The sequence below is a fragment of the Gordionus sp. m RMFG-2023 genome, chromosome 2 (genome assembly GCF_954871325.1).
Source record: "Gordionus sp. m RMFG-2023 chromosome 2, tfGorSpeb1-WG-v2, whole genome shotgun sequence".
Taxonomy (NCBI): domain Eukaryota; kingdom Metazoa; phylum Nematomorpha; class Gordioida; order Chordodea; family Parachordodidae; genus Gordionus; species Gordionus sp. m RMFG-2023.
The window spans coordinates 50,481,100-50,602,812 of NC_088776.1; the positions used below are offsets into that span (position 1 = coordinate 50,481,100).

General features: G+C 27.3%; 6 protein-coding genes across 6 annotated transcripts; all 6 read left to right on the plus strand.

Moving 5' to 3' along the window:
* Positions 1-7,185: 7,185 nt before the first annotated feature.
* LOC135924420 (exosome complex component 10-like) lies at positions 7,186-22,537 on the plus strand. The gene is made up of 21 exons (XM_065459477.1): positions 7,186-7,296; positions 7,341-7,483; positions 7,526-7,640; positions 7,755-7,853; positions 7,905-8,137; positions 8,353-8,442; positions 8,540-8,624; positions 11,225-11,335; positions 11,546-11,689; positions 11,849-12,039; positions 12,300-12,489; positions 13,718-13,866; positions 15,974-16,024; positions 16,177-16,288; positions 18,988-19,093; positions 19,423-19,541; positions 19,846-19,935; positions 21,944-22,049; positions 22,133-22,194; positions 22,384-22,400; positions 22,477-22,537. Exons 1-21 carry the CDS (start codon positions 7,255-7,257, stop codon positions 22,535-22,537), a joined length of 2,316 nt encoding a protein of 771 aa, XP_065315549.1. The 5' UTR covers positions 7,186-7,254.
* A 164-nt stretch (positions 22,538-22,701) lies between these two features.
* Positions 22,702-24,526, plus strand: LOC135924735 (uncharacterized). The gene is made up of 3 exons (XM_065459841.1): positions 22,702-22,959; positions 23,784-23,888; positions 24,322-24,526. Exons 1-3 carry the CDS (start codon positions 22,719-22,721, stop codon positions 24,510-24,512), a joined length of 537 nt encoding a protein of 178 aa, XP_065315913.1. The 5' UTR covers positions 22,702-22,718; the 3' UTR covers positions 24,513-24,526.
* Positions 24,527-27,386: 2,860 nt separating this feature from the next.
* LOC135925010 (acidic mammalian chitinase-like) lies at positions 27,387-37,381 on the plus strand. Its single transcript, XM_065460141.1, has 7 exons — positions 27,387-27,541; positions 30,585-30,859; positions 31,751-31,875; positions 33,570-33,684; positions 34,307-34,483; positions 35,024-35,161; positions 37,212-37,381. The coding sequence occupies exons 1-7, from the start codon at positions 27,439-27,441 to the stop codon at positions 37,371-37,373; spliced, it is 1,095 nt and encodes a 364-aa protein (XP_065316213.1). The 5' UTR covers positions 27,387-27,438; the 3' UTR covers positions 37,374-37,381.
* A 2,609-nt stretch (positions 37,382-39,990) lies between these two features.
* On the plus strand, positions 39,991-40,714 carry LOC135924421 (TATA-binding protein-associated factor 2N-like). Its single transcript, XM_065459478.1, has 3 exons — positions 39,991-39,999; positions 40,042-40,132; positions 40,191-40,714. The coding sequence occupies exons 1-3, from the start codon at positions 39,991-39,993 to the stop codon at positions 40,712-40,714; spliced, it is 624 nt and encodes a 207-aa protein (XP_065315550.1).
* Positions 40,715-48,321: 7,607 nt separating this feature from the next.
* LOC135923680 (protein bicaudal D homolog 1-like) lies at positions 48,322-81,190 on the plus strand. Its single transcript, XM_065458566.1, has 12 exons — positions 48,322-48,578; positions 67,819-67,979; positions 68,330-68,510; positions 68,589-68,723; positions 72,378-72,522; positions 72,657-72,839; positions 73,359-73,540; positions 73,809-74,025; positions 74,465-74,699; positions 75,569-75,707; positions 76,844-77,138; positions 80,127-81,190. The coding sequence occupies exons 1-12, from the start codon at positions 48,375-48,377 to the stop codon at positions 80,555-80,557; spliced, it is 2,508 nt and encodes an 835-aa protein (XP_065314638.1). The 5' UTR covers positions 48,322-48,374; the 3' UTR covers positions 80,558-81,190.
* Positions 81,191-100,896: 19,706 nt separating this feature from the next.
* Positions 100,897-119,775, plus strand: LOC135925122 (26S proteasome non-ATPase regulatory subunit 2-like). The gene is made up of 20 exons (XM_065460310.1): positions 100,897-101,030; positions 101,073-101,129; positions 101,171-101,335; positions 101,377-101,501; positions 101,546-101,782; positions 101,823-101,981; positions 103,633-103,862; positions 104,252-104,416; positions 107,608-107,714; positions 108,851-108,978; positions 109,053-109,140; positions 109,335-109,503; positions 109,683-109,784; positions 111,571-111,641; positions 116,537-116,822; positions 117,585-117,838; positions 118,236-118,407; positions 118,565-118,792; positions 119,228-119,346; positions 119,431-119,775. Exons 1-20 carry the CDS (start codon positions 100,953-100,955, stop codon positions 119,611-119,613), a joined length of 3,123 nt encoding a protein of 1,040 aa, XP_065316382.1. The 5' UTR covers positions 100,897-100,952; the 3' UTR covers positions 119,614-119,775.
* Positions 119,776-121,713: the final 1,938 nt, after the last annotated feature.

Sequence of the window (121,713 nt, forward strand, 5' to 3'; positions counted from 1 at the left end):
TATTTTTTTAATTTTTACTACTTACTCTCATAGGTGCAGCACCTAGAGGCTATCGGTTATATATGGTAGACAGTGAGTAGGGGAGCAAAATCTTAGCATGCTGTCTCTATTTTTTCTTTTTTATAACTCTTAGGTATATTAATGTTTCCGTCTATAGTTTTTTTATCATAAATTTAACAATTTATATTAATTAATATATTAATGAAATTATTAATAAATAATTTAATATTATGTATCTTTAAACACTAGGCAATATGAATCTTAGATTTGGTTAAGGTCATTTTAACACCTCCTTTAAATTTTTTAGTTTATCCTTAATATAATATTTGTTATGTTTTATTAATTATTTCCAGCCAATCAACAGACATTTTGCTGTGACAACTCCAGTGTCAAACTTTTGCTATATGTTAGGCCTGGTTTAGTCTGCAGGAAGAAAAGTTTATAAATGTTATCTAAGTTTTAGATAGGGATTAAATTTAAAAAGATTAAAGTTTAGTTTATGTTAAAACCCCATTATTTAAAGTTTAAAAAGGTTCAGTTATTACTCTTTTTATACAGATTACCCATATCTAGTTTTACAAATAATTTTAATATTATTTTTGATATATATATATATATATGAATTAAATTCGATTTAATAGTTAACATAGATTTTTATTGAATTTCATTTTTATATAAAATCATGTACATAATTAAAAAATAATAGTATATATCTTGGTCCAACCATTTTCTCTGTGATATATTTCAATCATAATAATTTATTAGCCAAAACATTTGGGGATATGCACAATAGCTAATAATAGCTAATTCTGATCACTCTAATTCTCTTCTTGACCAATATGCCAGAATATCGATATTTTTATTAATCCATTATGATATATATTAATCGCTAGTTTAATATAGTGTGTCATATTTTGACTTTTGTCATTTTCTTTTATTCAAAATAAGGATATAAAATTGTCCTAACTCTTACTATCTTGATTAGAATGAAGGGAAGTGAATTACCTGATTATTTTATATCAGATAAAATAGTCCCATTAGAACAGTGGCGTCACTGAGGGGGGGAGGCGAAAGGGCTCGAGCCCCCTGAAGCAATTTTTTTTAAAATTGCTCCTTAATATCCCCTTGAACTAAAAATAAATTTTCTTAATTGCCCCCTGGACGATTTCTTTTATAATTCTATTGAGTAATATATAGATTCAATTTTATTATTTAAAAATTAATAAGACTGTCTAATTTTTAATGAATACTATTTTAATTATTAAATTAGATTAATACATAACTATATTTTCTATATGTCAGCTTGGAATCAAATTCTGTGTTAAAAAGATATCAATATCACTCACTAAATATTAATTCAGCACTAACCGTTGAAGCTATAACAATTAAATAAATATAATCTTTTATTAATTGAAAATTAACAAATTTAATATTGTAATTTGCCGAGTTCAAAATCGCTAATCAACTATATTATTGATTTTTAAATTTAATTATCATGTCTCCGAAAATTATTTTCAAAGTCAAAATCCAAATAAGTATAAGAGATTTATAAAAAGTAAGTAGACATAGTTTATAATCATCTATAATATATAATTATTTATAAAATATTAGGTAAAATGCCACTTTACAATACGTATTTGACAGCTATATAATATATTAAAGTTAATATTTTTAAAATTTTACTAATAAATGTTTTGATGATAAATACAAGTAACAATTGGCATTCAAATATTTAACGCCATCTATTTGTTTATAATATTATTAAAAATTTAACATCTTATTTTTTATCTAAGAATGGATGTAATAAATTAGATAACCTTTCTTCTCTTTTTACGTGTTTTTAGGAAAGCTATTTTTTTCTTATTTGAAAACAGTTTTGAGTTAAATTTTTAATACTAGTATATTTTTGATATTATTACAAACTACTAATATTTTAAGATATAATATACCAACTAGAGGTGGTGCGACAATAATATATAAAATCTTAATTAATTTCTTTTATCATATCATATCACTCTGGTTCTCATTTTTTAGTAACAAAATGTTTCATTTCTAATATAGCATCCCTGCCTTGTAAATAACTTAAGGCTTTAATACATTTGCATAATTTCTTCTAAAGATTTTTGTGTTTTTGTTTTATCAATTTATCTAGCATAATAAATTCTGATATGTGTTAATATAGTGAGTCTCATGGCTATGACTGCAAAGCATCTATTATTTGCGTGGCTATGTAATTTAATATTATTACTACAGCTGCAGAGAGCATATGATTGCATATTTTAGATAAGCAGTAATGATCAACTGTGTAGTCGTTTATTTTTCATAAAAAATAGAAGATAATCTTTTATAAATTTAATATCTCACAATAATTTTCTCGATTACTTATCTAGCTTCCATCATGTCATCTAAGAGGAAGCTCTAACCACCATATAGTTTTATGACTTGGATTAGTCGTCTATATTCTCTTCTTCAAGAATTGTTGATTTGGTTAGGCCTATAAATTTTTCCTTATTAGTACATTCTATAAAACATTGTCTAAAATGGTAATAGAGAGTTATATTAGTTTCATGACCTTTTGCCAATGTAAGTTGTTAGTTGAGCTCACTGAGATTGTGAAGACTAGCGACGCCTCTGCATTAGAATCATTGTTAAACTCAAATATGGAAACGTTGCATCATGAAAAAAATAGCTAAAGGATTAGTGTAGAAGTTAAAGAAACCCATAATTTTGAAAATATCCTTAAAATTATGTAGAAAAATATCATCATGCATTTAAAATAATGCCTGGGAGTATCAACGGCTTTGTGTGCTCATTCTTTACACTAAAGAGATATCTATCGAGCACTAGAGAGTAGAGAGTCAAAGAAATGTCAACGTAAGTAAAATTTACTATTGATGGCTTATGAAAAAAATAACACAAAATTTATTTATGTAAAAATTTTTAAATATCGTCGTATTATATTATAATATTATTTTTATTCATATAGTATTATTTTGTATTCATATTACATTAAAATATTTTTAATAAAAATAAATTTTTTTTATTAATGCTTATTATTTGTTTTATTTAAAAAATATTATCCCCCCCCCTCCCCAGGTAAATAACTGGCTCCTTAGCGGAAAATTTCTGCTACAGATCTGTAATACAAAATAAGTATGTATTTTCCATATTTTTTACGAAAAACTTCTTTTTTTTAAAAAAAACGCATTGTTATATTTTTGACATTACTTCATCTCTAGTAATAATTCATTCATTCATTCATTACCACGCCAGAAATTGCACGAAGTGCAATTTCATCACCCACCAGGAGTTGTAGCGTGCACCATGTATATTCACTAGTATATAGATCCTATACATGATGTATACCCGTTTTATTATAGTGGACGGTACCACTATGTAGTCAGCTAGCATAGTAAAGAAGAGAGGAGTAAGAAAGAGGGGATCTATTAGTTCCGTTACCGGCAAAATAGTGTTAAGAATTGTAGCTAATATTAATAATAATAATGTACCTGACACCTGGTTAGATTTAAGAGATGGGGAAAAAAAAATTTCTTAATGTTTGGTAAGTATATCCTTGGAAGATAACGCAATGTCTATAGAATCCATGTTATTCACTATTATCATTATTATATTGAGCCTGGAGATCGTTATCATTATCAATATTCACGGTTTTAAGATTATCATTGACTTCGTCAAAAATCATAATTCCTATTGCGCCAGAACATAAGTTGTCATTAGACTGGGGATAAGAGATTGGAAATAAGGCAGTGTGAGGAATAGTCTGATAAGTCCACGATTCCTGCTCTAGTTTAAACCATATTTAACCATGTATTGCAGATGTTCCTTTAAATGTTTCTTTTTTTTGCTGAGTGCAAGAAAATCTATAAACGTAAGATTGATCAAGTCTATGTCCTTCAGACATTTTGCCAGCCAATAGTATTTGGGGATTCTTCGCCTTCCATAATCCGGGGTCCACTCCATGGACGAAAATATCATATTATCTCGTGAATGTCTTAAGCAGTGGCCGAGTAATTCTAATCTCCTCAAGGGAATGAGTCTCTTGATAGGTAGGATGTCGCACCTGTTCCAGAGAGTTGTGTTTGGGGTGTTGTATGGATAGTAAGTTTTAGTGATTCTTCTTAAGCACTTGTTTATGAAGGTCTGGGATGTATTGATGTTGCTTTTAGTGTCCTGCCATGTTTCCAGCCCGTATGTTAAGATGGGTAGAATTAGGGATTTAAAGAGTCTTATTTTTAGGTTCGTAGATATCTGGTTGGACGACCATAGTTTAGTTAGCTGATGATATCGGGATCTGGCCTTGTTGGTCCTCGACTTAGTATCCAAAATGGTGGTGCCTAATGACATTATTCTGGTTCCTAGGTACTTAAAATCCGAGACCGTATCTACCACATTATCCTCAAAGTTAAAGGGGTCGCTGTTATATAGAGGGATATTGGATACAATTAACTTTGTCTTTGAGTAGTTGACTTTCAGTCCGTAACCAAAGCAATTTTTGACAAACAATGACAGCAAGTTTCTTAATTTGTACTCAGAGTTAGCTAATATGCATACATCATCGGCATAGCATAGAAAATTTAGAGAGTTGTGTATGTTATTATCATATTGTTGATTCAGATATCGAGGGTTAAGAGCATATTCTTGTTTAAAGGATTTATTCAGAATATCGTTCATTATTACATTAAATAGCATAGGTGATAAAATGCATCCTTGTTTCAGCCCTCTGTTGGCCTTAAATGGTTGTGATTTTAAGTTCAGATGTAGTGGTATCACGTTATGATTATCGTATATTATTTTTATAAGCGAAATCAGATGTTTATCTATTCCTATGTCCTCCAGTAAGGGCCAGATCTTATGCTGTATGATGGAGTCAAAGGCTTGACTTAGATCAATCATTAGGGCAAATATTGGGGACTTATGCATTCTAGCTTTCTCCAGAATAACCTTAAGCGCCATGGTTAGTTCCGTCGTGTTCCTGCCCTTCCTATATGATGTGATGGCGTTTGAGAGGTTTCCATCGATGATTGGTTTAATCCTGACGGCTATAATATACGTGAACATTTTTAGGGTAACTGGGATCAGTGCAATTCCTCTGTAGTCCTTCAGGCTAGTCGGGTTCTTATTTTTAGGGAAATTAAGTATTATCGATGTCATCCATTCCTCTGGGAAATTGCCAGTATTCCATATCTCATTAAAGAGGGGAAGCAGTAGACTAGCACTTAAATCAGCATCTATCTTCCAAAGTTCCGCAAAAATCCCATCGATTCCGGCTGCTTTATGGGTTTTTAGTCTTTTAATGGCATTGATTATATCTATTCTGTTCAGGTTCCGATTAGGTGGTTGGAAAGGATAGTCACATAATGGTTTAGGCCACCTTGTTCTGTAAAGGTTCATGTAATGGTCTGTCCATATCGCTAATTGTTCCCTGGGGTCCGTTATAATTTTATTATTTTCAATGTGTAATCTTGGTAGAGGATTGGATTTAAAGGTAGTGAGTAACTTAAGAGATTGGAAAGCCTTGTAAATATTATTGTTGTCAAAGCTATATTGTATGGATCTAGATAAGTTGGCAATAAAATATCTTTTATCTGTTCTTATGCAGTGAGTTATGTACCTTCTGTGGTGTTTAGTATATTGGTTATAGGAGATATTTGTTGTTAAGTTTTTAATTATCTGTATTGTTGAAGGGGATAGCCATTCTTTACGCTTAATTCGTGGTCTTAAGCATGAATTCATACAGCTTGATAAACTCAGTTTCATATCCTTCCAAGTTATATTAGGATTGATCATGCCATTTTGGGTGTTTCTCCATGTTGTTAGATTGGTGATGAACTCTTCCTTTATAACCGGATCATTCAGCTGTGCCAAGTCTTTCCTCATTATGAAGTGTGTAGAGTTAAGATGGCTATGTTGATTTCGGTTTGGAAAAATGGTATTTTTTATCCTTAGCTCGCATCCTAGTGGGTAATGGTCCGTAAATAAGGTGAAGTTCAGTTTGCTGATGACTTTGATGTCCTTCACCCACTTAAATATATTGTTGGAAATTACAAAGAAATCAATTTGTGAGGTAGTGCCAAAAGATGGGCTTTTGTAGGTCATGGTGTGATGGTTAGGATGATTGAAGAAGGTATTTCCTATTTTCAAATTGAAGTGTTCACAGATTTCTATTAGTTTTTTGCCATTAGTGTTCGTACTTTGTACTAGAGTGGCGTTCCCGAGGCAGGTAGAATTGTTAGGCTTCCCAACCGAGGCATTGAAATCGCCAGCTAATATGATACTATCTCGATGAGGTAGTTCTTTTAAGATATTTTCCAGCTCTATGTAAAAAACTTTATTATTATGTGGTGAATAAATATTGAAAAGGTGAATTTTCTTGTAACCAATATTTAAGGTAAGACAGCAAATGCGACTGGAAATTGGATTAAAGCTTACATATTTAATTAGTTTGTTATGGATTAAGATTGCTACACCTGCCCAAACATGTTCAGCATTCGAGCTGCAGTATAAGGTGTATTCTAAGAGATTTCTTACTTCCGTTTCTTTCAAGTGAGTTTCTTGTAGAAGGAGGATGTCGTATCGTTGATCGTTTATAGTTTGCCTAAGAATTGTGAGTTTGTCACTTAGCGATCTTATATTTAAGGAAATCATCCTAATACTATGGTCTTTCATTGTATATAAAAAAATATTTCTATGATTATCGTGCGATTCTATATCTTACAGAGAATCCGCCTTGTAAGAATAGCAATCACACACGATGATAAATAGAATATATATAAGAACTGTTTCAAAACTATTTCACAAAGATACAATTAATATATATATATAAATGGTATCTAAATTAAATGATTATAGTAATTATATGATTATAGTAAATGATAATAGATTAAATGAGTATTTGAGTAAGTTTCATATAGTAGTTTAGTATAGGATAAAAGGTTTTAGACAATTTGTCTTCTACATGAAACAATTTTGATATCATAAAATATTCTTATTTTGGCATCCCTAACCTTTACAATCGAACTCAAAAATTTTTTATTACTTAAAAATGACTTTTTGGGGCATAGAAAATTTATCAAAATTTACAGCGGGCTCTTTAAATTTTTAGTTGGCTCAAGCCCATGCCCTTCCCTCCCAAGCCGTTTACAACCTTTTTTCTGTTGATAATTTGAAAACTTATTATGCCAATTATAAATAAGACATGAATTTATGAGCATCATATACTTTAACTAGTCGGCTATGGAATCAAATTCTGAAAATATATCAAAAGATCTTATAAAAGTAAAGTTATAATAGATTGTATGTCCACATGATTCATTTTAAAGACAATTTTTGAAGGAACGATAAATGCTACAAAATTAACCCATGTTTTGAATAAAGCATTGAATGACGATAACTTTTTATGCTTGGATGATACAACAATCACTGAAAAAAGTATAAATGAACAAGCTAATAAAATATGGAGCCTGTAGTAAATAAGAATATTAGCCTTATATTTATATTATTATAGGTTACGTTCATCATTATCATTATACAATCCTGAAATGTTAATAAAGAAAAAAGGGCACCTGGAAGAGAGAATGAAATCATTGGTGGAAATCAATGACACTATATTAGAAAATATTGTATGTAGTTAAACCTAAATATATATATGTGTAGTATTTATTTACATATACATTTTAAGCAAGTAGTCAATATAATTACAAAATTAAATAAAGACTATTGTATGTATTATTTAGTATAAGGATTTGGATATTTCCAAAGGAATAGACATGAACCCTAAAATAGAAATTAAGCCCCAAACAATGGAATCATCCAAAAAAGTATTTTGGAATCAGGTATATTTAAATTGAATTTTTTTAAGAATTTTTTTAAATAATATTTTAAAGGTATACCAAAAAAATACTACCCCACAAACAACAATTGTATCAATGACTTTGCAAGATGAGAAAAACTTAAACACAAAAACCCCAACACATTTTAAAACATATTCATTAATGGCATCCTCTAATATCACTAGACCTCAACTCAAATACAATATAAAAGTAGATAATTCAAAAGAACCTTTTTTCCCATCTAAATTAGTTTTCAAAGCTCACTCACTCAAAACTACCATCATTGAGTAATATTATTATATATGAGTCCAATTTTTATATAAGATTTTGGTTATTTATAAAGTTTCTGTTTATATATTAAGAGCAAAAGCTAATATATATATAGCTATTATTGTGATATCTTTAATAATATTAAATCCATATTATGAATAATAATAATAATTATAATATTTATAATCATATTTAATTATGGTATCAATTTCAAAATGAATTATATATTAAGAAATCAAAATATGACCATGGAATCAATAGAAAATATTGTTGTGGATTCTGCCCAATTAAATGAACATTCAGAAACCAAAGATTTTAACAAGTAAATTATTAACATGGAAATACATAAATATAGCAGTTTTCAATAACAATTAGGTCACTTACACATGAATTTAACAATAATATAAAATATTTTATAGGATCCCACACGTTAATCCTTATTTTGAGGAACTGGAAAACTTGCAACCTATGCCTTTGTTGTTTAAAGAATCTATAGATCCTAAAGTATAATAATAAAAAAAATGATACATCAAAATATATTAAAAATAATAAATTAATTCCTAATTATAAAATTAATCAAAGCTATAATTTTTCAAAATTTTACTATTTATAGGTAGTCCAATGTAAAAAAACTTAAAAATTTTTAAAATAATAGTAAGATTAAATAATTGGAATAATAAGATGAAGGCCAACATTAATATATTATAAAATTTTTAATGTAAATGAGGGCTGCGCTACTCTACTTTTAACTCTTATGTAGAGCTCTCCATTGGATTTTTTAGGTCTTATTTGATCTGAGTCTAATCCAAACTCTTATTTTAGAAATAGGTATGAGTTTGATCCAATTGAGGAAAAAATAGAATTGGAGGCAGAAAAATTATAAGTGATAAAAAAAAATTAAAAAAATAGGTTATTTTCCTTGAAAATAAAATGCATAAGCACCGGGAAAACAAAATAATTAAAATCTTGCTGAGATCTAAATCCTGTGGTTAAGCTGTAATTTTTGCTGGACATCTCTGGCTTAGATTGTTTAGCGCACTAGTACATACTATATTAAAAAATAATTTTAATTGTTTATGAATTAATACATTGAAAGAGATAAATATAATATATCTTACAACCTAGCAGTGATAACTTCAGCTTAGCTTTTAAAATTTCAATCAAAAAAAAATAATAAACTTATACGATGAGTTTTGATTTATCCTAAAAAGTCGTTAAATTTAAAAGTTTATGTCACCAGTTAAAATAATTTGAATTGGTAATTAAAATTTTTGTGGAGTTTTATTGATATTTTTTTACAATATCCCTAAAACAAACACTTGCCTGGCAAAATCAAAAATCCACCCTGAGCCTAGTGTTAATTGGTTGGTTGTATAAAACCCAGACCTGGGGTTTGGGTCTAAAAATCGACTAAACCAGCTCTTAGGAAGAACCCCGAGTCCAGACCTAGATAAACGAATACTAAGAAAAAATAAATCTCATTTACTAATCTTAAATCTTATTATACATTCTATAAATTAAAACTTTGTTTATTATTCTACATTAATCTCATTTTCTAACCATTTGATTATTTTTTTAAATTGAAGTGTTTGATTGGAGTCAATTTGACCTAACCATTTTTTCTCTTCTAGACTATCTTAAAATTCACATATATATACCCTCTTCAAAACTTTTGTGGGATTTATAGGATATCTAAACTTTACAAAATTTCTTAGTTATAATATCGACAATAATCTCTTGAACACATTATTTTTTAAACTTTGCCATAATTATCCTCAACAATAAGCATGCGTTTTTTAATATTTTTGAAGTTGTTTTTATTTACTTATTTATATAGAAAATTAAAAAAAAAATTTTAAATTAATTTAACTTTCACTATAATTTTAAAATTTTAAAAATGAATTATTAAAAATAAAATTTCCGTTTTTTTTAATATTTTTGAAGTTAAGTTTAATAATTATTATTTTTCAGTGTTGTGATGATTTAATGAAATGTGTTGACGATTAAATTAAAAATAAAACCCATTCAGATAAAAATATTTTGTTCACAAAAATAATTAAAATAAATTAACTTTTAAAAACTTGGAAGAAAATGTTGAGAAAAAAAACATTATAATTTTTTAAAAAAATTTAACCGAAATTAAAATTTATAATAAGTATTTTTTAATTTTACGACAATTTAATTTTAAACTTCTTCAATTAAACATATTTTTAGTCGGCATAAAAATCGGCTAGACCAGGTTTATTTTCCCGGAAACTGTCACTTACTCTAGCTTTTCGGTGTTATTCTTAAAAAGATAGAGGCTCAACTTTGGAAGAAATTAATATAAATTAAAACGCTTTAATGTTAACGGATTTTCTTCGACAAGCGCCGAAGATTGAGCCGAGTTACCCAATTATAGCAATTACACAAACTATATAAAAAGTGTAAATTGAAGATTTTATATATTTTGATTTCAGAATAGGCAGAGACGCTTGTTTATAACCCCCCCCCCCCCCCACATAAATAAAAAAAAGTATTCTAAATATCTCATTCAAGAGCAATCTTGCCGAATTTAGGAACTAATATTATCAAATGTACTTGTCTAAGATACATTTCTAAAATTAATAAAAAATTCAATACGTGTTTAAAAAATAGCGATGAAATTAAACAAATCCTACCAGAAAGTACCTATCTAATTCTGAAAGGATGGTATAGTTGGAAATAATCGTTCGGATAATCAACATAATAACCTATTTTTTTGGTATTTTTAAGCCCTAGTCCCGTTTAAATTTTTTTTAACTCTTAACTGAGTTGCTTGCAGGACTTTACTATATCTAACCCCAGAAAATGCCATTGCATTTTTCTGTTTCTATACTTTTGATAAATAATTTTTATTTGAACTATTTGGAATAACTATTCACCTAAACTCTGAGTCTAAACCAGGGTCTGGACCTCGGGTCTGAACCACGGGTTTGTACCCCGGTTCTGTGCTCCGGACTGAGCACCAAATTGGGTCGTAAATTTTACGACCAAGCGAATAAGCAACCATACCCAAGCCTATTCATGTTTGAATTTAACAATTTATTATATTCTTTAAATACGATTTTTTAATAAAAATTTAGTTTCCAGAATCATTAACTGATGTTCCACTCATTTTCGTTTCATCCATTCAACAATTGGAAGATTTGATCCAAGATCTGGCCAAGGAAGAAATTATAGCCATAGATTTGGAAGTGCGATATTATTATTCATTGTTATTTATGATATTTTAATAATTTTGGGATTAAAATTAGTTTAATGTCTTATTTAGTCTTCTTGTTTTTTAGTGAAATTTACTCAACAGTATTTATCGGCTTGATTAATATGATGATTTGCACATCTCCAATACAATTTTATTTTTAATGTTCGTTTTTTAAATTTAAAAATAAAATAAATTATAAAAGCATCATTCCTACAGGAGTTATTTGGGATTAGTTTGCTTGATGCAAATATCCACCAGGAAAAAGGATTATTTGGTTGACACATTTACCCTGTGGAACGATATGAATAGGCTCATCAAAATATTCGCCAACCCCAACATATTGAAAGTATCTAATCCTTATTTTTAATTCTCGATTTTTATATTAATATAGAGTGCTGACAAAATAATTTGTGAACTATGTAATGTATACCCCCTTAAATGCTCTAGTATTTATATATATATAATATCCTAATAACTAGTTTTTTTCTTATTTTATTAAAAAAAGGTTTTCCACGGTGCCCACAAGGACATTGAGTGGTTGCAACGCGATTTTTCTCTTTACGTCGTCAATCTATTTGACACATTTTACGCTAGCGAGGCCTTAAAGTTGCCCATAAAATCGCTAGCCTATCTCTTGATGTTATATTGTGGCGTCCAGGCTAACAAAGAGTTTCAGCTTGCCGATTGGAGAATCAGGTTTATATAAAATTACTTCAAATGCTTTGAGGGTGAGGAATGCTGGTGAGGAATAATAGAACACATCGTTTAAATATGAGAAAGGAAAGCAAAAAATTTTGAATTTGATGAAAAAAAACGTTCTTGATTGTAGGATTACTCAAGTGGACACATCACATTAACGATATTGCCTTATAGCTAAATTCACTTTTAGGCCTTTACTTGTTACAAACCTTAAAGATAACATGTAAATATATTTTTATATTATAACCCTTTCTAAGACCATTGCCAGAAAATTTGATAAATTACGCTCGTTCTGACACGCATTACCTCATATACATTTACGAACGGATGAAAAACGATATTTTGGAAAGGGACCAACTATCGGGCCACAAATATTCTTCTGACGAAGCCTTGGAGCAAAGCTTAATTTATTACGTGTTTAACAAGAGTCGCAGACTATGCCAGAAGGTATCATTTTTTTTAGTTATCATCACTTTCTATAAACTTGTTTTCTAATCGCCTTCTTTAGATCATTTGGAAATCCGTAACTATCCCATTTTGGAAAGTTGAGCTTGAAGTCAAACACACATTTTGTTTAACCCTGCATTTACAGTTAGCGCAAATTCATGGTGAAGTATACATAAATACACGAAAATACAGCATATTTTGTATATTTTGCCGCGAATTCTGGCCAACTATGAATGCAGGATAACCACTCATTCACAGTTAGCACAAATTCGCGCAGAGAATACAAGAATATAGCATTTTTTATAATTCACCTTGAATTCGCGCTAACTATGAATTAGGGGTAATTCAGAGGCCTGCAGATTTCAAAATTTTAGACCCAGCTTGGATTTTTATTTTTGATCATTTTATGGTCTTGTCTAAGCCCGGAATTTTAAAATTTTATTATTTTGAATTATTTTGCAAATTTTTTCAAAGGGAAAAATTGAAGATATTGCAGTAAATGAATATTAAATACTTCATTACATGATTTTTTAACTGATTGATAGTTATTATTTTTAAAAGACATTTAAATCAGTCATGATCCAAATTTTTAAATTTTTTACGCTCCATCCAAATTTTTAAATAATCATAACATTTTTTGGCCCAGGAGATCTCTGATTTAAATATAGGATCTTTGAATAGTTACATTTAAAGGGGCTGGCAATGGGATGCCCCTAAGAATGTTATTAATTTTAAAATTCGCACAAATTGATGCTAAAAGGAAATAGCATTAAATAATTTTTTCTTATAAAACTTCTAAAATAATATTTAAATTAAAAGGTATTTGTAGTAAAATTTCAAGTTCACGCCTTAAAAAAATATATATAGAATAGTTTGGACGTAATAATGGCAATAAAATAAAAATTTCGAGACTTTCATTCATATGTAATATCCTGAGTTCTGGCATGACATTTTTTGGTTTTTTTAAAACACGATATTTTCTAAAATTTGGCCAAAAAGTTTAACTTTAGGTTTGTTAATTGACCGAATTAGAGCCTGGAAGAAATGGAGTATTAAATAAATTTTAAAGGTTAAACCACAATAAAAATTGGACAAAAAATAGACACTATATCTATTTATAATAAATAGATATATTTCTTTAAATTATAAAAATTTACATAAATATAAAATCTATAATATTTTGGTAAATCAATATAATTATAAAATACTGTGTATATTTATTACAAAGGTGTATTGCAAACCTTATTACAGTCAAGAATTTTTCGAACAGTTGCTGAAACGTCAAAACAAGCGTTTTAACGTCCGTCAAATGTTTGTCCTCAAGCAACTCAACGAATGGAGAGACGGGATAGCTAGGAAAGAAGACGAAAGTCCTTTGTAAAATATCACACATAAAATAAAAAAATATAATATTTTTTGCTTCACCACTGACTATTTGAATCATCGGCTTTCCAAGATGGCTTATTAATATCTAAATTATTTTAACCTGCATGCCTCCCCTCATTGCTTGTATAACTATAAATAACACTCAAAATTTTTTAAAGTGCTCAGCTTTTTCAGCGATCTGGTTGAAATGCGTTTAATTTATATTTTAAAATTTGGATAAAATTAAATTCGCCCAATGGGAAAACGATGAGCCTCGTTTCTTTAGCCCATTTTTTTACAGTATCTGGCATATCGGACGGATACCATCCAATATTGAGACTAATGGCAAAAAGGTGGTATTTTTACTTTAAAGAGAAATAGGTTGAGAATTGATGCTTTATTCATTGGATTCCTATTATAAGGACACCTTCATTTTTGTTTGATGATGGCGGTGATATCATATAAGAAACTAGTATTACACAAGTACTCCCATATTTTGCCATCCTCACCTTCATCTACCCTAACCTATTACCTTCCATCTATCTAAATTTAAAATTACAATACCACTTTTCGTTCTTGGGGCGATATTTTCAGATTTACACACTATATGGCGTAACAGCATCTGTTTAAATTGAAGGCTTAATATTTATTTTATACCATTTATAGTTTTAATATGGAGATAGAATCCAAAACATCCTTTTTCTCATATATTGACTACAAGGTTCTCTCTCCACTTTTTTATAATTCTTTTTCTTTCCCGTTAAAAAAGGATTTGTCATTGTTTATGATATCTAAAATTAAAAAAAAATATATAATTAAATTATAGTATTCGCCAGAGAGCATAGAAAAACTGATCTGAGTCTGAACAAATAGCAATAATAAGGCAGTAAATTATTAAAATATATTATGGCCCATAGTCACTGCATTTTCCATTTTAAAAGTTTAAGATGGCACACATTTGGGCTATTTCATGCTTAAAAAAGATAATATTGCTCAAATTAAAATAATTATTAATTGAACTTATTGTTAACCAAAATTTAAATTTCAAATGCACTTTAGTGCCAAACTTGTCTTAAAAATTTTATTGCATAAAAAAATATATAATTCATTTTTCATATTATTTTTTATAGTTAAAAGCTAAAAGATCATAGTTAAATTTATACAAATGGTTTTTAGATAAAAATGATATAAATTCCTATAAAATATTATTAAATCTTTCTAATTTTTTTAAAAAATAATAATTTAAGTATTAATTTTTTAAAAAAAATTTTCTATAAAGATACTTTTAAATTAAGCTCAATGTTGTATTTCTTAAATGCATGTTAATGTTAATATACTTAACTTATATTTGTTTTTTTAAAAGAAACAAATTAATTTTTATTCAATTTATATAAACAATTACTAATTTTTATATTATTTTTATTTTGAACTTATTTTGATTCATTGTTAAAATCAGAGAACTGCAGAGGTACCAACCCCGGAATGGTTTTTTTTTAAAAAAAATTCTGCCCTTCCCGGGTTGAATATTTTCAGGCCCTGCCGGGATTTTTTAAAAATATTATCTACATTTTTTTAATTTTTTCTATGGTTAATAATGGCTATTTAATTTTTTTAGGCCCAGCTCGAGTATATTTAAAAAAATTAAAATACGGCCTGACCCATGTACCCGCGTCGGACATAGAGCCGGGCCTGCAGGTCTCTGGTTAAAATTAAATTGTTATTTTTTTTGCAAATTAAAGAGGTAGGGAAATAAAGAATTTTAACAAAAAATTAAACAACTATCGAATTTCAAAAATAAGAATCAATTTTTTATTTACCTCTGTATTATATCGTTGATTGTTACTGGACATCAATGACATAGAATTTAGATTGCCTAGATTGATGATCATTCAAATGTATATCAGTTTCAATATAAATCAGCTACGCTATTTTGGTTTCACGTATAAATAATTTGTATTGCACTTATTTTATGAAAAAAAGCAACGTATACGCTCATGGTTAAATTTATTAAACCCACCAATTGCAAATCTATAATGAGACAATGAATATTATCTGTTGTTTCAATAATTGAATTAAAAAGTTTAATTAATTCATGTAATATTTTGTTGATATTTATTAGTTACGTCTTATCCAACAATACGATGCTTTACATTGCCGAAGTTTTACCCAAGTATGCACTATAAATACAAATTGACATATTTTTTTTAAAATGAGATAATAATTTTTAACTTTTAACCCATTGGTATATTGGGAGAGTGAAGAATTTATATTATATTAAAACCATTAATTCTATATCTATCTTCACTTCTTTTCATTATGTAGGAATTATATGAACCTCTTGGGGTGTTGTAACCCCGTACCACCTTTACTAAAACAGAATATTCACCAAGTTCAATCCATCGTGCAGAACGCCCTCAAGCAAGATCTTTTAGAAGTAATTTCCCCTTCCAATATATAAATTTTTTTCTCCCAAATTTTTTTAGAGTAACTCTTATATTAGAGATCTGAAAAAGTATTCGGGCCGGGCCTATTTTTTTTAGAAAAATCGGGTTCGAGATTTGCCGTGCCTAATATTTTTAAAAATTGGGCCAGGTTGGGTCAGGCCTTAGAAATTTTTTAAAATATATCTAAATTTATCAATTTTATGTTGAATTTTTTATGCAAAATAAAAAGATTTTATTTATAGAAACTAGATGCCATAAAACATATATCTTTTATTTTGGGTAATTATAAAAATTAATTTCTATATTTAAATAAATTCGGGCCAGCCGGCAAAACTTTTTTAAAAAATATATCGGGCCAGGGCCTAAAAAAATAGGCCCGATGCAGATCACTATCTTATATTGAATATGAAAAAAACGAAGGAAGTAGGGTTGCCAAATTTTCTGATTATTTTGATTTTAAATCGCGATTTAAATTAAATATTTCAATCAAAGAAGTGCAGATTTAGATAGAAAAATATCATACATCATAGAAATTTTTTAACTTAATTTAATATTATCTATAAAAAGTTAATGTGACAGGAGACCCAGTTAGGAAATTGTTGGAAAAATATATGTTGATAAGTTGTGAGCTAATTCTATATTTTGTAAAATAAAAAGTCGACTGTCAAATTCGATGATGTATACATTAGAGGTCTGCAATGCCAGGGCTGGGTAATGTCTGGTAAATTTTATTTGGGTCGAAAAAATTATTGGAGTGGATTATTTTTGAATTCTGATAATTCATAGAAGTGTAGTGTTTTAACCACTCCCCGATATTATAAATAGTTGTTTTTGATGTTTAACTACATATATTTCAGGTTAGCTCTTGTTAAAAAACCGGGTTGGGCTACCTAGTAAAAAATTTTGGAAAAGGTAGGACCAGTTACAAATTTAGCCGGGCCTGAAAACTTAGACATTTGCCTCTAATTTGCACTGTTTAAAAAAATCTAACTAGTCCATATCAGTGAATCGGTCGGAAGAAAATCATTCATTATTTTCTAAAACGAATAATATTATTATGAATGCTCTTAAATAAAAATATCAAACCAAATTTAGAATTTTATTTTTTTTGACTAATAAATAATATGGTGATCTTATTTTTTTTGATTTTAGCTGCTGTTATTTCCCATTTGAGTGTCCAGATGCATTATCCCAATTTAAATTGCTAAGGTAATATTCGTTCAGTCGTTAACACCATAGATTTAAAATAATCTTGATAATAGTTTAACTAGAATTGTTTGGTATGTCCCAGAAATCAAACATTTTTAGAAGTTTCCCTCTCCCATTTTTTTTATTAAAGGTTAGTTTTTAAATTATATTATGAGAAATATGTTTTAATTAACCTTTTTTTCTGAGGACAAATCAATTGATAATATATTAAACAAATCAAATAAGCAATCTATTTTAAAATGTTTGGTTATTTGATAATATTATAATTAGTTTAGTATTTAATTATAATCAACATTATAATTGTTCTAGATTTTTTTATAGATATTATTGATTATTATTAAAAATCGAAAATGAAAATGTTTAGTTTTTTTATGGGATTAAAATTGAAAAAGAAATATATATTATTAATTTTTGTTAATAAAGTGAAAATCGTGGAATTACTTTTTGAAATAATCATTTTTTTTGGAAATCATAAAAAGAAATTTCACTGACACATTTTATCCTATCTTCTAACTTCGAAATAAATTTAACAAACAATGAGACTGAATTGGCAATGGAACGTGGCTAATTTTATATTTTAACACTAATCTCCTATCTATCATTGTAAAATATCAAGCTATATCTGACCGTTTAAAATTTTCTTTTCAGGTGAAATGATAAAGTTTAAAAAATTGAATGTTGGTTAGCAGGACCATGAATTATAGTAAAGCTTTCATCATTTAGAATGTATTCCAAACTTAGGAATTATTTAGGAAAACTAGTTTCCTTTTAAACAATTAGATTCAAATACCAATGCCGAGGATATGAATAATGCTTGTGATTGTTAATCTAATTATTATAATGATTTTTTAAAATCTAACAAACTAATTATTATTATTTTTTTGTTAGAGAAAAATAGACAGCACTACATTAACAACATAATAAAAAAAATTTAAATGTTAAGATTAATATTAGGTTTTATGATTTCGAATATTAAATAATTTCTCATTATATTGAGATTAGAATTATATATTTAACAATTATTTTATACATTATGTATAAAATTGAAACAATGATAAATAAAATAAATCATGTAATTAATTTTTTTATCTAATAAATAATGATTACTATTCCGATTTAATATTTCTCATATGGGAATTTTTTTAATTCTGGAATTATATAAGTTTTTTTTCTTTCATTATATTAAGTATTTTGATAAAATTTAGAAAATAGAATTTTATTAAAAATATTTATATTAGTGATCAGCATCGGCCTATAAAATGTAATGATATCTTATTTAATAATTCAAGCCAGACCCAGTCCGGCTCGAATTTTTAAAAAAATATTAGGCCTGACCTAACCCGAAATTATGGCCCGGCCATGATTTACAGATCTCTAATTTTAAAAAAAGTCTATTATTTTTATTGGCCAATCCTAGAAGGAAGATATAATAATACCAAATCGATAGCATTTTATTTTAAAAAATATTTCCTTAAATTAGTTGCAACAAGGCCTAACCCTTATCTCCGAGGGACAAAATATATCTTCAAACGCTCAAACCACTCCATACCATCAATCACCATATCAACCTCATGATATAAGAACCAGTATACAGTTTAATTTTTTTAAGGATTTTATTTTATAAATTACTCTTTTTTTACCCGAAAATTTATTAGCTAAGGTTAGATTCTTTTAACGGTCACATAATTTCTAAATATTTTTAATTTTATTTTATTCTTGAAGATATTTAAAAAATAATTTGTAAATTATTCCTGGTTTGAAAAAAAATTAATGGAAGTGACAAAGGAATTATGAAACAAAGAAAATAAAGAATGAAGGAAATAAACAGAAAAGGGGATGAAAATAAGAACGAACGTAGGAATTTTTAAGAAAATATAATGTTAGGTAAATTAAAACCCTAAAAATTTTGTTAAAGATCTCAATGAACAATTTACTCAAGAAGCAAACTTATCTTCTCGCGATTCTACCAATTTCGAAATTTGTGGCGACAATAGTCAAAATTCTAAATTTTACGATGCTTTATCCAGTCCACAGGTTAGCCCTAATTGACTTTGGCCAACTCTTTCAAAATAACTATTTTTTTCGGGCTTAAAAAGAAATTTGTCGTTTTATTTGAAATTCGTAAAATATAATTGATATGTTTCAGTCTCATTTTTTATAAAACAGCCAAAAATGTATAACACGAACCGAGGGCCAACCATTTCTGCCATCTTTTGGCGAGATTTCAAGGTAAAATTCTACTTAATGTCCTGGTCTTACGCTGTTTAAAATTTTTTCGGTATACCATGAGATTTCTTCATTATTGAACCATTTTCTAAATAATTTTTATGATCTATAGGTGATGGACATGTGTGATTTATCGCTGAATCACAAACACAACGATTTGCACCTTAATATGGCATCCTATCTGAAGACCCCTTTCGAAATAGTGATAAATTTTTTTTACCATTGTATAAATTTAATTTTCCTTATTTTATACTAAGAAATGAGAATAATTTTTTAATAATGTAAATTAACCACCCTCTCGGTTCTTATTTTTCCCACACCAATTCCACATTTTTATGTTTATTTTTTTTTATAATACGACCCCGATATTAACCGAATTGGTCCTGGTCTCCAGTTCTCATCAATTTGATAATTTAAATAGTAAGGTAACGAAATCAATAATTTTTATATTTTGGAATTAAATTTTTCCAAATATTTTTGCCAGAGGCTTACAGAGTCCGTATTTTCGGTATCGCCACACTAGTTCATTTTTTTTTTATTTCTTTAAAATTTCTGTTTCCAAAAGTTATTTTAAAAATAAATATTTTTTTTAATAATAACATTATAGAGGATTGATTTAAAATTATTCTTTAGGCTAAGGCTCGAGATTTCGTTTATAGATGTTCAAATCTTTCTGCTTTATATGAGCAAAATTTATTAATTTTTATTTCAATATTTTTAATGGCTGTTATCTGTTATCCAATGGCAAAAGTCTTAAAATTCCTAATGGGCTAAATATTTCTGTTTTATTTATCACTTCTTTTATCTGAGAGTGAGCATTGTCTATCTCTTGAATAGTTGATTGGCCCTTCTCAAAGAACTTTTGAGTGATATAATTAATATTAGAATGTTACTTAAGAAAATTAAGTATGATAATGACGTAATGGAATTCCTGTTTTGTGGTATACAGGAATCTTACTATAGTGTGATTTGATTAAAATTGAAAAAGTGCTGAATAAAACAAAAATACTTAGCCCATTAGGAATATTAAGGCTTTTGCCAATGGTTAACAGATACAGCTATAATATTTTTGATATGAAAATTAATAATTTTCTTTTATTTTTAAAGGATTTCTATATATTACAATAAATTACCATATGGGTCAGTAAAACGCACTCTACAAAAGATATCGATATATAAAGTTATTTTACAAAAATCAACATAATATTGCTAATTATGAAACATACTTAATGGACAAAATATCAGGAACCCATATAAAAATTAGGGAATTTCCAATACAAGATATCTCTTCTCAAATAGTCCCATCATTAATCTATCTAAAACATCTATTAAGCACTGAGAAGGTCAGTAATTGAGGAAAATACTCAAATTTATGTCAGAAATGACAAAAAATATATTTTAATAATATTAGAAAAATAATATTTGGTACAATCATAATTACTTTCATATTTTAATTTGTAAAATAAAATCTTAGTCTTTTATCTTGTTTACATGAATTGGTAATTATACACATTCTTGAATTAAAAAAATAATTAAAATAATGAATTTTTAAAATTGTTCCCCTATAAAACTGGGAAAAGTGTAGATAGAATTATCTAATTCTCAGGCGTCATATCTCCTTAAATTAAAAAAAATGAAAGTTTTTTATCAGTTATTTTATCAAAAAAGTAATTTCAGAATTGACAGTATAAAATTTTATTTAATAATTATATTTAGCAATTAGTTGGTTACAAACAAAATAATTAGAATGAGATAATAATGATAAAATGTTTTTATTTTATTATTTTTTAAAATACTAATACTCATTTATAAAATAAAGAAAAACGAAAATAGGTTTAATTTGCGATTTTTATTCAAAAATTCATGATTTATTTATTATCGCGATTTAAATCAATTTTATTTAATCATGCCAACCCTATTTAACATTTTCCTATATACTCATTCCTTAATGGCTTAAATATCATTTCACGGGCGAAGTCTGCAGGCCTCTGATTTTTAACAACATAAGATTAAACGTTCCTTAAATACGTATTGTTTATTAACATTCATTTATTATTTATGAAATGGGAAAGAATAAAAAAAAGAAAAGTTTTTTTTTACTTCAAGATATAGAATTTATAATATAACTATAGAAGATTTGTTAATTTACTATATAATTATAGAGGCTTTATATATTTTATTTAGCGTTAACCTGATTTATCTTCTTTAAGTTTAGGGAAAGCGAAAATATGAAGAATAAATTAAAAGCTGAAAAATCAGGTGCTGGAGAGCAATCTAAAGAAGTTGATACCACTAATCGCGGAAATATAGGTAGAGGTTTGCCATTTTTTTAATTCCTTCAAATTTCTAAAATTAAATATAATTTTTACTAAAAATTTTTTATTTTTTCTCTCATATAGAAAATAATGATCCAACAGCGGGGGTGTTAAAAAAGGATATCATTCCAGTGAAAGCTAGTCAGGTATTATTTGATAAATTTATTATATTTTCTATTTTGAGGATTAATTATTGTAACAAGGACGGAGCGCTTTTTTAAAAATAGTAAAATTATTTGATTATTTTATCTGAAGTTTTAAATAATTGTCGGAGAGTTTATACATTACGAAGTAGATTTTAATTATAAAACTAAAACCTTGCCCCTCATTCATAGCACGAATTCGTGGCGAAGTATACAAAATATGCTGTATTTTTATGTATTTTTTTTTATATACTTCACACGAATTCGCTCTAACTGTGAATGCAGGGTTGCTAGAGGGTTCATAATTGAAATCGAATCCGTTCCTTCCAAGACGGGGCATTATTAAAAGAACTCATTAAGCCGTCAAAGACAATTTATTATAACTAACATCATACTTGAATTCCTCTAATTCACACAAAAATTACGAAAATATTAAAATAACATTTGTATTTTTGTTTATTTTACTCATTATCTTTACCCGTTTATTTTTTTAAAATCCCGAGAAGGACGCCGAAACATTGCGAGAAATGACGATGAAACGCTACAGGAAACTTCGCCCTTTCGACAAATTGGAACAGAATCGTCCTCCCGCCCAGTCATTAATCAAGAACAATGCTTGCATGCTGAATAAGCTTCCCTCTTTGGATACGGATATGAAAAAAATACCAACTAATAAGAAAAAGAAAAGTCAACATTGTTACAAAAGCGAGGATGGTGGAGAGGTTTCTACCAAGGTCTTAAGAAAAGAAAGTCACGATTATGTCAAAGGTAGATCAGAGTTGATGATTTAGCCCTATCATTGAGCATTATGTTAAGTACCAAGGGCCACTTTATCTACCAGTCATTGTGCAGAGTGAGATCAGCCCAGCCCAAACTGGCCTGTAAAGATTTTTGAATAGATTTTTTCTACCCGGCGCATTTTTTTAATGAAGGTAATAGAGGTATATCTTTATTATAAGTTTTTCTAACCAAGTCCGAAATAAATTTTGCTAAAGTTGTCCTGTCCCATGGTTTACCATTTGCTCAAAATTCAAAAATCTTAAAAGATCCTTGTTCTTTTGAAGATCAAAAAATGTGAAGATTTTTTTGTAAAAAATATTTTCAGCATCTTCAAAGAAGATTTTTCAGCAGAATAAAACATGTATTTTGTAAAATAATATTTGATTTTCCCTTTTTTTTCTAAAAGAATGAAAAAAAAATTCCCAAATGTTTTTTTTACGAAAAGATCTTGGATTTTTTGATCTTTAAAGATTTTTTGCTCGAAGATTTTTGTTAAACACTTTGCCCCCATTCCGACCTTAAATGTAACCTGTCTATTTGTAAGTTGAATAAAACATAAATTATTGAAGATTGTATGATAGAAGGGGATGGGGGTGGGGTTTGGATATATTTGACTGATAAATAGAATGTTAGATTTAGCGTTAGAAGAGATATGAATGATAAACCACAATTCTTTTTTTTTCAATAACGTTCGCTAGAGAAAAAAAATACTATGGTGAGGTAGAATTTATCAATTCATTAAAGTTTTTTACAATTATATTTAAAAATGAAATAATGATCGTTTCCATCTTCATCTTACTTATTTATTTTAGATGGCGATAAAAAAGACATCAAAAAAAATACTTCGTATACTCACATGTTTGACGAAATGAAATCTTATGATCATGACATCACCTACACACAAATCATGGAAGCGGGTTATTTTCATGCAATATATTGAAATTTTCAAAAATGTTATCATTAAATTGATCGTTACAAAATTGTCTGAAATTCATAAGGTGGTTACCATATGCTCCGACTTTGCGGGCGGCAGCTAGGCCCTTGCTCCCATCGAAATATTTTAGAATATAGATAATGATCCATTATAACGTTAAATTTTTTTGAAAAAATTTGCAGCCCCCCTTAGAGATCTTTATGGAATATAATTCTGGCAATATCTAGTCTTTAAAAAAATTATCGCCCTAAATGATTTTAACCAGTATACCCTACAACGATATGTATAAAGGTCATCTTTCGGTGTAACGCTTGTAGGAAACTTTTTTTTAATTGTGAGAATTGCCCTTTGCTTTTCATTCCATTAGGAGAGCAAAAAAAATATTAAATTACAAATAAACTACTCAATTTTTTAAGCCTCAAAAGAAAAGAAAAGTGTTCATATATCAAAATCAACACCACCGATTCTTTCTAACAACGAAGATGTCCTTACAAACCCAGAAAATTGTGCTTCATCGAAAACGAGCAAAAAATCAGCGAAAAAATTCAATAACATCAGCTTGAAACGGAACGCTAGGGTTAAAAGCATGACATTTACTTATAAATAAAAAAAAGAGAAAAACGCGTAAAAGTTATTTTTTAAGGAAACATGGAACGGAATACACGTTATATTATACATCTTTTTATACCCCACCCCACTTCTTATCTCATATGAAAATTTCCTCCTTATTTTATGGTTTTTTTGTGATTAAAAATTATAATGTTTTCTACACTTTTTTATTCGCACCACCCTTATACAAAAAAAATATATTTTTTGCAATAATGAAATTATACCATTTTCATTATTTTATAAATGTATATTTTTAAAATAGATTATACATCTTATCAATATTCAGATATAATTAATCATTTGATTTTTTTTAAAAAAATCAGAATTTATATAAAATGAAAGAAAAAAATATAGAGTTTTCTTTCTAATTCTATTTTTTTTTAAAATATATTTCCAATGTTTTTAATGCCAATCATTTTTTATATTTTTTTTTTCAATTTAAGCGATTAAGCGGTTTTATTTTATTATTCTCAATAAAATGCCGAATGATTTTCTTTAACTAAAATGTTGCCAGATTAGTAGAAAAAAATAGACTTAAATCGGGACGTTAAGCCACACTAGCCACTTACAAATTGATTTTCCTTGCGTAGCACAATTTGATTCACTTTCATCTTTATATTTATATCTTCTATAAGTTCGTCTATAATTTTTTGGAGTAATGATGTATGGTAATTTTAATAAAATTTGGTCAGTGTTTAGCAAATTACTATATGACGTCATAATCATTACCCTAAATAATTTTTAGATGAGTTTGGTTTTTATGTATTTTTTTGAGGTATTTTACTTTTGAATGCAAAGTTGATTAAGATGCAGATATTTTTAATAATTTATATCTACGGATACAAGATATTCTAGATTTGTATCATAGATACAAATACTCGAGACACTTCCCAACCATGATAGATATGGTGAATGTTTGGCAATTTATATATGTATTCAAATAGGTCTTGCCCTATTTCATCTAAGATAAGGCAATTTAATTAAAAAAATTTTAATTTGAAGGGAAATCACGAATTTGAATTGTTTCCAGGGAAAATAAAAATGTAGGTTAATAATTTAAAATTAATTATTTTTAAAAAGCGTTATGAATCAATTCAAACCGGCTCAAAAATATTTATAACAATTCGGTTCGCTCTTTTTATATATTATAACGGCTTCGTCGTTCGATTCGAAGCCCTGCTATAATATTAGATAAATAAATTGTAGGCTAAACTAATTTGTATAATTCCAATTTACTGATAATGGTATATTAAATATTTTCAAAAATTCCTTTAAAGTTTAGGAGGGAATTATCAGATGCAGTGTTGTTAAACGACTCTATTTTGCCAATTTTTAGCCAAAATATTATATAAGCCTCGAGATTTCGCAATATCTTTCTGGCATCTATGAGCAAAATTTCCAGGCTTACATAATGTTTATGGATAAAATTTTGGGTTAACCTTTTTTAAAAATTGATCCATTCAACAACACTAATCAGAGGAAAGACCCCCCCCCCCCAGATGATTAGATTATTTACGATAAAGTGGTTTTACTTATCCTGTAACCTGTAAAAAGGGCAAGCAAAGAAGGTATTATAAATTTATTAAAAAATTGACATAATAATAATTTACATTAAATTACAAAGTATGCAAAAAATTTTACATATTAAAAAAAATATATGATTAATATTATGTAATGGCCATAATATTTCATGAATTTTAATTTTAAAAAGAAGTTTAATAATGAAATAAATATCTTTTTAATATTTAAATTATATCGAAAAATTTTATCCATCCCCAATTATATGACATGGCCTGAAGAGGAATAATAACAATTGTACATTTTTTTAAAAAAAGGTGATAAAGTTTTTTTTTCATAAAATAAAAAGTGACAATATTTTTTTCCCATATTATATATAATATTGGTTTTCTTCGTATAATTTGAAGCCATCCTCTAATGATTTTTGCAATTTCTAGATGGTTATTACTTACATGTATTCAACTTGCCAATATTTTAAAATACTCAGGTAAAAATAAAATATTATATGTTAATGTTTCTTTTTCCTCATTTTTTTTTTAAAATTCAAGTTATAATTTATTAGATGTATTAAATTTAATTAATAATAAAAGGTCAATATATTTTTCGCATAATTTTTTTTATTTAAATCAAAATATATTCAATTTTAAAATTTACTCATAATAAATATAATTGATATAAAAAGGTGGGAGATTTTTACGCCATATTCATGTAAATATTTTATATTATGAGAATTTTTATTAAGATGAACAGTTTTATTAATAAAACTGAATAAATTCCATTCAACATCAACCACTGGAAATAAAATAAATTATTTAAAAAAATATAAAAATGATATTTTTTAAAATTTTATTTAATTTTTTGTATCCCGAAATTGCCTAAACTTATCTTGGGCATCGATACTCTTTTAACTAAGGGCTAATTTATTATAAATGCGTTTTTATTAACAATTTTTAAAAAAGCTGAAGATTTTTATATTAAATATTTGTCATAAAGCAAGATATACATTTTATTAAATTATCGCAGTGTAGAATCAGTTTAGATTTCGATAGCGTTAAATAAGCAACTCTTGAATGTAACGCGTTTATATATTCAGCATAAGAATGCAAAAAGATGTTATTCAACTAGGTTCTTCCGGAGATTCTCGAATTTCTTAGGGTGTTTTTTTTTAAAACTCAATATTCAAATATATTGATTTGCTCTTTATTATTTGGAGTATTATTGGGTACACTTTTTTTTTGTGTAATTCATTTATGATTTTGTTGTCTGTGGGGTATTATTCCAAAAAATTTATCCTTTTAACATAAAGGAAATTAATACTATATATTTTTTTTCCAATTTTAGATGAACGTATCGTAGCTTGTTACTACGCTTCTTGGGATCAATATAAGCCGAATGACCAGAAATTTATGCCCCAAGATATAGATCCTCATTTGTGTACACATATTATTTACGCGTTTGGCTCTATAACGTCTAATTTTGGCATCACTAGTCAGGAGTGGAACCATAAAGGTAGCCTAGAAATCTTGTAAACTAATATGTTTCCCTTTTCTTCTATTAATGATATATTGGACCACTGAATTATATCAGTGGCCCTTACACTTTCTGAGCGATGGTAGCAGAATGCCCCCTTTGAAAAGTACCCCCCCCTTCGAAAAAATGGTTAATTATTTTTTGACACCAATAAATTTCAAAAATAATTTTTATTGCATCGATTTTTAATATATAATATAAATAAAATGTAAAGAAATATATACTTTAAAAATATTATTTTTAAATTACTAATATAGATAAAAAGCGAAAAAATTTATAATTTCATCAATATCTAATTGTTTATATTAATTTTTTCCCATTGATAAAATGGTAATTATTGAGAAATGGATCTTTCATGATACTACGAAACCTTGTTTTAATTAATTTAATTTTACTCACGACCCTTTCGGCAGTACTTAATTAAATAAATTTACGATTATCAGAATCTGACAAATCTTTAGATTCTTTAACCTCTAGGTCACGAGTAATAATTACATCTTTATAAATATAAACTTCAACATTTCTTTAAAAATTTGACTTGAATTTAAATGGAAAATTCACAGATATCCTCGATATCATCTTTAACAATGGGGTTTTCCGTCATTTCCTTCTCTCCTACATAAAATCTTGTGCCTTTGAAAAAAACATTTAAAAATTCAGTGTTATTATCTATTAGATTAAAAAATAATTAAAGACAATAATTTAAATTATACTTCTCAAATTTATCAGGCAATATTTTGCCAATTGAATTTGATTTATTGCAAACCCTATATTTTTCGAAATGGTTTGCAATTTTGTGCAAGACAAACTTGTTATCAACAAAATTTTATCCAAAACACAAAGTGACAAAATAAAATTAAATTTTCTATTCTAAAGACTATAGCACTAGCCATAGTGGAAGTGGAAGGATCTTCAGAATCTCTTAAATTTGTTAAAGCTGCCCTCAAGGCATCATAAAGTAGAAAAAAATTTACAATAGCTTTATATGACGATAGTTTCTATAAATATAAAATAAACATTTTAAATTAAAACAAATAAGATAATATTACCGAGTGGTATCTTGATGCGTAGAAATCGTTGCGGTTTTGTCAATACATTACTCTGACATGCTTTGAGCCACTCAAATCTTTTAACGCCATTAAAATATATATAAATCATGTCTAATATTCCTAAAACATATCGAAGTTCTTCTATTGATTGACGTAATTGAACATTGATTAAATTTAATCGATGACAATAGCACCAAATAAAAGCTGCCTTTGGCGCCTCCGCTCTAATCAAAGCCTGCCATTGATTCTTCCACTCACGTTTAAGGTGCCATCATAGCTTTGCCCAATTAGAAATTCAAGGGGTAAATTCATGTAGCCAAGTTTGGATATTATATTCTTTTTAATATTGAGACCAGTTGTATTTCCCGTACAATATATGTCTATAAGTCTTTCAAAGGGCTTAGGCGTCTCACTATTTTCAACATATCTTGCTATCAAAGCTATTGCTTCTGATTTCGAAACATCATATGTGCCATCAACTATGATTGAAAAGCACCTGTTAAATTCAATCTTTGAATTTTTTTATAACCATATTTTTCATGGTTTCAATGTAAATATTTATGTTATTATATGATAATAGATTTGAAATTTATCATCTCTTATATTATGCGATGTGCAATTTTTAATTAATTAGTATTTTTTTAATATTTTTGGGCATATTTTGAAATTGGAAAAAATAATTTATGACAAGAAATCTCGGATGACAACCTAATTTACTAAACATCGACCCAATTTTCTTCAATACATATTAAATTAAATAATAAGTGGGGGGGGGGGGGGTCTTACTATACATTCATAAACCAGAAATCACTTGGTTATGAATGGATGTAATAAAACAATAAAAAAATTAAATTTTTTTTTAGAAGCAGTTGCTTCGGACACCCACCCCTCCCCGTTGTATAGGCCACTGAATTATAAGAGAGCTGAATCCAATTTATATTTCACAATTTTTCTAGTTTCATAACTAAATAAACATAATAAATTCACGAACTTATAATTATTCAAAAAAATTTAATTAATTTTCATGCCAATTTAGTTTAATTTTTTTTTTAAAAAACTTCCATTGACTCAAAAATGCTAACTTATTTGAAGGAAGTGAATGACCAAAAGAGAGAAATAATAAAAGATTGAAAAAAAGAAACACTTAATGACATGATTACTAACCAAGACCTGCGATTCATTTATTAAAATGAATAAACATTACATTGAAGTTCGCCTTTGGAAGAGGATGAAATGTGAAAGGCATTTCTGGTATTTGAACGAAACGACTTTCAATGGCGTCACCCAATGAAATAGAATGACTTCAAAGTATGTACACTTTAAATAAATAAATTTCAGCAGTCTAGATTAGTATTAATGTCATTGACCACTCCAGTGATTTTCCCAGGATAAAGACTCTACCACTTCAAAATTATCCGCCATGTCTATTATAAATAGCTCCCGGGGCATAGATTCTACAATTGGACACAAAAATCTCCTACACAAAAACTCTTCGAAATTAAGGGCAAAAAAGCCCTATAACAATTAATAAATATTAAATAAATTATTGATCCTATATATGGCTACCCTTTAACCTGACCTTAAACCCTAACTTCTTTCAAGAGGTCGATTTTTGAGTCCAAATCTGTAACTTTTGAGTTGAACTGTTCAAAAATGAATCGAAGTGAATCGAATAATTTACTATATTTATATCAATCAAATAAAGATAGTAAATTCTATTAAACGTATTAATACGGATATGGTAAATTATTCGATTTATTTTTAAAAAAAGCGAATACGAATAATTCATTATTCGCTAAAATATTTACTTTTTTTTTGTAATTTCAAAACTTATATTGGAATATTTATGTCCTTATTTTTCCAATTTTATGAAATTTGTCCGAAATAATTGTGTCCCTGGATTTTTGTAAGGGGTATCTTTGCCCAATTGCCGATATAAATAGTGTTATAAATGTTATTTTTTTTAAAACCAGTTTTATATACGGGCCTCGTTAATCTGAAGAAAATTAATCCCGATCTGAAAATATTATTATCCATCGGAGGATGGAGCTTCAATCAAACCTATTTTAGCAAATTGGCAGGCGCGAAAGCCAATAGCGGCATCAAAACAAAGTTCATCAAAGAGTTCTTGATTTACCTGCGAGAAAATGGACTCGATGGATTGACTATAGATTGGGAATTTCCTGGGATACCAACCAGGGGAGGGGACGCCTTTCACGACAAATACAATTTTGCGCAATTCGTGAAGGTTTTATATTGTGAAATTATTTATAAATTCGATTTCAACAAAATTTTAGAAAGAAAGGAAATAAATTTGCCTTATTGCTAATTGCACCTCCTATTTATATTTAATCAAGGTGCTGGACCATACAACACCGGTATGGGCTCAGAATAAGGGGCTCTCTAAGAGTCCAGGTTCAGAATTTTTTAAAAATAGAGTTCGTTCAGGTGGATCTAGACAGTCAGGCCAGAGTTGATCCAGATCCATATCCTGTATAAATAGAAAATAACATGGAATTATCCAAACTATCGATCTAATATAAGAATAACTATAATCATGTTAGGATACTTATCCTAATGCATTAGGAGTAAAAAACAAAAAAACAATTATGTTTGAACATAATCTACAATTTTTTTTTAATTCTGTTTTTGAAGACATCAATCTGGTTCAGGAGAAAATTTCGGATAGAGTTCATAAACCTAAATATTTTTGGGTCCAAGGTTATTACGGGTTAGCAAAAAAAAGAGTCTTGGATCAGGAAGTCAAGGTTCGGGTTCTGTCCAAATTCCTAAATCTAATTGTAAGATGAGGAAAGAGGGGGGGGGGTGGAGAAATTTGGAATTAATATTATTATCATAAAATAGTTTACAAATTTTATTATTAATGTCCCTCTACTCTCATCTCATTATGGATATGGATGCGTATTGTGAAATCTTATAGTGTCATAAAATATTATAATAAGTAACAGTGAGAAAGATTGTATTAGATATATCGGATAGGCTAATGTCGATCTTGTTATCGACAATGTCGGATCAAATTAGGTTTCAAAAAAGGTTATCGTTGCACATCCAAATTATTATCATATGATATATATTTTTTGATTTTTATCGTATCGATCATTTTGTTTTGAAAAAAAAGGAATTACGGGTTGCAAGTAAAGAGGAATCCATTTTGGAAAATAAGAGCAGACTTTTAATTACAATCACGGGCGCGGTAGCTAATCCTATGTTAAATGCGGGGTATGACGTGGAAAAACTTTCAAAGTTAACCAAACACATTTTTTTAAAAAAAATGATCATTTCAAAACAAAAAAACAAATTCATTAAATATTATTTGAGAAAAAAGAGATAATCAAGGCTAAATATTTATCTCAGTGACCTGCAGAGGTTCCATTTATGCAGCCGACCTAGATTTAAAAAAATGTTTTCGGTCCAGCCCGGGTTTTATATTTTTAGGCCCGACTCGGCCCAGATTTTTTAAAATATATTATACTTTTTCTGATTTTTATCGCTAATAATAGAGATTTTGTTTGGTCTAATATATGGTCTGTCCCGTGTATTTATTTTTTAAAAATTTTAGGCCCCGCCAGGGTATCTAAATTTTTTAGGCCTAACCCAGGTATATTTAAAAAAAATAAGATATGGCCTGTTTCGTGGACCCGGGCTTAAGGCCGGGCCTGGCTTGCAGGTCTCCGATTTATATAAAAAGAGGTCTTTTGCATCAAACCACTATAATTTGATATAATATGTATACAGAGCGATGATTCATTGTCCCCGGGTTACCAACGCATTTTGAATACAAGTCTTTATACCATTGAATTTTCTAAGTTTATGAGAGATAAAAGAAAAAAAAATAAAAGAAAGAACGAAGATTAAAAAAAGATTGGAAGAATTTATAATAAAATAAATGCGAAAATTTTACAGAAAGTGTTATATTAAACGATGTAAAATCTTAGATTGTTTCTATCTAATAAATTTTTTTTTAAAATAAATCATAATCAAAATAATAAAAAAGTATTTAGTGAATTAATTCCAAGACATATCAACATGAGTTTTAACCCGACCTCCTCAGATTTTTCTAAATATTTTACAAGATTTAGCACATATATATATTATAATTAAAAAAAAAATTTTTTGTCTCCAACTCCGATCATCGGCTGAGAGGCGGGCTTCTAACGGTCGAGGGCATTTTAGGCTTCCTTTAATTTTAGATATCTTTAATAAAATTGAGCTTGAAGCGATATTTAAATTTCTTTATATAGCCGGTAGACCTTTAAAAGTAATGTTAAGGTTAATCTGGTAACTGTTAAACTAACCGTTTTAAACACTTTCAAACCGGTTTACAATTTGTAATTATATATATATGTTTTAAACAAATTTTTTTTAAAAAATAGTATATATTTTTTTAGCCGTTTAAGCCAATTTTTAGCCAGATTACACCTTAATGTCAACGGATTTTCTCCTGTGGGCGCCTAAAGATTGAGCCAAATTTAGCCGACTATTACCCATTACCCAATTACCCAACTATTATTATTTATTTATTATTCATGTTTTATATAACAAAATAAAGAAATTCAATTTTATTTTCTTCTAATTTTTGTATATTTATTAGTTTAGTTTTTTTATTTTTAAAAAAAAATTTATGTTTTTATGATTCCGTTTTTAAAAATATTTTTTATCAGATTATTATGGGTCAATTAATAAAATATATTATGATTAATCTTTTTTTTTTAAAAAATTTCAAAATTTATATATAAAAAACTACAATGAATCCGAAATAACCTGTAAAAGTTTCGAAACCCGAAATGAACCGAAATAAATTTGTTTAAAAAAATAACCAAAATAAGCTAAAAACTGAGAACGGAACCGTCATACCTATCAGGGAGGAAAAAAATATGAAAATAATTGATATTAAAATATCCAAATTAGTATAATCTTTTATTATAAAATTAATAAAGATACTCGGATTACATTTTCTTACTGAGTTATAACTTTAACGGTTGCTGGGACGAAATGCGAGAAGTGGGTTACCTTAGTCCGATAAGGAAAAATTTCAATAACTATGGAAGCGTGGTACGTAATGAATTATTTAGCTACATATGTTTTATTTTCTTTAAAATTTTTAAAAGCCTGTTGTTGACAGGATATATTTAATTTTTTTGATTTATTAATAAAAAATTTTAAGATAAAATTGTTCATTAATTATAAGCTATATTTAAATTTATACCGAAATGTATTCACCATAGTTAAATATTAAAAAATCTAAGTTGATGTAGAATTTTTTTAATTTGATATATTTTTTTAAAAACGGTAAACTCAATATTTAATCCAGAAAAATATCTAAAGATTTTGTTCATAGAAGGCACAAAGGTCTATACATATATTAACGAAATTTAGAGGCTTAGGCAATCATTTTCTAAATAAAATATTGTGTTAACCGTTTTTAAAAATCGCCTCAAAACGAGGCCTTCAACATTTACTAGGTCTTAAATAACCATGTAATATAATTTTAAAATATGGTCCAATATACCCTGTTTGTTAGTATAATAATATTTCTATCTGGTTAACGAAAATGAGATTCGTATTCCGCCTTCAAAACAAATTAAAAATAATTACATAACCCCTATGATTAATTTTTATTAATGCAGGATAATGACAATATTTTTTGTATGATGATCTTATCTTATAATATAAGGGGTGGGCGATACAAGAATGGGAAAAACTGGGTGCCGAAAAGGAAAAACTAGTAATAGGGATTGCGGCTTACGGATACATTTATCGCCTCGAGTCTAGATGCGATAAAAATGTGTTCTTCTGTGGATCTGGGAGGAAATTCAGGGAATGCAAAGTTTCCGAACCCACATTTACTGAGGTGAACAACAAACGAAATCAAATAAGTAGTATTTTAATAGCCAATAATGTGTAATATAGAATAATATTATTGTTTAAATGTTTATGACTTCTTTAAAACAAGAGAGTATATACTTAAGCCCTACCAGAGCCCTACTTGTGAACAAACATCATTTTGGAACTAATGCGGTCGGAATTTGATTTTAAAATTTTAATTCAGATTGCTTCAGTCACGGACCTTGGCTGAATTTTAAATTATTTTAAATGTTTTTTTATAAATATATTCTTTTCAATAATAACACCAAAATCTTCTTTTCCTACATGGTTAATAATTTTTGCCGCCTAAACAGTCCAGTAAAATATTTTCAGATCTGATTTAATTGGAGTCCGTTAATTTTAAAATGGTTACTCGGATTTGGATTGGTCCAGCAACATTATTTTTTTTCTAGGATCTGGCATGACTCTAAAAAAAGAAGTCATATGTAGTGTTCTGATATATATATTATATGTTATAACCTATAATCCATTATTTTATTTTAATTTTATAATGTTCACATGCCAGTTATGTATCAATTTTGGTTCTAATTCCGAAAATTGGACCCATGGATATGATGATTATGCTGATGCACCTTTCTCTTATAATGATGCGAGTCCCCCTTTATGGGTAACTTACGAAAATGAGAAGAGCGTAGCGGCTAAAGTTAATTAAACCACACCCCTTTAATATTTTGTTTTTTTTACATTCTTAGATTTTATTATATATATGTATATCAGGCGCGTAAGCAGGAATTTGGTCTGGGGGGGGGGGGGATAATAAATTTTTTCAAGAAATATTATTGTTATTTAAAAATATCAAGCAAAAATTTATTAGGACTAATAACTATTTTTAATACACAATTTTAAATTATATGAATTATAATAAAATTATATATATAAACCGGCACATAAAAAACTATAAAATAAATGTGAATTTAAAAATATAAAGTGAATATAACCACCATATGAATCACTAAAATGACCCAAAATAGAAATTTTTGAATTTTTTGAGCCTTATATATATAGTATAAAAAATTGAAATGTTGGAAATACAAAAATTAATACACAAAAAGTTTCTTAGGAATAATTGTATTTTGTATTATATTTACAATGTAAAATCCAATCTTCGTTGGGATTGAGCTAATTTTTCAATTATCATCCTTGCTTGGCGTCAAATGCCTATAAATATTTAAAAGATCCAAACTATTCAATCCACTTTCAGAAGTTGTACTTCTTAGGTATGTTTTTCAGAGAACTGCAGGCCTGGTTTCCGGGCCGGACCGTATTTTAATTTTTGAAATATACCCGAGCTGGGCCCGAAATTCTTTTTTTAAAAAAAACACGAGGGCCCGGCTGTATATTTTACAACCAAATATTTGAAATTAACTATTAAAATCAAAAATAAATATAATTTATTTAAAAATATCCGGCCGGGCCTGAAAATTTTATTTTAAATAAAACCGGGCTAAGCCTGAAAATTTCATTTAAAAACAACCCGCGGGCCAAAAAAAATTTTAAAAAAAATCCAGGCCGTGCCTTGCAAATGGTACCTCTGCAGGGCTCTGTTATTCTTCTTAAAAAAGAGAATGTTATCTCATTAGTTTACTAATGGGAAGAGTGCTAATATATAATCATTTTAATACATTGGGAATATAATCTAAAATGTGTTTGAAATTATACAAAGCATCCATAGCATTTTTTGAGACTATATCTTAGTTAATCTTTTAAACATAGTTATTCAGCTAATAAGGCATCAAACAAATATTATTTTTTTTCTATCACCATCTGAAAAAGAATGGGAAGGCTTTTGTGGAAGTAATATCTGCAGATTGGTAAGTGCTGCATGATGAATTAAAAACTATTCATTTATTTGGATTATATTTTTATAATACTTTTCTACTGATCTTATACTAATGTTTTGACGATGAGCTTGCCTTGCTGCAAGTCAAGGGAGACAAATATTAAAAACGTATAGCTCTCCTTTTGACTCAACAATAAAATATAAAATATGAAATTCTTCATCAACATTAGCCCTAATTTCCTTGAGTTCTGATAAAATGCTCTCCGCTATTCTCATCTTCTTAATCAAGTCAGTCATGTTTTTGAAAAGTAATACTTAAAATAGTTGTATAATTAAATAATACATTCTAATGAGAAAAAAAAATTGAAATAAGTATTGAATCCAATAATTTTCTTGCTTCTGAATAAATATTTCTTTCAGGCCATTGTGATATTTCAGTAATAGCATTAATAATCGGCTCTTCCTCCATAAAAGCTGTTACTGTTTGATGGCGGAGACTCCATCTCGTTGGACAAGCTTGCACTTTCTTTCTCCCTGTTGGACAAGGAGTTTCAGAAAAATTATTATTTGACTAGAAATATGAAAATGGTAGATAAATATTACGCCACTAGAAATTTGGAAATAATAGGTAAATATAACGCCAATGAAAACGTGAAATCGAAATTAATTGATAAAATAACTTAATAGATGTGATAAATAAATGTTATATTTAATATGAGATAGGAATAAATATTAACAAATATAAATTAATATAAACATTAATATTTTTGAAAAATATATACGGCATCTGCATTTTTTGGCTTAGGGGGGATTTGTCTCCCTGCCCCCCCCCCGCTGCGTACGCGCCTGATGTGTGTATATATATAATATATATACAATTTCTAATTTAAAATAATTCAATTATTTTTAAAAGACGGAATATATATTACAAGAAGACTTGGCAGGAGCTTTTATTTGGCTCATGTCTGGAGATGACCCTACCGGGAAATATTGTCAGAAATTCTACCATCCACATGCAAATAAGAACAAGCCTTATCCATTAATTACCGTTTTAAAAAATGGTTTAAATAAATAGTTTAATGGGTCCGGTCGATCAATTTTAAAATTAAATATATTTTTTGTATATCGTGAAAAAATTGTTATTATGCATTATTCGCTATCTACTAATGAAAAATATATATATTATAGGGTTAAAAAAAGGGGCCGTTAAATATGTTTTAGCACAATAAATCAATAAACTCAATTCAATTTTTTTTTGATTAATTTTATTTTTATATTAATAAAAACGCGTATATATTTTTTTTTACCCATACGAAAAATTGTGTATTAGCTATGTAGGAGAATAAATTGAAATGAAAAAAAATATAAGAACTGTTAGCAAACAGTAAGAAACTTTAATAAGTTAGGGTTCGAAAGACCCTGTAACCTATAAATATAAAGTTGCTAAAAATAATAATCAACATATATATAAAAATATGAATAAATAAATTATAAAATAATAAGACTTGAAAATTTAAAATATAAGTAATAAATTTAACATAAATTATTTAAAAAAGTTAAAAATAAGAAAAATTAAAAAAAAATTCTTTTCAAAAAATTAAAAAGTGAATTATATCCACAAAATCTCAAATATATTTCTTTCCTTTAAAATCATTTTCGAAATATCCTCATTTACATAGTTTATATTATGAAATTAAGTAATATTGTAATAATTCTCCTAATTTGAATTAGACATTTTTGTCTTAAAATATTCATCTGAATATTACAACAAGCTACAGCGACTTCTCATCAATATATAATAATATTAGATAAAAGATTTCTCAATAATTATCTTTCAAACTCTTCTCTCCTAATTAACTTTTTAATTACTCTTAATTTTCTGAAAATGTGAAAATATCAACTTTATATATATATAGTCTGCCTTTTCCCCCGTCTTTAACTGGATGAGCATATGAGAGATATGCAAACCCCGGTACATTCGAAAGTCTAGTCTGCGGACCGGACCAGCCTGGAAAAGTTTAAAAAAATTAAAACGGGCCTTGAAATTCTTGCATAATTTTTTTTTGGGTCAGACAATTTATATATAAAATATCAGGCAGTGCGTTGCAAATCTCTGATTTTTCATTAAATTTTAATAGGCCAGCCTGGGAATTAAAATCTTGCTATATTTTTTTGAATTTCAGGCAAAGTATTTTATGGTTAATATTATTTAAAAATAAATTACAATATGCTTATTTTTTTTGTATTTTAAGAGCTGTGTAACTAAAATATTAATTATAGAATAACATAGAAATTCATAAAATAGACATAAAGGAGAAATAATAAAAGCCTTAATTACTATAGAGAAAAAATTAGATTATTAAAAATGAGAAAGCCGAAAAATTTGTACAAAATAATGAACGAGTCTTAATTTCCTTAATATAGCCTTACCCGTCTCCTATCTCCCATCCCTTCCTTTCCGATTACCTCCCCCCGATCTCTTCTCTTCCTTTACCTTCGCTTCCTGCCCATCCTATTCTTCCATTCCATCTTCTCTCCTTTCCTCCTTATAAGAAAAAAAATTACAGTATAAATAATGATCGAAATATGCAATTTTAAACAATTTTGCAGTTCTCCTAAGCAGATCATATATACGATATTCTAATCATATAAATACATTGGCATTCATAATCAATTGATATCACCGTTAAAAACAACATTAAAATGACACATACTAATTTTCTAAGGGATGATTTTGACTAAATCACACCAAAAAAATTTACAAAGCTCTTTAATGAATATATAACTTAGTTAAGGCCGTAAGTTAGGATTTATTTCCAATTTGAAAATGAAATTATAATTGTTAGAAAAAAATTATTTGGCCTATGAGATTCTATGGCTAAAGGTAAATTCATATAATTATGTTCTCTTTTTTATTTATTTAAATATTCATATTATTTTTTTTAAATATTTTCTCACTTCCCCTACCCATTATAAATTAAAAGGATTTATATATATATGCCGTAAGCTGTTTGTAAAGTAGTGGAAATACAAAAACTTGAGTTTTGCTTTGAGGGTGGTTTTACTAGTTTATGAAAAATTAGAAGACATAATAGAGCCATACAATAATTTTAATAAAAAGAAACCCTAAGTCTTATTTTTATTTAATCCTTATGCATTCTGGAGAGTTTCAGATTTTTTTTTAACTGAAATTTAAAATATATCTTTACTTTTTTTTCTCAAAATAAAATTTGAATCTGATAAAAATTTATTTGACAAATGGTAATTTTTTGCTAAAAATAATTTTTGAATTATTACGTGTTTAAAATTATTATAATAATATTATATTTGACCTAAAATATACCTTATTCGTATATATGGCATTCGATTTTTCGTAAAATTTTGAATTTTTAAAAATTCGGAACTGTTTTGAATGATATGTAAGTGTCATAAATGTTAAATTTAATATTTTTGATGAAATTTGTCATCTAAAAAAATAAGGTCAAACATGTATATAAAGTTGTAAATTATTTGCATAGGTGACTTTTAATTTTAATATAAAAGCAAAAACAAAATCTACTTCACCATCAATTTTTCAGTTTTCTTTAAAGTTTAGAAAAAAGATATAAGAATTTCATATAAAAAAGTGATATTTTAAAAATAGAAAAAAATTGGAAATAATTAATAATCCAAAAATATTTATTAAAACTACGATGTTTAAAGTAATAAAATGTATATTAAATTATAATGATTTTATTTAACAGGTCATATTCTTCTCCTTATTCGTGGTTGGATTGTATGGGGGTGCCATTAAGAAACTAAATAATGGAGCTGCTTACGATTCCAGTTCAGGGGGTAATGGCTATTATGTTGTTTTAATTCTCTCATTGATAATCAATTTTTTTTAATATAGATTCATCGTATGATTCTTACTCTTCGGTAGCGGGTGATTCTTACTCTTCTGATCCGTATTCAACATCCTACTCTTCGGCCGGTTCTAGTTCATACGGAGATAATATTCCCAACTCCTATGACGATTATTCCGGCAGAAAAAATTCTTATAGCAATTATTATGCCCCTGCTCCTTCTTACTCTAGAAGCTATGATAGTTATTCCAAGGGCTATGACAATGATTATCCTGACTCTTATAGTTCTAACTATGGAGGGGCGAGACCCAATTCTTATGGTCCTTCGTATGACTCTCCTTCATATGGTTCCTCCAGGAAATATAGCACTGACTCTTATGGGGGACAAGGATATAATCAAGGTGGATATGGGCAGAGTCGTTATGGGGGACAAGGATATAATGGATATGGGCAGAGTCGGGGACAGGGATATAATCGAGGTGGCTATGGACAATCTTATTCCTCTCCCATTTATGGTAGCAGGGGGTCTTACGCGAGATCGTATGATTCATACGGAAACAATGATTACTAATTTTAAAAATATTATTTGCTTGCTTTTTACATTTGATATTTTTAAATAAATGAATTAAATCTCCAGCCTTTATATGCATTATATTTGATTTCTGATAATGGAAATGCCAAACCTTTCGACCATTTATGACCATAGGCTTATTTAATATTTTTTGGCTAAAAATTCATTTAATTTTGCAACTTTTTTAATCTTAAAATTAATTATTGGCATGATCTAAAAAAAATTTCAGCCTCCCAGTTATTTTTACCCTTTGCCCCCTTCTAAAAATTTACCCTTTATCCATTTTTCAATTTTCTTTCTACCAAATTAAAAATATTTTAAGAAAAGAGAATCAAATTAGCAAAAAAAACATATCAAAACTACCCTCCCCCTCCCTCCCCTTCAATTGTATTCAAACAAAAATGGCTCACAATTAACAAAGTATAAAAATGTTTATCTGAATGATTTATAAAAGTATCTTAAATACATAAAGTAAAAATAAATGAAGAAAAATCAACATAGCAAATTTTTAAACTTAATTGGACTTGGTTTTAAAAGAGAAAGCTATAATGATTAACATTCAAAATTTTTAAAATAATATGAAGGGAAAATCGCAGAAAAAAAAAGATTTTATAATTCTTTTCATGTATCGGTATCGAGGCATTTGAGAAGTATCATTTAACTAAATCCCTACCCTCCTCAAATTTTAATGATGATCTTGCGTCATATCCCTTTTCCCTTGGAATAGTAGTGCCTATTTACGCCAGGGCTTGAAAAAAATTGTATTAAAAAGTTAATGATTTGGATAAAGTTTTTGGTGAAATATGTTAGGTAATGTTATATCGCCCAAGAGTTGGGCTACCACGAATATTTATATCTAAAATACAAGATACAAGATCTTTTTGTATCTTGTACTCAGTATCATTTTGACATTTTTAATAAGATACTAGTATCTGTATTCAAGATCCTTTATTCTGAAAAGAATCTTGTATCTTTTCATCTTCTTGACAACAGATTCTTTTTAATATTCATATTTAAAATTTTACATATCACAGTATATTGAATTTAAATTAAATATATAATATTAACTTTTCGTTTGTAAATTATATAACCTGAAGGATTGAATTCATGATATATATATACGTGATATTTTGTATTAAATATACTTTTACTTACTTTTATTTAATAAAACACTTCATTGGCGACGATATTTTTAGAGAAGATTTATTTGATTTATTAAATTTAAAGTAAAAGACTCAATGGAAGTAGCTCCTATTAAAGTTGAAGATTCAATGGAAGTAGTCCCTATTAAAGTTAAAGACTCAATGGAAGTAGTTCCTATTAAATTCCATATTCCAGAATTCGTCAAAGAAAAAGTAAATATTCAGGACTACTTATTTAACTTGGAGTTAATTTATAAAGTAAGAAATATTATAGATTTAAATACAAAAAAAGACCTGCTTTTAGCCTATATCGGAACAGACAATCTTATCAAAATTAAGAACTTTCACTTTCCAATAAATTTAGAGATGATAAATTATGATACTTTAATAAAAAGCTTAAATTTGGTGTTCAAGGATAGTTCGAGCATTTTCGTAAATAGGAAAAAAATTTTTACGCTAAAAAGATGCAATAAGACGATTATTGACTTTTCAATTAGGGTTAAAACTGTCTGTTCTCTTTGTAATTTTAAACCGCCTTTTGATGAACTTTTAAGAGATATATTTATCCTAGGAGTAGGCTTACCTGAGTTGGACAAAGAACTTCGGTCAAAGTATATCGAAGGCAATATTACTTTTGAAGAGACCGTGCGTTTAGCGATCGCGCTGTCTTATATGGAAAATGAAACCCAGACTTAAGTTAATAAAATAATTAAAAATAAGCTAACACAGGGTTCGAAAAATAATTATTTTAGAAATAATAATTATACTAACGTCAATAGATTCAATAATAATAAACACTTTAGTAACAATTATATTCCTAATAATAATTATAGACCTAGTATCAAACCTAACTCTATTCAAAAGAAAGTGATATGCTTTCGTTGCGGTAAGGCAAACCACATAGCGAAAGATTGTAGAACCCATGCCATACAAATGATTCTGCCACGGACACCTCGCCTGTCATTTTCAAATAAAGCAACCATCGATGCGAAGATAAATGGGTTGCAGCTAGCTATGGAGTTTGATACCGGCGCCGCGTGTAGTGTGATTGATGAGGTCACCTGGAATCGTATTGGCAGACCACAACTATCACCGGCTTATAAATTAGTGGGATATAATCATATCCAAATCGAAGTACTAGGTAAATGTACCGTAGAAGTCAAAGTAAAAAATATTTCGAAATTTTTACTTATTTGGGTAGTTAAAGGGGAGAATTCCCTTATTTTTGGGGTGCCTTTCATTAGAGAATTTGATATAAAACTACCGGAAGAAGTTCGTATTAATAAAATAAATATGAATATGAATATTCCCTCTTTAAATACGATTGTTTCAAAATTCCCTCAAGTTTTTAAAAAAAAATTAGGTGAAATCAAACTGCAAAAGGCAGTCATCCGAATAGAACTGAACACGTTACCGATTGCATTACCAGCAAGAAGAGTTCCTTTTCCGTTGCGTCGAACCATTGTAGCGGAGTTGGACAGATTTTTAGACGAAGGCGTTATCGATAAGGTGGGTCCAACAATAACTCCAATCACTTGGGCTATGCCAACGGTTAATATCTTAAAGAAATCCGATGCCGTACGGATATGCGGAGATTTTCGTTTAACAATCAACAAATATCTAGCGATCGATAACGATTTACTACCAACTTTCGTCGACCTAACAAATAAAATGGCGGGTGGTAAAATATTTTCAACAATAGATTTAAGAGATGCATTTTTACAATTCGGAGTTAGTCCAGAATGTAGGGACCTTTTAGTAATTTCGACACATGTCGGTTATTACCGATACCAAAGAATTCCATTTGGTTTGACTAGCGCTCCGATAATATTCCAACGCTTTATGAAAAACCTATTAAAGGGAATTCCTATGGTTAGTGTATTTTTAGACGACATAATTATTGCAGGTGAGAATAATTCCGATCATATAGTTAATTTGGAAGAAGTATTAAGAAGATTTGAGAAGGCTGGACTGACCACGACGACCGATAAAATTAAAATCGGAGAAAAGTCAGTCACTTATTTAGGTCATGTTATTGACAGTTTCGGAATTCACCCTACAGAAGATAAGATTAGCGCTATAAAAAATTTTAAAACACCTTCCAATGTTAAAGAACTACGTTCATTTCTTGGAATAGTGAATTATCATGAGGCATTTATTAAAAATTTGCATTCTATTTGTGCGCCTTTACACCGACTAACGAGTAAAAATGTTGGTTGGTTTTGGTCAGCTAAAGAAAATGAAATATTTACTAAAGTTAAAAATATATTGTCAAAAGAAGATACAATAATTCCTTATTCAGCCGATATCCCTGTCGTGATTTCTTGTGACGCTTCCGAAGATGGTCTAGGAGCTGTTATTGCACACCGATTTCTTACTGGCCAGGAGAAACCGATTGCTTACGCATCGAGGACACTTTCGGCGGCTGAAAAGAATTATGCCACAATTGTTCGGGAGGCTTCGGCGATCATGTTCGCTATCGAGAAGTTTCATCAATATATTTTTGGAAGACATTTTATCTTGGTTACTGATCATAAACCATTACAATATATTTTAGGTGATAAAAGAGATCTTAACAAAATAACAAATAACCGTTTAATACGGTGGGCGACGAAACTATTAAATTATGATTATGAGATAATATATAGACCAGGTAATCAAAATAAATGTGCCGATGCTCTGTCCCGTTTGGGGGTAGAGAAAGCAAAAACCAATGAAGTTACAAAAAAATTCGAAGAAGAAATCAGAGGATTAAAAATTAATTTAATAGAGGATTTATCTTTCACACGCAGTAAAGTCGTAAGTGAAACGAGCAATGATATAAACCAAAAAGAGATTATTAAATTAATAAAAAATCATTGGTATATTGATAATATAAATAATTATTCGGAGATTGTAAAAAAATATATTTCGATTAAAGATAATATTTCGTTCGAAGAATGATTATTATTTTATAATGATAGAATTATTATTCCAGATATTTTAAAAAAGGAGGTTTTATATGTGATTCATCGAGGACATCCTGGGATAGTGGGGATGAAATCATTGTGTAGATATTACGTGTTTTGGACAAATCTCGATACTGATGTTGAAGACTTTGTTAAATGTTGTAAGAGTTGTCAAGAAGGAAGGCCGGGAGCTAAAGAAGTGCCATTATACAATTGGAACATTCCTACCCGACCTTGGGAACGATTACACATTGATTTGACAGGCCCCGTATCTGGAAAATATTGGTTAATTTGCTTAGACGCTTTTACCAAATGGGTTGAAGTTGCAATTTTAACGCATATTAATTCGGCGAGTGTAATAAATAATCTGCGTAATTATTTCGCTAGATTTGGGTTACCTCGCTACATTGTCTCAGATAACGGTACTCAGTTTACTGGATCTGAATTCAAAACGTTTCTTTTTAAAAACAATATAAAACATTTTAGATCGGCCCCTTATAGCCCCAAATCGAATGGTTTGGCTGAACGATATATACGGACGATAAAGACGCGTTTCTATGCTGGAAGGAGATGTGGGACTCCGGACCAGTTAAATTTAGCAAATGTTTTAATTACTCACCGTAATACTCCCAATGCAACTACTGGTAAATCTCCTGCCGAGATGATGTTTGGAAGGTCGCTTAGGACGACATCAGATCAGTGAAAATTATCAACGAGAGAAAGGACGGAAAACGCTCTATGGAAACAAAAGTACTACAAAGATAGAAGTGTTGAACCTCGGGAGTTTGTAGAGCAGCAAAAAGTTTGGATAGCAAACGAAAGGACAGCAGGGTGGCATGAAGGAAAAGTGTTACAACGAAAAAGCGCAATATTGTACGATGTGGAATCAGAGGGGATCGTTAAAAACAAGCATGCAGATCAATTGAGGGATGCACATACACAAGAGAAGGAAATACCCGTTACGTTGACCGAAGAAGTGGAAAAGGCAGAACATGAGAATACAACTCTTGAAAAAAGAGTTTCGAAACCCCCATTACGTTATCACGATGAATTCAATTTATAGTGGGGAGAACTGTAATATAAATTGAATTTAAATTGAATATAATATTAACTTTTCGTTTGTAAATTATATAACCTGAAGGATTGAATTCATGATATATATATACGTGATATTTTGTATTAAATATACTTTTACTTACTTTTATTTAATAAAACACTTTAATATCCTGTTTTCACGGAAATCTTGTATTAACTTTCTTTTTTTTTTCCACCATATTTTAATTATATTGACAACCAAAATTAGCTAGAAAATTTCCAACTCATATTAAGATAGATATAGATAAAAAATAACAACACCAAAACGAAATAAGTAAAATGTAACTTGATAGAGTATCATTACCAATTTTATGTAATATATTTAATTTCTAGGATGATTAACATTCATGGTAGTGAAGAAGGTAGTGAAATATAAATTATTAAAATAAGTTCCCTTGAATCAAATCCCAATTTTAAAATTTTAGATGAAAATTTTTAAGAATAAAAGTTAAAAAAGATAATGTACAAGATAAATACCTGTATAAACAAAAGATGATAAAGGGTTCAACAAAAATTTTGTTAAACATATTAAAGTATATTATTTATATTTGAAAGGGACATAGGTTACTTAAAAATTCATGCTTACAATATTGTCTGTCTACCTTTATTAAAAGCTGCCCAAAATGGTATGAGCAAAATATTTTGAGGAAATATTTTTCTTATGATATGAATAGAATGTGGATTTATTGGCATTTAAGAACTTATAGATTGAGGATAATAAAAAAAATCCAAAATATATTAAAAGAAGCCTTAAATATAGTACCAGAGTATATAATTAAGCTCAAACTATAATACAAATAGATTCAACATCTAATAAGTAAATGATGATTATTTTTCTTTTGGTGAAACAAATGTTGCTGAGTTTAATAATACTAATAACATTGAACTAGAGGTTTTAAATTATATTAAAGAAAGTCGAAATACATAATAAATGCTTAAGTATTATCCTTCCATTAGGATAATGCTTTTAAAATATGATACTGCCAGCTCCAATTTAAAGGTTATTTTTTGTCACAGTGTTAAGTACGCCGAAACGGCAAAGGTCTAATGATAAATTATTTGAAAAATTTGATTATCTTATAAAATAATGAATCCATTTTAAATACTCTTTTGCAAATTAATATTTCAACTCCTATTAAAATATTAGTCTACCTTTCTTATCTATGCCAAGAATAATAATACTAATATTAAAATGCCTGATTATTATAATTAATTCATTATTAAATATTATATCTTGTATTAAAGATAATCTAATTTAGCAAAAGATACAAGTATCTTTTATTGTATCTTTTTGATATTTTGAAAAAGATAATATATGTATCTAAGATTGAATTTTTCAAAAAGAATCTGTATCTGCATCTAGATTCTTTTTCCTGAGGACCTGCTAAACTCTGATCGCCTTGAACAAAAAATATCTGATTTATTTATAGAATTGAGGATGTAATGTTATTCATGTCATTAGTAATCTTCCTTAATTTTTTTAAATTTTAGTATATAGGAATTTATATAACATTAAAAACCTTTTTTCTTTTTTCTTTTATCTTATCACTTTATTTCCATACTTTAAGATGTCATATTTAATTTTATTTAAAATGTTTATCAAATAGAATGATTTAAATATTTATTATTTTCCAAATATATTATAACATTATCAATAAATCTGAAAACTTATTAAAGTAAAAAAAAAGTATAAAAATTTATTGTTGAGTTGAGATCTTGAGTTCCTATCCTATATTGATTCATTTCATTTTACACACATCTAATTGAAGTACTTCATCAGCAATTTCTAGTAGGTGTTCCAGGTCAATTTAGCTTAGAGTAATGAAAACATATCATTTTTAAAAATTTTATATCATTGCTTGCTTATAGCATATAAGTGTTAATGATTTGGTTTAGATGAAAGTGAGCTCAATATAAATGGTTAGCTTCTCCGAATAAACACTTGCAGCATCTTTAGAAAATGCGAAACCAAAATAAGATATTTGGTAAAATTATAATTGATTACAGTGGATGATTTTTACATTATGTGCTAAGGTTAAGCCAGTGTTTAGTAAAGTAATATTAAATGCGTTTTTAGACTTAGTAATCGAAAAGTTCAAACGTCAATCCATATCAATTACAGCGTTTATGGGAGGCGACTTGTCATTTTTTCTAATGTAAAGGTTTTATTTAAAAAAAATGAATTCGACAATAATATTGTTTATTCGCAGATTTTTTCATGCACATTTTAAAATAGATGAGATGCTTTTATAGATTTAGAAAATTAAGGAAGGAATTTTATCAATTTAAAAGAAATGAAAGAATTTTTGTCTATATATTAATATAAATCACTGCCTACGCCACTGGATAAATTATATTTTTTTTAAAATCTTATATTTACATGACAGCTGTCAATGAGTAGATGCATAATTATTAATTCGATAAGAAATCTAAACATGATGAATGAATAGAGCTTAGATATTTTTTAAATTTATAATGGATGATAAAGGAGAATTAGAGTTATTAAGAAATGAAATAATACGATTAGAAAACGAGCTAGAAAAAACAAACCATCAAAACATTCAAGCCGCTGAATTGGGATTGTCTGTTTTAGAAGAAAAGGAGACAATTGAAAAGAAAAATAGAGAATATGAGGCCTTATATGAACAAAGTCAAAAAGAGTTATTACAAACGCAGGAAGTAATTAAATTATTTTATAACAAATTTATATGCATGTTGAGTTAATTTTTAAAATTTTATATGTTACTTAAATATATAAATTATGTATATGAATTTATTGTGATTCCATGTAAAGAAGAAAATAGTTGGGCTGGCATATAGGGTTCTAAGATTGAATTCATAAAATCTATATGATATAATATATTTAATTATAAACAATTAATTTTTTGTTTTCTTATCAATGTTGGAAACTACAATTAATATAAAATATTATTTCATCATTATATCCTGTTATTAAAAATCAAAAAAAATTCTTTAATTTATTATTTAAAATCATGTTAATATTGTTATTTTATTGGTAGCACTTATTGTTACAAATCTTTAATATAAGAAATATATCAATACCAAGATGTGGAAAATAGTTCCACTCAATACTTAACAAAATTTTAATGATTTGCAAATTTTCAAAACCAATAAGGAATATAAAGCTTTTTTTTAACAATTTCTTTTACTTTTAAAATTTTCTTGCAAACTTTATTATACCTTGTCCCAGGGATGCCAACCCTGCAAAATTTTTCTTGGGTTCAGTTCGGGTTCAGCTTAAGGTAAAATAAAAATAGGTGGTGGGTTTGGGTTTGGTTCAGGGAAATATTTTTGAACCTGGGTTTGGTTCTGGGTTCAGCTCGGGTTTAAGAATTTTTGAATTGATAAAAAAAATCTTTATTTAAAACATAATTCTAGACATAAATTTGCTATAAAAAATTAATTTTTTATTTTATTTATAGGCAAAATATAGTTAAAATACAAAGCATAGTCATGTATCAAATTCAAAAAATTTTATCTAGATGTATTTCTTCAAATTAACAATATCCAATACAATAATTTTTACTTTGACTTATTCACTTTCATTTTCCTCTAATTAATAATAATTGAGAATAAGTTAAAAATTAAAAATAAATGGTGTAATTGAATTTAATTGTTTAAAATTTATTAACACTCCAATAAGAATCTTTGGGAATAAATTAAAAAGTTGTAAAAATGGCATGAATAAATTAAGTTGTTTAAAATTTATTAACACTTCACTTAATTGGAAATTTGTAAATATTATAAAATCTCAATTAAATTACTAATATTTGTATTTACTCAAATATCTTAATATATGATTTTAAACAATACATTGAACCCGGGTTTAAATAAAATTCTTGGATTTTGTTAAAAAATTTTGAAAAATTTATAAACGGGGTTTAGGTTCGATTTGGGTTCAGATTTTTTCCCTAAAAACCCGGGGTTTCTTCTCCTGGTTTAGGTTCAGTTCAAATCCCTGCTTTGTCCTAGCTTGACTAAAGTTACAAATTTTAATTAACATAATCAAAGGTATATGCTCAAGATATCTTACAAAAATTGGTTCCCAATTTTGGTTAAATAAATATTAGAATTGTTATTTTGTTCAATTAAAATAATTTCCTTTCCTAGATGTGAAATTAATTTTTGAATGGCATCATTCTAAGAGATTGGGGTAGTGAATACCTCACATTGTGGTAATTTTTAAATGATCAATTATAAAATAAAAAATTTTGTTTTGATTAGTTCATATTATATTAATTATAAATAAATATAAAATTGATGGAAAATATAATATTTTTGCATATTTTTTCCAATAAAATTGTTCATAAGTATTGTTGGCGTCATTGGTATTTGCATTTCTGATTCATTTTACTGAGTATCAAACTTTCTAAATTCTATACTAAATTTATGTATCCTATAAATATAATATGTAAATATTGTATCATATATCCATATTTTATACATTATCTTAAATCTTCTATATTTTAACTTTAATATATGAAAACTATATTTAAAAATGATTCATTTTTTTAGTTTACAAAATACAATTTTTTGAACCAGGCCTTAGGTAACAATCGTTCTATAAAAAAGATTTCTGTATTTTCTCATGAATTTAATATTTTTTAAAAAGGAAAATATTATAAATTATATCAATTAATATAGTATTTTGTAGTAACATTTAAACTTTGTTGAGATTCAAACTTAATATATCATTTATGATTTCGTTTAAATATTTTTTTAAAAATGATTACAAAATTATCTTTAACTTCAGTGAACTATAAACTGGGTTTAATCCCTGAGTGAATTAAATACATTTCCCCCCTCTCCGAATTTGTGAAAATTTTTCGTTAACTATTTAAGCAAATAAAAATCTTTGTCTTTTTTTTACATAATAGCTAAAACATTTTTTTAAAAAAAGCAAAAAATGGATATAATAATCTTAATTATAAAATGATAAAAAATAATTTTAAAGTAATCTTAGCAGAATTAAAGACGAAATACACAAATTTTCAAAAAATAAAACCACTCGGAAATTCCTAGTTATAGGACTTGGACCAATAATTTTTTTCAAAAACCAAAATCGAGCCTCATCCAGCCCCCGTCATTCCTATCCTTTTTAGTGCCCTAGCTATTAAAAAAGACAAAGAGATTCGCCCATCGCGGTAGAGTCTTTTTTCCGAAAAGCAGTTTCTAAAATCATTGTTTCACGAATCAAGTAAGTGGGCAAAAAATTTTTAAGAATGGGCAGGCGGGCGGCTTAAAAAATTTTAACTATGGGTGGGCGGGTTAAGAAATTTAAATTAAACAATGGGCGGGCGGAAATTTAAAATCATTTAAGTAAATATTAATAAAAAATTGTTTTTATGAATTTTTTTGGATATTAGAAATTAAAATATCCTTTTTTGGTATCATAAAAACTTTTTTCTTAGAAAATAAACTTTTTTTTATATTTAAAACTACTTTGGTGGAAACGACAAGAAAGAGATTTGCCAAAGCTATCAAGATTAGTAAGAAAAATATCGGCAATTCCTGCAACTAGTGCTTCTTCTGAACGAGGATTTAGCATTGCTGGAAGGTTAAGAAGAACGTGTTTGAATCCAGAAAATGTCGATTCATTATTTTTTTGCATTATTAATTACATATATAATATCAATTTTATATTTATATTATTTGCATCAATATTTTATTTGATCAAATAAATTATCCATAATTTAAATTGAAAATTTTTTTTATGCTTAATATAGTAATTTCCTAAAAACTTTTATAGAGGTGTAATGCTGAAATTTTTTTTTATTAGATGCTTAAAAAATTGAAAGAATGGTCATAATTAAATTTTATAATAGCGGGCTTGGGCGAGTAGAAAAATTTAGACTAATGGTCGGGTGGGCGGGTAAGGAATTTTAGACTAATGGGCAGGCCTGGCGGATATATTTTTTGAAAACTATGGGCGGGCTGGATGGGCGGGTTTATTTTTTAAAACATTGAATGGGCGGGCTTATGGCCCAATGCAGACATCTAATCCCACCCATCATCGGAGATCTCTCACATATTACAGGACTATCACTCAATCTCCTCAAATGTGAGATTTGCTTCCTACAATTATTCCTTTAGGCACCACATACCATGTCATTAACAGGAATGAGATGACACATCTTGGATCACCAATAGGGAGTGAAAGGCCATCGAAACTTTTTAAATGCCTTAATAATTTGTCTAATTTAAACATTATTTAATTACTCATCAATCCTTTTTTTAATCAAAAACTACTTTAATACCCAAAATTCTTTACGCCCTCGCATCGACAATACAGTGATTTGCTAGCTTCTCTTGAAATCCAAATTAAGCGCCTCCTCTAGAATATATTGAAATAAAATTTCCCGACTCATCTTGGCTTCTGGCCGCACTCCCCATCAAGATCAGTAGTATTGTATCCGATTCCCGTTACAACTTTCTCTTTCAGCCTTTATCCCACCCCATCCAGCTGCTCAAATTATCATCAATAATGTATCCACTCCTATAGATTCTGACCTATCTCAGGCCCTTACCTTTTGAGGCGCCAACAGCTTTTCTATCCGCTGTCGTCCTGCCTTCAGCATTTAAAAAGACTGGGATGCTCCTTTGATATCCCGTTCCGTTAAATACTTATTTCGAAAAGGCCCTTTGAGGAAAATCTCAATAACATAATATTAAATGTAAGGCTACAAATGGTTGGAAGCCATCCCTAGTTCCAATCTTAGTCTCCTCATGACTGGCGAAAGCTACATAGGCTGTAATGCCATAGTACCCTCTATTTGCATCGATTGTGGCCAGCCCATCCAATCAAAAGCCTACCATCCTTTCCCATCTAATCAAATGCCTACCATCCCTTGCACTGCAAGTTCTCTCGTGGACGACAACCCCGTCATAAATGCGATCCACTAGGGCAGACCTCTAATGAAGGATTTTACCTTCGTCAGCAGATTTTACGTCGAAATCCATCGGTCCAATTTTTTAAGCATTCATATTTCTCTATGGTGATATATTTACCTTTTTTAATATTTTTTAGTTCTTTTTAATGTTTTTCTATATAAAATATATATATTTTTTTTAATATAATTTTAAAAAAAAATGTATCCTTATTTATTTTTTTAACTTTAGGGGAGATCATTAGTCGGCGCAAGGGGCTTGTCGGTTCAGCTGATTTTATTTAAAAACCAGACATGTTTAGAAATTCAAATTTAATTATGTAATAGCATTGTATAATATGTATATTTTAGGCCAATAATATTTTACACCCCTCAGCTATTTAAAATGGATTTTTAGGTAAAAATCAAAATGTTTTTACACCACAATATTAGATGGCATTAAAATATGAAGAGTTTAAAAGATAATAAAATTGACATTATATGAAATTTAAAATCCTCTTTTCGCATCTGAGGAAGTTTCATAATCATTATATCATGTTTATATATATTTTTAAAATGTATCAATTATATTAGTAACTAGGGGCTAGTAGAATCAGGGCTAGTCGGATCAATCAAATTTTCTTTTTTTTAAGTTATAAAAAAAATATAATAATTTTGGTTATTGGCCAGGCAATTTTTTTTATATAGATTATATTATTTGATTTTAAACGGCACGAATTTGAAGCAGATTCCTATAGGATATTTTTTAAATAATCCGGGCCGTTTATTTTAAAACTAAATATTTTAGCAAAATCAAAAATATATATATAATATATTTTTAAAAAATCCGGGCCAGGCCTGAAAATTAATATAAAACCCGGGCCGGGCCATAAAAAATTTTGGAAAAAAAATCCGGACCGGGCCATAATGGTACCTCTGCAGGTCTGTTATAATATATTTATATGATAATAATATAAAATAAGTATTTAATGGCCACTATTAAATACAATTCTCTATTATAATGCAATATGAAAAAATTTTATACATTTCAAATAAATGTCATATTTTGTCATTTTTATATGAATTATTTTTATGTAAATGGTGTATTTATATCAATAAAACATTGTCCATTAAAATAATTAATAATAATACTAATTACCCAATGGGGGACTTAATAAAATAATTGAATCTACAAGCCTCTGGTTTGGGATTTGTTGGCGCAAAAATTCACTATAAAATAATTTTATAATTTATCAATATAAAAGTTAGATAGATGTTTAGGCTATCTTATGGTATTTTATATATTCAAATACAACAATTATTTTCAGAACTTTTTACAAAAATTGCACCGACTAGCCCTGGTCTACCCTATTTGTATTTAATCTTTTAAAATTGAATACGCTTTTTTTTAAATAAAAAATTTACCGCTCTAAATTTTTTTCCATTAATTTTCTAAAATATATTTTGCAGAGACCTTCATGGACCGGGCCGGCCCGCAGGCTAATATTATAGCGGACCTGGGCCGGGCCTGAATTTAAAAATATCTTTTATATGGGCTTGGGCTTAAAATTATTATATTTAGATTTAGATTATTTAAAACAGTTGCTAATTTAAAGAAATATTCCCTTTTTTTCTTCTAATAATAATAAATTTCAGTATTGTAAACAAAATGATTGCCTAAATATATTTAAATATTGTTTATTTTTATTATATAATAAAAAAATTAAATTTTTGGATATGGGCTTGGGAATTTTTTTTAATATTAGATATGGACCGGGCTTGGGCCTAAAAATTTTTTTACTGCGGGCCTGGGCCGGGCTTGGTCAAAAAATTAAGGCCCATGAAGGTCTCTGATATATTGTAAATTCAAAAAAAAATTATTTGTTATTGAAAATATTTTTTTTATGTTTTGATTCATGTTTTAATTTTGTTGAATATTACTGAAAAAAATAATTTTTTTATGGTCCGAGTCCTAACTGTTTAATAATATTTCGTATATTGCATATTTGAAAAATTATGAATATAAAATTTCAATAAAAATATTTTGTTAATCCATTTCCGACCTATATAAAGTTTCTAGTTTATTAACATTAGATTAATTTTTTTGAAACTATGATTGACTTAGTATATATCCAAAATTATTTAAGATTATGTAGTGTAAAAAAAATCGATATATTTTTTAATTATAAGTTATATATATATATTTATTAAACAATTAAGTAAATTATGATTCTGAGCTCATCATTTTATTTAGGGTTGTACCGATCTTAACTGCAGACTATGGGCAAAATCAAAAGCACCGATTTTTCCTATTTCACTCTGCATTCACAGTTAGCGGGAATTCGCGGCGAAGATACGAAATGTGATCTAAATAAAATAATGTTACATTAATTTTTGTATAGTTCGCCTCGAATTCGCTCTAGTGAATGCAGGGTCATATAGCCAAAGCGATATTTTGTGCATTATCGCGATGGATAATGTATTTTGTTTTTTTTATTTCCCCCAAAATTAATATGACATTTGAACCATGTTTATGGTTGAATTTAACTCGTTATATTTTTAAATCCTTAGTTCCAAATAATCTTACACTTTCTTGCCAACTTTAAAAAAAAATACTAAATAAATCTATTTTTTTAAAAAAACTCACAAACAAATTGAATTTATTCATTTATTATTATTAGGAAATTATATAGAAAATAAATATGATTTAACTTATATCCACGATCATAAAATAACCAAAAAACAATTATAATATCGAATCGGTTTTTTTGAAAATGACCCGTATCTTTTAAAACCCTATAGATATCGGTTTTATCACATCGCATCATATTTTCGGGCATGTTAATATTATATATAAATGTTCAAATAAAAATATTTAGTTATATTTTTGTCATATAAACACTACTATTTGTTTTTTGAAATTTTAAGAGTAGTTCACTCTTTTATTTTTGTTTACACGTAATATTTGATCTGGTTTACCTTGAATTATTTATTTTAAATAAAGATTATCGAATGTCGACAACTTTATATAATAGTTGTAAAGATCAAAAAAGTTTATTAAAATATTTGATTGTCGTCTGCATTTTATTCGTTAAGATGTAAAAGTCGTGAAATAAAAAAGAATTTATATATTTTCACATTTATTTTTGTAAATCTTTCAGGAGTTTTTATTCTTACACACAAGGGTTTGGGTTCAGAGATTTTAGGGTTCGGAAACAAGAAAAATAATAATTTATAAAAATTTATTTAAAATAACAGGAACCATCATTTAAAAAAAATTTATTATTATAATATAACTAGCTAATAACCCGTCAAGAATGACGGGGTTGAGGGGTAATTAGTTAGTTTGTGTATATGGTACTAAATATGCTTTATATTAAAATTTAGAAGAAAAAGAGATAAAATTGTTGCAATGTAACCCGTGAGCATTAATGGTATTAAAAATATCAAAATTTAAATTTGTGATAGGAATCATATTGGGTAAAATTAAAAATAGAGATGCTTCAAAATTTTTGAATTTTAAATATGGGCTAGACATTGGTCTCAAAATTTTGTTTTGCAGACACAACTAGGCCTGATCAAAAAACCACATCCCATGCAAATTTCCCAAAATTTTGCCATTTATTTCTATTGTAATTTAATAATAATGTCTTAAATTTAATTTTATATTTAGAATAAAATTTAAATTTGTGATAGAAATCATATTGAATAAAATTTAAAATAGAGATGCTTGGAAATTTATTAATTTTAAATATGGGGTAGACATTGGCCTGAAATTTTTTTTGCAGACATAGCCAGGCCTGATCAAAAAACCAAGTCCCATGCAACTTTCATAAAATTTTGCCATTTATTTCTATTGTAATTTATTAACAATGTCTTAATTTTAATTTTATATTCCATTTATTTCTATTGTAATTTAATAACAATATCTTAAATTTAATAAAAATTAAATTTGTGATAGAAATCATATTGGGTAAAATTTAAAATAGATATGCCTGAAAATTTTCTAATTTTAAATATGGACCAGACATTGGCCTGAAATTTTTTTCTCAAACCTGGCCAACCCATAATAATTTTGTAATTTTTCCCAAGCCTGGAGATAGGTAAATCTCTGAAAATCATATTGTTGGGAAAATTTTCTCAAGCCCGCCAAAGACCATAATAATTTTGTTAGTTGAGAACTAAAATATATAAAAGTCATAATTCATTTAAAAATAAAATCAGAATATGAAAGTTGCATGGGCTTGGTTATTTAATCAGGCCTGGTGATTTTTGCAAAAAAAAATTTCAGGCCAATGTCTAGCCCATATTTAAAATTAAAAAATTTTCAATCATTTCTATTTTATATTTTACCCAATATGATTTCTATCACAAATCTAAATTTTATTCTAAATATAGAATTAAATTTAAGACATTTTTTTAAATTACAATAAAAATGGCAAAATTTTGTGAAAGTTGCATGGGACTTGGTTTTTTGATCAGGCCTGGCTATGTCTGCAGAAAAAAAATTTCAGGCCAATGTATAACCCATATTTAAAATTCAAAAATCTTAAAGCTTCTCTATTTTAAATTTTATCCAATATGATTTCCATCACAAGTTTAAATTTTGATATTTCTAATACATGCTCACGATATACATTGCAACAATCTTACCTCTTTTTCTCCTAAATTTTAATATTTATATAAAATTTATTAATAAAGTATATTTAGTACCATACACACAAACTAAATAATTACCCTCCCCGTCAGCTAGTATGGTAATACAGGGCAAAATTTTAAAAATATCATCTATTAATTAATATATATATAATTAATATTTTAAATTTAATTATATTCAAGTTGGTGCATGCTTAAAACATACTCCTTTGAAACGGGAGGTTTGTGGTTCGACTCTCGTAGAGAGCAAAAAAATAACATTACACTATATAGTCTCCTTAAATTTTTAATACATAAGGAAAATACGAAAACGATCATGTTTTGATTATCGAGATTATATATATTAGATACTACAATCAAATTTAAAAAATAATATTATATTTCAATTTTAAAAATAAATGAATTTCATAATATCTTCTAAAATATCGTCATTGAGAATTCCATGTAGGTAGACTGTATATTTTAATGATTGAGAATGATCGTTCAAAGCTAAACTAGAAATTAATTAAGTTTAATATAATATACAATGTACTTGCTGGGACATCTAGAATAATTTTCGTCAACGTGTATAATTCTGGATAAATTTAACTATTATCTACTTTAATATGTGAAAATATTTCTAAAAATGAGCTAATTAGAATCTGTTCACTTTGATGCTGTTAATTAATTATTTACTTTTTCTAATAGCACGAAATCATCATTAAGATAGATCATTTGTAGCTGAAATTAATGTTGATGCATTCAATAATTTATATCTTTTCTCCGTAATTTCCTTAAGCGAGCTTTAGCATCATCTTCCTGATCAATGGTTACTAGGATTTGATACCTCAGCTCCAAATATAGTGAAACATGAAGAATATCAATATTTAAATGCATTTCCTTTCTAAATCTCATATGCATTTATATCTCAATTAGCAATTATATTATATGCTGTGTTATTTTAATATAATAAATTTGATTGTCAAAAAACACCTTTCACCTTAAAATAAAATTATACCTTAAAATTTAAAACTTATTTTTTATTATTATGTAATATGATATCAATGTTAAAAATAAAATATATTTTTAAAATTTGATTAAAAATTTTTTTAAAAAAAAATACTAAATAATGGGCCTAATAATATTGTTACGTATAGCAAGCTGGAAATAAAGCGGAAAACTAAGATTTATGAATGAGAGACTTGTTATATTTTTCAGAGGCCTGCACGCCTGTCGCTAATACGCGGACCAGACCGTATAATTAAAAAATAAATAAACCATGGGCCTGGCCGATTTTTTTTCTTTATACAAAGGCCGGGCCGGATTTTTAAATCGCTATTATTATATATGTATAATATATTTAAAAATTGTTGTATCATTCAAAAAAAATACGCAATCGCAATATTTTTGAAAGAAAAAAATCCAAGTCGAGCCGTGCAAATGGTACCTCTGCAGGCCTTTGATAAATATTATATTAATAATTGTGTAATAAATTAAAATTTTGCATATTAATTTTCGGAACTTTCCCGGAATCATCGTTTCCTTTGTGTCCTTATTCCATAATAATCTTAATATATATTTTTTCATAAGTTAATTATTGTAAAATTATGTATTTTTATGAATTTGAAATTTTTTTTAAAAAATAATAAACTAAATTTGAAGATTAAAAAAGTGTTCAACTGAGCTGTATGGATTTTCGATACCCTTACCTAAAAAAACAGACTGCGATTGTCCAAAGTATCACCTCTATATTTGATACCCGAAAAATATCTTATATATATCTTATTATTATGATTCATTTACTTTTTTATTTTCTATATCTAAACCACTTAATATTATTCAATGACATAAAAATAACTGGTATGATGATTCCTTCTTTTAAATTTGTATCAATATAAATCAGTTATTGGCGCGCCATTTCGACAACAATCTACGCACACTGCAAAAAAGGCATGTGTCTGATACTTCAAGCATGCTTCCATGAATACGATTTTTATTTATAATAAATTTTATTTTGCATGAACATATTTGTATTCAATGATGTTTTAAGCAGAGGCAGGGTTATCATTTGCACAGCCCACCCCGGATTTTTATTAAATATATTATATTTTTAATTTTTATAACTAAAAATGACGAATTAAAATATTTGGTTTTAAGGCTCGGCCCAGATTTTTTTAGAAAATTTTTTTTAGGCTGGCACAGGTATTTTTTTAAAAAAATTTCCGGTTCGGGTATATTTAAAAAAATTAAATAGTCAGACCTGTAGGTCTTTGGTTTTATGATTATTTTACAATAAAAATTTTGTCTAAAGCTTTCTAAAATTTTTTAAAATTTTATATCGTCGCAATTTTTACGATACATTAGTAATAAAGTGACAAGTTCAATAATAGTAGCGCAGTATTAAAAAAAGTTGTGAAATACGATATTATAGCTTTATTGTCCCAATTTCCGCAGATATTTATAAGCAGATAATTATAAATATTCTAAAAAGTGCAAGCAACCATAATTCAACAGTTAAGGCTTTTAATAAAAAAAACTATAAGGAAATATTTATTTTAAAGAATTATAAATCGTCGATATTTATAAATATAAATAAAAAAATATTGATAAAAATCTCGATTGGAATATTCGTGTGTCCTATATGCTTACTGGATCATGATTTAACGATTTAAATCTATTGTGCCTCTTTTTTATATAAAATATTTTTTTTAAATTATTAATTATTTTATTTGTATTAAAAACAAGTTTTTTGGGTGAATGATAAATATTATTGTCAATATCAATACTCAAAATAAATATCAAATTCTTCTATTTTTTTGTTAAAAAAATGAATTTCTGCGTCATCGGCAAGGACTTTAATCACATTTATATATTTTCTTTGTAAAAAATGATATTTTATGGTAATTATTTCGCATATAAATTAATCTAATCAATCGTGAAATCATAAGCTAATAACTGATTATTACAATAACAAGATTTCCTATTATATTATATATAAATACATTTAATTAGTTAGTTAATCATGGAGATTTTTATTTTACTTTGACCAATATTTTTTGCAAATAGAATTTTAATAAGTTGAAAAGTGACTGAGCGAGCCATTTATTTTTTCATAGCAAAAAATAATAAATGGCTTGATTGCTATCACTTAACTAATTATCTAAAAAATAGTATCGTATCGAAAATTTTGCAATTATTTTATTGGATCTGCAGTAGTTAAAACCAGGGACGAGAATCCTCCTTCTAAAAAATGGGCTAGGTGGGTTCAGTGAAAAATCTCTGAACCCTGCTCGGGTTCAGAGTTCGGAGACCAAAAAATAATGACTTATTAAAATTAGTTAAAATAACAGAAACATCATATTTTTTAAAAATTTAATTAGTATTGCCAAAAAAATAATTTATCATCATAATTATAATACAATTTAAAATATAACATTATATTTCTATTTTAAATTATACGAAAAATGGCAGACTATTAAATGTAACAAAAAATTTATACGAAAAAATGATCAAAAAATGTTTTTTTTAATTAATATTTTTTACGTGATACGTGATATATAGCGCGTTTGCCCTCTACTGCTGAAGGTTCAACAGAGCTACGCTAGGTTTTCCTCATTTCCATCTAATTGGAACAGTTTAATTTGGGTGTAAAATAAAAAATATGAGGAGCCCTATACATGTTTGTGGGCAAGCCGCACGTACTTGTACGCACACCATTTCGAAAAATGTTGCTTAAACGTCTATAGGCTTAATAAAAAGAAGTGGGACAAAAAAAGAGCCTATACCCATAAACTATAGTATACTTTAATTACTTTAAGGGTGGGAGGTGGCTTTTTTAAAGTTAAAATTTATTAGTGTAAATCTTAGATAATTACTATCCATATTTAAGAATTATTGTTCTTATCTATTTAATCCAATTTATCCTTATATTTTGAAGAGTATATTAATTACTAGAAAATAACTTGAATCAGGAATTTAAATACTACGCGTCTTTAGAATTTATAGATGTGTTAATAGTGATATTGAATTTAAATGTATCGCTTTTTTGAAATTTATAGAAGTAATGGTGATGATATTTCTTTGTCTGATTGAGTGAAAGTTTTGGACTCTGAGATATCATTTGAAATACCTCTCTTTGATGCGGAATAATTTCTTGATGGATTTCTAACAATTATTCAGTTTTATAAATTGTTTCATATTGATGTTTAATTTCAACACATCTTTTATAGTTTTGTAGTACCATAGTATTTTGTACTTCGTGTATTGTTTCCCTTTGTATGTATAAAGTCATGTTATGGCATCATGTACTAGATTGTGGTCGGAGTTTCTTATTATGTGAGCTAAGAACTGTATTCGGCGTTTTTTTAAGTTATGTGTATTGGAGTATGATTTGACTTTATCCAGAGATTTGAGTTCGAGATGATTCGTGGGTAGAAGATACCATTTATTGTGCGAAGGCAATTGTTAATGAATGATTGAAGATGTATGTTTTCTGTTTTGGTAATTTCCCATATATCCCCTTCATAGAGTAATATGGGAACTATCTTTGAGTTAAAAAACCAGCAGTCTGGTAAAAATTGAGATCTCTTTGGTTTTCCAAACTTTCATGTACTTATAGAGGGCGCCCCTCGCCTTTTGTATTCTGATCATCATTTCCTTTTTTCCACTGCCTTTGTTATCTAGTGTTATACCTAAGTATTTAATTTTGTTCACAAACTGCATTTCCTCCAAATGTAAGATTATCTAGCGGTGGAACAATTGGGGAGGGGAGAATAAAAGTTTTGTTGAAATTTATTTCAAGTCCAACTCTTTGACTTAGAATTTCTAGTAGGTATAACAAATTTTTGGTTTCATCTATACTCCTGGAGATTACAAAACTATGTCATCAGCATATGATACTATTCTGTTGACAAAAGATGAGATCCTAAATCCACTAGATCAGCTGGCACCCAGTGCTTCTTTTATGACTTTGTTTATTATAATGTTGAATAGGAGTGGCGATAGAGTGCAGCCTTGTTTTACTCCTTTTTTAATTCTAAAGCAAGGGGATATTTTATCATTTATTATAAAACATGCAACTAGTTTTGAATAGCGTTTTTTAGAATGAGGATGATGTTAGGTTCAATCCCACATTCTGACAGTGATTCCCATAGTGCCTCGTGGTTAATATTGTCAAAGGCTCTGCTGAAATCTAAAAAGGTGAAGTAGGCCGGTATTTTATATTTACAGCATTTTTGAATCGTTATTTTTAAGGCTAATATTGGCTCGAGTGTATTTTTATTTGGCTTGTATGCGCAAATTTGGGGAAATGACGTGGTGTATATCAAGATTCTGTTTTTTATGAGGACCATAAAGATTTTTGCAGAAAGTTAGGGCCATAGCTCGGTAATCTGTGAATTTTAGTGAGTTTTTAATCTTTGGGAAATTACATAGGAAGGATTTGTTCCATTCCTCTGGAGTATTTCCGCTTTCCCAAATTTTGTTGAAGAGGGTAAATAAGAAAAACGATATTGTCACGGGTGCAATTTTCATGTATTCTGCCGAAATGTTATCAAGCTCTGGCGCTTTGTTTTTGCGTAATTTTTTGATTACATTAGCAATTTCGTTTATGAAGAAGCCAGATGGGGATGGGACAGGGTTTGTATTCAAGCTAGCTGGTAGAAGCCTTAAAGCTATTTGTTCATTTTGATCTATAATTACTTTCCCGTTACTTAAAACAATGGAGGGGAGTTTTTTAAAACTACCAGGTTTACAGAAATATTTTAATTTTTTGTAGGCGTCGTAGATCCTATTCTTTTTCATATCCTTATCAATATCAAAGGCTTTTTTCGCGATGTAGATCCGTCTATCTCTCCTTAGTAGTCTTTGTATGTACTTCCATAGGTCACTGTTTGAGCCGTTCTCTATTCTTAGCTGATTTATTTTTTCTAGGGTATCACTAGACATCCATTCGTATCTTGAGAAAAAACTCACATTTGGCAAAACATTATATGATTCTGCAAGATCTTCTTTGAAAAGTTTCCAGCATGCTTCTACATTTTCGTGTCTGATTACATTTAAAAAGTTAGCTTCTTTCCCTCTTAATACTTGATCAAAAAGTCTTGCATCTTCCGGTGATTGTATTTTATTGGGTTTGTGTGTTATATTTGTTCGCAAGGGATAAGCACTAGAACCAGTTGAAGCTTGTATACTTCCGTTGTGATAACTCCATATATTTTTTATGGTGATATTTGCTATGATCATTTTATGATCTGACAGATTTATATTGGTTGATGCCTTGATATCATCGAACCATCGGTGAATATTAGATATGAAGAAATCAATTTTGAGATTTCTGTCGAGCTCTTACAAAAGTGTAGGTATTTATTTCACTGTGACAAAAGAAGGAGTTTTCTATTTTGGAATTTTTTTTATTGCAGAAATCAAGGAATTAATTGCTATCTTCACAATTTGATTGTTTTTTAGTGGCATTCCTAATGACATTGCTGCTGATATAAACTGCTTCTTTACCAAACTTCATATTAAGATCGCCTAGAATAATTATGTTATATCTGCTTGGTATGGAATATTGTTTATCATTATATCAATAAAGCCTGATCTTTCACTTCTATTGGGTGGGACATAGAAGTTCGCGATTATTGCAGGCCTGAAATTTGTGTTCAAGTATAGCAGACCACATCTTTCCGATATGGGTATAAATTTTATGATGTGTTTCTGCATTCGTTTATTTGAGGAACGCTATCCCGGACCAACTATTAGAGGTAGTGCCCGAGCAAAAAATTTTATAATCATTGAGATTAGCCGTGTTTTCCCCTGGATAGTGGGTTTCCTGAACCAATAATGTCTATTTTCTCCTCTTCTAGCATCCTTAAGAGGACCGCTAGTTTGTTTTTCATTCCATTTATATTAAGGGACGCTATTTATAACTTGCCTGTGAATTTGTTCTAGAGAAACCAACGAATATTCTAGAATTCTATTACATAATTAAACTTGAAAAGGAGAAAGGAAGGATGGTTGCACAAATTCTAAACATTAAGTTTTTATAAAATTTTAATGGAAAAACCAAAATTTTGTTGTCACCAGTTGATTTGTATAGATCAGAGTTTGAAAAAAAAAAATTTTTCAAAATTTTGAATAAAAAAAATCTTTGGAAAATCATAAAATTAAAAGAATTTCAAAATTTGTGATTTTCTTTATAAAACATTTTTATGCATAAAAATCTCAAAAGAAAATTTGGAAATTTTAAAATTCTGTTTGAGCATTCTCAAAAAAAATCTCTTATTACCATAAATAAATTCATCAATCCTGGTAGTGGTGCTTGTATAAACGGCCCGATTAGGATGCTAGCCAAAATATAATTATGTAAGTCTCGAGATATGGCATATAGAGGTTCAAACCTTTCTGTCATCTATGAGCAAAATCTCCAGGCTTACATAATATTATTTTGGTTAAAATCTTAATCGAGCTGTTATTTAACCAAATCAGACCGCTTAACAACGCTACTTGGTAGTGTATTTCAATTAAAACGTTCTTTTAAGTGTGTGTCTTTTAAAAATAAAATTACTAGAGGATAGCAAAAAGGCACTATGTATTTAAAAAATGACACTATGACTAAAAATATTATATATATAAATTATCACCACCCCCTCCCCTAGCCTTTGTATAGCTTTCTCTAAACATTAAAAAGAAAGCGGCTATTTAGATTTAACTAAAACAGGGCTTCGAACCGTTAAGTATAGCTGTTCGGTTTGTTTCAGTTTTTAGTCTAAAATTTTATAAAGATTCGTTTTCTGTTATTTTTGAAGAAATTTATTTCGGTTTGGGTTGAAATTTATAATGGTTCGTTCTGGTTTTTATAAATTTGATTTTTAAAAAAACTAATCAAACCATAGATATTAATCTTAGAGAAAAATCTTTTTAATTTATATTTTTATAATACCTTATTTAATTTAACAATAAAGATTATTTATTATTTAATTAACTAGTAATTTGCCTTATCTCTATTAAATTGAGTATATAAAGTTAAAACAATAAATCTTGGTATTGATTGATATGAAAATAAAGGCGATTTAATTTCACAAAAAATTTTTTTATTTGAAAGGAAATCACGAATTTAAATTGCTCCCAGGGAAATTTAAAATTTCAAATTGACCCGGTTCAAAATATTTATAACACTTCGGTTCGTTCTTTCTATATTTCCTTTAAACTGTTCGGTTACAGATATGTTTCAGATAACGGTTGATTCCGGTTTCGCGGTACGGCTCAATGCCCTGTCTAAAAGATTATTTATTTATACCGAAAAGATATATAAATAAAAAATAATAATATTTATTTAATGTACAAAATTAGTGTCCTAGTTCAAAATCTATTTAGCCAGCACTGCCTTATTTCTTAAAGGGAGTTCCTAAAATAATTATTTTGGCTATGCCCTGTTCCAATTTAATTATGATATTTAACGTTATTTTACCTAAGACTAAACAGCTTTTGAATTAGGACACCCTATTTTGGTTTGTTTTAAGTGTTTGGTGGCATTGTGATTTTTCGTATTTTTTTGCTTTCATTTTTGGCCAGTTTAGAGTAAGCTAAATAGCTAGCTAAACAGCCGGCTGTTTAGTAATAGTCAAACCCAGGATATGACCTTATTATTATTACAAACAAACAAACAAAAAAATAAAATTATATTCATTCAAAATGTTTTTTTTTATCGTACAATCTTTATGGTAATAAATGAAGGATGTTAGTCTAACCCCTAGAAAATTACATAATTTTGAAATCATTTATATTATAATAAAAATATTGTGTTTTGAAAAAAATTTATTAATATGTTTTGAATTATAAGCGCTTTCCGTGGCGAATAAATGGAATTTTTGCTTGTTATTACGTTTACAGCGAAATTTTTTTTTAAAAAAATTATTATTTTAAAAAACAAAAAATGAAAATTTAAACATTTTTTACGAGTATTCGAAAAGGTTTTCAAAAATAATCATTTAATATTTTGAAGAAAAAACATGCATCCTGGGTCGAGCTCAGACTTGAAATAAAAATTGGGGTTAGGCCAAAAAATTAAATTTACGGGGAACTATCATAATATCCGTATTCTTATCAGGATAGGTTTTTAAAAAATTTCTTAATATGATTGGGTTTTTATTCATCCTTCCTTTCAAAAAATGAAAAAAAGGGTGAAAATTTTTTTAAATAGCCTTTTTCTCCAATTCTTTCCATCTTGTGGAATGTTTCCGAACACATGGTTTTGAAGAGTCAGAAAAAGTTTTTTTCCCCCTATAATTAAAAAAATTGATTTGAATTAAGAATAAATATTATACGATTTTAGGCGGAAGTTTAATATATAAAAAAAGAATGTTAAAGAGGGGTAGGAAGTTCATCACTCTTTTGATGCCAACTCGAATTCTATATATTTCTAAAAATTTATCTATTTGCAAAAAAACGTTTAATTAATTAAAACAATATGTTTTTCGTTTTAAATTGTAAGAAATATATTTTTTGGAGGGTAATATAGAGATCTGCAAAGTTTATTTAAAAAAAAAATTCGGGCCGGGTCGGGTCGGACCTTGGAAATTTTATTAAATATATCTAAATTTATCAATATTATATTAAATTTTTTATGTAAAATAAAAAATTTTGATTTAATTTATTGAAACTAAACGCTATATAACATATGTCTTTTATTTTAAGTAATTATAAAAATTAATTTCTCTATTTAAATAAATTCGGGCCTGACCCGGCCGGTAAATTTTTTAAAATAAATTTAGGGTTCGGGCCGGGCCGGCAAAACTTTTTTAAAAAATTTAAGGTTTGGGCCGGGCTTGAAAAATTAGGCCCGATGCAGATCACTAGGGTAAACTAATAAACTAAGGGGAAAAAATTAAATTATAATTTTTATGAAAAAAGTTTAATTCTTAGTTGTTGGGGAGAGGGTTAAAGTTAAGGATCTATGATTGGTCAAAGTATGCGTAGGTGGAGGTCGCCGCCAGACCGGATGTTGCTAAGCAACTCTATTTTAAATAACGGCTAACCCTATATTTTAATTTAAAAATTTTAAACCTTCCTGTCTTCTACGAGCAAAATCTTCAGGCGTGCCTAATATTTTTTTCTGAAATATTGGGTTATCCATTTTTTAAAAATCAAGCCGTTTAACAGCATTATCCAGACTGATTTTTTAAAAGTATCTTCGATCCTCTTAGACTTTTTTTGCAATCAGGTTTAAGCCACGTTTTTTTAATATCCATATTATGTCCGGTTGGAAACAACCTGTCAATCTTTCTTTCTTAAAGAAAGAAAAAAGGACTCATGAGGTTAGGGGATAGGCTTAAAATTATATATTTATTTCTTTTGCCGGATATACATTTGAAAAAATTATTATTGTTTTTATAAAAAAGGCGCTACGCAGGGCTCAATTTACCCAGTTGAAACAGACTCAGGAATCGTTCTCGGAAGAAGAAAATAGGCTGGAACACAATACTCTTACCATCAAGGACTTGAATGAACATATAAAGGGTCTTTGCGATCAGCTTAAAGTGGTCAAGAGCGAAAGAGATAGGTAGATTTCATATAGCGATGGCCCTGAGTGATATTTTATAAGAATGAGTTCGGAGTGAGGGAATAATTCAAAGGGGCGGAGCATTCACATGCTTCACGCATGCCATTTTTGATGGATAACATCAAATCATACTTCGAACGTTAACATTTTTTTCTAAGATTTTTTGTTTGTTTGAGAAAAAATAATGGCAAAAACAATACCATCGGCAGAGTAATCCGGGAAAATCAAACAGAATTTTTCGTATTACACACTATCTTTACTTGATATCCTTTTTTCCAATTCTAATCTAAGCTATCTCAATCTTATAATAATCTATAATTATATTTATTTTTGAACGTGGGGAAAAATAGACTAAACAAAGAGAACGAAGAATACGAGCAATTGTCGGATCGTTTCAATAATGAAAGCAAGGAGAATGTCGAAGAAAGGGCTAAAATGATTGACAAGTTGAGGAATTCGGAAAAGAGGGAGAGCAAGCTTCTGATAGATATGTCTGAGTTGGAGGACGAAAATCTAGCTCTGCAAAAGCAAGTTTGAATATTACTGGGGGGGGGGGGATATTTCATTATATTTTTACTTTCTTTTTTTTTATCCACTCTTTCATGTAAGGTCGTAGCTCTCAGGGTCAACCAAATGGAGGTGGAGTCTTTGAAAATCGAATTGGAAAATTTCAAGGAACAGAAATTCATTCAAGCCCAGAAGTTGGAAGACACCGAATCCATGAAAAATATTTTGAAGAAACAAGTTTTTAGTTATTTTTATGCTTAGAAAAAGAAAATAGAAGGTACATTTATTGCAAGATAAAAATTTGAATTGTTTTAGGCTGAGTTTAGCATTTGCTTTATAAATGAATATTCTTCGAAGATTTAGATCTCGGTAGATTTTTTAAAGATCGCTCAAACAAGATTTTCAATCAAATTTTATCTTAAAATTCCAATTATTTTTTTTATAAAAAAAATGTTTAAAGATATTTGTGCGAAAACTCTTGTTAAACCCTGGTTTTGGGTTCAAATAATTAAGCAAGGTGAAAATGTTCTTTAAAAGAATATGATAGCTGGAAAAGATCTGTAGAAAAGGAGAAGGAATAGGGATGCAAAGAAAAAATCGGTTCGGGTTGGGCTTAAATTTTTGAAAATTTAATATGATTCAAATTTGTCAAATAAAATTGATAATATTTTAAAATAAATATTTGACGCCAATTTTTATTTTTTGTAATATATATGTTGTATTCCATATTAAATCAACCAAAAAAGTCGATTCTCATCTCGACCCCCTTCGATTTTTTTAAAAATTTGTATGTTGGTAGTATATACACTAACTAATAAAAATGTAAAATTTTACTTTTCAAATCAGCTTACTTCATGAGATATGGCCATCTTTAGAAACGCGAAAATTCCAAAATACAGTATATTTAATTTTAAATATCTCAAAAAGTAATTAAGCTGAAGGCATTATTTAAATTTTATTAAATAGCTCTAGAATAGCCCTTTAATATGATATAAAAATGATTTTATTAATAAAAAGTCTATTACCAAAAACCGGAAATAGCTATAAAATAAAAATTACTCTTTTTTTTTCTTTCAAATTTTTTTTACAAATAGACATTATACTTCTTAATACTTGTACAAAATTTTAGATTGGGACCATTACTGGGCCAATAGTTATTACGCTTTAAATATAAATAGTATGGCTTAAATCCTAAATTATACCAAATATATAGTAATTTACGAAACAAATAAAAAGATAATTCCTTTATGATCGGGCCGATTATATTTTTTTTATAAATGTTTCGGGCTGTGAGCCCACTAGTAGACATTAAGTCATATTTAGCATATAAGTTTAGCGATTTTATTTTAGAGAGAAAATAATTGCAAAAATATTTATAACTTTATTTAGCTAATTATTTATATTACATGAATATCAAATGGCTTGGTTCCTTTTTCCATTAACTTTCATTGATATAAAATTATTCATACCTGGCATAAGTCTGCTGTTTTCGTCAGAATTATAAAATTCTATTACTTTATTTGCAATGTCATCCGGAATTATTCTACTTGGTTTTATGATATTTGGGTTTGACAAAACACCCTTTTCTTCAACTAATTGTTTAGCTGTCCGGGCCATAAAATTTGTGGTTGAAAATTCCTTTTCAATTTTATCAAGAGTCCAAGATTTTGGTAAAACTGTTAAAATTTGTATTTTTTCATTGCGAGAACTTGTAGCAAATTTTTCTCACAGTTGATTTATGATTTCGGCTTCATCTTTTTTTGCTTGATCCTCTAGATTTATTTTAAAATTTTTTTAATTTTTCCCTGAATTTTCAAAAATTTATTTACAGGATATTTTTTTTCATTTAACATTTTCTTTTTAATAGGTGTCTCCCCTAAAAATGGCAAAGTTTCATTTAAAGTTGAAATTGAAGTATTAAAATCTGTATAAGAGTCGTTGATCAGGTTCAGAATCGCTAAATGTTTCATTAATAGTTGAGGTAGAAGGTAAGTTAGAAATAGAAGGTAATGTGATCGGGATCGTAGAAGTAAAAGGTGAGATCAGATTTGTTGAATATTTTTTAATTTTTTCCGGCAAGAGCTAAAAATTTTTTGATTAATTGATAAGCTAGAATTCACTTCTATCATCCATTGTAAAACATTTCTAAGATCGTAACGTACTGAATGAGATTTTATTCTAAAGGGATTACAGCACTTTACTTGAATAGAAATAACTTTTCTAGACATTTAAATTTTTTTGGTAAGGAATAAAAGATAGCTATTAATTTTATATAATTATTTTAAATTAAAAATAAATTGGATAATGAAATGAATATCGATAATTTAATTTTCTTATAAATTAAAAATAAATTGGATAATGAAATGAATATCGATAATTTAATTTTCTTAGAAAAATGGCTTTATAAAATTAATCAATAAAAATGACGGCTGTTGCTGTTGGAATTGAATTTGATTTTTATGATAATTATTTTATTTGACAATTAATTATAAGTAGAAAATAATCTTGAAAATATATTTCTGACGATCACAAAGATAATTTTTTATCCGGAAAATAATCTACATAATTCACTCATAGAATTGCCAGGTCAAAAATCTCGAATTTAAGAAGAAATTTTTTTTTTGGGGGGGGGGGACGACGACGACGAATATAAATCTTAAGATGGGGTTCGGATTTCAGTTTTAATACTATTATCACTTTTGTTAAAAAAATAATTAATCATTTCGTATAATATAGAATAGCCATACTATTTATATTTAAAGCGTAATAACTATTGTCCCAGTAATGGTCCCAATCTAGGATTTTGTACAAATATTAAGATATATAATGTCTATTTGTTAAAAAATTTTGAAAGAAAAAAAAGGGCAATTTTTATTTTATAACCATTTCTGGTTTTCTATTTCCGGTTTTTGGTAATAAAATTATTTTTAATATAATAAATTTTATATCATATTAAAGGGCTATTCTAGAGTTATTTAATAAAGTTTTAATTATACCTTTAGCTTAATTACTTTTTGAGATATTTAAAATTAAATATGGTGTATTTTGAACTTTTCGCGTTTCTAAAGATGGCCATATCTCATGAAGTAAGCTGAGTTGAGAATTAAAATTTTATATTATTTCTAGTTAGTGTATATACTACCATCATGCAAATTTTAAAAAAAATCGAGTCGGGTTGAATCTTCAGTTGATTTGATATGGAATACAACATATATATTAATTTAAGTAAATATTACATTTTATTTAAATTTTTTTAAAAAAAAATTGATAATTAGAATTTTTAAACTCTTTTATATTTAATTTTAAATATATCCAGTCTGTCGGGTAGGTAATTTTTATTTATGTTGGGCCTTTTTGGAACAAATAAAAAAATGGACCGTGTCGAAAAATTCAGCTCGATACAGATCTATAGGGAGGGTTAAAAGTAAGATGGCAACCTGACTGAAATTATAAATATCAAAATGCTTTTGCCCAAAATATTTGGATTAGCTCGACACACTTTCTCGTAAAAGCCTCTTAGAATGATTTTATTAATTTATTTTGACATTTAAAACAGATAAAAAGTATAACTCCCAAAATCTATCTAAAAAATGTAAACTGACATAAATGAATTTAGTAATAAAATAGAAAACAGGTGGAGCCAAATAACGAGACATTTTTTGCTTGTTTGAGATGTATTTTCTAATTCCATATATATTTTTAGTCAGTCTAATGTTTTTTTAGATCATCAGGTTCTGGCCGAAAATTTATTATGCGAGGACTCGAATTCTAGTAACTCAAAAAACAGTTGAAGAATAAAAATTCTAAATTTGATTTGTTTTTGTTTCTCCATCCTTATTTTTTGAGGGGAACAATAATTTAACTTTAATTTTTTTAAATTTTATTTTAAAGTTAGACGAAACATCCGAGCTTCTGGAGAGGGAAAAACGATCGCTTCGATCCGCTAAACGCGAAATAGAAGATTACAGATGGAATAAAAACCGGGGTGGGCGAATAGATTTTAATAACGATCGAAATAACGAGAACGGAATAAACGGTATTGCAATGTTTTGCAACGAAATCTTTCTCATAAAGGCATTGAGGGGTTGTTAGGAGAGAGAAAGAAAACAAATGATTCTTTTTAATAATTAGGTTCAAATCTTTAATTCATATCCCCCTAATTGTTTTCAGAACACCAACTCCTGGCTTCTGATTACGAGGAATACCTCAATATATCGACCAATGCTGAACTTCTGAAAACGCTCATGCATTCCAACGCCAACATCAATGGCGACTATGACTCTTCCATGCAGGCTTCCGATAACACTTGTCTCGTCTGCGACGTAGATCTTAGTGCAAATGGAACTGGGGCTGGTAATGCGCCTTGAATAAATGGATTATGTTGGAAATTTTAATTCATATTTTTTTGTTATAAAATGAAATGTTGCTTAAAAAAAGATAATCCTTTTTTATACATTCGATATTTAACTTATCATTTCGAGCAAATTTTTTGCTAAATTGCAGACATATGTATGTACTACGTAGTTACGTAGTAATGTAGTAGTTTCATTATGGGCTTTCATTAGTTATTCAAAATTTCCTCATTATAGTAAATATAATTACTATTTTGGAACAAATTCAGAAAGAAACAAACAAATACTGTAAAACTTGTCTGATTTGGTCTCTAGATAATTCGGATAACTCTAATTTGATCAAAATTTTGAGTCTTAATCAAATTCTTTATTAACTACTATTAGTATTGATAAATATCGCAACTGTCTTAAGTTAGAAAAAAAATCTTGTTCTCAACGGTGCCCAAATTAGACAGGTTATTCTGTATATCAAAAAAAATTAAAAAAAATTAATATTCAAAAATATGCCTTAATATCAAAGGTTCCGACCTATTTTCCGAGATGAAATCGGCCGAGATAAATAATTTGAGAGAAGAGCTAGAAGCCCTAAAACGAGAAAAGGAGGCCCTCGTCACCAAAATCCAAACTCTACTCTTGAAAGAGAAGGAAAAAGAAAACGAAACCTTGCTCTCCAAAGCATCATCGGATGGAGAGAGAAATAAGGTTAAATTAGGGGTGGCATTTTAAAAACGCGAAGATTGTTAGGAAACATAATTGAGACTCTGGAAGATTGACCTTAGAGTTTTAAAACTAGATCTTGGTTTTTAAATATGTTCCTCTAGGAAAATTATTTCATCTTTTATTCGTTACCCTTGTTTTATATCGTATCAACCTGTTCTTTTAAATGTTAAGCCCATGACCTTTTAATTAAGCTATTTTTTATTTTGATTATTTTTTTTATAAAAATTATATTCAATCTTTTATGAATTAGGATGACCGTATTGTGGACAGGTTGGAAGTCGAACTTTTGGCCAAACAAAGACTCGTAGTTGAACTCAACCGAATTCTCAAAACAATAACCGACAACACCCTTTCCCCTGTATTAGATCAAACTCAGCGTATAGTGCTTAACCATTCCCATTTCAAGGCCAAAACTAAACATAACGGAGAAAACTATGACAACGATGATATTTACAACTCCTCTAAACGTAAATATATAGTGTATAAATCATCGTTATACTTTAAAAAATAGATTTCGATACTATGTTAAAAAGAATGGATATATAATTATTAAAACTTTTTGTATTTTTTTCAGAGGCTTGCAGAGGTACCATTTGTATGTCCCGGCTCGGATTTTGAAAAAAATAAAAATTTTCAGGCCTGGCTCGGATTTTTTATAAAATATATTTTTAATTTTTATAGCATATAATGGCGATTTAAAATGTTTGGTTTAAAATTATATGGCTTGGCCTGGGTATTTTAAAAAAATTTTTTAGGCCCGGTCCGGTTTTAAAGATTCAGGCTTAGAACTAGGCCTGTAGGTCTCTGATTTTTTTAAGGAACTATTTCGGGTATAGTTTTAAAATTATTTATTGGAGTTCCCCTCTATATCTCTAACAATCAATCTTTCTTCACGTATTTTAACAGCCGTGACCACAAATATAGCAGATCAAGATTCAAATGCAGCTGAATTGTCCCCAGCTTTGGAAGTCAAAATTTATTGCGAAAGATTGGGTTCTTTGCTCACCAACCAACTTTTCCCTTCTATCGTTGCAAACACTCTACATCATCCAGAAGCAAATGATGATAAGATCTCAATCAACGGAAATATCGATCTCGAATTCAATGACAGGGAAGGGGAAAAGGAGGCATCCTTGCTTAGGTTATTAATGTTGTAAATGATTTATATTTTTGTTCATTTTATATGCCATATTTTCGTGTTTTTCATTGTAATTCTATACATTAAATATTTTTAATTTAAGATTTTTAGAATATAAAACTGATTTTCCATCATTCCTATTATAGCCCATTCTTATTTTTTGTTATTTAAAAGAAAACATAATAAAAAAAATTAATATAAATATTATACTTTAAAAAACATCAATTCAACAATTATGCTTCTATATAAACTATTAAAAAAATAAATAAAAAGTTTCACAAAAAAATTTGCCTCAAATTCTTTGAATAACAAAAACTCGTTGACCTTATGCCAAAATTAATATTATTTTTTTTAAAAAAGGTATATTAGCTGTTTTATTGAATAGAATGCTTTATTTTTTAAAGATATCAAATTTTTTTTATTTAAGAACGATTTCAATTTATAAAATAAGAATAAGATACAATATAAACTATATTAAAATAAAATATATTTAAAAGATAAATAAGGATATATTAAAAAAGAAAAAATTCAAAAAAAATCGTGAGAAGGTGCCTCTAATTGCTCCATGGATAGAGATATAGAGTGTGGCCTGGTATTGTTAAACTTCTCGATTTGAGCCTATTTTTGAAAACGGCTAACTCAATATTTTAGCTATAAAAATATTGTCTTAGCCTCGAGATTTCGAATAGATGTCCAATCTTTGTGCTATCTATGACCCAAAATTTTTAGGCTTAAATAATATTTTACTGGATAAAATATTGTGTTAGCCATTTTTAAAAATGGGCTCAACTCGTTACATTTAACAACACGTGACCTAACAAAGATTAATATATTCAATTTTGATATCTTTAAACAAATATATAACGAAAAAGGGAAATACAAAGACTCAAAGCGGCATTAGTCAACAAACGTTCCAAAAATGCCCACTATAGAGAGGTCTTAGCATCGTATAAATCAACAGCCGAAGTGTGTTTTTCGCGTATGCAGGCCAAATACTGCGAGGAAAGAAGGGTAAATTCTTTTTAATATTGATCCCATATAAGCGGCGGTTGAACATGATTTACCTCTAGAATCGAATTACACTTTATATCATTTTAAATTTCAATTTAGCTTCATAAATCGTCGTCTGAGTATCACATTGAAAAATGAATTCTTATATTCCACAATAAAAATTTAGAATGATCCATTATTTGTAAATATTACCTTGTGATATCCTATCTAAAATACAAAAATATTTATATTTTTTAAATGCTCCCCTTAAACAAGTTTTTTAAAATAGATATAGAACACTATAATAATCAGCCGAAGAAATGCCAATAATAGAATGTTATATTTGAAGAAACATTTAGAACCCTTAAAAACATTAATTAATGGCTTATTTTAGATTTGGGATCAGCTGATTGATTAAAAATGCCATTTCTCTACCCTTTTCTCTTTTTTATCTGACTAATTGAGATATGGTTATACCTCTAAAATTAAAACATGACAGTATTGCAAATTACTGGCCCTACTATAAACACTAATCTACTACACTAACACTCCCCCCCTCCCACTATTGGGTGATCCTGTGTTATATACATCACTTTAAATTTAGCCCATCTACTCAACGTTGTAAGTATTATCGGTATCGATTAAGCTTTAAGATGATTAGGGTTGCTGGGAGGGAACTGTCACAGGACAGCATACCTTATTTAGGAATTGCTTAAGGGCGGTACATAAAGTGCTAAAAAGGGGCCACATATAGATAGTTATAATTGAAAAATTAGATTAAATTAATATTAGAAATGGAGACTAGAACTTAGTATAAAATATGCATCATATTTTATCCTTAATTATCAATTTATTTTAACTTTCTTCCCTTAAAATTAAAATATACACTGAGTCTCTCATGTAGTGTTTGATTTGATATGAATAGGCCCTGAAGGTTTCGCATTCAAATTTTATTAAAACCACAAAAAAACATTGAGGGTAAAAGCAATGGGAAAAGTAAGAAAAATTTGATTTATAAGAAAATGTAGGAGAAATAAATGAAATATCCCCCAAGCCTGGATCCCAATTTTTAAATTTTAGGCCCAGTCCTTATCCGGCCAGCTTATAGTGCTCTTTGTCCCTTATAATTTTATTCTTCAAATTTCTGAACACGTTAGGTAGTTTCCGAAACACTTGCCCGTTATAAGCGAGAGCTCGCGGTCTACAAGGAGGACTGTTTAACACTAGCTGGCCAGTTATCCGCTTCAAGGAAAGAGATCCGGGATTTAACCCGCTCCTCGGAAGACTTGGAAAGGAAAGGCGAGTTTTTGGAATCGGAGAGGAAGACGCTAAACGCCATGCTTAAAACGGCGATCCAACAAAAATTCGCACTAATCCAAAAAGTTGAGAGCTTAGAATGTTTCAACTTTTTCCCTCCTCCAGCTTCCATCGAAAATACGAATAACATTTTCGGTATTAAATAGATATATTATCTAGTTTTTATGCAATTAAGATTTGTATGCGTTGAACATCTAAAACACCACAACTTTATTCGTGCTTAATAATGTATAAATATAATCCTTACATGTTCACTGGAAAAACTTAGTAAATGATCAAAACTTATTTCCCTACTCTTTATACTACTAAACTATAAAATAAAAAATTATAAATCATTATTAATAAATTTTTTGTTATTTTGTCGTAATGATAAATATAAGCATTTATTTTATATGTTCCATACAAAAAGTGTCGATTTTCGAAAATAAAAATGCCAGACGTGAATAAATATGTCATTATTAATCATAGATGATCTAATTCACATTTTTTTTAATGTATATATTGTTTTCTCTATCATTTCATTTTCGAAATATCGCTTGTAATATTTTACCGACAAATTTAATAAGTATTTGATGGCATGTTTACTTAAATGTGATGTGCGCAATAGAGGGATAAATTTATTTTCATATATTCAAACATTCGAAAAGCAAAATGATTAGGCCAAACGGTGTATATTCCTATCATTATAATTTGTTTAATAAGGCATCCTGATTGTTTGATTTTTGTAAAGTTGATTTCGACTCATATCTTCAAAATCTGGGTCAATCATATTTTCCTCCCTACCAATTTTTTCAATACAACTTTTATGAATTTAATAAATTAAAACATGATATTTCTTATTCTAAACTATCATTCAAATTTTTATTTTGTAAAAATAAATAAATTTTATACCAAATTTTAGTTTGTAATAATAGTTAGATTTAAGATATAATAAATTATTTAATAAAATATTAAAAAAACCTCTATGTTTTTCCAAAATTTTGCATTTTATAGTCTTATTGATATGTTTTCTCTCTATCGTAATCTTAAAATATGGTTATATATTATGTAGATCTGCAAAAGAACGGGCTTCAGGCCTGGCTTGGCTATTTTTTTTAAAGGAATCGGGTTTGGACTGGGCCGGGCCTTATATTTTTTTTAAAAATTCGGGACGGGTCGAGCTTTGGAATATTTGAATTTTTTTTTAATATATATAAATTTATCAATTTTATTTTGAATTTTTAATGTAAAATAAAAATATTAGATTTTATTTATAGAAACAAGACGCCATATAACATATATCATTTATTTTGAGTAACTATGATTTTTATATTTAAATAAATTCGGGAAGGGCCGGTAAATTTTTTTAAAAAAAATTCTGGGCTGGGTTGGGCTTGAAAAATTAGGCCCGATGCAGATCACTAATATATTAATCAATGGCCCTTATTTTGTCACTAAGCTTTTACTCTATCTTCTTCTTACCCAATTAATTTAAGCAAAAATATAAATTTAATTATTTTTTGTTTTATGGATAAACTTATAGTGTTTTCCAGAGTTGTTAAACACTTTTATAAAAGGTATCTGTATCTAGATACTATTGTAGAGCTATTTGTATCTGTTTTGGATACTGTTGTGTTTTAACTTATATTAGTTATTATGTCTTTGTTCTAGTGATATGTTTTTATATTACCATTTATATTTTTGTTTTCTTTGTTCAATTAGAAGTGATGTGTTTTTCTCATTATCATGTATATCCTTTTTTTCTTTGTTCACGTATACCAAGCCTGTTTTGATTTCATCCTCAAAACTGGTCTAGCCACTTTTCGAGATGGGCCTGAATTTATTAACATTCCTTTTTTTTATAATTTAATTTATCTATATAAAGACCACGAAAAATGAAATTTTGATTGGTGATTTTTTTTATGAATGATTTTATTAATTTCTTTTTTTGTAACTATTAAAATAAATTTGTTTTACCTTAATTACACTACGTTGTCCGCGTGATACCTTGACTAAAACTTTACCCTAACACGGTCCCCAGGATTCCATCATCGACCATCCCGGACCCCCGAACACGGACAGTGTTCTCCCCACTCTGACGGTGGGACCCGTCGGTCAAAATTCAACAGATACTTTTTCAGATACATTTATTTAATGCTTTTTTATCTTAAAAATAATTTGAATGCAAATTTCATTTTATCTCATATGAGCATATAATTTTAATAAATATATATTAAAAAATATATAGGCTATAAAAAAAAATATGTAAATATTCATTAAATATTATTATTTTTTTGTGAAGGATATTTTTACCATGTAAAGAAATATATAAATCTTTGCTTAGCCATGACCCTCATTTATTATTAAAAACAATATCATTGATGCACAAAATTATTTAAAGCAAATAAATTTATTTAGAATTTTTAAAAATAATTTTATAGATATTCCTCTAACTGTTAATGAGTAAATTAAGTTTAATGTAAAAAAAAATTTAATTGATCGTTCTAAGAGAATTTGCTCGAAAGAACTATAAAAATAAGGGTATTGACATTTTTTATCTGGTATTTCAATTGAATAGTACAAAATATTATAATGGTATTTTATGCTCTCATAATAACAGTTTCTGTCCGAGAACAATTCGAACCCTGTATATAAGTATAATAAAAATTGTATCTTTATCTAGGTACGTTTCAATGTTTCTGTATCTAGACCCATATAAAAAGTATCTTTTAACAACTCTGGTGTTTTCCGTTTTTCCCAACAGAAATTCATATTATGAAGGGCATTAAATATTTTTTTTATCTTTTATCCCGTTTCAATTCCAACCAACATCATTGTCTAATTGATAAGCATAGAATATTTAAAAAATATTGTTTGCATATTTTTTGCTCTCATAACATAAGTTTCTATTTGTATTAAAATACTCCTTATTTTTCTTTTATCGAAAAATGATATGTATGTTAGAGATCTGCAAAGATATTCTTCTGTCCATTAAAAATTTTCGCACAAATTGCTGAGCCAGAAATTTTTTTCCCCAGATCCGGCCCATTATAGTTTTATTTATTCTTTAGTTTCGAGTTTTTGGAAAAGATTTTTTCTTCAAATGCATAACATATATTATTTTATCGAATATCGATGAAAAAGCTGAAAACCCAGTCAATACAACTTCTACACACTCGTTCAGAACAAAACTATCCAACCTAACTGGCAGATCTTCCCACGCACAAATAACCACGTCATCACCAAAAGATTGCGATAGTAAAAACGGTTCGCTAAACCAAGCAAGAGGCCAAGCACTGCCTTCTAAATTCAAGGATAATAAACCGAATTTGAAGGCCAGCGTTAGTGATAAAAAGTTATCCACATCTAGTTCGAGCAATAATAATAACAAACAGCAATTATTAGCGCAAATGTTTATGGTGCCCCAGTTCTCCTCCCCCTCTTTTGGTAAATTGAGCAAATCATTAAGTACCACAAATGGAAAGTTGAATTATGACAAGATACATCAGAACAGTGACGAAAATATTATCGATCATAAAAATGAGAGAGAAATCATGGTTAAGTTTAGTAAATGAGCGAGAAATCATGGTTAAGTATAGTAAATGAAAAGAGAATTGTATTATTTCTGTTTTTTTAATTTGTCTTCGTTTCATGTTTATAAAATAAACTTTGTGTATATAAATGAAAAACCTTTTATATAAGAAGCCTTTCATTGACTGAGTTATCACTCTAGGTCACGAAATATATATTTTACAAAAATACTTACATCATAAAAGAAAAAAATACTTAATTTTATATTTAAAGTATTTTAAATAATTTATTATTATATTTATGTCTACCTTTTTTAACCTTTTTTCCCCCCAACTCATAAAAAAGATCAAATTAATTTTTGCCATTCCGTCCTTATTATGGGTATTAAAATCTATATTGAGCAAACATTATATTAACCTCATATATACATTATTTTAGATTCTTGAGGCAATATTTATCATATTTATTATCATATATTGCCTTATATTTTTCGAAAGGTTGATTGAATTTGTTTTTATTAATTTTAGTCATAAAAGAACATTTTAGAGAAATACATTTGAAAGAGTTTATATACAAAAAAAAATTTTTTTTTAATATATGCGCCTATTTTTCAAAGGGATCATTTTTCCGTCATTGTAAAACATTTAGAATATTTTTTTTAACTTACAAATAGCCATTCGCGTTAAAATAGTTTATAAAAAAATTTATATTAACTAATATATTTATTTATTTATTTTATACGAATTTAATGTTCTATAGCATAATCCTTGGATATAATGTATTGTATTTGGATATATTGTAAAAAAACCTTAGACAAAACAAGAAACATATAATTAATTTTGCATAAATACAGAATAATAAAATTATTTTATTACTTGTTTCTACTACTTCAATATAGTACTATATATAGCAAATTCTAAAATTTATACTCACACTGAAATATAAATATATGAAGATAATAGCTATATTCAGTTAAAAAAATGATATTCTGTGCCACATCCCCCCCCCTCCCTCAAAAAATCTAAGATTATATTTTGAGCTTAATTTATGTTAAGGCAGTCAAATAAAAAATTAGATATACAAATGTAGAACATGCTTTTAATAATGGATGTTTATAATACTAAAACAAAAGATTATATTATTATTATATCTTATCGATTAAAAAATAAAAAATTACACTCAATTTCTGTCTATAACTCACAAACTAGTTATATTTTCCATGTATCTTTTATAATATCATGTAGTAAGTTAACATTAGACACTAAAATTACTTTTTTAATCCCATTGAAGAAAATATCATTTCCATATTTTGAAGATTCATATATTCTGCTAAAGTTTACAAGCCTGTTTCTAGATAATCGTGCCCAGAATTTTCATAAAAAATGGAGGGGGGGTGGACTCAAGTGAGTTTTTTACCATAAATTTTATTGAAGGGCTTTAGGCTTATTTGTTTTAGTCGACCAGTTTACATATTAAATAATAATTATGTAGTATTATTAACTTTTACTTATTTCTTTTAAATTATTGTTTGTATATTTTGTTCACTTTATGGGGTATATTATAAATGACACATCAAATCTGATATCATATTGGCAAGCTACCAAAGTTAGTGTGTAAAGATGTTTTTCAACAATTAAATTTATATTATCTCCTTATAGATGTAATTTGAGTGAGACAAATTTTGAAAATATATTAATTGTGCGGCTTAAGTAAAAAAAAGTAAAATATTGTTCATATTAAAATTAATCATTGATATATATTCTTATTTTTATATTTATAAATTAAATAAATTGTGGCCCTAAAGATCTCCAATAAAATTTATGGTGGAAAACCGACCTAATAGGCCCCTTCCCCTAACAAAATCACTGATACGCTTATGTTTTGTAGTGTCGATAATAATATTTATAAATGATATTAAGGGCTACGCGATTAAGTAAAACATTAAAAATATAAATTAATTTTTAATGTAGTATATAAAAAAATAAATTGTATAATTATTATAAGTCAATATTTTTTATGATCTACAAATCCTAACCCTTTTTCCAAAATTATTCCTGAATATGCGAAAGAATGATGTTAGCGAACGCGTTCAATCAAAGTTCGAATAGTATGACAATTTCTAAATTAAATTTAATATGGTGTAGGTCGCCTAAGCAACCCTATTCAAAAATCGTGTTTTAGTTTTTTAGATTTAGATTTTTTAATTTACTTAAAATTATTATGTAGATTAAATATAACAAGATATTTTGCTTATATTTAAAGTCGTAACATAGTAACTATAAAATTATGTATAAACATTCCATCTTATTGGTTATAAAATAAATGCATATATTATATATTTTTTATTTTCTATCCAATTTTATATTTAAAATATTAAAATCTTTATATTATTATTAATTATTAACAATTGATAAAAATATATATAATATATATATATCCACTAGATGGCGCATTATGTAATAATTAATTTTTATTCTATTTTTTTAACATTTTAGAAATTTAAGCAAAAATTTTATTTTTTTTTCATTGTTTTTCAAAAAAAAAATGTTACTAGTTTAGTTTTAACTATATTTTTATGAATAAATTAAACTATAATCTATATTTTTAGTAGCATAGTGTCCAGCAGAGTTGATAAAGTAGAATGCTGCGCGTTCCAATTATTTCTTTTTTTTAGCGTTAACGCTACTTATCTATTTAAAGATAATGAATGTAACTATAAACATGAAAATTTAAATATCTTAATTAATTACAATTTTTATGATTTAATATTAATTTTGAAATTGAAATTTATATTTTCGATTTGTAATTTATTTTCAATTTGGATTATAAACCTAAATCATCTGGTGTAAATGATTTAAAATGTCCGCAAATGGATATCCAAATTGATATGAGTGAGTCAGACGATGATGATATTAATGAAATGGAAGCCCAGGAAGAAAATGTTCTTGATAACAATAATAAAAATTTTACATTTCCATAATTTGAAAAATATCAAATTACTTTGTTTAATGTAAAAAAAAATATATCCTCAAATAAATCTAGTAGATATAACATCAAAAAACACCTAAAGGTAATTGTCATTTTTAAATTCTAATAGTATTTATTTTATAAGAATGTTCATGCCAACAGTTTTAAAGAGATTGAAAATTATCTTAATAATTTTAGTATAGGTGTTAGTGTTACTACATCCAAAAAGACCAATTCAGTTCAAACTAAATTGATAAATAATATTGCACATACCAATATTTCTCAGAAACTGTCTGATAAAGTCATTGTCCATTTTATAATTGATATAGTTCAGCCAATGTCCCTGGTTGATAATCCATCATTCATCTGCCAATGATTAAAATTCTATCCCCTGGTATAACAATTTTATGTCGCCAGACACAGATGATTATAATAGGATAATTTCGAATGTTAAAAGATGCTTTAATAGCAGAGTTGTCAGAGATATATATATCTACCACGGCAGATAGTTGTAAAACATTAATATTTATAAATTGATCTGATATTACTGGCAGGAAGTGTTTTCGTTGCCAGAGTTCTGATCACATATATGCTGAATGTAAAACACCGGCGTATCTATTAAGGAAAAAAATGTGTACTCCTAAATTTTACAGTGAGGAAGATGGTGATCAACCGAGCTGTTCGAATAATTATAATGTGACCAAAATAGGAAAATTGGGATTGGTGGATTATAATAAAGTGGATTCTCGAGTTAAATATTAAAGCAATCGGGTGCGGTCACCGAGGACGTATCAAGGAAATAGATTATATTTAAGAGATAGGCCCATGAATTCTTTACAGAAGTCCATGATAAGGTATGATTTCGATCTTACAAGTGTAGGCCATACTAGTTATTCTATGAAACAGGAAGAAATTCGAGACTCAACTAAAAATGGAGAAGAATATACAGATGCAGAAATGGAAGAGATTAAATTGTTAAGACAAGATGATTGAAAAATTTTATTGGTAAATTTTTAGTATATTCATTTTGTAAATTTATATTCATTTATTTAGTGCACATGTCCTTGGCCTTTTTTGGGTGGACATGTAAATAATAAAATATTTATACTTAGATATATATAGTATTATATTTAAAAGAATGTCAATCCGTTGTTACTTATTGATGTTAAAAAATATAAAGTATATTGTTTTTTATTATACTATTGGATTTTATTAGATGAAAAATAAAGTGTAGTTGTTAGTTTTATTAAAAATTTTAACACAAAAATTGCACTTTTATTAATTTTATTTTTCACATCCAAAAATTCTATATACAATCTTAATAATCAATTATCAAATAATTCCAATTCATAGATATACTACTCATTTAACAAAATCTCCGACTCATTTCATATAAAAAATCACATACTGATAAAATATTATTTTTCCAATAAAAACATATTATCAAAAGAATAATAATCTGATTGACATTTCTTGAAAATAAATAAACAATTATTATTAATCTCTTTAATTCAACATTTGCAACACGCCCACCCTTCAAAAGCCCAGATACCATATAATTATCGTTCTTTTAGGACATTGTTCATTTCCTCATCATTTAACGAATCGTACCTTTGCACATTAAACTTTTAAATCTTGAATTGTCTTCTTTCGACATGCGAATTATAATAATTAATATATATTGCTTGTTTTACAATACATGTAAATTTGGATTCAACAATACTTTACAATTATTTTTTCCTTTCTTAATTTTCAATTATAAAACAAATAATTGACCACAAACAAAATAAAAGAATACGAATAGGAATAGGAATTAAAAATAATAATTTATAATTATCACTATTAAAACTACATATATGGAATATCATTATATCTTTATAATTATCACTGTTAAAACTACATATATGCAATATCATTATATCCAATAAGAAAATAATATGAATCACAAAAAAAATTAATATATCATATAACAACAATACTAAACTACAATATATTTATATATCATTTGGCGTACGCAGCGGGGGGGGGCAGGGGGACGAATCCACCCCCCCCCCCCCCCCCCAAGCCAATTTAGATGCCGGATTATATTTATCAAAAATATTATTGTTAATATTAATTTATATTTATTAATATTTATTCCTATTTCATTTATATATATATATTTAATTACATTTATTTATCACATTCATCTACTAAGTTATTTTATCAATTAATTTCGATTTCAAGTATTCCTTGGCGTAATTTACCTATTATTTTCAAATTTTAGTGGCTTAATATTTATCTAAATTTCTAGTCAAATAATAATTATCTCTGAAACTCCTTGTCCAACAGGGAGAAAGAAATTGCAAGCTTGTCCAACGAGATCGAACAGCTATTATGGAGTTAGAAGAGCCGATTATTAATGCTATTACTGAAATATCACAATGGCTTGAAAGAAATATTTCCTCAGAAGCAAGAAATTTATTGGATTCAATACTTATTCCAAATTTTTTTTCTCATTAGAATGTATTATTTAATTATACAACTATTTTATGTAATACTTTTCAAAAACATAACATTGACTTGATTAAGAAGATGAGAATAGCGGAGAGCATTTTATTAGAACTCAAGAAAATTAGAGCTAATGTTGATGAAGAATTTCATATTTTATATGTTATTGTTGAGTCAAAAGCAGAGCTATACGTGTTTAATATTTGTCCCCCTCGACTTGCAGCAAGCAAGCTAATCGTCAAAACATTAATATAGGATCAGTAGAAGAGTATTATAAAATGTCCCCTCTCCCAACCTTTTTCATATAAAAATGCTATGGATGCTTTGCATTATTTCAAACACATTTTAGATTATATTCCCAGCGTATTAAAATGGTTATATATATTAACAGCTCTTTAGTAAACTAATGAGAGAACATTCTTTTTTAAGAAGAATAACAGAGCCTTGCAGAGGTTCCATTTGCAGGACACGGCCCAGATTTTTTTTAAATTTTTTCCGGTCCGGGTTTTTTTTAAAAAATTTTTTAGGCCTAGCCCGGTCAGGCCCAGCCCGAATTTTTTTTAAATAAATTATATTTATTTTTGATTTTATAGCTAATAATGGCGATTTCAAATATTTTATTTTAAAATATACAGCTCGGCTCGGATATTTTTTCTAAAAAAATTTTCAGGCCCAGCCCGAGTGTTTTTTTTAAAAAAAATTACGGGCACCCGGGTATATTTAAAAAAATTAAAATACGGTCCGGCTCGGGGGCCGGGCCTGCAAGTCTGTGAAAAACATACCTATGAAATATAACATCTGAAAGTTGATTGAATGATTTGGATCTTTTGAATATTCAAAGGCATTTAACGCCAAGCAAGGATAGATAATTGAAAAATTAGCTCAAAACATACAAAATACAATTATTCCTAAGAAACTTTTTGTGTATTAATTTATATTTCCAACATTTAAATTTTTTATACTTTATATATTTTAAAAATTTAAATTTCAATTTTGGGTCATTTAAGTGATTCATATCATGGGTTATATTCACTTTATATTTTATAATTCACATTTATTTTATAGTTTTTCATTGCCGGTTTATATATATAATTTTTTTAATTCACATTAGTTTAAAATTGTATATTAGAAAAGTTATTAGTCCTAATAAATTTATGCTTAGTATTTTTAATTAGCAATAATATTTCTTAAAAAATTTTATTATCTCCCCCCCCCCCCCCAGACCAAATTCCTGCGTACGCGCCTGTTATATATATAATATTACCAAAATCATATTTTTTGTTACAAAAAAAATATAAATGTGCCGATGGATATAAAAAATTTAAATTTATAATTATAACTATTATATCATCACATCATATTCCATATTTTTTAAAACTCTTTTATTTTACATTATTCTTCACAAAGTCAGAGTTTAAAATCTTTTTATGGTCCACCAAATTTTTATTTAAAGTTTTTTTTTATCACATATTATTAAAAAAATTTTATTTTACATTGTTTCACACCAATGTCTCTTTAAATTAAAAAAAAAATTATTTTTTTTAAAATTAATTTACACAAAAGTTTGTATTTTATTGAACTTTCTAATACCATACCAAGTGGTATTATTCACATGAATTTATTAAAGTCAATGTTTTTATTTTATTGATAACAATTTAATTCTTAAATTCAAATATTCTTCTCTATTGATTAAGATAAATAATACTTTTCTTCCCAGATGTTATTCTTATTAAAAATTTTGTTATAACATATTATCACTTTTAATTAGGCTTTACTCAATTTTATATTTACCAACACTATATATAAAAAAAACTACAAACACAAACTAAAACCTATCTAAAATCTACCCCAACCAAATCCTAGAAACTTAATCAAACTTTCTAAAAAAACGAATCGTCAAGAATTATATGAAATTATCAAATCCAAAAACAAATAAAACTACAATATAAATCCAAAAATTTTATTCAAAAGAAAATTTCATTTCTCAAAAAAAATTAATTTATATATAAAAAAAATTAATTTATATATAAAAAAATTAATTTATATATAAAAAATTAATTTATATATAAAAAAAATTAATTTTTTTAACAATGATCAAAATCCGTAATTTTTTATAAAAAAAAATTAATTAAAAATATAATAATAATCCACATATAATATATTACATCTAATCTTTCTATCCAATCAACCTTATTTTAATTGGTTGATTGGCATTTCGCGTAAAAAAAAAATATAAAACGTTCACGTATTTACAAATACGACAATATATATTACAAATTTTGTTATTAATATATTATATATATTACTTTTTCAAATCATATAGTCATTGCAATTCACTCACATATTGAACACAATTCATGGCCACATGACCCATTTTCTCACATTTAAAACACATTCGGTCATTATCTTTATTGTTTATATCTTATTCACTTATATTTAAAAAACCGAATCTTTTATATTTCGTACCATGGGATTTATCAATACCGGTGGTCTCTTTGGAAAACCTGCTTTAAAATTAGCTTCCTTCATTATGCAATTCTTTTTAATATGACCTGTAAAACCACATCGATGACAAATTATATCATTTTTATCATTAAATTTTACATTCACATTTTCATTGATTTTTTGATCATGCGAAAAACAATTTTTCCCACTATGACCCCTCCGGCCACAAATATCACAATTTTCACTAAAATTATGATTCTTATTTCTAATTGTATCTATATCTTTAAAAATATTCTTCAAATTTTCTTTAATTTCTTTTATATCATTTGAAATTACACATTCATTTTCATTTCCTTTAACATTGTCAGTAACATCATGATTTTTTACAACCTTCACAGGTATTAATCACAATTTCAGAAATTTTCTCAGAAATTTCACACATAAATGAATCTAAACTAACATTTATATCTTTTGACGTCATAATACTTTTACCAACAATAGGCATTTCATTAGTATTTGACTTCTCATTCCCACTGGAATTACTTCTGGATATTTAAATTTCTAAGTTCAATTAGAATCAAATTTAAACTATTTTTAGATCTTCAGAAAAATCTAAAAATTTATCAGATGTCATAGAATTCACATCCACAATATTAGAATCATCTAACTTACTCACTTTATTTGTAAAATATTTATTCTTAATTATCTTAATTAAATGTATAATAAAAATCAATGAAATATATAAGATGAATAATATCAAAGCTGTAACCACACAATTGGTCACATCCAATTTATCAAAACTCGAATTATTCTTATAAACTTGCATTTTATTAAAGTTAGAATTCCTATGATTACTAATAAAAAAAATAAACCATGTTCTCATTAAAATATTGATAATAAAAATTTTATCCTAAACAATAATTGCGTTGTGTGTAACAAGATATTTAATAAAGAAAATTTATTTTTTTTTTTACCTTTTTTATCCGGATTCGAATGATCCTCCAAATTTCTTCCCCGAATAAAAATAATCTTCTTTAGGAACTGTGTCCTCAAAATTTATTTCTCTTTATTAAAATATTTTTCCCAGTAAAATTTCGATCCTGGTTCAACGTGTACCACTTTAATACATGTAGAGTTTTAACACAAAAATTGCACTTTTATTAATTTTATTTTTCACATCCACTTTATAATGATTAAGACATCCCAAATTGTCTAAGAATTATACCATATTTTTCCATTAAAATCTCTTCAATTTAATGACTTCTAAATCAACAATTTGATTTTCATTAATTTCAGTTTTATTTTGAAAATTATCCAAGTTAATCATTAATTCCTCGAAAATTTCACTCATATCAAGATTAATAGAAGGATTCACTTCCTTTATCAAATCTGATATTACTATTTTATGAATTTTATTTTTAACCTAATTTTGCATTTAGTATTTTTTAATATCAAATCACTATTTGTTGTAAAAATATTCCAATAGTTGTTTAAGGGACCAATTTTAGTAATCCAATCCCAACCCATGATTGTTTCTACCTTTTTTCGACCACGGATAAGTCAAGAAAAATTGTTAAATCATTTAAAATCACTCCTAATTTAGTTTTACCCATAACTAAAATTTCGGACCCATCAAATTGTTTAACACACATGTTTTCTTTCTCGAGTGTACCCTCAGGCCAATATTTATAATAATTTGTTCTTTTATAAACTTTAGTATATTGTCATTTTTCAACATTTTTTTAAAATATTTTAAGCTTATAAATTATACTGCTTAGAGAAAATTTAATGACACATCAAATCTGATATCATATTGGCAGGCTACCAAAGTTAGTGTGGAAAGATGTTTTTCAACAATTAAATTTATATTATCTCCTTATAGATGTAATGTAATTTGAGTGAGACGAATTTTGAAAATATATTAATTGTGCCCCTTAATAAAAAAAAATTTAAAAAAAAAGTAAAATATTGTTCATATTAAAATTAATCATTGATATATATTCTTATTTTTATATTTATAAATTAAATATTATTTTATAATGTGCAATTAATAAAAATGAAGGCTTTATACATGTGTTTTTTAAATTAATGATAAAATAAAAAAAATATTTTCCCTATACATAATCAGAATGTAGGTTTGGATACAAAAGTGTTCAAACCGGTTCTTAGAGGTTCGAACCGAACCGATATTTTAATTTTTTACGAACCGAACCTGAACTTTGAACCGTTATTTTTATCCGAACCGAACCTATATTCGTTTCAATTTGGATTCCTGCATAAAATTTTTGGTAATGTTATACGTCATTGAACGTTATAATTTTTCATGATCGAATTATCGAAGCTAACTTTTTACTTCAATTAAAAGACTTGAAATTTTGGCTTGGGCTAATTAGTTTGAAAGGAATATTAGCCTGCTATTATAATACAATATTGGCACAAATATACAATTCGATTATTCTATCTTTCATGAATGCAAAAGAGTGAGTAAGTGTCAGATGATCAATCAATAAAATTTAGAAGCTAACTTTTTGCTACCGTTAAAGGACTCATGAAATATGGACACTTTTGGCAAATTAGCTTGAAAAGAATATTAGCATTCTTTGAAAATACAATTGGCACATATATATTACTTGTTTAAACCAGGTATGTGAACCTGGAACCTGAATCCTGCTATTTTGATTGTACCCGGCCCTGGACAAAAGTGGCGAGTTCTAGGTGTAAAAAAATGTCAAACATGTTTATTAAAAAAATTTCCTTTTAAATTCATGAAAAATAAATTAATTTTTTTTTTAAGAAATCATTTTTTTATCTCCTCTAATTTTCAAATTTTTCTGGTTTTTATACTTCCATCGGTAATATCTTGTTTTAATTTATATCAATTTAGAATATGTTGAAATTTTATAGTGTAGGTAATAATATTTTATTATAAATGATATATAATATACGTTGCTTATCTTGTTTTATATTAATTTTAGAAAATGAAAAATTGAGAAAATTGTAGCAAGCGCGTAACTAAGCCCCCCTCTCCCATCGCAAATTTGCTTGCTCTTGTAAATATCATTTTAAGGTAATAAAAATTTTCCTTTTACACTGCCATCACCCCCAAAAATGTAAACAATATATTTTGAAAGTTTATTGGTTACAATTCAAAATTTTCAATAAAAATGTGAAAACCTAATATTATTTTTATAATATAGCCAAAGGCTTATAAATTGTAGCCCTAAAGACCTCCAATAAAATTTATGGTGGGAAACCGTTCTAATAGGCCCCTTCCCCTAACAAAATCACTGATAAGCTTATGTTTTGTTTTGTAGTGTCGATAATAATATTTATAAATGATATTAAGGGGCTACGCGATTAAGTAAAACATTAAAAATATAAATTAATTTTTAATGTAGTATATATAAAAATGGTAACTAACGGTATCTCGGGGAAATTTTTTATCTTTTTTTATAAATTTATTTTTAATTTATTTTTATTTATTGTTGTTATTTTTAATTATAGCTTTTTTAAAAGACCATAATTATAATATTATAATGGAATATCTTATTTTTACCGATAAAATTTTTAAATGATATAAATATGTAAAAAACTATTTTTGTTTTTCCTTAAAATTATATATATCTATATTATCATTGTTTATTGAAATAAATTGGTTAATTATCTAGAATTTGATTGAAAATTTTAAGAAAAAAAATTATATATATAACTATATTATCAGTGTTTATTCAAATAAATTGGTTATTTATCTAGAATTTGATTGAATGATTATATTTTTATCTTAAATATTTAGTATTTGATTCAAAATTTTAAATTAAATTGAAAATTTTTAGAATGAATCTTAAATAATTGAAAATTTCAAGAAAAAATCTTAATTCTCTAGTATATTATGATTATATAGTTTTAGAAAATTTAAATTTTAAGAAAAAAATCTTAAATATCTAGTATTTGGAAATTTTTTAATGAATCTTAAATAATTGAAAATTTTAAGAATAAATCTTAAATAGAATCTTAAATAATTGAAAATTTCAAGAAAAAATCTTAATTCTCTAGTATATTATGAATATCGTTTTATCTATTTTTTTATTTATTAAAAAATAAATAAAAATAATTAATAAAAAAAATATTTTAAAAAAAACAATAAAAAAAATAATAATATCGAAAATTTCCCCGAGATACCATTAGTTACCATAAAAATAAATTGAATAATTATTATAAGTCAATATTTTTTATGATCTCCAAATCCTAACCCTTTTTTCAAAATTATTCCAGAATATGAGAAAGAATGATGTTAGGGAACGCGTTCAATCAAACTTAGAATATTATGACAATTTCTAAATTAAATTTAATATTGTGTAGGTCGCCTAAGCAACCCTATTCAAAAATCATGTTTTAGTTTTTTAGATTTAGTTTTTTTAATTTACTTCAAATTATTATTTTATATTAAATATAACAAGATATTTTGCTTATATTTAAAGTCGTAACGAAGTAATTATACAATTATGAATAAACATTCCTTCTTATTGGTTATAAAAAAATGCAAATATTATATATTTTTTATTATCTATCCAATTTTATATTTAAAATATTAAAATCTTTATATTATTATTAATTATTAACAATTGATAAAATATTATATAATATATATGTATCCACTAGATGGCGCATTATGTAATAATTAATTTTTATTCTATTTTTTTAACATTTTAGAAATTTAAGCAAAAATATTATTTTTTTTTCATTGTTTTTCAAAAAAAAAATGTTACTAGTTTAGTTTTAACTATATTTTTATGAATAAATTAAACTATAATCTATATTTTTAGTAGCATAGTGTCCAGCAGAGTTGATAAAGTAGAATGCTGCGCGTTCCAATTATTTCTTTTTTTTAGCGTTAAAGCTACTTATCTATTTAAAGATAATGATGTAACTATAAACATGAAAATTTAAATATCTTAATTAATTACAATTTTTATGATTTAATATTAATTTTGAAATTGAAATTTATATTTTCGATTTGTAATTTATTTTCAATTTGGATTATAAACCTAAATCATCTGGTGTAAATGATTTGAAATGTCCGCAAGTGGATATCCCAATTGATATAAGTGAGCCAGACGATGATTATATTAATGAAATGGAAGCCCAGGAAGAAAATGTTCTTGATAACAATAATAAAAATTTTACATTTCCAAAATTTGAAAAATATCAAATTACTTTGTTTAATGTAAAAAAAAATATATCCTCAAATAAATCTAGTAGATATAACATCAAAAAACACCTAAAGGTAATTGTCATTTTTAAATTCTAATAGTATTTATTTTATAAGAATGTTCATGCCAACAGTTTTAAAGAGATTGAAAATTATCTTAATAATTTTAGTATAGGTGTTAGTGTTACTACATCCAAAAAGGCCAATTCAGTTCAAACTAAATTGATAAATAATATTGCACATATCAATATTTCTCAGAAACTGTTTGATAAAGTCATTGTCCATTTTATAATTGATATAGTTCAGCGAATGTCCTTGGTTGATAATCCATCATTTGCCAATGATTAAAACTCTATCCCCTGGTATGACAATTTTATGTCGCCAGACACAGATGATTATAATAGGATAATTTCATGTTAATAGATGCTTTAATAGCAGAGTTGTCAGAGATATCCTATATATCTACCACGGCAGAGAGTTGTAAAACTTAATATTTATAAATTGATCTGATATTAATGTTTTTAGAGCTTATTTGGGAATCACAGGCCATTGGCTAGACTCTAAGACTTTAAAAAGAAGATCTGTGGCATTAACCTTTAAAGGATAATAGGATGCCAGACATACTATGTATTTGCAAATAAAAATTTTGACATCCACACTTTCTGATCTTTGCTCTAATTTGGGGATGATAGTATAGAAATGATTTTATTATTAAACTGCAACAAAATAAATAAAATATGAATATCACCATAAATAATTATTTTTATTACATAAATCATAGTCTTATAAAAAAAATTTAAATCAAAACTAACTCTACTTAAATATTTATAAATGTTAATATTTATGTATTATATACAATACCATTCATTATAAGCAAAAAATAAAACAAATTTATTACTAAATTTTTTTTATGAAAAGTAGCCAAAGCTACTTTTAAAAAATAGTATCTAATAGCGCGCTAATTTTTTTTGATGCGCCCACTTTTTTGACAAATAGCGATACCGGGCTACTTTTAAAAGTAGGGTTTAACAACTCTGGTGTCTGGTTCATAGTGTTTTTTTTATTATTTATATTTCTAATACTAATTAGAAGAGAAAAAAAATCTTTATGCCTCTGTCAAAGGACAATGTCACTAAAAAAAGTTATAATACTTAAAATAATTTTAAATAAATAGGCATTATTTTTAAATTTTACGTTTGTTAAAGTTAATGATAGAAATAGTATTTCCCCGCAAATTTGAAGCTTTTTTATTATCAAATATTATAAATTATTTTATTATGTATCTGGAAGCAAATTGAAAAATATTTTATACAATTTTTTATGATTTTAATAAAAATTCAAGACCAAATATAAAATCACATTTTTTTAAAGATAAAATTCCACCAATATATTTTTATTGTATAATTCTACTAGAGACATGTAGAGGTACCATTTCACAGCCCGACACGGATTTTTAAAGAAAAATATCGGCTAACCCGGATTTTTTTAAAATATACATTTTATAGCAAATAATAGCGATTTAAAATATTTGGTTAAAAAATATTCGACCGGTCCTGATGTATTTAAAAATTAAAATAGGCCGGGTTTGCCGGTCTTTGAAAATAAATATAATATTTAATTTTTTGATGAAAATAAAAGAGAAACATAATTTTGATAGTAATTTTCTTAAAGAAATCTCCACTCACTTTTAAAAAAAATAAATTAAAAATTGTGATGTTAAATATTGATTAGAATATCCTTTTCAAGGAATTTTTACATGAAGAAATTGATATCCATAAAATAATAACTACACCAACTTATCAAAATTTTAAACAAAACTTTTGATTCTAATGGTTTCGACTTCTGCACATCAGGAATGGGGATCAGTTTTGTTAAAAAGCCCGATTCGGGTCGATTTTAAAAAACCCGATTAAGGTTATAATCAAAATAACATTATGTAAGCCTGGAGATTTTGCAGAAATGTTTGGACATCTATTTGCCAAATCTCGATACTTATATAATATTATTTTAGCTAAAATTTAGATCGAGTCATAATAATAAATTGACCCAAATCAGGCTTTTAACACACACTAATGGGGATATTTATAAGGAATAAAAAAATATTATAGTAGAAACAAGTTAATTAAAATTGGTTATACATTTTATCATTAATTGAAAAATTTTAAAGTCTAAGAATAGCTTGTATAATTTAGAGTAGCTAACATTTAATTTAAAAAAACTTGAATTAATCTCATTTAAAAATTATAGTTTGGCGAAATAAAGATAAATCAATTTACTAGTAAATTTAAAGCTTACTTCTAAGGAGCGTTTACTAGAACCGGAAGAAATAAGTGTCATTTGCTTTCAAATTTGTAAGGAGGTAGTGGGTAGACATCTTAAGGGGATGGGCTAGGGGTAGGATAAATTTATTTGGGGGTTATCTACTAAATTTTTAGATAAAATAGAGAAAAATATATAACTGTAAAAAATTATTTAGACCTATTAGAATACAATTATACTGCAAAATATCGACCAAATCTATATATTGTATACAACCCATAGTCATTAAACGATTAAAACTTATTTCTGGATTATTTTCTGCTATCTTTTTAAATGTAATTTAATAGGGTTAAATATCCTATCAGTAAACTCATATTCGTGTCAAACCAGGGCTTCAAACCGATATATATAGAGGTTTGGTTCGGTTTTTAGTTTAAAATTTTAAGGTTTTGTTCCATTTCGGTTTTTTAAAGTAATTCTTATCGGTTCGGTTTGAATTTGTGACGGTTCATTTCTGTTCTGTCATGTTTTTATGAATTTGATTTTTTAAAATAATCAATCTTAAACAATATATATAAATCTTAAAAAATCTTTTTAATTTAACCGTGATGATTATTTTTTTTATAATTAACTAGTAATTTAACTAATTTCTATCAAATGGAATTTATAAAGTAAAAACAATAAATTTGCTAAATATATGAAGATAATGGCTATTTAATTGTTTAAAAATTTTATTTGAAAAGATATAACGAATTTAAATTGTCCCTAAGGAAAATTAAAATTAGAATTTAAGTTATTAAATTAAAATTAATTATTTTTAAAAACCTTTATGAACCGGTTTAAATCTGTTTAAAAAATATTTATACTTAGGTTCGCTCTTTATATATTTTCTCTTTAACGTATCAGAAAATTATAACAGTTCGTTCCGATTTAACTGTTCGGTTCGAAACCTGTGTCAAACAATATACTATAACAATAAATTCTATGTAAATGAGGGAGTTTTTTTTATATTTAATTCATGTTCTAATGAATAAAATATATAAAAGATATCCGAAAATGATATATAGTGGTCGAAAAAAAAAATTAATATAATTTAAATTAAAAATAGATAAAGGGAGTATACCTTAATAAAAAACGTGGGATTAAGAATTTGGGAATATATTCCACCGAAGTGGCAAAATATTTTAGTAAGGTAGGTTTAGGTTTTTAACGGAAGTATGCTTCTGGTGAATATCTTGTCATGTTGACGATGCTCTGGGTAAAATAGAAAAAAAAATAGTATAATTAATTTACGTGTTAAGTGTCACTTTTATTTTGCTCATTATTATTTTATATATATATATATACATATAGATAATTTCACAAAAGATTTATTTGATTTTACAATCAAGTTTAAAATATCTCACCACTGCCACAATAATAAGTATATGGAAGGTGTTGAATATAAAAATTTTTATATTTGAAAATTTAGTTTTATATATTTTGTATTTGCTATTCAAATTGGAATTGTTAAAAGCTAAAAGGTTTTAAGTTGTATCATCGTTGATTTCAATATTGACCATATAAGCATCATTTTTGTTAACATTGACTCCCCCCCCCCCGTATTATTTATACTTAAAATCACTAACTGTAGTTGTTATTGTATCTGTAATTGTTGTAATTAAATCTTTTGTTGTAATTATGTCTAAGATATAATCTTATATCATTATTTTTATAGTAAGGTCAACATGTATTTTCTCATCTATACCTGTTGTCATAACTCTCGTAGATATTATACCTTGAGCGAGATAATTATTTTCATTGTTCTATTTTTACGATATGGATGTGCTTACCATTGTTGTAGTCCTCATAACTTGATTCCTCTTGCACCATTTGTATGTGATACTGTTTGTTGGTGATTTGCCTCTGTTCAGGAATTTTTTTATTGTTTCTGGCTCCCTCCATATACTTTACGATGGAACGTGCTTCATATTAATTGATGGTTTTTGATACGTTCAATTCAATGTTCGCTGTGTTTAACACTTTCCCTAAATCTATAATTTCATTCTATATTTTATTTCTTTTGAAAAACTCAGTGCCTTTATTTTTCGCTCTACAGTATCCATCGAAATTACATTTCCTATTTAGTTGACAAATACGAGATGTCCAATCTAAGGTTGTCTTGTTTCTAAATTGCCTTATTAAACTCATGTAAACTTAAGCCGACTCCAGACATGAACACCAGTCTTCAACTTAAGTCGTAAACTTGAGTCATAAACTTAATCGACTAGAGTACGAATATTTCAAATTAGTATTATTGTAGAATTATTTAACAAACAACATTTGGTCGACTAGATGACGAGGTTGTTATGAACTAAAGTCGACTAGAGGTTGAGTATTTCAAATTAGTTATTATAAATTAACAAAACATTTGTTCTGTTTTTTTTATTTTTAACTTTTAAGTTGAGTTGACTAGAGGACGAGTATCAAATTAGTATTATTGTAGAATTATTTAACAAAAAACATTTGGTCGACGGATGAGTAGTTGTGTTAAATTCGAGTTAAAAATATTTAAAAAAAGCAAATATGTTATTAATTAATGATAACTAATTTGAAATACTTGTCCTATATTAGACTCAAATATATAATTCGTATTCACGACTCAAGTTGGAAGTCTAAAGTAAAAAATATTTGTTTTGTTAATCAATTAATATTAACTAATTTAAAATACTCACCCACTAGTCAACTCAAGTTCACGACTCAAGTTTACGACTCGAGTCTTGAGTTTACGTCTCGAGTTAGAGTTTAAAAACTGAATTCATAACTCAAGTCAGTTTTAGATTTATTTTTTTCAATAAAATCAGCTCATTTTTGACTAAGTGGACATGACTCAGTTGATTAACAACACTAGTCTATTATATGCCATTTGCGAACTCCATCGTAGAAGTGTTATTTCCCATGCATCATTTTACAAAATATCGTTATGTTGTTCTGGTCTTGAAAATAGACAATGTATTCTATCTTTGATTGAACATGTGTAATATTGAGCTGTTCTAAAAATTTCGATAACAAATATTTGATGGAAAAAAAATTACTACTAAATAATTCATTTTATGTCCAAAATTTTGATTTTAAATAAAAATAATAATGAGCAAAATTGAATAAGATTATGATAAAATTTTACAAAAAAGTTAAAATAAAATAAATAAAACAGGCGCGGAACTAATGGTGGGGGGGGGGAATTCCCCCGCCACCCCCATCGTAAATTTGAATATTTAAATAAATATCATTTTAAGCTAATAAAAATTTTACCCCCCCCCACTTCCTTTCCAATCAAAATTTTACAAATATTTAAATATCAATTTTCCAACATAAAACTTATTATTTATAAATAAATTTTATTAAAATTTTTCCTTGTGTGTACATTAACATTATTAAAAATATTAATAAAATGGAAAAATTTTAGTCAAAGTGATTGAAATCAAACGGTAATTTATTTTATTAGTATATATAATTATTTTATTAAATTCAAAATTATTTGTGAGTTAGAATTAATAAGTATTTTTAATAATATTTTAATTATTAATAAATATCTATAATTTTTTAAAATATTTTTCATTTTTAGTTCCATTTTGTAGAACAGAAGAAATTACAAAAGTTAAATAAGGCTGAGGATAAAAAAAAGTAATGTGTCATCAAAAATGATATCATTATTGAATTCAATTGATCAATCAGAGTTTATCATTGCTACTAGTTGGATCTGGATCAATAAATTATTTTCCTATAGCTCATTACTATGTAGAAATTTACAAAAACCAAATTTAGATTTCAGGTTATTGATTTGGAATATATATGAACAGGTGGATACAATAAGAATGAATGTAGATGAATATTTTCATAATATTTATCTAAACGTTGAATTGAAGGCTAAATTTTATGATAAAACATTAAACCTCGTCTAGCACCTAGGCAATTATTGAGATGTAAAATAAATATTGGCTCAACTGAAAAATTTTATAAAATATCCATTATCATCCCATTCTTAGACACCTCTTTATCCCAAATAAAAGTACGGTTTTTAGATAAAAAAAACAAGTCTTTAGCAATCTTCAAGTTTTATTACCCAAAGATTCTTCTTCGTTTTCTAATGCCACTATTGGTAAAATTAAATAATTAACAAAATTTTATTCCTATGATATTGACACTGAAATAAATTTAATCAGTGAATTCGAATTGTGGTATAAATATTTACTACGTTTAGCTTTTTAACCTGAGAATGCTATTGATGCGCTCAATCGGTGTAAAGAAACCTTGGCTCAATTTCCCAATATTTTGAAGTTGTTTGATATTCTTGCATGTTTGCCTATTACAACATGTACGAATGAAAGGATTTTTTACAATTTGAGAAGGTTGAAAAATATTTACGTAGTACTACTTCCGAATCTCGGCTAAGTGGGTTAGTTCTGTTAAATATCCACAGAGATTTAGTTCCAACTACAAACAAAATTCTTGATGAATTAGCAACATTCCCACAAAAATTAAATATCACATTAGTATTTAAAAATTTTTTTGTATAATATTGTATGATAAGAAGTTAAAAAAACTTGTTTTTTAAATTATTTCCTTGTCAATATTTTATACACACTACTATTGGTATTTTCAATAAAAAAATTATATTTTACTTATATTGTATGAGAATTTAAGCTTAGGCTAGTTTTTAAAGCAAATTTTATAGAAAAAAATGACATTAAACTTTACTTCAACTTTATATTTAAAAAACTTTATTAAATATAATATACCTAACTTAAAAATATCCCCCTCCCCCCATAAGAAAATCCTGGATACGCCACTGAAATAAAATATAAGTTTAATAGCTAAGGTTATACAAAAATAATTTTAAGTTAAATAAAATGCTTTTTAGTTTTCAACAATATCAAAATGCTTTTTAATTTTCAACAATTTCAACTTAAATAGCAAATCCAAAATATAAAAAGTTTTATATTCAACATTATGAGTATGACAGTGACAAGATTTCAATCTTGTAATTTTAGCGTTAATTTAGTTTTCAATTTATATTAAAAAAAAATAAGATGCCACCAATTCCTAAAACTGTTGAAAAGACTGGGAAAAAAGAGAAGAAGGACGCAATAATTACTCAAAATGAGATGGTATTTCATATTAATATATTTGTGACTTATATTCTTTTATAGAGCGAGGAAGATAAATTAATAAAAGAAGAAATTGAACTTCTTATAGAACGATTAAATGTACATAATAATTTTATTGTAATTACCTAATTTTTTATTAGGAGACGGATGAAAAGTTATATAAACCAGCATTAGAACTTTTAAGAACAATGATTAGAACATCTACAACATCAATGACATCTGTACCTAAGCCTCTAAAATTTTTAAGACCTTTTTTTGGTCAACTTAAAACCATATATGAAAAGATTCAAGATAAACATACTAAAGTGCTGTTTATTTATTAAATTATTTTTAATTTTTTATATAGAAATTTTGCTCAGATATAATATCTGTATTGTCCATGACTTTTGCAACTGAGAATCAGGATTGCCTTAATTATAGATTATCAGGATCAGAAGAAGAAATTGGATCATGGGGGCATGAATATGTCAAGTATATATACTTTTTAATGATTAATTATATATTATTTTTTTAAGGCATTTGTCTGCAGAGCTCAGAAATGTTTGGGTGGATGTCATGGAAACTGAGAATGCAGAAAATGATGAAATGAAAATTAAATTAAAAATTTTAGTTAAAGATATCTTAAGTTTTAGCATGAAGCATAATTGTGAAACAGAAGCATGTGACTTACTTATGGACATTGAATGTTTGGATATGCTTAAGGATTATGTTGACAATGAAAATTATCAAAGAGTAGCTTTATATTTGATTAGGTTATTACTATATTAAATATTTATAACATTATCTTAACAGTTGTATTAATTATGTGCCTGAACCTGACAACACAAATTTATTGAAAACAGCAATGGAAATTTATAAAATATTTGATAAACCTGTGGAAGCAATGACATTGGCCATACAGATGAACAATCCTGACATTATCAAAAAACAATTTGATAGCTGTGAAGACATGTAATATTCTTTTCTTAGTATTCCTTAATTTGTTAATAACATGATATCTTAATTGGCATCCATGAATGATTTTTAATATCAGATCATTGGTTTGTATTGATATTAAAAGCTAGGTTTGCACTGATAACATTGGTATTGGAATACTGCTTATCATTATCAAAGTTGTTAAATATCAATACTAAACTCAGAGACCTTCATGGGCCTTAATTTTTTGACCAAGCCCAGCCCAGCAGTAAAATATTTTTTTAGCTCAAGCCTGACCCGGCCCATATTTAATGTTAAAAAATACCAAGTTTGGCCCAAGCCCATAATAAATTTCACAAAAATTTCCCAAGCATATATACAAAAATTTAATTTTTTTTTTATTAATGAAAATAAACAATATTTAAATATATTTAGGCAATCATTTTGTTTACAATACTCAAATTTATTATTATTAGAAGAGAAAAGGGCAATATTTCATTAAATTAGCAACTGTTTTAAATAATCTAAATTTAAATTTAATAATTTTAGGCCCAAGCCCAGCCCATGCCCATTAAAAAAATTTTTTAACCCAGGCCCAGACCTGCTAGAAAATAATATGGGCCTGTGGGCTGGATCGGCCCATGAAGGTCTCTGACTAAACCTGACATTTTTATGCTATCAAATGATATGGATGAACTTGAAAATTTAACCAGATATATTTTATATAAAGTATCTATATCCATATTCGTAATTTTATCTCATATGATGGTTTATTTTTTAATAAAGATGAAAATAAAATAATATTTAACGTAGAGCATGACTAAAATACTCGCCCATAAAAACTATGCACTCCCTATCAAAGGAGCTTAATTTAAATTATATTAATATAGAATTGTATTTAGCTTTATAAGATGAGTTGAAAAATGTTTTTTTTTATTTAAAAAAAATGGTAACATAGTTAAATTTAAAAAAAATTATTTTTTTACATGACTAAACTACGCGCTCCTATGCACTATCAAAGAAGCTTAATTTATAAAAAATGAATGCGAATCATATATAGCTTATTAAAAGGAATCAAGAATGTTAGTATTTTATATTTTAAAACTTTTTATAACTTAGTGGGCTTTTGGTAAAACATTTTTTTTGACTAAACCACGTGCCCCTATCAAAGAGGCTTAATTCATAAAAAATTAAAGCATAATCATATTAAGCTCATTAAAATGAATCAAAAAATGTTAATCTTAAGTTTATAAATTATTTATAACTTATTGAGATTTTGAAAAAACACTTAATTTCTTCTTTTTTTGACTATACTATGCTCCCCTTGACCTACACGCTCCCGGTGAATATTACATTATTTTTAAAAAATGAATACAGACATTTTCTGAATATTCTTGAAAAGTTAAACATGATTCTGTATTCATTTTTTAAAAAATAATGTATATATACTGGTGGCGTGTAGTTACATAATATAATAAAAAAACAGTCATTGATGGCCATTATCCACAATAATAATATTAAACTCATCCTTTTCACTTTATAGTATCAAATCAGTATCAGGTCAATTTTAGTTCATATCAGGTTTATATCAGTTAAAAAAGAAAAAATGTACCAGTGCAACTTTATTAAAAACACATTGCTTTAATATTGATAGATATTTCTCCAAAATCTTATATTTATTTATTAGTGCCATTAAGAAACAAATGGCTTTCATATTAGCCAGACACAATATAAACTTTTTGGAACTGAATGAAACTGAATCAGAAGATGGTCAAAATAATTCTCACGTTCAAGAGATAACAGAAATTTTATCCAATTCACAGTTAAATACCCATTTTATGTCATTGGCCCGTGAACTGGATATCATGGAACCAAAGGTGCCAGAGGACATTTACAAATCACATCTAGATCCTATAAGTAATTTTGAAAATTTTAAATATACTATATAATGTTATATTTAATTGATTTTGTCTATATTTAAAGTGGAGGTAAATTCTCACAAACTTTTTGACCTTTTTGGCCCAGTTCTTTGCAGACTGCCATCCAGATGAGCCTTTAGATTTTGGCCCAATTAGAACCAAATATTAAACCATGATACTATATTACATATTAGCATTATAAATTTATAACTCCCTCCCCCCCCCTCTTGTTTCCCCTTTTTTATATAAAAAAATATCACCATTTACCTGGCCTTTTAAATAATACTTTTTTAAAAATTTAATTATTGTGGAAAGCTATTAAATCACCAATATTAAATTCCTTTGGAAAAAAACGAATCTGCAAATATATAATAATGTTATATTCAGGACCTACCTTTGGACCTAGTGGAACTAGCGGATTGGTAGTAGATTCAGCCCGCCAAAACTTAGCCTCCTCCTTCGTTAACGGGTTTGTTAATGCTGGATTTGGTCGGGACAAGCTCATCACCATTGATGGTGGCAACAAGTGGATCTACAAAAATAAGGACCATGGTAAATTGCTTTAAAAAAAATTCTTGCGAGTTTATCTAAGGATGAAGTTTAAAAAAAATTCTTGGAGTTTAACTAAAGATGAAGTTATTATTGTTTTTTTTATAGTAATGGTCAGTTTAAGCAATAAATTGCACCAATAGAATATTTTATTAATCCTGTATTAGGGTCATTCCATGTCAAATCAATCACTTTTCGGCCGACCCCTTTCGATTTCGATGAAAAATCGTAGGCTGGTTATATATGTTCCCATTAGATTATAAACAAAATTTTAGCGCATTAGCAACTATATTAGTGGAGATATTCGGGGTTAAAGGTCTAAAAAACGTCTTTTTTTGCTTTTTACTGATGTTAAATAACTAGTTTTTAATTTTAAACTAAATATGATCAAATATTGAATATAATATCAATAGCTAAGTTAATAATTGATGATTATGGCGAAAACATCAAAATTAATTTTTGATAAAATATGGGTCATCTTATGGTCAGTTGAAAACTTGAAATTAATATTTCGAAATGTATATGATCTCCGATTTTTAATTTTTTTAAGAAATATTATCCGTTTACTATTTTTTTAATAATTTCTTCAACAATTAGCATGGCTGGATATTTATTTTAAAAAATATTGCGATTTTTATACTTTAAAAAAAATAGATGGCGCTATATATAATAGTTTTAATATGTTAAAATTCATTTTTTTTATTGATTAAAAATATTTTAATGTATATATATCATACTAAATCGATTACAATGTCCATTATATATTTTTATTTGTAATTCAGATCATAAATCTTTAAAATCTTAACAAATTTAGCCTAATTTAGATAGTTTTTAAATTAATTAAATCTTACTTCATCTAAAGGAATACAAAGCCTGGCTAGCTTGTGAGATTTCTTCGGGAGATAATATATATGTTTGACTGGTAGGAGTAGAAGGATTGACCAGCGAGAGTATATGAGATTTAGGCAACACTAAAATATCATCTTTCAGAGGAAATTTAAATGAGGCTGAAGGTCCACAAGGGTGTAAAAATTGGATTTTTACTTCTTTATTTATATCATTTTTATCGATTATATATCCTAACCACCACTTATCATCATATACACATGTTATATATCCATTAATATTTTAAAAATTAATTTTCTCATTTAAATACGAAACTTGTTTTATATTATATTTTTTGGAATTAGAATATATTTTGGTTTTTAGTCTATTTTGATCAATGGGAATAACCCCGTGAATTTTTTGGGTCCCATGTATAAGCAGTGCATTAAATCTTTTACGAAGGGCTAATTCCTCTTCGATATATTCTTGATTGGATACATATTCAAATTGAATTCCATTAATATTTTCTTTAGCATAATTATATAATTCTAATGGGGTTAGGATTTGATTTTTATTTGGCCTTTGAAGACTAGCTCTGGCAACTAATCTTTTGACAGTTCCTCCAATACCGTCACATGCATTTTTGCGGTGAGCAGTGGCAAAGAAATGCCATTCGGCAGGAATATTAAAATCGTATTTATGAAGACATATGTTCAGAAAAATTTTGCGATTCTTGTATTGAGACGCGGCTTCATCTGAAAAATATATTATTTTTTCTGGTTTAGAATTAAATTTGGATAAAATAACAAAATTTATATTTTTTAATTCTTCTCCAGATTTATAATATGCTACAAATGGATGTATAGTGGCCTGCACGTTGTTCCAATGAAATCCCTGAACTTCATCTTGTAAAATGAAGGAATAATTCTCAGAATAATCTAGAATTGTTAAAAATTCCCCATCTATTAAATTTTTCTACATTTGTCATCAATTTCACATTCTGATGAATGGCGCAGACACAAACAGTGTGTGTGCCACTAGCTCCAACTAAAATACAGTTTTTTGGTCTAAGTTCGGCAAATTTAGAGAATCCAATTGATATATTTGGGTATTCTTCCTTAAACATCTTGAATATTTATTTAAGCTTATTTAATATAAATCTTTGGACTGATTCTTTCTCGCCTTTAACAGATACACAATCTTTTATTCCAGGCATGAGTCGGCTTATTTCATCAGAACTATAATTTTGTTTATTTTTATTACTTAAAAAATTTTTCAAAATCTTCGAAATTTTCTTTATCTCTGGTTATTTTAATAATTTAAGATAATGACAATTTCATAACATTCTTGATCTTGATGGGTATGACTTAGTCAGGGGGGAAGGGGTATGCCTGATAATTAATGTGATTTTCGATTTTTCCCTTAATAATTTTCCTGCACTCCTTTAATCCTGCCTTTTTGCTCGTATGCTAGTCGGATTTTTTAATTATTTTTAATTTACATTGAAATATTAAAAAAATTATTAAATTTTTTTATCCTGCGAATATCTCAGGGGAATAAGGTTTACAAAGTTATATAATCCAATTTTATGATATATTATACATTAAAATATTTTTAATCAATAAAAAAATGAATTTTAACATATTAAAACTATTATAAATAGCGCCATCTATTTTTTTAAAAGTATAAAAATCGCAATATTTTTTTAAATAAATATCCAGCCATGCTAATTGTTGAAGAAATTATTAGAAAAATAGTAAACGGATAATATTTCTTAAAAAAATTAAAAATCGGAGATCATATGCATTTCGAAATATTAATTTCAAGTTTTCAACTGACCATAAGATGACCCATATTTTATCAAAAATTAATTTTGATGTTTTCGCCATAATCATCAATTATTAACTTAGCTATTGATATTATATTCAATATTTGATCATATTTAGTTTTAAATTAAAAACTAATTATTTGACATCAGTAAAAAGCAAAAAAAGACGTTTTTTGGACCTTTAACCCCGAATATCTCCACTAATATAGTTGCTAATGCGCTAAAATTTTGTTTATAATCTAATGGGAACATATATAACCAGTCTACAACTTTTTAACGAAATTGAAAGGGGTCGGCCAAAAATCTTGATTTTTTTGCTCATTTGACATGGAATAACCCATTATAATAAAAAGTTTTAAATCATTAAGTCTAGGTAAACCAGAAAGAAATCGTTTTTCTTCTTGTTTTTTATAATTTATAATCGAAACATAATAACTTCATGATATCAAATCTTGTAGAGCATACTATAATACCTTAGTTATCTCTAAAATGTCAATTATAATTGTTTTTTCCCCAAACTATCATTTATATATTTTTTTAGCTATGATGAGTGCGACAGCTTCTTTAGGCTTGATATACTTATGGGATGTTGACATAGGATTAGCTCAAATAGATAAATATCTGTATCCCTCTGAAGAGTACATCAAAGTTAGAATATTTTATGATTCGCTCTGATATATTTTTATTCCCCTAATAGAGCTTTCAAAAATCGATTTATTGGATGAAATCATGGTTTTTAAATATTTGAATTAAATTTTTATTGTATAAAAATATAACCTCGAGGAAAATAAAATCCTTATATAAAGTTATTAATAAAATATGCTGTCATTTTATTAATTAAACATCAGTTTCCCCTCGAAATTTATCATTAAACTAGCAATAAAAATATTTTATGTTATTAATATAATATCTAATATTTGCCCATTTAAAAGAATTTTAAATACATTCTGATGAGTATATATTTTATGATTAAATTTTATTGTTAACAATATTTGAATATTTTAAAGATTTATTTATCCTATATATAATTATAGAATTAATATTAAACTGCTTCTCAAACAAATTTAAAATTAATATTAATTAAACTTAGGACAGAATATTAATTTTAAATAAAATTTATTATAATTTTTATAAGAGTTTTTCATGATTATCCCAACATCAATTGTAAAAATATAATTGGCAATTAATTAAAAAAAACTTCTAGATGCCAAATAATAAAATGAGGTAAAAATAAAATGTCTTTATTTGAAAATGAAAAACTAATAATTATTTAAAATCCAAGCAAAAAAAGAAACTTATCTAAATCAATTTGATTTAATCATGCTAACCCTAATCTCTCACCCCCCCCTCACTCTACAAAATTATTTTGCTACCCCGCTTTCAAATAAATATTGGAATATGATTTAATTAACAACAAATAATATATTTTTTTGTATCAGAATTGAGATTTATAATGTCTTTTATTATACACAACGTAATAAATCTAAAAATGGATTTCTATATAACTTAGGCAGAGATTTATATCACTTTTTTCAATTTTCTTTATAAATGAATTCTTCAGTTCTTATATATTCAAAATAATGTTAAAATTTAATCGAGAATTATCCTTATTACATTTGTGATCTATTATTTAAAATGCAAGAATAATTTTTAAATGCTCTCCTGAACAATTTTTTTTTAAATGGATATAGAATACTATAACACTCAGCCGACAAATATATTACAGCTATATAATTATAAAACTACAATTTATTACTTTTTGCTATATCTTTATTTAAAAAAAGGCGGGAGCTTTGTTGGCATGTGGGATAGTTAACACTGGTGTCAAAAATGATTGTGATCCCGCGCTTGCTCTTCTGTCCGACTACGTTACAAACGAAAGTTCTATTTTAAGGATAGCCTCTTTCATTGGGTAAGTTTATTACATGTTAGATCGTTATCAGGCTCTACCTATAACTAAAAAAAAAATTTTTTGTTATCTGAAAGATTGGGACTTGCTTATGCTGGATCTAAGCGTGCAGACGTTTTAAGCTTGTTGATAGACGGACTTAAAGATCCTAAATCAAGCATGGAGGTATTACCATCTTATTTTTTTTATGTATTATAAGCTTTTGTATTCTGAAAATTTATCTCTTTTTTATGAATTGAAAGAGAATTAATATCTACCATATTTAGAGCTATATTTTATATTAACATTTTTGAATAGTCAAATGGAAAAGTTTCTATAAATTTTTTTTAAAAATAGCTTCCTATATAACTATGTTATAGGTCATAGGTATAGCGGCTCTTTCTTGCGGCCTCATAACGATAGGTACCCAGTCGCCGGATCTAACCACTGCCATTTTCGGTGTTTTACTTGAACGCAGTGAAACTGAGCTGAGAAGCAATCTTCAAGCTTGCAGATTCATAGCACTGGCTTTGGCTTTGACTAATTTGGGTAATAAAATATTTTTTAACAAAATTTTTGACAATCTTATTCACAAAAATGAGTCTGAAGGTTAGTAAATAAAATATTGTTGTTCTTAGCAAACAACTTTGACACTGAATCAGTTGAAATAATGTTACATGATTAATACCATATTTATTTGGGTCTTAAAATTTACAAAAATAAATTAGGTAAACAAGACAGCGTGGAAGTAGTGTTCGCGGGTCTTCAAGCTGTCGTAGAACCCATTAGGAGTATGACAAAGACTTTAGTCGAGGCCTGTGCCTACGCAGGTATAGTTATTTATAGGATTTATATTTATTTTTTTAAACTAAAACTTTTATTTCGTTAAAAAAGTGTTGAAAAAGAATATATTCTAAGGTTCGATATAATATTTTAAATAAAAATAAAACAATAAATGATATTGGCAGGGTGATATCACTAGCTTTACAAGTTTCTATCATTTAATAAATGTTCCGGAGAGTTTGGTAAAAAGTTTGACTTGACATGATCGAGAAAACATTTTGCCTAAATAGGGAAATAAAATTTTATTAATATACTATTCATGTGACTATAAAGCGACACCATTGATTAAATCCTCTACTGGGCGGGCAGCAGCTTATATAGGTCATTCCATGTTAAATTGACCAAAAACATTATTCTTTTTGACACATTTTAGTGGATGAATATTCTTATATAAACTAAGGTTTTTGTAATCTATACTATGGCAAAATTTTACTTCCTACCTTTTTCACTTTTGAAGATATTTAAGGTCAGAGCATGAAAAATACTTTTTTTGATAGTATCTTTAACGCAATTATATTTAATAAATCTTGTGTCAAAATAAAGAATATACTTTTCTTATTTAGAAAATAAAAGTAAAAAAATTATTTATAAATTTATCGACCTCTTATTTCCAGGATAAAATTTAAAATTCTCATAACGAAAATTGGGTAGAACTGATTTTTATAAAACTTAAGATAAACATTACTATTACCATTTTATATGAGTATAAAAAAATGAGAGTGGCGCCTATGCGACTTCATAAACAAAATCGATAAAACTTTAAAAAATGAAAAATATATTTTTTAATTGTAGATGGCGTTTAATTTTAATGAGCTTTATTCTTAAAAATGTGTCTATATGATTATTTCCAAAGTTGTTAGCATCTAAAAATGGAGCGGATACAGATACAATTTTATCAAACTTATATACATGGTTCGCTGTTGTTTTAGAACAAAGACTCTTATTATGAGAGCACAAAATATGTAAACAAGATAATAATAAAAAAATGTCAATACCCATATTTTTATCATTCTTTCGAACAAATTCTCCTTTTAATCGATTACATTAAACTTATAATTTATTCATTATAATTCAGGGGAGTATCTATAAAATTGTTTTTAAAAATTATAAATAAATTTAAATTTTAAAATAATTATGTGCATCTATGGTATTTATTTTGAAATTAATGGGCGTCATGGCTAAACAAGGATTTATATATTCCTTTAACAAATTAAGCGCTTGCGTTTGTAATACGTTTTTTAACGTACATGATGAAAATATCCTTCACAATCTTGAACTGATATTTACAGATTAAATGGAGAAAGAAAAAAATTTTTTAATGAATATTTTATATATAAAAGTTTTAATTTTATATATAAATTTTAATATTTTTATATATAAGTTTTAATATTTTATATAAGTTTTAATAATTTTATATATGTTTTAATATTTTATACATATATATTTTTTTTAATTTTATTAGTCTTAGTGTTTTCTAATATATATTTATTTTAATTATATTGCTGATATAAATAAAAGGAATTTGCATTAAATATTTTTATTTTAAGTATAAAAGCGTTAAATAAAATTATATCAAAATGTATCCTAAAAACAGACACTATCTTCTCTACGATCTTCCAACAGAAGAACCGGTTTGGCATGGAATGACCCATATATTTTATTTTTAAAAATTGTCTCCTAAAAAACATAATAGGCATGTGCAGGGTTAATATTATCGATATATTTAAAAATTAATAAATTGAAATTGTGATTTTTTTAAAATCTATCTTACAGGAACTGGTAACGTTTTAAAGGTCCAGGAATTTTTGCATATATGCAGTGAACATTACGAAAGCGATTCGAAAGTAATATTTTTTTCTAAAAATATATTTAAAATACATTCAATAAAGAAAGAAAGATAAATAAAAGAGAAAGGTAGAGATAAATAAAAGAGAAAGATCCATGTCAAATCGTTTACAATTTGGCCGATTCTTTTTAAAATTTTAAAAATTTCAATAAGAAATCCGATTATTTTGCTCGCTTGTATATCTGGTTTCTTCCGAGATACTGGGCCTCTAAGGTGCGAATAATAGCTACTTTTGAATCTGTAAAATTTTTAAAATGCTTATATTCAAAAACTATCTGTAGTAAATAAATATAATATATCATATTGTAAGAAAAAAATATCTATAAAGGTTTATCTAAAGAAAATAATTGGCGTCGAGAGTCTTTAACCCACGATTTACCTATATTGCTTTACCCGGAAAATTTTTTGGCTTTTATTTGGATTCTTTTTATAAATATATATATACGATGTGAAAACCTTGACTACCCTATCAGCTCCGAAATTTGCATTCATACCAGAATTTAAATTTTTTATTTGCCTGGAATAGATGGCGCTATACGAAACACGGATTAAAATTTTATATCTAAATTACCAATTGAACTGAGGGGCAGTGAATGCCCCTTAGACATCTAAATAATGTTAGAATCTCCAATAATAAATCCTTTATATAATTTTTTTTATTATTCATTTTTATTAATGATATAGAAATATGGATAGATAATCAAATTCATTCCATAGTGTAACAAAATATAATTAATTTATGTATCCATCATAGATATCCTTTATTTTTTCCATATATTAAATTCGCATTGATATTCGAGTGGAATGTTATATTTAATATTCGCGATTCTGCAAATTTGAATAAAATTTACCCTCAATTTTATTCTGAGATTAAATCAAATAAATTATGAAATTTTTGCTTTCCTGGTATTGTACGCACTTTATTGAATCTCTCTTCTAAAATTATTTGCTCTTTCTTCATTTTTGTTCTTTCATAATATTGGAAAAATCTATTCCTTAATATAAAATTTTTTTATAATATATATTATTAATAAATTAGGAATCTTATATCTTTAATATTTTCCTTAGAGTGGCCAAAATCCTATTAGTCTCCGTCACAACCAGTTGGCCATGAGATATGGTCCAAAAATGCCACTCAACTTTTATCCGAAATAATCTTCATGGTGGCAACGAAAATTAGAAGAATTTTTTTGAGCGGCATGGAAATTTCTCTTTTAAATGGCAGACTAAATATTTTTGGAATAAATGAACGGCAATTGTATTATGAATGAGAGACTCCGATATTTTTACGTAACTTAAAAGATCCAAATTATTAAGTGTTTTGTAATAAATTACAAGAATGAATAACTTGCGCTTTATTCTAGGGAAATCCTTGTACTCCATCTTGAACCACAAAGACATGATTTTCAGCAGAATTTGCCTGAAGGATATATCCTTCATTTAAATTCATTTTAATAGAATTTATGCTTGCTATAAAAGGTTTTTTATAAGCAAATTGAAATTTTTACAGGTGCTTAAATCTTCAGTTGTCGCACCTTTGAGGTTCTATATATCGGGAACCAGGTTTGGTAGTCATCTAAAATAAAAGCTTTTCATTTTTTTTACCTATATAAATAATTCCAGAAAATTTTGTAACAATTTTAAAAGGGGTCGGCCGTAAATGTGCTTTTTTGATCAATTTGGCATGGAATTGCCCAAGTACGAATTTGAGATTTAAAGTTAAAAGCCTTTAATCTATCATTAAATAGTCACTTATGTGTGGGATTTATTTAGGAGTTTTATACTGTATTCAGAACAGAATATTATGACTCATCGCTATCATTCTGCATCTCGTTTATTTATTCATTCATTGCTTAGCCCTCCTCCCAACTTTTATCCTCTGATCTATTTACGATTTCCTAATTTTAAACCCTCCCACTCTTACGTATACCTATAAAAATACGAATCAAATAATGGAATTATTCATATTCTAACGAATAATAAAATGTTTATTCGATTCGAAAATCTTATTTAACCATTAATTAAAAAATACCGAATATTAAATTTATTTTGTAAAATTTAACTACGGATAAAAAACAAACAAATTTTATTAGTAAGATAAAATAGAAGCATACATATAAAGTATATTTATATATAATGTAGAAAAATCAATATAATATTCATATCATGTAGAAGACAAATCTGACAAATTTTTTAAACACAAAGTTTTTCGGATTGTATCCTCTTATAACTTCTATATTTGGTAACCATATGCGTTCCAACAAAAAAAGTCGCATCCTTGTATTGATAATATATCTCACCATTTTAGATAAAACGAAAAAACGATCTTCTAGTAGTTTCCACCATTCTAGTGGGTTTTCATTCGACGTGATTCTCGCTTCTTTTAAATATGTTTCAACTTAATAAATTGGCAAGACATTCTTGTTTAAAAATTACGTCCTATTAATGGTTGACTGAGATACATCATATTTTATTTTATAATCATCGAACATTTTCTTAAAATTAAATATAGTTGTAACGTTGATATTATAAGATGAGGTAGGCACTCAAAAAATTCCAATTCAAGTCTGAGATCTAATATAGCAGATATAATAGTTTCCAAATTCTAAAATAAAGTATGCAAAACTCACATCTAGCACAAATAAGTAAAATTTATGATTTCTCTATCATCAAACGAAGGAGAAATATCTGGTTTCCGTCATTCTTGACTGAATAGCTACTAGTTTATTATAATTGTATATGTGTTATAAATTGCATATAAAAATAAATACTTTCTTGTCCATTATAAAAAAAATTTCAAGTTTTTTATGAAGTTATTCGAATAAAAATAGCCGTTAACAACAATTTTAGATCCACTAGGAAATTTTATTAAATAGGAATAATTTCAAATAATTCCTACTAATAATATATGATTATTTTCCAATATTTTTTAACACTATAAATTATTTTAGTCGAATAATCTCGAATAATTCTATTGAATAATAGGGAAAAAATTATTGACGAATAATATATTTTCCATATGATTATTTTCCAATATTTTTTAACACTATAAATTATTTTAGTCGAATAATTCTATTGAATAATAGGAAAAAAATTATTGACGAATAATATATTTTCCTTATACGAATTCGATTCTAATTTTCGAATCGAATAATTTTGTTATTCATAAAATACTAATCGAGTCGAATAACAAATAATTCGTTTTAAGTATACTCTTACTTAGAAAACTGCACGGGCTGTCCGTTGCTCGACCCGAGGCTCGGGTTGGGTTTGGACATTAAAAAATATTTTTCGGGCTCGGGTCGGGTTGTAAGAGCTGTCCGACCCGAAACCCGACCCGAAAAATATATTTATATAGATATTCTAAATTATAATTCATAATGACAATTATAAAACCATATCATATTTTATTTTTAAAATATCAATCAGAATAACATATCATTTTCAATTATTATATTTACATAACAACCATACCCCAAACTATTTTATGTGATTACATTTTAGTACATTGCATTGGATAGTTAGCGATATTATTATATACTTTACTTTCATCATATTCTATCAAAGTAAATAAAATATATTTTACTAATATCTATTTAATTAAATAGCCTCATATTTTCATATTAAAAAAATTATTTCAATGGATGCCGTATTAAAAAAAATTGGTGAAAAGATTAAGAGCAATGAATATGAAGTAAGGGAAAATGCCATGGCAAATCTGCGGTCTGGAAAACGTTTTCATTTATAATGAAAACAAAGAAAACCATAATTATGTAAGTTGTAATTTTTGCAACTTATAATTCTATAACCACATACATAAAATATATATTATGAAATTATTTTAGGCATAAATGCATATTTACAATAAAATGTAAAAAGACTCAATTAACAATTGATGGTCTTTTTGGTAATGATCCCATAAAACTCAAAAGTTGTGCTTGAGATCATTTGATGCAATTCACTGGGAAGGCTTTGTTGATTGTTGCCAGTATTTTGCCAAAATTGGCTCAATATATGGAAATATTGATGTTAAAAGCATCATTCCAAATCTCACGACAATTTCTAAAAATAAAATAGACACTGTTGATGGTATACACAATAAATTATTTCCAAAATTAAAGCAATATGAAAAAGGGTCGTGTTGATAACAAATATATGAAAATATGGTTAAATTATTTATAATCTTTAGATTCGATTGTATTTTAACTTTTTTATTATATCTTTTACAAATTAAATAAAATGCAACTTAATATATATCTTGATTAGATTATGGCCCTCAAATAAACTTTTATTTAAGGTGGCGATGAATAAATACACATAATTTTTTTTGGTTATTATAATATTCAAACTCAAATTGTAAAATTTTATTCGGGCTCGGGTCTGGTTAAACTAAAATGTGTGCAGGTTGGGCTCGGACAAAATGATTTTTTAATTCGGACTCGGGCTGCGAAAAAATTACTTTGCAGTCTACTCTTACTACATTTGGTATAAATTTCTATCATCATTATGACCTTTAAGTGATATATCAAATGCCGTCATTAAATATACCATTTCTTACATGTCTCTACTTCTGTTAGAATCAATGTAAAATTTGTAGTATTCTTTTAAAACCAGTGTTGTCCACGTTTCGAATCTATTTGCTAACCCCCCCCTCTCCATCCTAATTTAATTAGAATCTTGTAGAATCAAACTTGTTTTTAAAAACGATCACTGTTAAAACAAATTTAAATTATATTGTTCAAATTAATATATTAATTTTATTGTTACATAGAGGAAATTTTTAATTATTTTTACAATAAGTATTCTTAAATATATCATATCTACCTGGTTTACAAACATAATATGCAAATAAACAGAATATTATTCTTATTTGACTTTATAATGTGGCAATAGAAAAGCTCTGACACTGCTAACACCTCATCGACTAGCAAGAAGGAATCGAGCGCCGATAAACTAGCCAAAAATCTGAGCTCTCTTCTTTCTTCCTCTACTTCCTCGCCTAATCCCGCTAAATTAACTACTCCCTCGAGCGCTGGTGGAAAATCTTCCAAGAAGAGCAGCGCTAAATCTAGTACCAAGCCTCCCATTGCCAGCGTTTCTTCTACGAAAATCGAAAAAAGTAGTGAAAAGACTGAAGAGAAAAACGAACTTGGCCAAACAACTTCTACTGCAGGAGAAAGTTTTATTTTATTGTATAGTTAATAATGTATAAGAATTATATAATCTTATATATTTATTTCATCCTTATAATTTTGTTTCGTTTAAATAACATGAAAGGAGTTGAAGCGGTTGGCTGTCCTAGAGGTCTGCAGGGGGGGGGGATGAGTTCGCCCCTGCCTGCCCATATTGTGGATGTAGGCGAACGATCTAATAATTTAAAAAAATGTATTTTTAAAACAATGGACTGACGGGATTTGAAATAATATTTATTATTTTCATATGAAAATACATTATCAAGCCAATTTATATAAAAAATTTTTAAACATCGGGTGCTGTCTGGATGAATAAATTTTTTTGATAAATGGTCGGGCGAATTTTAATAAAAACTGTAGGTGGGCGGACAAACCGGTTAATTATTTAAAGCAATAGGAGGGGCAGGTGTTTGGTTAAAAACGATCCCATTGTAGTCCTCTAGTTTGTCCTAGATGGGTGTTTAAAAAGGATAAATTAAGCACTTCAATACTCCCTAACTCTTTGAATAAGCCTCTGAAAAAGGTTAGAATAGTGTTCTTCAAGAGAATTTAATTAAAAATTGAATGGTATTTACTTTTTTAATAAAATGTTATCGTAGGATTTTTAAATGAGAGTAACAATTAATATACATCTGTCATAGAGCAAGTTAAGATAACTTTCGATCAAGTATCACCATGTTGAAACTATTTTCCAAAATTAATTAGAAAAACATTAACCAAATTGAATTAAACGCGTAAAATATGTACAGGCAGCTCGAAGATAGTGGAAAACGAAGTTAAAGCCATGGATGAGGATGCCATAGAAATGGAAGGAGTAATTAAAGAAGAAGCCATTATTGATGATACGAAAGATAGAAAAGGGGTTACCAAAGATGCCGACCCAAAGATTGACGTTTATGAAGACCTTTCTTCCCAGCAAAGTTTGGCTGTCATTGGCATAGCCTTAATCGCTATGGGAGAAGACATAGGCGCTAACATGAGCTTTCGCACGTTCGGACACTTGGTTCACATTCTAACATTTTATTTTAAAATTATACTACAGTTTTTTTTAAAAAAGGAGGTAAGAGGGAGGGGGGGGGGGTTTATTTGTCACTTTTTGATGTTAGGTTAAATCCGCAAACGCTTGTTATTTTTTTGAAAATTAAATATTATATTTTGTAGTCTAAATATAATTCATAAATTTACTACATTTATAATCCACATTATATTTTTTTTTAAATTCTCAAAAACACTTGATTAGTATTCTTATCAACAATTTCTTGTTTATGTATCCAAAATTAAAATTTCAGAAGTTTTAGAATTCCTATTATATACTTTCTTTTTCCCCTAAACCCCCTTATTCCAATATTAACTTTTCTCCTCAGCACAAAATTACGTGTATATGACTTTTTTTATTGTAGATGAGATATGGTGAGCCTGTTATAAGAAGAGCTGTGCCTTTGGCCCTGGCCTTGATATCTGTTTCGAACCCTTCTAATCTGAACATAGTCGACACCCTCAGCAAATTTTCCCACGATACCGATGCGGAAGTGGCACAAAACTCTATTTTTGCCATGGGAATAGTCGGAGCAGGTTTGATTTCGCTTCATTATTTTATTTTTAGAATGATAATTATGAGGGGAGAAAACTAAACGTAAGCTAGATAATTTGATATTTATTTGAGATGGGTGATCTCGAAGATAAATCATTCGAAATCATTAATAACTTCACTAATAAAATACCTACCAAGGCACAAACAACGCCCGCCTAGCTGCGATGCTCCGACAGTTAGCCCAATTTTACTCCAAGGATTCGCACAGTAACCTACTTTTCGCGGTTAGAATAGCCCAAGCGCTCATACATGCTGGAAAGGGAACCCTCACCCTATCGCCTTTCCACTGCGATAGGCTTTTGGCTAGACCGGTGAGTTTAGCCGGTTTGCTCATAGTTCTTGTCTCTTTTCTGGATGCCAAAAATAGTATTTTTTATAAAAAAAAATTTTAAATCGGGAATTGCTTAAGATTTTAGACAAATAGTTGATAAAATACTGTGCTTAAATAGTATAGAGATTGAGTGCAATTTAAAATACGCCACTCCCCATTAGTGTTGACCTCAATTTCGCCGATTTTTTTAAAACTAGTAAATGAAAATTTTAGCTAATTTTAAAAAAATGGCTAAATCAAAGACTTTACAAGACTACTTTTTAACTCAATTTTTTCCCAATATAATTTAAAACGCTAAAAAAAATTTGGCCTGTTTTTTATTCGTTCTTTAAATTAATATATCTCAAAAAAAATTAATTATAAGAAATAAATATATATTTCGTATGTGTTAGCAATACTCTCTTCATATTTAAAATATTTATTAAATGACACTCTTTTTATATTCAACTTATTAATCGCGCCCCATACAGCTATTCTAGGTAAAGGTCATTATCTGTTGTACTATTTGACCGTGGCTTTGAGGCCAAGATTTTTGATAACTTTCGATCCCAGCTTAAATCCTATATCAGTCTCCGTCAGAGTTGGACAGGTAAATAAACTATAATATTAATTTCAATTTTTTACCTTCTTTCATAATGTGACGATGATCAAATTTTCTTTAAACTAACTATAGGCAGTTGACGTAGTTGGGCAAGCTGGGAAACCGAAAACAATTACCGGTTTTCAAACTTACACAAGTCCAGTTTTGCTCGGATATGGTGAAAGAGCCGAATTGGCTACGGAAGAATACCTTAGTCTTTCCCCGCATCTTGAAGGTTTTGTTATCCTCAAGAAAAATCCTAATTACATGGATTGAAAACCAATATTTTATGTAATATTTAATGTTTTTTTTTCTCGTTTTTCTTATATTATAAATTTTATATAAAAAAAATTGTATCGAATCCTATATATTTCCTTTAATACATATATTTTATAAATATTATCTCTCGCGTCCTTTATAATATGCTTATATTGAAATAAGAGTGTTTTAAAAACACTCTTAATATTTCGAACATATATATGTATAAATATTCCAAATAAACGATATCGGCCTGATGTAGTATTGTTTAAGTTGCATTTGAAAAATAGTTACAAGTTTTACCATCACAAAAAAGTAACTAGGATATATTCTTCAAGGACTAAATTTTTATTTTTTAAATAATAATGATTTGCAAATTTTAATTTCATGTGAATTACTCTTACATAGGGCTGTACCGATCCACAAATTTTTCACTGATCCGATCTGATATGATATTACTAAAAAACCGATCAGATATTTATATTAATTTTTATTAACCATCTATTTTTGTATCAATGTCGTAAAAATATCAATATTTTTATTTTTTTTAAAAAACTATCTTTACGAATAATTAAGTGTGTTTTATTTTAATGTTTATTGATGAATGTAGTGTTGTTAAACAGCTCTATTTAGTCGATTTTTAAAAAGGTTTAATCAAAATTTTAACCAAAATATGATAATTTCGTCAATAGAGTCCAAACTTTTCTGTCATCTGTGAGCAAAGTCAATGAGCATAAGTAATTTACTTAAGTCAAAATCTTAAGTTAACCGTTTTTAAAATTGGCTAAATCAAGCTGTTTGCCAAAACTAGATGAATGTGACTCGTTAGGTGTTTTAAAATCCTTTTCTTTTTGTAGATGATATATAACGAAAAATAGTGTGTATTTTAAACAATTTTTTTAAACATTACAAATAAATTGTATTTTAGTTCCTTTCAGAAATTATTGATAAAATAAAAAAAAATTATATAATTAACAATAAAAAATATCGGATCGGTTTTTTAAAAGTTCGGCTCGATCCGATATTTTTGAAAATGTTAAATATCGATGCCCATTCTTAATATCGGCACAGCCCTACTCTTACATCTAATCTAACTAAAATTTAGTATTATTATAAGACAATTTGCTATATTGTTCATTACAGCCTTTTCCTTATGAAATGCAAAAATTTTTCAAAGGTTGGTCAAGATAACCTTATGACATTTGATTCAGATGTAGTAATTATATTTAAAATGGCGAATATTTGAAATTCACTACTTAATAAATATTTACAACCTTGATAATACATTTGCATTTAAATCACAGGTATGCAAATGGTCAAATTTTTATATCTACTCCGCATTAAAAATCATTTTATGCCAAGGCTAAGATTTTTAAATTTTTTTAATTATTTTGGCTTCTATTTTATATTTCTAAAAAATTCGTAGGAAAATTAACAAACATGAGCAAATGAATGCTAAATATATTATTTATGATTATCCAACTAGTTAATTTATAATATTTTAAAAATTTTCTCCGATCTAGGTTATGTGAAAAAAATTATTTGTAAGGCTCAGGTTTGTGTTATTTATTAATTTTAAGCTCGTGCAAATTTTTATACCACTTTACGGATCTGATTTCGGGCATGCGGGTTTGATTTTAATCTTTTTGAATAAAATGCTACTTAAAAGTAAGGAGGTGGAACGAATTTTTAGTAAACATGGAATTACTTATTAAGAAAAAAATATAAACAAAACTTTATTAGGATATTGGCGCAGTGACTGTGTAAAATACAATATATTTTATCAATTTAAATTTTTTTTTGAAGTGAATCGTTTGAATTAATCGAATAAAAGTTCGATTGTCTCATAATAGTCACTCTGTGAAGTCAAGTAATTGTGAAGGGTTGCACACTCAAGGTTTTACCTGCCATCAAAGCATATAAGTGAATCTTTTAAAATATACTTCGATGCAATGATTTAAGTATAAAGTGTTTTAATTAAAATTACACAATCTGATATTTTGCGCGCAAGCTGATCTCAATGTTTTTGACCCGATAGTAGGTATATAAATGTCCTTGTTACGTATGAATTTCTTTTAAAGCGTAATCGATTGTTGCGATTTTTTAAAATATTTATTT

What these genes read in the sequence shown, in the direction of transcription:
- LOC135924420 (XM_065459477.1), top strand. Translation starts at nt 7,255, where the DNA reads ATGGAATCAAATTCTGAAAATATATCAAAAGATCTTATAAAA. An exon ending in GCTAATAAAATATGGAGCCT is followed by an intron (nt 7,484 to 7,525) that starts GTAGTAAATAAG and finishes ATATTATTATAG; the next exon opens with GTTACGTTCATCATTATCAT. An exon ending in AAGAATCTATAGATCCTAAA is followed by an intron (nt 8,625 to 11,224) that starts GTATAATAATAA and finishes ATAAAAATTTAG; the next exon opens with TTTCCAGAATCATTAACTGA.
- LOC135923680 (XM_065458566.1), top strand. Translation starts at nt 48,375, where the DNA reads ATGGATGATAAAGGAGAATTAGAGTTATTAAGAAATGAAATAATACGA. An exon ending in ATCTAGCTCTGCAAAAGCAA is followed by an intron (nt 68,511 to 68,588) that starts GTTTGAATATTA and finishes CTTTCATGTAAG; the next exon opens with GTCGTAGCTCTCAGGGTCAA. An exon ending in TAACGAGAACGGAATAAACG is followed by an intron (nt 72,523 to 72,656) that starts GTATTGCAATGT and finishes AATTGTTTTCAG; the next exon opens with AACACCAACTCCTGGCTTCT.
- LOC135925010 (XM_065460141.1), top strand. Translation starts at nt 27,439, where the DNA reads ATGCCCCAAGATATAGATCCTCATTTGTGTACACATATTATTTACGCG. An exon ending in ATTTTGCGCAATTCGTGAAG is followed by an intron (nt 30,860 to 31,750) that starts GTTTTATATTGT and finishes TTGAAAAAAAAG; the next exon opens with GAATTACGGGTTGCAAGTAA. An exon ending in TCAATAACTATGGAAGCGTG is followed by an intron (nt 33,685 to 34,306) that starts GTACGTAATGAA and finishes TTATAATATAAG; the next exon opens with GGGTGGGCGATACAAGAATG.
- LOC135924735 (XM_065459841.1), top strand. Translation starts at nt 22,719, where the DNA reads ATGACGATGAAACGCTACAGGAAACTTCGCCCTTTCGACAAATTGGAA. An exon ending in AAGTCACGATTATGTCAAAG is followed by an intron (nt 22,960 to 23,783) that starts GTAGATCAGAGT and finishes TATTTATTTTAG; the next exon opens with ATGGCGATAAAAAAGACATC. An exon ending in CACACAAATCATGGAAGCGG is followed by an intron (nt 23,889 to 24,321) that starts GTTATTTTCATG and finishes CAATTTTTTAAG; the next exon opens with CCTCAAAAGAAAAGAAAAGT.
- LOC135925122 (XM_065460310.1), top strand. Translation starts at nt 100,953, where the DNA reads ATGCCACCAATTCCTAAAACTGTTGAAAAGACTGGGAAAAAAGAGAAG. An exon ending in TTCTTATAGAACGATTAAAT is followed by an intron (nt 101,130 to 101,170) that starts GTACATAATAAT and finishes ATTTTTTATTAG; the next exon opens with GAGACGGATGAAAAGTTATA. An exon ending in TTTGATAGCTGTGAAGACAT is followed by an intron (nt 101,982 to 103,632) that starts GTAATATTCTTT and finishes TTTATTTATTAG; the next exon opens with TGCCATTAAGAAACAAATGG.
- LOC135924421 (XM_065459478.1), top strand. An exon ending in TTACGATTCCAGTTCAGGGG is followed by an intron (nt 40,133 to 40,190) that starts GTAATGGCTATT and finishes TTTTTAATATAG; the next exon opens with ATTCATCGTATGATTCTTAC.